General features: G+C 37.7%; 9 protein-coding genes, 1 long non-coding RNA gene and 1 pseudogene across 18 annotated transcripts; 4 read left to right on the forward strand and 7 right to left on the reverse strand.

Moving 5' to 3' along the window:
* Window positions 1-17,287: 17,287 nt before the first annotated feature.
* Window positions 17,288-21,238, reverse strand: LOC131313849 (telomere repeat-binding protein 5-like; annotated as a pseudogene).
* Window positions 21,239-21,742: 504 nt separating this feature from the next.
* LOC131314715 (uncharacterized) lies at window positions 21,743-24,316 on the forward strand. 5 transcript variants are annotated; one of them, XR_009196491.1, is made up of 5 exons: window positions 21,743-22,029; window positions 22,558-23,193; window positions 23,281-23,398; window positions 23,537-23,667; window positions 23,968-24,316. XR_009196491.1 is itself a non-coding variant. In XM_058343552.1 (3 exons), exons 1-3 carry the CDS (start codon window positions 23,260-23,262, stop codon window positions 24,025-24,027), a joined length of 330 nt encoding a protein of 109 aa, XP_058199535.1. In that variant the 5' UTR covers window positions 23,200-23,259; the 3' UTR covers window positions 24,028-24,316. The 5 variants fall into 5 exon arrangements, 1 of the variants encoding a protein (XP_058199535.1); XR_009196492.1 differs by having other exon boundaries at window positions 21,743-23,193; window positions 23,281-23,402; XR_009196489.1 differs by having other exon boundaries at window positions 21,743-23,193.
* A 14-nt stretch (window positions 24,317-24,330) lies between these two features.
* On the reverse strand, window positions 24,331-27,872 carry LOC131314716 (uncharacterized). Its single transcript, XR_009196493.1, has 3 exons — window positions 27,619-27,872; window positions 26,930-27,048; window positions 24,331-25,498 (listed from the first exon to the last, which is right to left on the reverse strand). It is a non-coding gene; the product is annotated as an uncharacterized LOC131314716 (long non-coding RNA).
* Window positions 27,873-48,237: 20,365 nt separating this feature from the next.
* On the forward strand, window positions 48,238-49,441 carry LOC131314714 (uncharacterized). The gene is made up of 2 exons (XM_058343551.1): window positions 48,238-48,574; window positions 48,741-49,441. The coding sequence occupies exons 1-2, from the start codon at window positions 48,278-48,280 to the stop codon at window positions 49,407-49,409; spliced, it is 966 nt and encodes a 321-aa protein (XP_058199534.1). The 5' UTR covers window positions 48,238-48,277; the 3' UTR covers window positions 49,410-49,441.
* Window positions 49,442-49,625: 184 nt separating this feature from the next.
* On the reverse strand, window positions 49,626-50,924 carry LOC131313850 (protein ALP1-like). Its single transcript, XM_058342350.1, has one exon. The coding sequence runs from the start codon at window positions 50,922-50,924 to the stop codon at window positions 49,626-49,628; it is 1,299 nt and encodes a 432-aa protein (XP_058198333.1).
* Window positions 50,925-51,618: 694 nt separating this feature from the next.
* On the reverse strand, window positions 51,619-58,653 carry LOC131314713 (telomere repeat-binding protein 5-like). 3 transcript variants are annotated; one of them, XM_058343550.1, is made up of 11 exons: window positions 58,345-58,645; window positions 56,982-57,064; window positions 55,609-55,818; window positions 54,755-55,487; window positions 54,419-54,622; window positions 54,247-54,309; window positions 54,061-54,140; window positions 53,519-53,760; window positions 52,763-53,086; window positions 52,568-52,631; window positions 51,619-52,121 (listed from the first exon to the last, which is right to left on the reverse strand). In XM_058343550.1, the coding sequence occupies exons 3-11, from the start codon at window positions 55,687-55,689 to the stop codon at window positions 51,951-51,953; spliced, it is 1,962 nt and encodes a 653-aa protein (XP_058199533.1). In that variant the 5' UTR covers window positions 55,690-55,818; window positions 56,982-57,064; window positions 58,345-58,645; the 3' UTR covers window positions 51,619-51,950. The 3 variants fall into 3 exon arrangements, with proteins under 3 accessions (XP_058199533.1, XP_058199530.1, XP_058199532.1); XM_058343547.1 differs by lacking the exon at window positions 56,982-57,064 and having other exon boundaries at window positions 58,345-58,653; XM_058343549.1 differs by lacking the exon at window positions 56,982-57,064 and having other exon boundaries at window positions 55,609-55,800; window positions 58,345-58,647.
* Window positions 58,654-67,268: 8,615 nt separating this feature from the next.
* LOC131314717 (oxysterol-binding protein-related protein 3C-like) lies at window positions 67,269-76,092 on the reverse strand. Of its 2 annotated transcripts, none has more exons than XM_058343553.1 (10): window positions 75,630-76,092; window positions 74,729-74,822; window positions 74,030-74,146; window positions 73,867-73,939; window positions 73,648-73,766; window positions 73,299-73,420; window positions 72,655-72,831; window positions 71,431-71,575; window positions 68,775-68,953; window positions 67,269-67,695 (listed from the first exon to the last, which is right to left on the reverse strand). In XM_058343553.1, exons 1-10 carry the CDS (start codon window positions 75,725-75,727, stop codon window positions 67,446-67,448), a joined length of 1,374 nt encoding a protein of 457 aa, XP_058199536.1. In that variant the 5' UTR covers window positions 75,728-76,092; the 3' UTR covers window positions 67,269-67,445. The 2 variants fall into 2 exon arrangements, with proteins under 2 accessions (XP_058199536.1, XP_058199537.1); XM_058343554.1 differs by lacking the exon at window positions 68,775-68,953 and having other exon boundaries at window positions 75,630-75,850; window positions 75,959-75,974.
* A 2,321-nt stretch (window positions 76,093-78,413) lies between these two features.
* Window positions 78,414-92,065, forward strand: LOC131314719 (uncharacterized). Of its 2 annotated transcripts, XR_009196494.1 has the most exons (5): window positions 78,414-78,879; window positions 86,635-86,738; window positions 88,057-88,186; window positions 88,287-88,458; window positions 91,456-92,065. XR_009196494.1 is itself a non-coding variant. In XM_058343557.1 (4 exons), exons 1-4 carry the CDS (start codon window positions 78,766-78,768, stop codon window positions 88,323-88,325), a joined length of 387 nt encoding a protein of 128 aa, XP_058199540.1. In that variant the 5' UTR covers window positions 78,414-78,765; the 3' UTR covers window positions 88,326-88,884. The 2 variants fall into 2 exon arrangements, 1 of the variants encoding a protein (XP_058199540.1); XM_058343557.1 differs by lacking the exon at window positions 91,456-92,065 and having other exon boundaries at window positions 88,287-88,884.
* On the reverse strand, window positions 89,784-91,663 carry LOC131314718 (probable xyloglucan galactosyltransferase GT11). The gene has a single exon (XM_058343556.1). The coding sequence runs from the start codon at window positions 91,661-91,663 to the stop codon at window positions 89,954-89,956; it is 1,710 nt and encodes a 569-aa protein (XP_058199539.1). The 3' UTR covers window positions 89,784-89,953.
* A 21,276-nt stretch (window positions 92,066-113,341) lies between the features above and the next one.
* Window positions 113,342-116,535, forward strand: LOC131314720 (expansin-A4). Its single transcript, XM_058343558.1, has 3 exons — window positions 113,342-113,583; window positions 114,253-114,571; window positions 115,809-116,535. The coding sequence occupies exons 1-3, from the start codon at window positions 113,430-113,432 to the stop codon at window positions 116,116-116,118; spliced, it is 783 nt and encodes a 260-aa protein (XP_058199541.1). The 5' UTR covers window positions 113,342-113,429; the 3' UTR covers window positions 116,119-116,535.
* Window positions 116,536-118,313: 1,778 nt separating this feature from the next.
* On the reverse strand, window positions 118,314-121,514 carry LOC131314722 (pyrroline-5-carboxylate reductase-like). The gene is made up of 3 exons (XM_058343560.1): window positions 121,349-121,514; window positions 120,572-120,677; window positions 118,314-118,841 (listed from the first exon to the last, which is right to left on the reverse strand). Exons 1-3 carry the CDS (start codon window positions 121,465-121,467, stop codon window positions 118,563-118,565), a joined length of 504 nt encoding a protein of 167 aa, XP_058199543.1. The 5' UTR covers window positions 121,468-121,514; the 3' UTR covers window positions 118,314-118,562.
* Between the last annotated feature and the right edge of the window lie 382 nt (window positions 121,515-121,896).

Genomic DNA, 121,896 nt, shown 5'->3' on the forward strand with positions numbered 1-121,896 from the left:
TGTACTTTTTTTTTTGAGGGAGGGCAAGAAGGTCATTTCACCTACCAAACTCACCTAGGCAATTGTTGTATTCTTTGTACTTTAACACACATATTTAGCTCTCTTGAGTAATACACACTTAACACATAAAATTGGATCCCATTTCGATCACTTTAATGTCGGATAACACATCTAATTTCATAGTGTGTCAAATGCATAATTCATTACTCCCTATGTCCCAAAAAATTGACCGGTTAGAAAAACAAGAATTTAAAAATAACAAATTTCTATCACGATGAGTTCAAACTTTTTGTGATAAATTTAAGGAAAAGGATAATGCCAAAAAAAAAAATCAGATTTGAACTTGCAATATTGGCATGTACTAATTCAACACTATTCCAACAAAACTAGAGGGAAAATAAAGCAAATGCTGAGATGATGATGATGTCAATTCTACATACTATATGCTAATAGTTTAATGAATGAAGCAACGAGCACTTACCCGACGTGGGTGGGTCACCGATCATATTCGAAAAAGTGTCATCAGTTTTAGAGGTGTCAAACGGGCTGTGTCATGCCGGTTTGGCTCATTTAGTTTTGTGTCAACCGTGCTTCATGGCGTGTCAGCCCGTTTACTTAAATCGTGTCGTGCCGTTTTTCAATCGTGTCATGCCGTGCCGGTCCATTTACTTGATCGTGTCGTGCCGTTTCTCGATCGTGTCGTGCCATGTTAGCTCATTTACAGTTTACTTGGTTGTGTCATGCCGTTTTTAATCATGTGATTCATGTCGTGTCGTACCCGTTTAAAGATGTTATACCGGCCATGTTGGCCCGGCCTGGCCCATTTATCTTTCGTCCTAGCCGTGCTAACTTATTTACTTATTCATACCGTGCTGGCCTGTTTACTTTATCGTATCGTGTCACGTTGAATGTTGCATTAGACTGATTACTATTTTTTTTTTTTTGATCCGCGACTGATTACTATTTGAATGGAAAAATTGTCATTGGACAAGTGTGATGTCTTTGGTGGTGAAACCTAGTTAATTAGCAAGTACGTACTCACGGATCCAAAAACAAAAGTACGTACACAGATTAATAGAAGGAGAAAACTCATACAACACAATCAAGAAAGATAACAAGTAATTAAAATCTAACACAATCTTCATTACATAAAACACAATGTATGTAGCACATACTATGTGCAATATTTTGTCATGTTTGATTCAAAGTTTTTTAATCATATAAAAAAATTTAAAAGCTTATTTTAGTTAATTCCGAAGCTAAAATGCCTTGTTTATTAATTTTACCATATTCCATATATTAGCCATTTGGCCAATTTAGCCACATAGTGAGTCAATTTATTTAATAAAATTAATTAATTTTTTTTTACCTTTATTAATGACATTATGAGTCATAACATATCAAGTCAATTTATTTTAATAATTTTTTTTTCCATGCCTCGTGTCGTGCCCGTGCAACTTCCATGTTGTGCTTGTGTCGTGCTTGTGCAACTTCCGTGCTGTGCTTGTGCCGTGCCCGTGCAACTTTCGTGTTGTGCCCGTGTCGTGCCCAGCTAAGACCGTGCTGAAATGTTAGCAATTCCATTTCCGTTTCAGATGGTATTGAAACCCTGTTGGCACATCTCGAAGTACCGTTCAACATTTCCACTTTTTATCAGGTATGATATTTCCAAAAATGTTTGTTTCAAATCGATAACAATTTCACTTCATTCAATTTTACCGTGACACAACGTTATTTTTTTGCTATTGACAAGTGGACAAAGATTTAAGGGTCATTCAATTCCTGTTCCCGTGCTTTTTTCGTGCTTTTTCTGTGCCATTGTTGTGCCCATGCCATATTTTTCAAAACAACACACCAACCATACCCATCTAGAGTGATTGGCAATGCACTTTTTCACTAGATTGATTAATTTGGTTCGACACATTTGTTTCCTGGGATAAATTTATTAATCAGGCAGTCGGTCTGACAGACGAAGTATTTAATGAAGTAACTAGCTAGGACCATGAATACTGCTGCATGGCTTGCTGGTGGAATACGGGGTTTTGAGCATTTAGGACCCTTTGAAGAAGCGACTCCGGAATCGCCGCCCCTGATCTCCTTCTGTCAGCAGGTAGGTTGGCAGTCTTCACTAGGGTTCTCCATTTGTCCTACATCAGCACAGAGAGATCAGCACCCATGTGAGAATACAGCCAAAGAGCACTTGTCAAGAAGATGAAGATAAGCAGCTTTAATTATCCAATCGAAACCTTAGTTTGTTTCTTCTTCTTCTTCTTCCTTCTTTGTCCCGCCTTTTCTTTCCAAGGTAAAATACTTCTGCTAGTTCTCAAGATTCACACAAAGGCACAAACGTGCACACATATTTGTCCCCCTTTTTTAGCTAGGAAGACTTAAATATCACTTTAAAAAATTTGCGAGTAATAATATTTTGTGATGGGCATAGAACATTAAATCATTAAAGGGCGAAAATAAAATTCTGAAATTATGCCGAATAAAGTCAGGGGTATTATGGTTATATAAGAGATGAGCGCAACTTAGAAAATGTATAATAAAGTCAAGGGTATTATGATCTTTTCATCAATAGAGAGTCAGTAGAATTTTAAAAAATGCAAAAAGTCCTCCAGGGTTCGTTGTCTAATTGTGTCTTTAGTCTGGTTTTGAGAATGCGTTTTTGTGCATTCTCCAAATAGATCCCAAACAACAAGAATGCAGAACCTCAAGATGCAAAATGTAGAATTTGAGCTCCCAAACGGGCTCTTAATCTTTGGATTCTTCTTCAAAGATTAATATTAAAAAAAAATATATTGTTGTTCAAAAAAAAACTCCTCACCTTCAGATCTGTAGGCGTCCGCCTGCTATCATTTCTAAAAAGTAAAACTTCATCCTTGATCATTTTCCAGCTGCAGAATAGGAATACTGATTGAAACTTCATATACAAAACAAGAAATACCCGTAAATTTTTGCTAGTTTCAACAATTAGGCTCCGTTTGTTTTTTTTTTTTTTATCGGAAAAGCGAAATAATTTATAAAAACTCGAAGGGGTACATCGAGAAAAGGACAACCAAAGGAAGATTTTGGTTGAACCCAAATTTACAAAGACTTCCAACCGACAGTTGGAGACACTCCTGAAAACTAGGTTACAATCTCAATTTTCGGACACCATCTAGGTTCCGTTTGTTTCAACGTAAAATGTTTTCGTGAAAAATGTTTTACTTATTTTTTGGTGTTTGGTTGACAAAATAGGGGCACAAATGTCTTAGGTAAAACATTTACGGCAAATGGAGGAAAATGACTTCCGCATAAAACATCTGCAAGTCATTTTCCACCGATGCACCCCGTTTCTCCTTCACGATCCCACAACCTTTCCTTCTCTTCCACTAGAGTTTTAGACAAAATCCTGCTTTGTATACTTCTCTCTCATCTGAAGCCGGCTCACATAATTATATCCCCCTCTCTCTCTCTCTCTCTCTCTCTCTCAATTCTTTATGCTTAGAAAAAATTTAGAATTAGGGAAAATATGAGTTCTTTTGTGGTTAAACTATTCAAGGAAATGGATATTGTTCAAATGTGAACCACAGGAAAATAAAAAAGTTTGCTTTTGGCAAAATTATTTTACAAGAAAAATATTTTACATTGAAAAATATTTTACGCTAAACCAAACTGAGCCTTAATTTAGGGTCATAACGAAAAAAGGAGAAGTCTGACATTCTTCGCGCAAATCAAGATTTGTTTTTCAAAACATATATACCTTCCAGGTGAGAGCTGCTACTCCCCCACCCCCCCCCCCCCCTGACACACCCCCCTCCCCGGCCCCACCTCCCTTTCCCGAAATTACCCCCCCCCCTCTCTCTTCCTTTCTTTCTTTCCTTCCTTCTTCCCTGTTTCTTTCTTTCTTTTTTTTTCCTTTTCTTTCCAGTTTAATTTTTTTTCTCTTTAATAATAGATTGAGTCTAATTCTAGGCTTTGTAAAGTAATTGAGAAAAAAAGTGTTTCAATTGATCATGTTTATACGACTGTTTTATTTTTCTTTATTTTTCCTTTATAGATTAAAAAATATAGTTACGAAAATAAGTGTTTCAATTTTCAATCCATTTGAACCAGTGCAAAGATGTTATTTTTCTGATCATTTCATCCTAAATGGTCGTAATAAATTTTTGGCTCCAAGGCCTTTCAATGAACACCCTAACCCTAAGAGAGTCCTAAAACTAAATAATGAGTCTTAGGGTGCTCGTTGAAAAGCCGTAAAGCAAAAAATTCATTAAGATTACAATTAGTGTTCGGGAACTAATTACGAAATGTATTTTGCAAACGACATACTAATCCAAAATACAAATGTTATATTTAGGATTACTTTTTTTTAACTATAGTACAATTTAATAAATTTGTTAACCATTATTTAGCATAAATTCTCTTAACTGATTCAGTAGTATGTTGCTTCAAATCACGTCTCTACTCCATAAGATTGCAAATGGCTGGTTTCTATTTTTTTTATAACTAAAACGGAAACGTTTTAGGGGCTTCATAAGGGCTACTGTACCAATGAGGGCAGCAGAGCCCCCGAGTCCCCCTACTTTTTAATTTAATTTTTTATTTACTTATACCTCAATTTATTTAATTTCTATAAATACACCCTTTGTATATTTAAAAATATAATTGAAGAATTAATTAAGTGCTTTAATTTTCAATTCAGTTAAATCAGAGCAAGGATCTTTTTTTTATTATTTTATTTTAAATGGTCATAATGAATTTTTTGGTTTTAGCCTTTCAACAAATACCCTAAGACTCATTATTTAGTTTCAAAACTCTCTTAGAGTGTCCATTGAAAGGCTTTGGAGTCAAAAATTTATTAGGACCATTTAGGATGAAATGATCAGAAAAATAACAACTTTGCACCGGTTCAAACGGATTGAAAATTGAAACACTTATTTTAGTAACTATATTTTTAATCTATAAAGGACAAAAAAATAAAAATAAAACATTCGGATAAACATGATCAATTGAAACACTTTTTTTTTCTCTCAATTACTTTACAAAGCCTAAAATTAGACTTGAACCTATTATTAAAGAGAAAAAAAATTCAAACTGAAAAGAAAGAAAAGGAAATAAAATGAAAAAAAAAAACGAAATTGAAAAAAAAAGGAAAAAAAAAGCCGAAACTGAAAAGAAAAGAAAAAAGAAGAAGAAGAAACAAACGGTAAAAAAAGAAAGAAAGAAAAGAGAGAGAGAGAGAGAGAGAGAGGCGGGGGTATAATGGGAAAAAAGGAGGTGGGGCCGGGGGGTGTGTGTCGGGGGGGGGGGGGGGGGGGGGGGAGGGGAGATTAGCAATTTACCTTCCAGGTCCAAGTCTTTCAACCGCTTGAACCAGTTCTTCAACTTCTTCAACGGTGAAAGGATTATTCCTGCGACGCGCAGAGACGAATCCAGAAATTCTTTCTTGTGGGAGCAATATCTATCGACCATAAACAAAAAAATGATAATCAAGCACAATAATTCAAATCTCGACTTCATCGTATGCAATAAGTTTTATAATATGGATGTATGATCAGACCCGGCCCTGAGATTTTCGAGGCCTAGGTGGGATTTGAAACCGGGTATCTTACTTTTTTGTATATAAATAGTTCGTGGTTTAGTGGTTGATAGCTGATTCCTTCTCAGTACATTAGGTTGTGAGTTCAATACTCTGCAACTTTGTTTTTAACACCTTTTTTTTTTTTTTTTCTTGTAAGTTGAACAAATTCGCGTTAAAAAAGGAAGAGATCAAGGATCAAACAGGAGACCTCCTGTATAAAACGCAGGGTATATAACCACCGTACCACAACATTCCATTTTTTGAAATACTTGACATATATAATATATAATATAATCTAATATAATTTTTCATTTTCTTCAAAAAAAATCCTGGAATTGAGTGGGCACATGCCCATACTAAATTCGTCCATGGCGACGCGGGCCTTTGGTTTTTTCAGATGAATTGGATTTCTGGCACACCTGGTCGGTATCCAGAGCATGGATACAATCATATGCACCACCAGAATGGACAATGACCTCTCTGGAAGAAGTGGTGCTGCCATCGCCAATTACCATATGAGTCTGAGACCTGATCACGAGCTCATTATGGCCTTGAATAAAACCTTCATTCCAATTCCGTTGAATATGATTACCTTCACAAGATGAAAAAGGACATACTTATTAATCAGCTTCCAATTTTCCATTTTAAGAAACGTACTTAATTAATCTCTGATCAAATTAACGACCTCTAAGAACATAGACACGAATATTAAAGATCCCTGTGATATCAGTGATTGTCATGTCCCAAACAACCTCTAAAAATTCTTACCCACATTAAGGTTCTCTTTTCAATCACACTTCTACAATACATGGGAAAGCTTCTGTGTGCTTTACGTGGTGAGTAACCTACAGCAGCAAAAGTTTAGTTGGTGTACTTAAGAGTTTTCCAAACTGTCTTTCGCTCGTAAGCGTTTGTGCTTAGCGAGTTTTCCTCTCGATGTAGCCCTTTCGAGTTAATAAAATCTTCGTTTGCCGAGCAAAAAAAAAAAGAGTTTTCCAAACTCTTAGAATGTGATTAATAGTGTCTATAATGGAACTATACGCAACCTTCCATTTTCAAATTCAAAAACTCCTTGAGCAAAATAATAATGTACATATTTATGTGGAAAACAGTACAGTTGGAATATCGAATGTATAAGAATGTATAATTTGGTTTTTCCATAGAACCAAGCCGCCCCTGCAGGTAGACATGCATGTTGTAGTTCAGTATACTTTCTTCTTTGAAATTTGACCACCCACTGCACATGATTTAATTTGCACACCCAGTTCACATCCAAAAGGTGACTCTAGGTGAACTAAGAAATAAATATTTAAGAGAAACTTAACTAATTGAATACGTAAATGTGAGTTGGTCATTTTCTATCGCACCTGAAAAACAACCACGGAATTAAGCATTATGGCACAGATAATTGGCTTAATTCCCGGGCATCCAAAAGTTTTGTTAAATGTATTAATAACATGCAGTTCATGCATATATATATATAGTCCGTCTCCCGTAAGGACCACCTCATTTTAATAAAATGTGGACCTCCCTTTTCCGATTTAATTTCGATGATCCGAGCCGCTCAATGTGTTCAGAACGTAATTTTAAGGGTACTTGCGAGAAATCAGCAAAAAAAATGACCGGAAAGGGCTTCATCCGAGCAGTTTTTGTTGGTTTTTTATCAAACAGTTCAAACAAAAACTGCTCGGATGAAGCCCTTCCCGGTCATTTGTTTTGCCGATTTTTCTCGAGTACCCTTAAAATCACGTTCTGAACACATTGAGCGGCTCAGTTCTCCATATTCCGAGAAGAGAGAGAGAGAGAGAGAGAGAGAGAGAGAGAGAGAGAGAGAGAGAGAGATCCAGAGCTCACTTTTCTGTTAAGCCAAAAAGCAAAAGGAGGACTGAAGTGGAGGGGTTTGACATATATCGAAATGTCCTACAAATTAAGTAGGTGCATTCTTTTATGTTGGAAAAACGAGCTAGGGGAAAAGGTTTCCTACTGAAACCCTAACGGAAAGTTCCATATTAGCCAAATCCAAAAGTTTTGCCAAACAACTGTGGTTTCTCATTTGTCATTTGGATTGATATAAACTGATAAACACATATGTACATTGTAAAGCCTAAACGAATACATTGAGATTGAGATAATAAATACAGTATATAAAGATATACAACATATTGATCAATGAGATCGGGGTAAATTAATATATAAAGATATATATACAACATATATGTTTACAATTCTCAAATTGTCGGCCATGTTTGTCATCCAATAGAAGAAAAAATCTTCTTTTCTCTATCGAATATGTTTGTTGTTGTAGCTTGAGCTAGGATAACGATTAATGTAATTATCTTTGGAAGCCTATGTGTTATAGACCTTTTTGCATAACGATTAATGTTTGAGCCCAGTGTTATGTAATTATGTTTGTATTGCTTATTTTTGTTTAACATTATGAATAATATGTGCCCCCAGTATAGGGAATTCTTGGATCCGTCACTAACCACATTCTAGCTATACCGTTCTTTGGTCTATATGGAAAGCAAGAAACGATCTTATCTTCAAAAATATAAGTCCAATCGTTGATGAAGTGACTGATCTAATCAAACTCAGAGTAGCTTTTTGGGTCAAAGGGAGATGCAACTCTTATTGCCTATTCAATTGAAGACTTTATGTGCCATTTGGATGGCATCAGAAGACATAAAATATGATTGATCTTAATTTTTATTTTATTTTTCATTTTCCAACCCTTGGTTGGCCTTCTCCTCTCTCCCTTGGATTGCTGGCCTGCACATAATTGGATTGGATTTCTCCTCTCAACGATGCTTACCCTTTTCTTTCTTGATGTACTCTTATCTAGTTTCTAATAAAAGTTTCTTTGCCTATAAATAAATTAAAAAAGGCTCACGTGGACAGCAAATCTCGAGAAAAATTGTATTATCAGTGGGATATCTGGTGGGATATTAATTGATAAAATCATCATTGATTAATTAATCAATCATTTCAGCATTTTGTATATTGTCAAGTTCAGTAGTGTTACAAAAATAGAAAGTGACAAAAAAAAAAAAATATCCTGAGCAAGTTTTGAACAAGAACGATACAACCGTCAGCCAATATTCTCAACTAATACACATTACACACAAGCACAATTACTAAACACACTAATCAAATATAATGAGAACAATGGCATTACACAACATCTCCCCTCACTTTGCCATCGGAAACAAAATTCCTTATCTGGCATGCTAGGGGATATGTGGAGATTTTGGATTTTCAATCTGTAATGTTTCAAGTTTTTTCTGAACGGAATGAGGAAGGTGAGGGTTTAGCTGGGTAGCCTGGGTTTATGAGGTGTGGTGCCGTCCAACTCTCTGTTTTATGGCTTTTTGTTTTCTTGTTTGCTTTTTTATTTTTTTGTTTCATCTAAGCGTTACCGCTTAGTGGGTTTCTCGATGTATCCTTTTTGAGTTTATAAAATCTTCGTTTTGCCGAGGGAAAAAAAAATGTTTCAAGTTTTTTCTCAAAGAGATCCTTCTGCATAGCGTCTTCCATTTCAAGTGTCAAGGCGTCTGCAGTATTTTTTATTTTGAGTGTGTTCCATTGTAGAAACTTTATGTCCATCTCAAAACCAATTGGCAATGAGTAGAGAGGTCCCAAATGTCATTAAGTGATCACCCATTCCACTCTCAAACAATGTGGGACTCTATTTTCTTAACATCCCCCTTACGTGCAGCCGCATTTGAAGTCTGTCACGTGTGGCCACTTTTGGATCCTATCATCGTGCAGCCTTTTTGCTGCTCTGTCATCGTGGGGTGTGGATTGTGAATTTTTATAAAATGTGGGGTGGAACGGGCCCCGCTCTGATACCATGTAGAAACTTTATGTCTATCTCAAAACCAATTGGCAATGAGTGGAGAGATCCCAAATGTCATTAAGTGATCACTCATTCCATTCCCAAACAATGTGGGACTCTATTTTCTTAACATCCATTAACTAAAATAAATATTTATTTTTCATACAAGTATACTTATGTTTTGAATTGAAGATGATGTATCGTGAAAGAGCGTTATAACTAACTGTACCTAACATTGTTGGTAAGCTATAGTTATTTGTAATGTCTTTCTCACTACTTTTGCCTATCAAAAAAAATAATCTCTCACACATGAGACGAGACCTACAAATGCTGAAACTCGCATCATGAGAAAGAGCGTTACAAATAATCGTTACACTAAAAATTTATTCTCATTGAGACGGGCTCCAAAACCTATACATGAAATCTATTCTTCTCGATATGTAACAGTAGCACAACTCTGTATATTACTATCAACATTAATTTGACAATGTCTAAGCCAACTTGGGAGAGTGACAGGGAGAGAATACAACGTTTTTTTTTATAACTCATATGTATGGGTCAGCTTACGTGCACTTCGATTAATCTTAGGGGAGCAATCCACCGTCCACTTGTGTGGTCCCAATTAAAGAGAGTGACAGGCCGAGAGTACAATGTTTTTTTAATAAATCATGTGTACGGGTCAGCTTACGTTTTGGCCTCACGCATTTAATTGTAAAATGGGCCTCACTCATATGTGACAGAGAAGATTGTTTTCACACTCTACTTGTATAAATATATATTGTGGAAAAACCTAAGAGAAAGTTTATCAATAACTAGGTTAAATCACTTATGAACAGTGCACATTTTTTATTTTACTTGCTCATATTTTTTTTTAACACTACAACAATACTATCTATTTAACATATCCTCTATTAAAATATATAATTTTTTCTTTCTTCAACAATGCACCAAAGTACAGTTTTTTGAAAAAAAGAAGAAAGAGTGAAGAGAAAATAATGTTATAAATTACATGCTTGATGAACAGTTGATAGGTAAAAGTGCCAAAGCACTGTTCATAAATACATTTTACCTCTATGTTTTCCTACTCTGCTGCATGGATACTTTTCTCTTTTGGTGAGCTAAAATAGCTATAAAGCTAGTTTAGCTTTATTGGTAAACTTGCTCTAAAGTGCATGTACCAAAGTGAAAATCTCGATCTTTGTATCATGCATGTGGTGTCGAAACCCTAAGTCTTTTTTCTTAAATAAAATATAAACCCTAAAATTGTTGTCTTCAAAACCCTTAATTACTACTAATTAAAGAATCAAACTGTGCCTAATTGTGATTTGTGAACACAATAATAAATTAGGATAATAATCCTTGCTTTCTGCACCCAGACAACACTTGGGAGTCTTTTCATGGTAGTGACGATAGTGAAAAGTTGCAAAGGAAAAATCCCAATCCTTTCTTTTCATGGTAGCGACGATAGTGAAAGTTGCAAAGGAAAAATCCGATGGTGAAAAGTTGCAAAAGAAAAATCCCAATCCTTTCTTTTCATGGTAGCGACGATAGTGAAAATTCCAGGAAAAATCCCAATCCTTTCTTTTCATGGCAGCGACGATAGTGAAAGTTGCAAAGGAAAAATCCGATGGTGAAAGTTGCAAAGGAAAAATCCCAATCCTTTCTTTTCATGGTAGCGACGATAGTGAAAAGTTGCAAAGGAAAAATCCGATGGTGAAAAGTTGCAAAGGAAAAATCCCAATCCTTTCTTTTCATGGTAGTGACGAAAGTCAAAAGTTGCAAAGGAAAAATCCCAATCCTTTTATGATGGAGCAATTGTTGCAGGGGATAATCTTCGTTGTTCAGACGATGGCACAGTGGTATATGACACCTGCTACAAAAGGTTGTGGAACCTAATAATGAAGGTTTTTGGAACCTATCAGAAGTAGGCTTTTTACTCTCTCCGTTTCATAATGTTTGAATTTTTTTGGAATTCCAACCATTTAAGAAACATCATAACTACAAGCTACAAGTAATTCAATTTTCTAAAATACCCCTGATTTGTCATCTCATATAGAGCCAAAAGAATGTTTTAAAATTTGGCGGCAAAAAATTCCTCTAAGTTTTTGACTAAAAATTCAAAAGCAAGCTTTTGAATGTTTTGGGAAAGTCCATACGTAACTCTGTTGTACCTGCCATGTGTACATGCAATTTGAATGCTTTGTTTTAAAATGTTAATTGTGTCTTGGAGGGAAAGGGCGTAATAGGAAATCAACTCATTGACACCCATTTAAAAGTCTAAATGGACAAATATTTTGGGACAATAAAAAATAAAATCATAGGCTAAGAAAATAGGACAGAGGGAGTAATTGACAAGGAAGTTGAGGGCATCCATCTTTTTGTTGACCTCAACCCAGTTGAGGAGGCTAAGAATTCAAGGAAAGAAAAATGGAAACATAAGTCAATAGATAATGTTTTGGGCATTTCAAAACCCAAGAAATGGGGTGCAAGTAAGATTCACAAATCCAAGAAGACAGGCGAAAAAAAGAAGCAAAAATGCGTTGTGTTTAGAGCTACCGTTGCAGCTACTGCTTTATCCTCTTCTCGTGAAGGAATTAACAGGATTCATCTGAACGAGACTTAGACGCTATGTCTTTAGAAAAAATCATTGGCATTGATTACGAGGGTAATGAGGAGGAAATTGTTTCTGGATTCATGGCTATGGAAGCTGAAGATGCGGAGAGGACTGAAGATGCGAAGAGGGCCAAGGTTCTTGCTACTGCAGGATGATTATTTCTTAGGCATTTTCTTTGGGTGTTTCTTGTTTTTGCTGCTTTGTTTTGGTTGTGGTTTGCCAGGTTTGGTGTTTCTTAGTTGCGTTTTGCTTTGGGTCTTAGGTGTTAGGTGTCTTTTTGAAAGTGGTATCTTTGTTGGTACTTTGGACTATTATTCTCTCCCCTTGGGTTCGTGTTGGCATATGATTGCTGGAGCTGTTGTTTTCCATTGTGGATTTTCTCGTCTCTAATTTGAAGCTGTCTTGAATCCTTTTAATTTTTATAATTTGTTTTCAAAGATTAATAAATTTTCGTCTTTCAAGAAAAAGACAATAGAGATAGTGACAGAGATAGTGACAGAGAGAGAACAACAACAAAGATAAAGTCAGGAGAAGTTTACGCAAAGGCAACATCAGCAATTAGACGGCTAGCAATTTTTTAAGTATTTTTTTTTTCCAGACGATAGGATGTTACAGTACTATGTTGGGGTGAATTTCGCCTAGACTTTTTGTCTTCAGATTTATGAAAATAGTCAAGTTGTCTTCACTAAATGATATTTTAATTCGTATAAATGAGTAGAATAACTTACCTAAAAATTCGTAAAAACAAGTCTTTTTTCTTAAATAATATAAACTACCAACAGAGAAAATACTCCCTCCATCTCATTTTTATTGTCCATTTTCGTTTTTTGTATCGTTCTTTCAACGCTTATATCTCCCAATTTACAATGTTCTTCATAATTTTGAAAACTTTGTATTATAGATCTAATCGAGAACTGTCAAACAAGATCCATATTGCATGTTTTTTGAAATTCATATTGGAAGATATAAAAATTCATAAAAACAAGTCTTTTTTCTTAAATAATATAAACCATAAAAATTGTTGGCGTCAAAACCCTAAGTCTTTTTTCTTAAATAATATAAACCCTAAGTCTTTTTCCATTTTTGTAAGAACATATTTGATGATTCTCATTGATACAGAATACAACTTTATACTTCAACAAGAGTAAAGACAAACTATTTGAACTTATACGGCTGTCAACAACTAGCACCTCCACTCCACTACATTCTTCCACTAACCGACTCCTAACCGACTTACCATAGTTACACTATGGTGTAACTAGACCCATCATACTACCGTGAGGATACATTAGATTCAGTACTCTTATCAAGAATACTATTACATAGTGGACCTATCACCAAATCTCCCTTCTCTTCTCCCCGCTTCTATTTAAAATTTTAATTAGTTTGTTGTTATTATGAGTGTGTGGACTTTGTTTGGGATAATATTTTGGTGTTCGATTATGAGTTACCTGGGCTGATTAGAGTTCAAAATGTATGAGGTAAGTGTTCAAATAAAGTTTTGGAAAAATGGTACATTAGGATGTTCAGCTGCCACTTATAGAAAAATTACTTTTGCTGATGAAATGATAATTAGGTTCGTCACCAAAAGTATTAGCAATGTCACCAATAGGTAGTCTCGGAAAGTGTATGGTAGCTTTTGGAAAATTAGAACAAAAAAACATTCAACTTCGTCAAAATCGCTGCTATTCCATGTACGAACCCGCGACCTCTAGTTCCCTCATTACCTCTTTTTCCACTAAGCCACTTTAACATTTCATTTTAATTTTTGCAAAATTTAATATATTACCATTTAATGAAACTTCCTAATTAATATATGCATTATATGGATATAGCATATTATATACATAATATGTTATTTATTTTACATAATACAAAGTTTTCTAAAATTAAAAAATTAATTAGTCTTAGAGTTGATGACAAAATAGAAAATTAGTAGCCCAAAGGTACTCTTTCGGCGACAAAATAGTAATTTCATCCTATTTCGACGCCATAAAGGTGTCTTAGTGAACAAAATTAATTTTCATTACCAAAATAGTTCTATCGACAAAATCCAATTGTCTCACCACAAGACACCATTTGGTGAGGACGAAAGTCATTTTTGTTGTGTACACCCTTCAATGCGAGTGTAGCCGGGCTTAAATTAATTGATTGTCTTAAACAGAAACAATAATCTCTCACGCTCAAATGGCCTTGGAATCCAAATTTATAAAAATTTATGCGACTCTTAATGTACATTGTCTAACCAATAGGCTTGTATCCCAGCAGTTATTTTCTGATCCTCTCATAAGGAAGGCCAGGGTTCGAGTCTTATCAAAGGCGTTTGGGGTAAAGGGCTATAGACCGCTTTTGAACCCCATCTACTAACTTCCACGCTAACCCTCCACTAATGTATAATATTGGCCAAAAAAAAAATACATAATCTCAATTTAGGCCTAAAATAGTACTCCAGTAATACTATCTGTTTGGACATTCTAAAGTTATTTCTTGCTAAATTATGTTCTCAGTAACAGATAGGAATGGCAACGGGTGGGGCGGGTTTTTGTGTACTCCGATTCTGGTCAGCTATTTTTTCGGTACCCCCGTTCCCGCCCCGCCCCGCCTCGTAAAAAATTTAAAATTTTGGTAATCTTAAAGCAAAAAAAAGAAAATAAGTATAAATAAAGTGTTAGTTTAGTATAATGGTGAAAATATAAGGGCAAGAATATAAGGGTTTTTTTAGTATAATGATAATAATATTAGGGTAAAAATATAAAATTTGAAGTATTAAAGATAATTAGATTAGGATAAAAGTATAATTTTATAAATAAATACATTTTGGGGCAGGTAATATCGGGGCGGGGTACCATCACCCCAAACCCTACCCGAATCTGGCCGGGTTTTAGTATTTTTACCCCAACCCGATATCCGAAAAGGTGATGGAAAACCTGCCCCGTCCGGGCGGGGCGGGTCCAATTGCCATCTCTAGTAACAGATGACTGGTCAACTAACTGAGGCTAGCTCAATTGGTTAAGATTCTTGTATCTCACTAGAAAGGTCAGGAGTTTGAGTCTTCTCACCTGCGTGTGAGTGTTCTTTTCTTTGTATTTGTTTGGATTATTTCTCCCTTTAATGGGGCTTGTAGTTGAGTTTGGCTTATTTATCCTGTTGGTTCAGTTGTTTGGCTTCATTATCTCATGGACTCTTACACAATGGATGGGGCTTGTAATTGAGTTGCGCTTATTTATCATGTTCAGTTATTGGGTTTAGTTATCTCGTGAACTCCCACACAATAAATGTAATGTCCCATAATTTGTATTTTATATTTCATGATATAATGATCTCTCCTACTGAAGCTGACGGTTTAGTGCGTCTCCTTCCGATTTGAGAGAATCAGACCCTCCTTGGTTGGGACCCAAGTGTGTCTGTCAAATCCCGCCCTCATGCTTGAGAAAAAAAACGATTAATATTAAACTCTTTTTCAATGAACTTTTCAAAATTTCTCATTTGTATGCTCTACTATTTTAATTAAAACGATGTTTTATGAGAAAATAATCTGTATCGTAAAGAAAAAATAAGTATTTAAAAAATAAGAACCTTAACAAAACAGGATTCTTCTCTTTCCTATTCTATCAATGGTATTTTTTTTTCATCTCAAACTACCTAACTTTGGGGATCCAGATCTTCTATGAGTATTTTCCTGTGAGGACCGTGTCAAGGTTCACAGGAAAATCTTTATAGAGGATCCGAATCTCTAAATCAGACTGGTGATTTAAAAACCGAATGGACATTTAGCATGATCATATTTGACAATGGGTCAATATTTGACGATCCAATCATTTCATTCTCTCGGGTCAATATTTGACGATCCAAACGTTTTATTCTATAAGTATCAAAATACTATGTTATCCACAAAAAGATAGATTGATCATATATACATTGGTATGTACTAATGTCAACAAATAATAAATATGGTTCGACTGAGCTGTTACAAATGTCTGATAAAACATGATTTTTGCATAGATAACACATTGATTTCTACCGGATGAACGACCTAGATATATAGTAAAACCAAACTGTACATGATGAGTCCTATTTATATCACATAATGGTTACATCATAAGTCAAATAAGTCAAGCAGTAGTTGATTGTTCAATCTTGAGTTGAAAACTTAACGAGTTTTAAAAATATGTTTGGGATTGGCTTGTTTATGAGACGAACCGATCTCAAACGAGCTTTAATTGCGCAGGTCGTGAACTAATCTTGAGCAGCTTGAATTTTTTTCTCCATCATAAGTCAAATAAGCCAAGCATAGTTTGTTTAATCTTGGTTCGAAAGCGCTTAACGAGGTTCAAAAATATGATCAAACTGGATTCAGTTATGTAACAAACCGGCCTCCAACGAGCTTTTAATTAGCGAATACGATCACAGCGATTTGGTTCGTTTATAAGTCCTCAAAACACCAGCTCAATCTCAAGATGAGCCCAATGGTCTTGGACTAGGCAAGAGTAAGCAGGCCAATCTCGAGGGATAACGGGTTGACTCAAGTCGGATCACCTCTCGCGAGCTATCAATTTGGGGGTTGGGCTTCAACACCTAGGGCAAAGCCCAAGCAAGTACAACTTTGATTAAGGCCTCTTCTCTGGGCATATCTTGTTGACCCTTACCTTTGGGTAAAGCAACAAACGAGCAGAGCCGAGTTTTATTGAACTCGAGCTTTAATAAGCCGAACTTAATCATTTATTAAACGAGTTTTTTTAATCGAGCCCGAATCTCTCTTAACAAGCTAAGCTTTTGTAGAAAACAAGCCGAAAACTCGAACTCGCGAGCTACTCGTTTCATTTACAACCCTACCTTTGAGCACACGAATGCATACGTGCAAGTAACATGGGGAAAATGACAAAAACCAAAGGGCACTCTCTCTATTAATACCAACTACTAAAAGGATTAAAAAACAATGAAGCAGTCTATCTTGTAATTAATCCCGACATAAAGCACTGTAGGAAAAAATATGTAGGGAAGCCAATGAATTCATAGTACTGATACTTGGCAAGCATTATAAAAAGTTAGAATCAAACAATGTACAGATACGTAAAGAAAAAGGGAAATGATATTGGCACTCCAAAAATTGATGCAGACACTCCAAAAACAAAAGAAAATGGCTTTGGAATTACACTGATTTTGAAGTGTCTGCATCAATTTTTGGAGTGCCAATATCATTTCCCAAGAAAAATCCCCAAAAAAACAAAAAACGAACCATCGAATGAACAACAAAAATGCCAAGAGGTTGGCATCAAAAAATACAGTTAGCAAGCTCTTATTCTGTCAAGCATTTACAAGCGTCAATCTCTCTCCACGCAGGGAAAGAATCGCCGCTGAGAGCTAGAATATAGTAATGACTAGCTTTTTACATGAGGACACGCCACTTTGAACGCCATCCACTATTTACCGTGAGTGCTTGATTGGTGAAGAAGCTATCAGAGGAGGAGGCAAGTGTCGGACTGCTGTTTGAGCTGTTGCTTGGCTTGCTGTTGGGACCAGTAAGCATGGGCATCGAGGACACGGTCTAGCTACACCTGGGGCACGGGCTCACCCCTCGTTTGCTGTGGGGATATTCTTGCTGTGTGCACCAGTGTTTTCCATTTATCCTGCAATTTCACAGGTCACGAAAACCCAAATCGCGTGAGCATTTCTACTGAAACAGAAAGGTATGTTTAAAACTGGAAAATAAGTAGCATCTCATACTGCCCTTTCGACTTCCGACCAACGACAAGATCCATCTGTTTTGTGTATTTTAAACTAAGAGTAGAATTCAAGAGATTACACGAGACATTTGCTACTCAGAATCAAAGACAACGGCATAAAAACCATAGAACCATTTCCGATAACGCAAGCCAACAAAGGTATGAGACTACGAGTATTCAAAACTGTAAAAACTGTTGGAAACAATTGAACCGAAAGCTTCAAAATTTTGAGGGGAATGAGATTGAAAAACTACAGCATCAAAGGAGCAGTACAAGTAATCACTGGTCCGGTTAAAATGGAGAAAAATCCGGAACATATATGCAGGAAAATGAAATGTCGATCGCTTACCTTCAAATCCACCTAAGTTCGATGCTTTGCATTATCAAAAGCTCGCAGTTTAACATCGCGCCATCTGCAGATGTAAACCAACTACGGGTAAGAGAAGAACAGAAGAATTGAAAATATGCTCATCCAGGACCGCACTTGAGATAAACAAGGGCAGACCCTTGTGTAGTTCTTGAATCAAGTTTCTGCTAAACATACCTTCCAGTTCCAAGCTTCTCAACAGCATGAACCAGCACTTCCACTTCAGAAACAGAGAAAGGTCGACGAATTCGGCGCTGCACAGCCTCAGATCGCTTGGATTTCCTCATGGGTACAACAGCCAATGCCTCCTCATCCATTTCTGGAATGGCGACCAATGCTCTGGAGTCCATTGGGCTTTTATCTGACATGTCAGGAGGAGAGGGTGCCGAGTCATGATCGCTTTCAACAAAGCTGCCCATACTTGTCAAAGGAGGATCTGGTAAGGCATCAGCAGCGCCCTATTCAACTATGTTATCAACTACACTAGGTGCAGGCGGGTACCTGGAGACAGGATTACATACACGATCAGCTCAGAGAACGATGACTTCAAATGGGAACTTAGTTCCGAATAAGAATCCAAACTAATTATAGCAAGGCATTGGCATAGTTGCGTAAAGCTTTGTACGCTCAGATTACCCTCCACAAAGTGAGGGCAAATCAAGGAAGTAAAAAATATACATTATGCTTCAAGAGATGAAGAGAAAGGACAAGTTTGAGTCGTTTGACAACATTTAATTTTTCAACTTCTCACATACCCTAAATTAAACTGGGGGAAATACAAAAAGTTGGCCAGATCAACATTACAGGAGGATGGAAAATATGTATCATTATCATTTAGAAGACCCTCCTCTAAACAATTGTAAAGCTAAGAAAAATCAAAACAGTAAACAGGGCCAAGTTCTGGAGCTAGCAACAAATGGAGAATCGGCTTTTCTAATTTACCTAGTTAGTGGCTGAGGTGCATTGCAGCTAAGTAGCAAGGGGTGATCTTCATTACACAGAGGTGGGGGAGCTTGTGAAACAGTAGGCTCTAGGGAGAAACCAAGAGCATCAAGCTTGTTTTCGTGAGCTAATCCAGTCTGGAGTAGAGTTTTATTATCATCCCTAATCTTCTTTCCCTGATGGAGGACACCCACTCGTAGTCCACCCCCCAGTATAGCATTCACCGCCTCCATAACACTTCTCTGCAAAATAAAGGCAAAATTGAGTTCAGTTCCGTCAATGATATCATGCATAATACAAAAGTAAATTGGCCTTTATCGCAAATCATGGTCATCCCAACGTGCTTATTGTATTTTCATCCATAATACGCCACTTTAGACAAATATCCTAGCCACAAATGACTCGGTTAAAAGTTCTTGCCATATTTAAACTAGAACCTTATGCAACGAGGTATCTACATCCACTACAATGTTGCATTGAGGTAACTGGGAAGATACTTGTATGAAAACAGTTTAGATAATACTGTTTGCATGTGGCATACCTTTAGAGAACCAACAGTTGCAGTTTCTGGAATCTCAATAAAAAGCTCTGGAACCTTAAAAGACCTGATTCTAAGCTTCACTGAATAAAAGTCAAGACATCTTCACGTAAGAACCTATTCGAATGTCATACACCAATCAAGTCAAAAGAGTACAGATGAATTACTCTCAATGAGAGTATTTCATACCATGTGAATCTCGGGACTGGAAGGGTGCGTGTCGGTTTGCTACACCAGATGTTGTCCCAAAGGCTGCATGAAGAGTAGAGATTGTATAGTGGAAAAACAAGAAAATCATATTCCAATCACAACTGAAACAACGAAATACCAAAATAGGAGTAGAAGAAATGAAAGGATGGAAATAAACCTCCATGCAGTGTTGCACCGGAACCAGAAGCATCACAACTAAACCCTTTCCTTGGCGAACTAGATATGCCCTCACTAGTTATCCCTCCATCAAAATTTGATAACGAGCGACCGTCATACAGTATCCTTTTCTTCAATGGATAATCCCTCAGAGACCTTTTTCGCTTGTAACAATTCTTCCTATTGTGGTAGCCAGGCTTTGTTTCTAGATTGGAAACAGACTAACATTATTCAACTAATAATAGAGAGTCATGGAAATAGAACTGTGATTCTTCGCAATTAAATTGGAGGGGACCATGAAAAAGCTAAAAAATAAGCAAACCAACTCACCAACAGTAAAATACTCCCCATCCTTTAATTTCGGAGCTGCCTTCCAAAATTTGGATGCCAATATCTTCCTTATTCTACAGTCACCAATGCGTGGTGATGGCCTGAAGGCCGTTTTAGTGGTGTTGGGTTGAGTGCACCCAGAAGAGTTTTCGTCATCATCTCTAACAGCTATATTTACAACATCCCGACATGCAGGGAAAGAAACATGACCAGTGCCTAGAGGCACTTTCACACAGTTCTCTTGACTAATTAGAGCAGGAGGTTTCCTGTATCTAACCGCCAGCTCGTCCAAAGTGCACATATATGCCTTGGTAACATTTGATGCATTTCGTGCCCTTAGTGGCTCCACTTTGCCGCTCCCATGTTGAATCTTGCTTTCGTCATTAACCAACTTTTCAGCACAACCAATCTTCTCTGAGCAATCGGAAGAAGTAATTACAGATGCAAGTATGGAACAATCATCAATATGAGCAACTGGAAATTCCTTTGTACTAAAATGTCGATCAGGAGCTCCGGAGACAAGGTTAGAAGGTTCCACTTTCGAAGCACTATCGTCATCCAGCTGCTCTTTCTTAATCGAATCTTTTGCAACTGCACATGGTTCTTTTCCAGTTAATGTATTACTTAGAACTAGGAGCAACTTGTCCCTCCAACAACAACTTGCCAGCTACAGTAGCCAATAAGTCAAACGCACACATTTGATTGTCATCACTTTCTTGAGTTTCTTCCTAATCGAGCCCCTCTAAAAAAAAAAAAAGCACAAGGAGTTAATATAAGGGAATTTTTTTTGAAGAGCAATATAAAGATTGAAAACTCACAAAAAAAAAAGAAGAAGAAGAAGAAGGAAGGAACGAAATTAAAGTCGAGGCTATTTACCCTTGGTGATCTGGTAGCTCGAGGTGTGGGGGACACCTGATAGCCATTAAAACCATATCCAAACCTGTTCTGCAACACCATATCGCGGAGAACATACCATAAAATCAAATGCCAAACTCTAGCATTCTCAAAAATATCTCAAATTCTAAGAGAAGCTCATGCACATTAACACAACATGACCAAGCTCCAACTCTGTAATAACGAGAGACCCTGTCAAAAAATAACATTCCAATGAGTGAAATTCTAGGGAAATAGAAAGATCAAAAACAATGCAGGTCGAGGCAGTGATAAAAGACATAGTGACAAAGCAAAACAAGAAATTAGATAATGCAGAGCGAAATAGGATTCACGAAAGACTTTACTGTTGAACAAACTAAGTTACTGCAAGTATTCATTATACAGGAAGGAAGTTAGGCCATTCTTCATTTCATGTTCAACTTTGTCACCTATTTGATCATAAAAAGGTTTCAAGAATCCAAGTCATGTGGATAGCTTGATATACATTGGTGGGCCCATGTCAAACAGTTTAATCTTTTAGAATAATTGGTAATTGAACAGTCCCAATAGTAAATAAGAAGAAAACGAAATTGATTTCATGAGGATAAGGAAAAACAGAAAACGAATATTCTACTTATCCATTCTCTTGCAATAAGAGTTCTTAGTCATCACCATGTAGTATTGAGTTTACAATGCAGAGAAAAGCATTATTGTCGTGTTCCTCTATTTAATCGTTTCTTATTCAAATTCTTACTAAATTCAGCTCTGGTGGTAGATGCCTTCCTATAGAGTATGTAGACAAAGTTGGAGAACTAGCAACGAAGTACGGGCTGAAACTTCACATTTACGGTGGCCGTATATTTCACGCATCAGTGGTGATTATTTGTTTTCCATTTTTTGCAGGTTCTCTTCCTGCATGCATATGCTACAGCTTATATTATCTGCAATGCTTTGTAGGATTGTAAGATTTTAACGAGAATGTGGCTTGTAGAAATGGATTTAAGTGGCATATACTTTACCAGCACACTTTGTTTAGTAAATGCATATATGCAAACTATCTGCATTTTTTACTTCATAAAGTTTGTTTTCCGGGCACTTGGAGTTCTTGTTCACAGGCTTGTGCAAGCTGCTGATTCAGTTTCGGTAGGATTGCATGGTGTTCAGCTTTCTGAGTTATCTTTATCTCTCTAACTTTTGAATTCTCTCTTTTTGTCATTGCTCAAAACATTCAGTGCTTAATTTTGAACCGTTAATTTATTCACACTTGAAGCGAATTTACAGGTTCAATCCATAATTTTACAAAATCAGACAATACAATGTGGCATTTTCACATTCTATCTATTTTGTTATAGCTCCACTGTCTCTTCTTTTTTTAATATTAATCCCAAAATCCTGCAATCCAGGTCAGTCTATCTCAAGGTCTAGGTGCTCCAGTGGGAACTTGTCATTGTTGGTTCAAAAGAATTTATAGCAAGGATGTAGCTGATATTTTGGCAAATGGTTACGTACAACACGAACTTGATACATGGCTCTTATGTGGTTTATTAGGCAAAGACTCTCAACTCTCAAGAAGACCTTAAGCGGTGGGATGAGACAAGTCGGCATCTTGTACGCCGCCGCTTTAGTTGGACTGCAAGAGAATGTTGCAAAACTAAAGCATGGTCACAAAAATGCCAAGACTCTAGCCGGTAGACTACCAATTACTTGTTTGTGAGAAACCAATGGGCATGGCTGTGCAAATTTTGGCATGATTTTTTCAATTGAGTCCCAAAGTTGATTCTCCTCCAGTTATGTTTCTGTGGGTACTTCGGTCTTTTCGTAGCATTTGCAAGGATTACCATTATCCCTTTCCAGACTTTTAACATTTTCCTTCCATGTCCTTTTTTAGCACTTGATTTGGTCGGTTTGTGCTGCTTTTTATGAGGGTATGGATGTAAAATTGGGGTGGTGACAACCTGGTGTTGGTTAGTCAATGCTGGTACAGTAGTTGGGGTGTGTAGACGATGGCAGAGCTGCGGCAGTGATGTTTGCAGCTGTAGGTAAGGAATGCATTCACGTCTCCTCTTCTCATTTTCTTCCTTTGGAGAGAGAGAGAGAGAGAGATTATGCTCACTTTGTTCCTACAGATGCTCATGTCGCCGGTGAAACTCCCCATCTCCAGATCCCCTTGCATCACAATTCCTCCAGTCTCAGTCCGACATTGTTTCTTGAGTCACCTGTTCTCCTCTCCAATATCAAGGTTAGGTATGTCTTCTTCCACTGAAATTCAGTAGCGTTTGTTTCAGATTCCAACCAGATGCTCGGATTCTATTTAGGGCATTGTTCGAGTGCTTTTCAAATCACTTCTTTTCCTAATTTTGTTCTCTATTGATTACTGGAAAGCCAATCGTTGGCGTCGGCTGCCGGTATCATGCCAGTGCCGGCAAGTAAGAGAGACGATCCGCTGGTGCTGCAACATGATGAGATCCATGGCGCATTCTGTCACTGCAAGAGATCGTAAAACTCCACGAGAGGTACATAAATACCATTAATTACTTTTAATTACTTCTGTATGTAAGTTTTGGAATTTGGTTGAAAAAAAATCAGAGACCGCGATGTTTGGAAAACCCCCCTTTTCAAGAGCTTTTGTCAATGTGAGAGCTATTTAGGTGGCCTTATTATTATTTTTTAATCGATTTGGTAGTTAGGGAAACAATGAGTTTCCATGTAGATTTAAATTTTTAAAGACAAGTTTCTGGGGTTTAGATGTTCAAAAGTTCTCTTTGCCTATATTTATTTTTGTTTTTCTTTGGACGTTAAATATTTCGACGGAGGTGGTGTTCTACACTCCGTGGGCGACACTAGGACGTCGGAGTAGAGAGAGAAGAAAGTGACGGAAGCCATGGGCGGATTGTACTGGAGGAGGAGGAGCGACTCTCTGATCGTATTACCAATCATCTTTGTTGCAAGTGCTTGTATTTTGTTTGCACACAAAGCTAATTCTTTTGTAATCAATCGTTACGCTTTTCAGAGTTTTATATGTTTATTTTTGTGATTGGTTTATCAAATATTATGGATGTCTCACACCGTATATCAGTTGAGGATTTTAAATAACCTCTTTCAATTCTTGTACATAAATCATCAGTCAATTAAAGTGTGGGATGAGTAAGATTGCTAATACTATATATTGGTTGCAGATTATGGATGCAGGAGGAATTAGAAATAAGGGGTCGCAATTTCCTCTCACCGATTTCAGAGGAAACATTTGTTTGGAAATATATGCATCTTTGATTCTAGGGTTCTATACGCATAGAGTTGTCTTAACTTCTAACACCGTGTTTGGTTGCATAGAAAATTAGAGGAAAGAAACAGAATACTTGCTTTCTTAAACTCTACAGTAAAGATCCTTTGTTGTATTTTTTATTTATTTGCCATAGAAATTTTTGTTGGATCTAGAATTCTCGTAGAAATTAGTGTAATCTTTTTCATGTCTCAATAGCCTTCATGCAGAAACACCCAAACCTTCTTTGTTTTTATTACTGTATTTCGTTTGACTATAATGCCTTCTAATTAATCTAATTAGAGTTCCAATTCGATCCTTTTGCTTTATTCTAATTAATCTAATAAATACACAATGGATATTCAAACATTTTAAATTAACGGGCATGATAATCGTGCGTAGCACGTAGCAAAATTACTACTGTAGTATGCAACAACGATTGACCAGAATAGTTCATAAATGACACATTTTGACTACACCCCGACTTTCCCAAATCCTAAGAATCATCAAAGCAATAGCTTTGTGCATAATTATTTGAAACTTCGTTACACCAAAAGAAAGTACTTGCATGAGTTCTTCAATATGGAGTAATGAAATTGATAAAATTATGCACGGAATTATTTTATTTTTTGAACAAATTCGCACAACTTTTCGTACAGGATAAGAAATTTGGGATAAATTTTTTTTTTTTGGTAAACCAGGAACATTAGATAGATATATTAAGAGGCATACAAGAGTCTAGGGTATTCCATCCCATTTGAGTCTACGCAAAGTTGCGAATTATTACAAACCGGAGCAACATCAAATAAATGAAAATCTAAAGCATCATTAAAACGACATATAAGCTATTAAGTCGGCACATCTGTTTCCTGGGATAAATTTATTAATCAGGCAGTCGGTCTGATAGACGAATTATTTAATGAAGTAACTAGCTAGGACCATGAATACTGCTGCATCGCTTGCTAGTGGAATACGCGGTTTTGAGCATTTAGGACCCTTTGAAGAAGGGGTTCCAGAATCGCCGCCCCTGATCTCCTTCTGTCAGCAGGTAGGTTGGCAGTCTCCACGAGGGTTCTCCATTTGTCCTACATCAGCACATAGAAATCAGCACCCATGAGAGAATACAGCCAAAGAGCACTTGTCAAGAAGATGAAGAGAAGCAGCTTTAATTATCCAATCGAGGCGCACTTGTCAAGAAGATGAAGAGAAGCAGCTTTAATTATCCAATCGAGGCCTTAATTAGCTTGTTTCTTCTTCTTCTTCTTCCTTCTTTGTCCCCCTTTTTATTTTTCAGAAATGTTAGGGACAAAGAAAATTTATCCCGAAAGTATCCCGAAAAGATCAACTAGTGGTTGAAATTCACTTTGATGTGTGTGACATAATCATCAAAGTGATTCTCAACCATTGATTGTTGTTTTCGGGGTACTTGCGGAGTAAGTTTTCTTTGTACCTAGCATTCTCCGGAAGACTTAAATATCACTTCAAAAAATTTACGAGTAATAATATTTTGTGATGGACATAGAACATTAAATCATTAAAGGGCGAAAATAAAATTATGAAATTATGCCGAATAAAGTCAGGGGTATTATGGTTGTATAAGAGATGAGCGCAACTTAGAAAATGTGTATAAAGTCAGGGGTATTATGGTCTTTTCATCAACAGAGAGTCGGTAGAATTGAAAAAAATGCAAAAACTCCTCTGGGGCTCGTTGTCTAATTGTGCCTTTAGTCTGGTTTTGAGAATGCGTTTTTGTGCATTCTCCAAACAGATCCCAAACAACAAGAATGCACAGCCTCAAAACGCAAAATGTAGAATTTGAGCTCCCAAACGGGGTCTTAATCTTTGGATTCTTCTTCAAAGATTAATACAGTATTAAAAAAAAAAATTGTTCAAAAAAAAACTCCTCACCTTCAGATCCGTAGGCGTCCGCCTGCTATCATTTCTAAAAAGTAAAACTTCATCCTTAATCCTTTGCCATCTGCAGAATAGGAATACTGATTGAAACTTCATATACAAAACAGGAAATACCTGTAAAATTTTGCTAGTTTCAATAGTTAGGCTCCGTTTGTTTCGACGTAAAATGTTTTCGTGAAAAATGTTTTACCTATTTTTTGGTGTTTGGCTGACAAAATAGGGGCACAAATGTTTTACTGGTAAAACATTTTACGGCAAATGGAGGAAAATGACTTCCGCATAAAACGTCCATAAGTCTTTTCCACTGATGCACCCCGTTTCTCCTTCACGATCCAACAATCTTTCCTTCTCTTCCAACAGAGTTTCAGACAAAATCCTGCTTTGTATACTTCTCTCTCATCTGAAGCCAGCTCGTGAACATAATTATATCCCTTTTGTCCTTCTCTCTCTCTCTCTCAATTCTTTCTGCTTAGCCAAAATTTAGAATTAGGGAAAATATGAGTTCTTTTCGTACTTAAACTATTCGAGGAAATGGATATTGTTCAAATGTGAACCAAATGCAAAAAAATAAAAACAAGATTTGCTTTTCAAAACATATATACCTTCCAGTTCCAAGTCTTTCAACCGCTTGAACCAGTTCTTCAACTTCTTCCATGGTGAAACGGTTATACCTTCGATGCGCAAGGACGAATCCAGAAATTCTCTCTTGTGGGGGCGATATCTATCGACCATAAACAAAAAAATGATAATCAAGCACAATAATACAAATTTAGACTTCATCGTATGCAATAAGTTTTATAATATGGACGTATGATCAAGCCCGATCCTGAGATTTTCGAGCTCCTAGGTGGGATTTGAAATCGGGTATCTTACTTTTTTGTATATAAATAGTTCGTGATTTAGTGGTTGATAGCTGATTCCTTCTCAGTACATGAGGTTGCGAGTTCAATACTCTGCAACTTTGTTTTTAACACCTTTTTTTTTTTTGTTCAACTTTGTTTTTAACACCTTTTTTTTTTCCGTAAGTTGAGCAAATTCGCATTAAAAAAGAAAGAGGTCAAGGATCAAACCCGAGACCTCTTGCATAAAACGCAGGATATATAACCAACCGCACCACAACAATCTTTTGAAATACTTGACATAATATACGGAGTATAATATAATCTAATACTATAATTTTTCATTTTCTTCAAAAAAAATCCTGGAATTGAGTGGGCACGTGCCCATACTAAATTCGTCCATGGCTACGCGGGCCTTTGATTTTTTCAGATGAATTGGATTTCTGGCACACCTAGTAGGTATCCAGAGCATGGATATGATCATATGCACCACCGGAATGAACAATGACCTCGCTGGAAGAAGTGGCGCCGCCTTCGCCAATTACCATATGAGTCTGAGACCTCACGAGCTCATTATGGCCTTGAATGAAACCTTCATTCCAATTCCATTGAATATAATTACCTTCACAAGATGAAAAAGGACATACTTATTATTCAGCTTCCAATTTTCCATTTTAAGAAACGTACTTAATTAATCTCTGATCAAACAACCTCTGGGAACATAGACACGCACGAATATTAAAGATCCCTATATGTCAGTGATTGTCATGTCCCAAACAACCATCTCTAAAGCCCCATCTCAAAAACCTTCTTAAAAAATAAGCAGCTTATTTCACATTTTTAAACTCAAAAATAAAGTAAATGAAAAATAATTTTTCAATTTTTTTTGCATCGTATAAAATTTTTAGATTTCAATAAGTCCATAATTTTTGAGTTTGAAATTGCTTTTTTAAAAAATAAGGACTTATTTTTTGTTCCGAAACGGAGCCAAAAAATTCTTACACACATTAAGGTTCTCTTTTCAATCACACTTCTACAATACATGGGAAAGCTTCTGTGTGCTTTACGTGGTGAGTAACCTACAGCAGCTACTACGCAACCTCTTAGAATGTGATTAATAGTGTCTATAATGGAAATACTACGCAACCTTCCATTTTCAAATTCAAAAACTCCTTGATCAAAATAATAATGTACATATTTATGTGGAAAACAGTAAAGTTGGAATATCGAATGTATAAGAATGTATAATTTGGTTTTTCCATAGAACCAAGCCGCCCCTGCAGGTACACATGCATGTTGTAGTTCAGTATACTTTCTTCTTTGAAATTTGACCACCCACTGCACATGATTTAATTTGCACACCCAGTTCACATCCAAAAGGTGAACTAAGAAATAAATATTTAAGAGAAACTTAACTAATTGAATACGTAAATGTGAGTTGGTCATTTTCTATCTCAAGATTAATTAGTTATCTAGACAATTTGCTTGTGAAATTAACAGTATGCCTTGTGAGCGTGTCCCTTTTATCGTTGTACTTTATTTTGATTAATAAAACTTCTTTTCCCGATTAAAAAAAAGACTGAATAATAGTATAGATAAACTTTTGAAAATAAAATAGTGTAATGAAATAGGAGATCAGTGAACGTGGTTGATTAAGCACATTTAAAACACATTGATAATAAGTAATAAACCTTTTTTTTTGGGTACGTCAGAAATGCATTCAACTAAAAACGAAAAGTCCACAACGTAGAGTAGCAAAATATAGCGATATTACAGACCTATAGAAAGCCACAAATACTGCCTAAGGTTGAGGATATCTCTAATTATAAACTCCCTGAGGGAGATGGGGATGTCAACTGCCAAGACCATCTCATCATTTTGCTCGGCTCCTAGATGGGCAAGATAGTCAGCATTGGGGAGTCTGCACACTGGTTAGCATTGTGGTAGATGTGTGAGTTAATTAACGACGTGCCCGTTCGAGTGAGCAAACCGTGAGCCTCATTGATGATAACACTCTATGCATGGTTGCCCGGATTGCCTTCTGTGATCGTTAACAGCAATGAGAGCATCAGATTCGACAGTGACACTCGTCAGGCTCTTCTCCAAGATGATTGTCAAACTTCTGTAAATCCCCCATAGCTGGGCTTCAAGGCTGGACTCACAAGTAATAAGCTTTTGCGGGCGCGGATAAGAAAATTAGAAAATTAGAGGCCGGTCCCTCTTTTTAGGTTTAGTTTGATCCCAACCCTGATTTTTATTCCCGAACCTACACAGATTCGGCTATGTTATGTCATGACTTTTTTGCCCCCCGTTCAACCGAGACGGAGATAATCTCAATGATCTCCTCTTTTTCATTCCAACAATCTAGAGAGAGAGAGAGAGGGGAAAACAGCCCAGCTACCACCACCTCTTTACTTCCACTTCACCACCAGCCACCAACACCACTTCACCCCACCACCGGCGCCGCCAATGATGATGTCGACGACATCCTCGACTCCTCGTTCCCTGATGTTTGTTCTCCGCTAATTTCTGTCGTTGTTGTAGGGGCGGCGTCATTTTCCTCGGCCGTCGGAGTAGAGCTGACTACACCACTTTGCCGTCGCCATCTCCTCTTCAACAATGTCGCCGTCGCGCCACCGCCACTACCACACCCGGTCCTCCTCTACCACCGTCTCTGGCCGAAGCCATGGTCCAATACGCAACCTCGAAGACGGAGGTCTCGGCCTCAGTACTCCAGAGGAAGTCTCCGTGCAATTTCTTGATGTTCCGACTGGGACTCGACAGCCTCATGTGGACTGCATTGAACTATGTACGGCTGCCGCACCGTGTTTCTTGAAGACGATTATAATACTCCTACCCAAGAACACCAAGGCTGTCGGTGGCTTATAATACTCCTACCAAGGTTTGTTAGATTATAAATCAATGTGTTCTAGTGGCAGTCGATAAGAAATCTTAGTTGATTAGATTTTTTTGTTGAACGTCAGTCAATTTTTTTATGAATGGCGGACCATTCACTAGTGCGTGGCAGTCAATCTTAGTCAATTTTAGTCAATTTTTTTATGAATGCCGTACCATTCATTAGTGAGAACTCCCTATGAGAACTGTGTATTTTATATAAGAACTGTATATTTTCTATGAGAATTGTATTTTTATCTACGAGAACTGTTATTGTCCATGATGATTTCTATGAGAACTGTGTATTTTTCTATGAGAACTATATATTTTCTATGAAAACTGTATATTTTAGTGTGTGGTGAAGCTATTTGAATGATGTATTTTTCGATTCACATAGCCATTTCACATGAGAACTATCTATGAGAATTGAGGTTTTTCTATGAAAATTATGTTTTTTTCTATGAGAATTGTTATTGTCCATGATAATTGTCTATGAGAATTGTATATTTTCTGTGAGAACTTCCTATGAGAACTGTATATTTTATATAAGAACTGTATATTTTTTATGAGAACTGTATTTTTTTCTATGAGAACTGTCATTGTCCATGATGATTGTCTATGAGAACTGTATATTTTTCTATGAGAATTATGTATTTTATTTGAGAACTGTGTATTTTAGTGTGGTGAGACTATTTGAACGGTGTATTTTCAGTTCACATAGCCATTTCACATGAGAATTGTATTTTTTTCTATGAGAACTGTTATTGTCCATGATGATTGTCTATGAAAACTGTGTATTTTCTATGAGAATTGTGTATTTTCTGTGAGAATTCCCTATGAAAACTGTGTATTTTATATAAGAATTGTATATTTTCTATGAGAACTGTATTTTTTTTATGAAAACTGTGTTTTTTTTATAAGAACTATTATTGTCCATGATGATTGTCTATGAGAACTGTGTATTTTCATATGAAAATTATGTATTTTCTATGAGAACTATGTATTTTAGTGTGTTGTGAGGCTATTTGAATTGTGTATTTTTCAATTCACATAGTTCTCATAGAACTGACTATGAGAATTGACAGTCCATTTCACAGAGCCAATGGTATTTTTGTCCGAAATAATATGGGTCAGAAATTGATTCCAAAAATATAAATTTTACAAAAAATGGACACATAGACAAAAAATTAAGAAGAATGGACAAAATAGTAAAAATGTATGAAAAGTCAAAAGAAATGACTAAAATAAAAAATAAATATATTTGTCAGGACTATTTGAAGTCCGAACCTAGAAAACAGGGCCAGCCTAAAAATTCCAAAATTGACCAAAATTCAAACAGATAAGTATATAAATATTAAGTACCTCAACTAAACGACCCATGCACTAAACGACCTACTATAGTTAGCTTCATAAGGGTCTAGTCTAGGTCAGAAAAATTATGAAGGCTCTCACCTCCATTCGGTGTAATTTCAGAAATACCGTCGCAGTACCCTTGAGAACTTTGGCAATTTAACATCTGATCACCTGAAATACAACCACGAACAAATGGGAATTAAGCATTATGGCACAGATAATTGGCTTAATTCCCGGGCATCCAAAAGTTTTGTTAAATGTATTAATAACATGCAGTTCATGCATATACACACACACACTCCCTCCGTCCCATATTATTTGGACTTTTTCGATATTTGTGTCAGTTTTCAATCGTTTGTATCTTCCAATATGAATCTCCAACAATATGCAATATGAATCTTGTTTGATAGTTCTCGATTAAATTTATAATACAAAGTTTTTAAAATAATAAAAAATAGTATCATAAATTGGGAGATATAAAAGTTTAAAGAACAGCACGAATATCAAAAAATACCAAATATTTTAGGACGGAGGGAGTATATATATATGGGGTTCAGAGTGCAAATGAAGGAAATGATTTAAATTCGTAAATAGTACATGTAATGAAGCAATAACCGGTTACCAGACGTGAGGAGGTCGTAATTATAAGGCCAATCAGTTCCGTGACGAGGGAAGGAGTTATCCTCGGCAACCAGCTGAGAGAGATAGCCAGCGCCGAAGTTAAATGAAACTTCTTCATGCCCTGAATCCTGGTTCACCTCCGACGACATCATCCCCCGGGAAGAAGGTTGACCCAAATTACTACTAGGATACGTAGACATTTCTTATTCCTTCTGATGTGTCTTGAATGAATCGAGTGCTGATTGATCATTTCCATTTGACCTCTTTCATCGCTCCTGATGGTTATCTGAGTCAGGAATTGAAGAGATGAAGGGAAGAATAGAAGGGAATGTATTTTCTTAATGAGAGAGAGAGAGAGAGAGAGAGAGAGAGAGAGAGAGAGAGAGAGGATTTTCCTGGGGAGGAAGGGAAGGGATGTCTCAATACTGGAAAGACTCCAGGGATATATATACACAGAGAGGAAGACAGATATATAGAGAGGGAGAGAGAGAGAAGGGAATGGAATGCTCCATATTCCGAAGAGAGACAGATATCCTCCCAGTCCCAAAGCAGAGCGAGATTCATAGCTAATGTCTATTGTCTTCTTGTGGGTAGGGGTACGATGCATGCAAGTAAGTAGCCTAATAAGTAACTGTAGACTTTCTGGCCTAATAAAAGGGAGGGGGACGAACGAAGACACCAACTCCACTCACAAGAAGACACCCCACCCGAAAACAAAAACACACTTCCACACCCCAAAAAGGTCCCACCCCAGAAGCATAGAATAAGAAAACTAGACTTGTCCTGTGATATATGCTACAAAGCACCAATTTAATCTTTTTAATTTATACCTTGTTAAGTTCATTTATATTACTACCTCCGTCTCAATTTAGTTGTCACTTTTTGGAGTTCGTGCCACTTTTCAATTAATTATATATTGTAATTTAGTAATGTTTTATATGATTTTGAAAACATTATATTATAGAATAAATCGAGATTTATCAAACAAGATCCATATTGGATATAAAATTCATTACCAATTTAAAGATGTAGCTAGTTTTTTTTATTCAATTAGAATAGAACTAAGACAAATAAATTGGGACGGATGGAATATTACTTAGAGTATAGTAATGCGTTTCTTGTGATTGTTGATATTTTGAGGCTTGACATATTAATGGGTTTTATTCAGTTCGATTAGTGCGATGTTGGCTCACGAGCTTGCGGGTTACTACATGGTGTCAAAAGGAAGTCGATCGAATACATCAAGTGGCGTGCTGTATTAATTCAAAGGGTGTGTCGAAATTATCATGTAAAATTCAAGTGGAGACGCACCCAATAAAATTACCATGTGGTAAGGCATTACTGATTAGTCCAAGCCCCAATTAATATATAACGAAAGCATATAAAAGGAGCAATACAAGCACGTCCAAGGATTCAGAGGATAAGATTGTAGGCGGCGGGCCCCAATTAATATATAACGAAAGCATATAAAAGGAGCAAGCGGGCCCCAATTAATATATAACGAAAGCATATAAAAGAAGCAATACAAGCACGTCCAAGGATTCAGAGAATAGGATTGTCGGCGGCGGGCCCCAATTAACATATAACGAAAGCATATAAAAGGAGCAATACAAGCACGCAAGGGCATGTACACCAACATCCGTATTGAGTTGCTTTGCGGTAAAAAGAAATGCTACAGTGTCCACCCGCCATTTGGGGACACTGTAATTTTTGACGTAACTGACCATTAAAAATATAACAAAAATCGGTGATGTGTATAACCAAAATTTTACAAAGGCATAACCCCCAAAATTTCCAAAATTTCTGGGGATTTTGAGGGTTATGCCTCTGTAAGGTTTTGGTTATGCACATCACTGATTTTTGTTATGTTTTTAATGGTCAGTTATACCAAAAATTACGGTGTCTCCAAAATGATCGGGGACGCCGTAGCATCATCCTGAGGTAAAATAGAGAGCTAAGGCCTAGAAAGGAGGTTGCAGCAGAGTAGCTACTGCATATAGGTAAAATTAAATTTGGCTCCCATGGATTGGTAAAGATACCGAGGAATTATTCATTATCAATTTATTAAAATATTATTCCCTCTCTCTCTCTCTTTCCTACCACTCCCTCATTTTCTCTCTACCCCTCTTTCTGTCTCATTCTAGTAATATATTTTATAAAAATAAAAGAGGTATAATAGAGGATTGGTGTGAGGTTGAGAGAGATTTGAGTAAGTAAAATGAAAAAAGTGAATTATTGGGTAGGTAAAATACATTTTGTTGGTGTACATACTCAATGAGAGGACGTTGGAGAGACCATTCGGCTGAGAGCAAAATGGAAGAAAAAGCTACGCACGTTTCCATGGCCGGCTAAACCCCTTGTCTAGGGGGAAAATGAAACTCCATATCAAGTAACTATATTTTTGTGTAAGGTTTTGGTTTTGTTATTCGAATAAATTGTGAGACTAAGAACCCTTTCCGTTTCGATTGAACGGATTGATTTTACTTTTTCTTATCTATTGAGTATTTGTATTCCAGATTTCAAATACCTAGTCTTGCAATGGTTTTCATTGATTGTGGTTGAAGTTCTGAGATAGATTATGCTCGTAAGACGAATCGTGCTGTTGGTGGCCAAATCGTGCTACCGAGAGACGGTCTGTGCTATGAGATAGTCTATACCTTTTAATAACCCGATTATTTTCTTGACGATTATTGTTAGGATTTGCAAGTCCTAGCGATAATCCCTTTTGATTCGAATAAATAAACCTAACTTATGCATATTGTTGTTACGCGGTCGGGGTGGATTCGAAACCCTAGATATTTCCCTCCATTGTTTCTAAATCTTTTAATTAAATTGCTCTTTAGTTTAATTAGCTCTTCAAAACAAATCAACCAATCAATCTTTATTTTTCTAAATTAATCTAGAAGTTGATTGAATTATAGTAACTTAGCCAATCTGTCCCTGCGGATCGACACTTGGTCTTGACCTCTATTCTACGGAGTAATAGTTAACTCCAAGTTTTTATAAATTTATTTTTGATACAGAACGATGCGGTCAAATTTTGGCGCCGTTGCCGGGGACACTCTATGCCATTCTTTGGTCTATATGGAAAGCAAGAAACGATCTTGTCTTCAAGAATATAATTCCAAACGTTGATGAAGTGACTGATCTTATCAAACTCAGAGTAGCTTTTTGGGTCAAAGGGAGATGCAACCTATTGCCTATTCAATTGAAGACTTCATGAGCCATTTGGATGGCATCAGAAGACATAAAATTTGATTGATCTTAATTGTTATTTTATTTTACATTTTCCAACTCTTGGTTGGCCTTCTCCTCTCTCCCATGGATTGCTGGCCTGCACATGATTGCATTGGATTTCTCCTCTCAATGATGCTTGTCCTTTCCTTTCTCGAGGTACCCTTATCGAGTTTTTAATAAAATTTTCTTTGCCTATAAAAAAAAAAAAAGGCTTACGTGGACAGCAAATCTCGAGAAAAATTGTATTATCAGTGGGACTTCTGGTGGGATATTAATTGATAAAATCATCATTGATTAATTAATCAATCATTTTAGCATTTTGTATATTGTCAAGTTCAGTAGTGTTACAAAAATAGAAAGTGATAAAAAAAAAAAAAAAAAATCCTCCGCAAGTTTTGAACAAGAACGATACAACCGTCAGCCAATATTCTCAACTAACTACACATTACACACAAGCACAATTACTAAACACACTAATCAAATATAATGAGAACAATGGCATTACACAACATCTCCCCTCACTTTGCCATCGGAAACAAATTTCCATATCTGGCATGCTAGGGGAGATGTGGAGATTTTGGATTTTCAATCTGTAATGTTTCAAGTTTTTTCTGGACGGATGAGGAAGGTCAGGGTTTAGCTGGGTTTGTGTGGTGTGGTGCTGTCCAACTCCGCCTTTTGTTTTCTTGTTTGCTTTTCTGTTTTTCTGTATAATCTGAGCGTTATCGCTTAGTGGGTTTCCCTCATGTATCCTTTTCGAATTTATAAAATCTTTGTTTTGCTGAGGGGAAAAAAATTGTTTAAAGTTTTTTCTCAAAGAGATCCTTCTGCATAGCCTCTTCCATTTCTAGTGTCAAGGCATCCGCAGTATTTTTTACTTTGAGTGTGTTCCATTAACTAAAATAAGTATTTATTTTTCATACAAGTATACGTACTTTTTAAATTGAAGATGATGTATCATGAAAGAGCGTTATAACTAATTGTACTTGACATTGTTGGTAAGCTATAATTATTTGTAATGTCTCTCTCATTACTTTTGCCTATCAAAAAAAAAGTCTCTCTCACATGAGATGAGACCTACACATGCTCATGAAACTCGCATCATGAGAAAGAGCGTTAAAAATAACCGTTGCACTAAAAATTTATTCTCATTGAGACGGGTTCCAAAACCTACACATGAAATCTATTCTTCTCGATATGTAACAGTAGCACAACTCTGTATATTACTATCACCATTAATTCGACAATGTCTAAGCCAACAAGGTTTTTTTATAACTCATATGTATGGGTTAATTTACGTGCACTTCGACTAGTCTCAGGGGAGCAATTCACCATCCACATGTGTGGTCCAATTAAAGAGAGTGACAGGGCGAGAGTACAACGTTTTTTTTTATAACTCATGTGTACAGGTCAGCTTACGTGTCGGCCTTATGCATTTAATTGTATGATGGGCTTTACTCATATGTGACCGAGGAGGTTGTATTCACACTTTACTTGTATAAAAATATATTTTTTTTTTTGTTTTTAGTACGCAAAAGAATAAAAACAATCCGTGTATATATATTGTGGAAAAGCCCGAAGTGAATATGCCAAAGTGAGAATCTCTTTGTGTCACGTGGCGTCAAAACCCTAAGTCTTCTTTCTTAAATAATATGAACCCTAAAAATTGTTGGCGTCAAAACCCGTAATTACTACTAATTAAAGAATTGGGAAAATTACCCACAGGTGGCGTGGAGCAGGATAAATCACCATTTCATGGTGTCAAGTCTTCAAATTACCAAGACATGACACTTACAAATAATATCACCAATACATCGTATGGGTAATAAGCATGATGAGACTGGACAAATTTGTCCTTCGTCCAAAACAACACCGTCCAAGACTGGACAAATTTCTTTGCGCTCCCCCTGACACACACCCCGCCCGACCCCACCCCCCAGACCAAAGTCACCAAACTATCCCCGGCAATAATACCCACTCAATCCACGGCAATTTCTTATTTTTTATTTATTTACTTAAATAATTTTTATATCTTTTTTTATTTTTATTTATTTAATATTATTTAAGTGTTCCAATTTTCAATCCGGTCGAATCGATGCAAAGATCTTGTTTTTTTTATCATTTTGTCTTCAATGATCATAATGAATTTTTGGCTCGAAGACCTTTCAACCAGTATCCTAAGACTTATTATTTAGTTTCAGGTCTCTCTTAAGGTGCTCATTGAAAGGCCTTAGATCTAAAAATTCATTACGACCATTTAGGATGAAATGATAAGAAAAATAAGATCTTTGCATTTGTTCAAACGAATTAAAAATCGGAACACTTATTTTTTTAATCTTTATATGTATTTTTAAATTATTTAATATTATACCCTGGCAATAATTAAACCCACGGCAATTTCTTATTTCTTATTTATTTACTTAATAACTTTTATATCTTTTTTCATTTTATTTATTTAATATTATTTAAGTGTTCCAATTTTCAATCCGGTCGAATCGATGCAAAGATCTTGTTTTTTTATCATTTTGTCTTCAATGATCATAATGAATTTTTGGCTCGAAGGCCTTTCAACCAGTATCCTAAGACTTATTATTTAGTTTCAGGTCTCTCTTAGGGTGCTCATTGAAAGGCCTTAGATCTAAAAATTCATTACGACCATTTAGGATGAAATGATAAGAAAAATAAGATCTTTGCACCGATTCAAACGAATTAAAAATCGGAACACTTATTTTTTTAATCTTTATATGTATTTTTAAATTATTTAATATTATACCCAGGCAATAATTAAACCCACGGCAATTTCTTATTTCTTATTTATTTACTTAATAACTTTTATATCTTTTTTCATTTTTATTTATTTAATATTATTTAAGTGTTCCAATTTTCAATCCGGTCGAATCGATGCAAAGATCTTGTTTTTTTTATCATTTTGTCTTCAATGATCATAATGAATTTTTGGCTCGAAGGCCTTTCAACAAGTATTCTAAGACTTATTATTTAGTTTCAGGTCTCTTTTAGGGTGTTCATTGAAAGGCCTTAGATCGAAAAATTCATTACGACCATTTAGGATGAAATGATAAGAAAAATAAGATCTTCGCACCGGTTCAAACGAATTAATATTATATACGTGAGTAAATTATTTAATATTATTAAATAATATTATATACGTGAGTAAATTTCTTTATGTTATTGAAATTTTACTTTTATCTTTTTACTCACTTTGTGCAACTTTTACTCACTTCCCATTGAGATCCCCTCCAGTTCCAGTCCAAGAGTGCATTGAAATAGCTATTGCCTGTGTTGGGAACAATCACTTTGTGCAACTTTTCTTGCAGCCTCATTACCCTGTATCACCCTTCCCAATATGGTGGTAGAACAATTCATCAGACGAAGCTGAAATATGGACTGCTCGTTATGCAACACGAATTAGTTTGTGGGAGGAAATAATGGATACAAGACCAAGGGGGACAGGAGAAGTATTTGGTGGAAACATTGATTAAAAATTGAATTCAGATATACTCTAAAACCTTTCAATACACTTCAAACTCACACAAAAACTTCACTAATCATGCTCAAACTCAGATATATTAAAGAGCTATTTTAAGAACATCGAATCCATGCATCAAAACAGATTTTAAACACTCAATCCAAGGGATCTCAAGTTAGGTTCTTAAGTTCCTTAAGAATTCAACCCTAAAACTCAAATTCATACAGATATAGAGTGTAGTCTTTTTGCAATATGGACTTGGTCTTGGTCTTGAAAGAACCACCACCTAACTTTTAACTTATCACTTGCCAAAAAATATGATTTGCTCTTTATACAATAAACATGTGGTCCACGCAAATATAGAGTGTAGTCTTTGGACAATATGGATTTGGTCTTGAAAGAATCACCACCTGTCTTGAAAGAATCACCACCTAACTTTTTACTTATCACTTGCCAAAAAATATGATTTGCTCTTTATACAATAAACATGTGGTCCACAGAAACATAAAGTGTAGTCTTTGGGCAATATGGACTTGGTCTTAATATTGAAAGAACCACCACCTAACTTTTTACTTATCACTTGCCAAAAAATATGACTTGCTCTTTATATAATAAATATGTGGTCCATACAGACATAAAGTGTAGTCTTTGGGCAATATAGACTTGGTCTTGATCTTGAAAGAACTACCACCTACCTTTTCACTTATCCCTTGCAAAAAAACTTGACTTACTCTTTATACAATAAACATGTGGTCCACACAGATATAGAGTTTAGCCTTTTGGCAATATGGACTTGGTCTCGAGTAAGTTAAAAATTTGGTAGGATATAATGCGACGTTGGGGTTGATTTCTCCTACTCCGAAACGTTAAACAACAATATATAAACACTTATTATACTTAGGAGAATGTAGGATATAGATTATAATACCTTTAATCCGGACAAGGCGATTCGGTGGAGTCCGGTGGGTTTTCGTTTGGTGGCGAAAGATTGATATTCTAGCAGCAACTTAGGGTTGGAATAACTTGACCAAACATCTGCCGTTTTGGATGATTCTTGTGTCTCTCGCGAAGATCTTGAAACGCTCTACGACTTTCATGAAGAAGTCTAAGCCCGAAAACCACTCTAAATAGTAGAAAAATGGAAGTTTAGAAGGATCGCTAAATCTGTCTGAAAATCAGAATCTGAGAATTTTACCTAATTTTGAATGGTGATAACTCTATCAATTCTTGACCGTTTTGGGCAATTCTTGGGTCGAAATCAAAGCTCTCGACGTCCTCTACAACTTTCGTGAAGAAACTTAGGCCTAAAAACGACAGCAACTAGGAGGAAACAGGCCGTGAATAGAGGGACGTGATATGGACGAAAATTGAAAGGGTGTGATCCCTCTTTTCTTTTTCTTTTTTTGTTTTTGTAGAGGACTAGGAGTGTTGTATTGTGAGAGAGGAGAGAGGCATTTATAGAGGTGGTGGAATTCGAGAGGAGAGAGAGATATAGTTTCAATAGAATTCTAATTAGCGTTTAGATACGAAGGATAAGAGATGAATGTATATCTCTAAAGTATAATATGTTTCGAATACGATTTTTTTTTTTAGTAATATCAAATATACACATAATAATGTAATTTAATTAATAAATCTAACTAATTATTGAATTAGTTTTAACATTTCAAATTTGTATTAAAAAAAAATAAGGCAAAAATTCGGGTCGTTACAATTACAGACGGATGATTGAGTGGTTCCCCAATCTCGATCAGTTTCGTTAACGAGTGACAAAGAGAAAGGCCCAAGAACACCGTTTATTCTGGCGTGGCTTTAAACTGGCGTTTGTATGGGTTCGAATACGTGTTTAGGTTGGTAACTTGAGTCCCCTTCGTGCCTCTTTGTACGCTCAATTTTCGTCCACATCTTTGGCTCAAACATATTTTTGATAGAAATTATAAGACTCACGATTCTGTTCACATAAATCAGACCCACAATTGATACACACGATTTTTGAAGAGTTTTTGTTGTACTTATTGGAAGACAATGCTACAGTTCCACCGCATATGCCCACCTCATGCATGTGGTGCCCACTCCGAGACCTAAAAAAATAGAGTACTCATAAATTTAAAAATAATTTTTTATGAGGTCTTATAAAAAATCAACTTTAACGGATATCAGTAAGTATTTTTTTTGAATTTACGAAGGCGAAACTAAGCAGTTAAACAATTTTACTTTACGAATCTAGAAAAAATACTTATTGATATCCGTTGGAATTTCTTTTTTTTACAAGGCCCCATAAGAAATTATTTTTAAATTTATGGATATTTTTTTGTATTTTTATGAGACTCGGAATGGATCCCACATGCGTATGGTGGACATATATGGTAAACCTAGACTTTTTGTTAAAAGATGAGAGAGACGTACAAGGTAGTAAAGGAAAAGAGAGAATAATAAAGTTGTTGACTGTTAAAAAAAGGGGTAAAATCGTAAGCTTGCAAAGCCTTACCATGTTTTGGTCAATATTTTTGGGCATACCATGGCTCTTGTAATTTTAAAACTCGGTACCATCAAGTGGTCATTATTTCCACTGCACACTGTCCCGTGATTTTCCCATCAAAGTTTCCCTAATTGGAGACATGAATATAATACTAAATTAGTATAATATCCTTGCTTTCTGCACCAGGACAACAGAGACAGAGACAGATACAGGACAGAGACAGAGAGAACAGCAGCAATTGATTCACATGATTCGCACTACATAGTATTTTGATTAGTCCAATTAGGCCTGGCCCACGACTTGGACAGGCAGTAGAGGGTTAATATTTACAGGGAGGGGTGGACAACGAAAAAAAGAAAAAAGGACGCAGGTCATGAACAACGGAGCTGCCGAGACTTTTGTTGTGAGAGTTTTCTTTCGAGTTTTTCTTTCGTTCAAGTTATTTAAAATCTTGTTTAATTATTTGTACTCTGGTAACTCGTATTAATTTTCGTCTTTCATTAAAGTTGTTCGTTGGTTATTGTTTCATTTAAATTTTTTATTTATTTTTCATCTCGCATAATATAAGCATGTTTGAAATTAGAGTTTAGGAGCGGAGTACTATCACCTCAAACCCGGTCGGCTGAAAGACGAAAATTAATACTAATTACCAGAATACGAATAATTAAACAAGATTTTAAATAATTTGAACGAAAGAAAACTCTCACAACAAAAGTCTCGGCAGCTCCGTTGTTTATGACCTACGTCCTTTTTTCTTTTTTTCGTCGTTCACCCCTCCCTGTAAATATTAACCAATGTTCTGAATACCGTACCGGTCAGGGTACCGATTTTTCTACTGGTACGGTACGTACCGGTACCGGTCAAATACCGGGTACCGTTTCGGATTGATCACTATTAGTATTATTTTCCTACTTAAAAAAAAAAATAGTATAATATACACTTTTTTAAAATAAAAAAAATAAAAAATCCGGTATTTGTCCGGTACCGTCCGGTATTTGCCCGGTACTGTCCGGTATTTGCCCGGTACTTGAAAAAAAATATAAATTTAAAAATAGTCTGGTACTGTCCGGTACCGGCCGGTACCAACCGGTATTTGAGCCGAAACGAAATTAGAGGTGTAGGGTACCGGATTTGGTCAAAAACGGTACGTACCGGCCGGTACCGGCCGGTACGGAACGGTATTAATAACATTGATATTAACCCTATTCTTCTACTGCCTGTCCAAGTCGTGGGCCAGGCCTAATTGGACTAAGCCAAAATAATATGTAATGAATCAAGAGGAGTTTTGGCAGGGACAACGCGTTTGGCCTCATTTTGTTTTCGCTCATATTTATCCAAAAGTAATACTTACCGATATCCGCTGGAGCTGATTTTTTATAGGGCCCCATAAAATAATATTCAAAAATTTATGAATATTTTTCTAAATTTTTTCGGGATCCAAAATTGGGCCAAACGCGTTGTCCCTACCAAAACTCCTCTTGATTCATTACATATTATTTTGGCTTAGTCCAATTAGGCCTGGCCCACGACTTGGACAGGCAGCAGAAGAATAGGGTTAATATTTACAGGGAGGGGTGAACGACGAAAAAAAGAAAAAAGGACGCAGGTCATGAACAATGGAGCTGCCGAGACTTTTGTTGTGAGTTTTCTTTCGTTCAAGTTATTTAAAATCTTGTTTAATTATTCGTACTCTGGTAATTCGTATTAATTTTCGTCTTTTATTAAAGTTGTTCGTTGGTTATTGTTTCATTTAAATCTTTTGTTTATTTTTCATTTCGCGTAATATAAGCATGTTTGAAATTAGGATTTAGGAGCGGAGTACTATCACCTCAAACCCGGTGGGATTTTAGTATTTTTACCCCGACCCGATACTCTAAAAGGTGATGGAAAACCCGCCCCGTCCAGGGCGGGGGTGGATCCGATTGCCATCTCTAGTAACAAATGACTAGCTCAATTAGTCAGGATGGATTCTTTGTTTATTTTTCATCTCGCGTAATATAAACATGTTTGAAATTAGGGTTTAGGAGCGGAGTACAATCACCTCAAACCCGGCCAAGTTTTAGTATTTTTACCCCGACCTGATACTCTAAAAGGTGATGGAAAACCTGCCCAGTCCGGGGCGGGGGTGGATCCGATTGCCATCTCTAGTAACAAATGACTAGCTCAATTGGTCAGGATGGATTCTTATATCTCACTAGAAGGTCAAGAGTTCGAATCTTTCCACTTGCACGTGAGTATTCTTTTCTTTGTATTTGTTGGGATTATTTCTCCCTTTAATGGGGCTTACAGTTGAGTTTGACTTATTTATCTTGTTAGTTCAGTTGTTGGCTTCGTTATCTCATGGACTCTCACACAATAGATGGGGCTTGTAGTAGAGTTGGGCTTATTTATCATATTCAGTTATTGAACTTGGTTATCTCGTGGACTCTCACACAATGAATATAGTGTCCCGTAATTTGTACTTTATATTTCATGATGTAATGATTTCTCCTACCGAATGACAGAAAAAACAAAAATAGATGACTGGTCTCGATGCATATTCCAGTGGAGTGGTGAAGTGTGTTAGTGTTCGGCTCCGAAATAGCTCAAGGACTGAGCGGGCGTGCCAAGACTTGTCGCGTCTAACGTAAAGGGCTGAGCGTCCCTTTTCTGACTTCTTCACCGTGAGGGCGATAGTGTTGCAAACCTAAGGGCTGGATTGCAGTGTTGGTTCGTGGTTTTGCCTCTACGAGCGAGAACTTAATAATTTTCTAACCGTGTAGGAAAAGAAGTAGCAACGTAGAATGACTTTATTATATCGTAATAATAAAGTCGGGGATACAAGAGAGATATGAATAACTTTATTATGTCGTAATAATAAAGTTGGGGTACAAGAGAGATAGAAAAACTCGAATTACTTGGTGAAGTAATTGAGTAAATGAGAGAGAAGTGAGATAATTGCTTTACTGGGAAGGCTTTGATTTTTTAAGCGTTGAGCTTGATTGGTGTGAGGACCTTTTTTTCTTCTTGTCTTCTAATATTTATGGGCCAAGGGTCTTCGAATTTTCTGCATGCAAGGAGCTTGTTGTCCTTTTCTCGTGATAACACGTGTCCCATGTTTCCCGATTCTTTCTCCATGATGCAACGGTTGTGGGATAATTGTTGGAAGTGAAAAACTAATTACCCACATGTTAATTCTTGATCATGGGTAGTTGAGAGAATAATGGGCCATGTAATTCTCCTCCACTCCCTATTTCCGTGGGTAATGTCCAAGTAGTGGGCCACCTCATCCCTTTTTCTGTGGGTATTAACGAAGGATGGGCCAATTTGACTAAGTCAAATAGCCATGTGGCAGCCATTCCCATTTTTTCATCCTTTTGCTCCTCATGGGTCATGGACCTTCAAGAATGTAACAGGCCTTGTTAAAGGCTAACTAGGCCTTACTTATTCTTTAAACAACGTAGCCCAGTCCACGACTTTTTGATCCTGCATCCGGTTTGGAATAAAATTGAACGGGCCCAATTGACATTGCCTTGGCCCATTAATCTTAGCCCAACGACTCTTTATTTTATGACCCAATTTAATTGAATAATAATTAAATGGTTGTCCAACGTTTGCCCAGGACTGGGTGTCAAAAACGGATATAAACAGTTAGTCAAAACCCTCTTTGGTTAGGACCCATGTGTGTCCGTCAAATCCCGCCCTCATGCTTGAGACAGTAAAACGATTAATATTGAAGTGTGTTAGTCAAAACCCTCTTTGGTTAGGACCCATGCGTTTTCGTCAAATCCCGCCCTCATGCTTGAGACAAAAAAAAACGATTAATATTGAAGTGTATTAGTCAAAACCCTCTTTGGTTAGGACCAACTCATGCTTGAGGGGGAAAAAAACGATTAATATTGAAGTGTGTTAGTCAAAACCCTCTTTGATTAGAGCAAGTTTATTAGATAAGGTAAAAAAGCTTTTTAGTTATTTTTGCTAATCAAATGGAGAAAAAAGTCTCTTGCAGCAGCTTATTTAAACAACTAGGTAAAGTTTCTTAATCTACGGTTCTTCGCTATTAATACCGAAGGCTTGTTCACTATGAATATTTTTTTAATTGGTTTTTGTTCTTTCTTGAATGCTCTTTCTCTCTCTTACTTTTTTCTTTGCAAAGAAGGTTTTGGGTTTACTGGCTTCTAGGTTTTGAAAACCCACCTCTGAAATCGGCGATTCGAAAATTCCGGCGATCAAGTTCAATCTTGCCTAGCCCACATGGGTGGTGTCTAATCGTCTTTGTTCTTCAACGGAATTCGCCGGAATCGTCTTCGTTCTTCAACGGGTTTCTATAAACGTTGATCACCGGAATGGATCTTCAACGGAGATCCAGCGACCTCGATCTCACCTGGCCCGGTGTTCAAACACCTCCTCAGTCTCGTTTTTGGGCTGAACAAAGCCCATCTCATTGTATATAACAGAGGTATGGAGTTATATGTAGATATAGTATATATGCATGTATATTATTTTTGAATATTTAAAGAATAGAGAGAAAATTATACGGATGCTACTGTGGTGTGGAAGGTAAAAATGGATAGATAAATCTTAATGGTGTTCTCAATCCAATCTCCAACAACAATGGAGAACCACAACCAAAATCAATAGTACCAATTGCCAATGATTAAATATCTCAAAATTAGATCCAATATCAAAACTCAGAGTCACCACGAGTAGGCAGCCCGTGGAACTTTTCCGTAAGAATGATCCGGTCAATAACAACCATTGAGCATTAGGGTCACCGGCCTAATCCGGTCTCTTCCCTAATGACCAGAGTCACCCGCACACAGAGGATTAATTTCCTTGGACTTCCAAAATATGTTCCCATCAATATCCACAAAGTTCTCACCAAAAGATTATTCGATCAACAAATGGTTTCACCGATACCGCATGCCAATTTAATATAATCAAATATAAACAATATGTGTTTTCAATTTCAATAATAAATTTTCCAAAACAACAATTTAAGGGACACGGAGAAGTTCGAAAATACGTAACATGCTTAACCACTCACCTAGGTCCAAAAAGTATTAATGCGATCAAACAACACAAAAAGAGGCTAACATGTACAAAATAACAAGCACGAAATGACTATCCATCCAAATATACACCATGAAACTATATATGGATACCACCTACTGTTTAAATAAACCTAACTTAATCCTAATTTCCACCACCAAAAATCCTCCTACGAAGCAAATCTTTGATACCACCTGTTTCCCTTCAAAAATCAATTGTCTGCACCTAAACTATGTATATGCCACATGTACGCACAAACACAAAATCAAAGCACAAAGGCCATTTGATTCCTTCTACCACCGTTATTATCAAATCCACAGTTCCACACTTGGCCAATATTTCACGCCACACCGCCATGCACAATGCCCACATCACACAGAACACGTTCACTATCCCATTTTTCAATAGCGTATAAAGAAGACAGTTGGTGCCAAAATAACAGAACTCAATTAACTTTTCTCTCAGTAACTCCATTGTTCTATATATACCTTCCAAAAGACAAACCTATGAACGACAAAGAATGGGAAAAGAACAAGAATTGCTTACCCAATCGATCACCAACGAACGAACCCTTGACTGCGGCTTTTCTTTCTCACGCAAAGTTCTCTACTCAGACTTCCTATCTCAAACGTTCTCTCCAAATATAACCCTACTCCATGTATATATCTCCTTAAAAATGACTTTACAAAACCACCCACTTAACACACGTTGAACCCTAAATTATAGCTAAGTAGTTAAATAGAATTTAGATGGTTAAATAGCAAAACAAATTTATATATAATCCGATCCATCCTAATACAAAAATTTAGAATTACCATCTAGTATCACTATTTTACCCACAATCAATCTCATACTCCAGAGGTTACAATCGTGTCAACAATACCCATAGCTCAATCAAAAATAATTAATTGGGACCCAACCAAAACACCCAATTAAATAATGGCCAAATTAATTACTAAAATAAATTAAAATTCAAGGCCATAACACTTAGTCATTTATTAAACGAGTCATTTAATCGAGCCGAGCCTCCCTTACCAAACCGAGCTTTTGTAAAAAACGAGCCGAAAACTCAAACTGCTCTGTTTATTTACAGTCCTACCTTTGAGCACACAAATGCATACGTGCAAGTAACTTGGGGAAAATGACAAAAACCAAAGGGCACTCTCTCTATTAATAACAACTACTAAGAGCATCCCCAATGGGGATGTAAAACCAAGTGCTATACTTAAAATACAACCAGATGCCAAAAAAAACCATTCCAATGGGGATGTAAAATGGAACAAATCAGGTGTTAAAATGGCAGAGATGGAAAAGGGGATGGATATTTCCATCCCCATTTAACTACAGCTATAATTGACAGGTCATCACCCAACTGAAAATACCAGAATTTTGGACAGCCGGAATTTACCTGATTTCGTCGGAAGGTGGCCGAAATTTTGATGAACACGCCAGAATCTGAAACAGTCCGAAAGCTTGCCGAAAACTGATTCCAGGTCCGGAGATCACCGTCTCCGACCCCGATTCTTGACGATTCATGGACGGAGTAGATGGAAGCCTCGTCCAGCCCCTTCAGAAACCCTCATCCAGCCCCTTTCGTTTTCCTCGTCGCGTTCTCTTCCGTTCGTAGAGAGAGAGAGAGAGAGAGAGAGAGGAGTGGGGCGTGGGGTTTCTCCTGGTTCAGAGGGAGAGAGAGAGAGAGAGAGAGAGGGGGGGTCTGGTTCTGGTTTTGATCGTAGGTAGAGAGAGAAAGAGAGAGAAAAAGAAAGAAGAAAGAGTAAAGGTGGGTGGTCAGTGGGTGGAATCTCAGCCAACGGATCATTTGATCCGACCGTTGGTTGGTTTTTTTTTTTTCTGGGAATTCGACCGTTGGCTGCCAACGGATCTCAAAAAATAGTAACGATAATTTTTATTCCCTACCTATAAATGTGTGTTTCTAATAGAATTTTACCCAACAAAAATTTTCTTCATTCTCCACAAACACCCTCCAAAAAAAAAAATTGTATCAATTATGGCAGAGGGAAATCGTAGTGCGAGAGGAAAATCGTTCAACTCCGATCAAGATGAAGCAATTTGTAATGCTTACTTGTGCGTTAGTCAAGACCCGATTGTCGGTACCAATCAACCACGATCCAAATTATGGGATCGGGTTGTAAAAAAATACACCGAATTCACAGGAGGCGATGTACGATCGGATGCTTCTATCAAGTCTCGATGGCAAATCATCCAGCAGGCTTGCAACAAATATTGTGGACATTTAAGACAAATTCAAAGGCAACATCAAAGTGGAATGACAGAACAAAATGAGGTATTATTAATTTGTTAATATTATTAATTTGTTTTCATAAGAATTTATTTTCATAACAAAATGAGGTATTATTTTGCTTCTATCAAGTTTCTGTTTTCATAAAAATTTGTTAATATTATTATTTTGCTAATTAATTAATTAATTAATTTTGTTATCATGTGTATAGATTGATCTAGCGAAGAGACATTACAAAGACACTGAGAATAAACCTTTCGTCAATTTGGATTGTTGCTGGGCAATCTTAGAACACAGTATGAAGTGGGCAGATTTAACCCCACCTCGCTCCGACCCAAGATCTTTACAAATGGATACGAGTTCGGTCCTCCTATCTCCTGATTTCTCTCAAAATCCAAACTTAGATTCTCCTGATTTCTCTCAAGTTCCAAACACATCAACTACAATGGAAGATAGCAATCCTACGAGTGGAGGTAGTGTTCAGTCTCCAAGAAAGAGGCCTCCTGGATGTAAAGCATCAAAGGCAAAATTATTGAAGACCAAAAAATCAGAAAATGAGGAACGTGAATGGATAAACTTGATGGAAAAATTCAACCAAACTACATCTGACAAGGAAGGTAGGAGAGCTGAAATGGAAGCAAGAAGAGTCGCGGCTTTGGAAAGGACAACAGCAAATGATGAGAGGAGGGTGGCGCTTGAGGAGAGGAAGGCAGCAATAAAGGAAAAAGAGATGGAAGATAGGATTATGCAAATGGACTTGGATTTGGTTCAAGACCCCCAAATGAAGGCTTATTACCAGTATCGCAAGGGTGAAATCTTGGCTAAATGGACGGCTAGTTCAAGTTCGAACGGTTATTTTCCTGACTTTCCCGATTATTGATTGTAATAATTTTTTATTGTCATATGTAATAGCCTTTAGCAATTATGTAATAATCTTGACTTTGACGTAATCGTTGAGTACTATTCGATAATAAAATGCATTTTATTATGCTAATGAAGTACAAGACTCGATAATTAAATACAAGACTCGATAATGAAATACAAGACTCGAAAATGAAATACAAGACTCGATAATGAAATACAAGACACGGGAACCTCATTCTTCATCTCCATTACGGGCCCATAGGTGTTCAATAAGATCATTGCGGAGCGAATGATGTGCCTCATTTGATCGAATCCTGCTGTTATTTTTAAAGAAATCAACCAATGCAGGAGTGATATCTCTCGATACTTGAATTCTGTTGGAAGAAAGAAGTTCAGTAATTTCATCACTAGCATCGTGATCACGTTGGTCTTTAATTATCAAGTTATGCAAAATGACACATGTTTTCATGATGTAGCCTAGATCCACCTCATTCCAGAATCGTGCCGGTCCTCTCACAATTGCCCAGCGTGCTTGGAGTACGCCAAATGCCCTTTCAACATCCTTGCGACATGCCTCCTGCATCCTCGCAAAGTGTTGCTTCTTTCTTCCTTGTGGTTGAGAAATGGTTTGGACGAGAGTCGCCCATTTTGGATAAATACCATCAGCAAGGTAGTACCCCATGTCGTACTGACTCCCGTTAACAACAAAATGGGCTGGAGGGGCACGACCTGCACTGAGATCATCAAAGAGATGAGATTGATCAAGCACGTTGATATCATTGAATGAACCTGGCATGCCAAAAAAAGCATGCCAAATCCACAAATCATATGATGCAACTGCTTCAAGTACGATAGTGGGTTTTCCGCTGCGGCCACTAAAGAAGCCATGGTAAGCAGTTGGACATTTGTCCCACTGCCAATGCATACAATCCAAGCTGCCTAGCATTCCAGGAAAACCACGTTGATTGCCCACATGTAGGAGCCTTGCAGTATCTGCTTCATTTGGTTTTCTCAGGTATTCTGCTTCAAAAATAGAGATAACGCCTCTACAGAAGCTTTGAAGAGACTCAACTGCTGTACTTCCCCCAATCTTGAGATACTCATCAAGACTATCAGCAGGCGTCCCGTATGCCATCATCCTCAGAGCTGATGTCATCTTTTGGATACCAGAAAGACCTGCAGCTCCCGTCGCATCATTCCTTTGGACGAACGTCACGTCATGCTCTTGGAGTTTGCCCAAGATCTTGTGAAATAAGGGTCGACTCATTTGAAAACGTTGCTGAAACAATTTTTCGTCATAGAGCGGATACTCACAAAAGTAATCAGCATTGAGTCGTTGGTCGGCAGCAACTCTGTCACGGGGGATCCAGGCTCGACCGCTTGTAGAACCAACATGACCTCGTTGTTGGCGTCTTCTTTGAAATTTTTGGAATTGCCTGGCCATGATCAATTGCACCATTGCAATCTCATCATCATCGGAGGAAGATCCGTCAAATTCTCCCAGTAATATTCTGTGGGTTAAATTGCTCATGATGATTTTTTTGGAAAGAGGAGACTGTATATAGATTTGAGTGTGAGAATGAATAATGGGGAGGATAGTATATATAGATGGTAAGTAAATGGTGTAGTTGAGAGTAGATAAGAGTAAATGACTGAAGTAAATGGTGTAGATGAGAGTAAATGATGTAGGTGAGAGTAGATGACAGTAAATGATGTAGGTGAGAGTAGATATAAGTAAATGACTATAGTAAATGGTGTAGTTGAGAGTGAGGAGTAAATGGATCAATTAAATGACGTGGTTGAGAATTGATGGGAGTAAATGGATGAAGTAAATTTTGTAACTTAAGTGAATGAGAAGTAAAAAAAAAAAATGAGACGGAAGTATTTTTTTTTTTTTCGGATTTTTTTTTTTTAAAGTTCTCGATTACCGGATACCAAAATTATTTTTCGACGGAAGTAGTACTTAAATTAGGATTAAGAAAGTTGAGAAAAATTAAGGAGGATGGAAAGTTAGTTAATTATCCATCTTTTTTTATATCTCACCATTGGATAGACATGGGTTCTATTTTACATCTAACCAACTTTTAACCACTTTTTACATCTAAAATAACTATACAACCTCTTCTAAAATGCATCCCCATTGGGGATGCTCTAAAAGGATTAATAAACAATGAAGCAGTCTATCTTGTAATTAATCCCGACATAAAGCACTGTAGGAAAAAAAATGTTGGGAAGCCAATGAATTCGTAGTACTGATACTTGGCAAGCATTACAAAAAGTTAGAATCAAACAATGTACAGATACGTAAAGAAAAATCCCCAAAAAACAAAAACAAACCATCAAATGAACAACAAAAATGCCAAGAGGTTGGCATCAAAAAATACAGTTAGCAAGCTCTTATTCTGTCAAGCATTTACAAGCGCCAATCTCTCTCCACATAGGGAAAGAATCGCCGCTGAGAGCTAGAATATAGGAATGACTAGCTTTTTACATGAGGACACGCCACTTTGAACGCCATCCACTATTTACCGTGAGTGCTTGATTGGTGAAGAAGCTATCAGAGGAGGAGGCAAGTGTCGGACTGCTGTTTGAGCTGTTGCTTGGCTTGCTGTTGGGACCAGTAAGCATGGGCATCAAGGACACGGTCTAGCAACACTTGGGGCACGGGCTCACCCCTCCTTTGCTGTGGGGATATTCTTGCTGTGTGCACCAGTGTTTTCCATTTATCCTGCAATTTCACAGGTCACGAAAACCCAAATCACGTAAGCATTTCTACTGAAACAAAAAGGTATGTTTAAAACTGGGAAATAAGTAGGCATCTCATACTGCCCTTTTGACTTCCGACCCACGACAAGATCCATCTGTTTTGTGTATTTTAAACAAAGAGTAGAATTCAAAAGATTACACGAGACATTTGCTACTCAGAATCAAAGACAACGGCATAAAGACCATAGAACCATTTCCGATAACGCAAGCCAACTAAAGTATGAGACTATGAGTATTCAAAACTGTAAAAACTGTTGGAAACAATTGAACCGAAGGCTTAAAAATTTTGAAGGGAATGAGATTGAAAAACTACAGCATCAAAGAAGCAGTACAAGTAATCACAAGTTCGGTTAAAATGGAGAAAAATCCGGAACATATATGCAGGAAAATGAAATGTCGATTGCTTACCTTCAAATCCACATAAGTTCGATGCTTTGCATTATCAAAAGCTCGCAGTTTAACATCGCGCCATCTGCAGATGTAAACCAACTACAGGTAAGAGAAGAACAGAAGAATTGAAAATATGCTCATCCAGGACCACATTCGAGATAAACAAGGGCAGACCCTTGTGCAGTTCTTGAATCAAGTTTTTGCTAAACATACCTTCCAGTTCCAAGCTTCTCAACAGCATGAACCAGCGCTTCCACTTCAGAAACAGAGAAAGGTCGACGAATTCGGCGCTGCACAGCCTCAGATCGCTTGGATTTCCTCATGGGTACAACAGCCAATGCCTCCGCATCCATTTCTGGAATGGCGGCCAATGCTCTGGAGTCCATTGGGCTTTTATCTGACATGTCAGGAGGAGAGGGTGCCGAGTCATGATCGCTTTCAACAAAGCTGCCCACACTTGTCAAAGGAGGATCTGGTAAGGCATCAGCAGCGCTCTGTTCAACTATGTTATGAACTACACTAGGTGCAGGCGGGTACCTGGAGACAGCATTACATACACAATCAGCTCAGAGAGCGATGACTTAAAATGGGAACTTAGTTCCAAATAAGAATCCAGACTAATTATAACAAGGCATTGGCATAGTTGTGTAAAGCTTTGTACACTCAGATTACCCTCCACAGAGTGAGGGCAAATCAAGGAAGTAAAAAATATACATTATGCTTCAAGAGATGAAGAGAAAGGACAAGTTTGACAACATTTAATTTTTCAACTTCTCACATACCCTAAATTAAACTGGGGGAAATACAAAATGTTAACCAGATCAACATTATAGGAGGATGGAAAATATGTATCATTATCATTTAGAAGACCCTCTGCTAAACAATTGTAAAGCTAAGAAACGTCAAAACAGTAAACGAGGCCAAGTTCTGGAGCTAGCAACAAATGGAGAATCGGCTTTTCTAATTTACCTAGTTAGTGGCTGAGGTGCATTGCAGCTGAGTAGCAAGGGGTGATCTTCATTACACAGAGGTGGGGGAGCTTGTGAAACAGTAGGCTCTAGGGAGAAACCAAGAGCATCAAGCTTGTTGTCGTGAGCTAATCCAGTCTGGAGTAGAGTTTTATTATCATCCCTAATCTTCTTTCCCTGAAGGAGGACACCCACTCGTAGTCCACCCCCCATTATAGCATTCACCGCCTCCAAAACACTTCTCTGCAAAATAAAGGCAAAATTGAGTTCTGTTCCTTAGATGATATCATGCATAACACAAAAGTAAATTGACCTTTTTCTGCAAATCATGGTCATCCCAACATGCTTATTGTATTTTCATCCATAATACACCACTTTCGACAAAAATCCTAGCCACAAATGACTCGGTTAAAAGTTCTTGCCATATTTAAACTAAAACCTTATGCAACGAGGTATCTACATCCACTACAATGTTGCATTGAGGTAACTGGGAAGATACTTGTATGAAAACAGTTTAGATAATACTGTTTGCATATGGCATACCTTTAGAGAACCAACAGTTGCAGTTTCTGGAATCTCAATAAAAAGCTCTGGAACCTTAAAAGACCTGATTCTAAGCTTCACTGAATAAAAGTCAAGACATCTTCACGTAAGAACCTCTTCGAATGTCATACACCAATCAAGTCAAAAGAGTACAGATGAATTACTCTCAATCAGAGTATTTCATACCATGTGAATCTCGGGACTGGAAGGGTGTGTGTCGGCTTGCTACACCAGATGTTGTCCCAAAGGCTGCATGAAGAGTAGCGATTATATAGTGGAAAAACAAGAAAAACATATTCCAATCACAACTGAAACAACGAAATACCAAAATAGAAGAAATGAAAGGATGGAAATAAACCTCCATGCAGTGTTGCACCAGAACCAGAAGCATCACAACTAAACCCTTTCCTTGGCGAACTAGATATGCCCTCACTAGTTATCCCTCCATCAGAATTTGATAATGAGCGACCATCATACAGTATCCTTTTCTTCAATGGATAATCCCTCAGAGACCTTTTACGTTTGTAACAATTCTTCCTATTGTGGTAGGCAGGCTTTGTTTCTAGATTGGAAACAGACTAACATTATTCAACTAATAATAGAGACTAGAGAGTCACGGAAATAGAACTATGATTCTTCGCAATTAAATTGGAGGGGACCACAAAAAAGCTAAAAAATAAGCAAACCAACTCACCAGCAGTAAAATATTCCCCATCCTTCAATTTTGGAGCTGCCTTCCAAAATTTGGATGCCAATATCTTCCTTATTCTACGGTCACCAATGCGTGGTGATGGCCTGAAGGTCGTTTTAGCGGTGCTGGGTTGAGTGCACCCAGAAGAGTTTTCGTCATCATCTCTAACAGCTATATTTACAACATCCCGACATGCAGGGAAAGAAACATGACCAGTGCCTAGAGGCACTTTCACACTGTTCTCTTGACTAATTAGAGCAGGAGGTTTCCTGTATCTAACCGCCAGCTCGTCCAAAGTGCACATATATGCCTTGGTAACATCTGACGCATTTCGTGCCCTTAGCGGCTCCACTTTGCTGCTCCCAGGTTGAATCTTGCTTTCGTCATTAACCAACTTTTCAGCACAACCAATCTTTTCTGAGCAATCGGAAGAAGTAATTACAGATGCAAGTACGGAACAATCATCAATATGAGCAACTGGAAATTCCTTTGTACTAAAATGTAGATCAGGAGCTCTGGAGACAAGGTTAGAAGGTTCCACTTTCGAAGCACTATCGTCATCCAGCTGCTCTTTCTTAATTGAATCTTTTGCAACTGCACAGGGTTCTTTTCCAGTTAATGTATTACTAGAACTAGGAGAAACTTGTCCCTCCAACAACAACTTGCCAGCTACAGTAGCCAATAAGTCAAACGCACACATTTGATTGTCATCAACTTTCTTCCTAATCGAGCCCCTCTAAAAAAAAAAAAAGCACAAGGAGTTAATAAAAGAGATTTTTTTTTTTGAAGAGCAATATAAAGATTAAAAACACACAGAAAAAAAAAAAGGGAAGGAAATTAAAGTCGAGGGTATTTACCCTAGGTGATCTGGTAGCTCGAGGTGTGGGGGGCACCTGATAGCCATTAAAACCATATCCTAACCTGTTCTGCAACACCATATCGCGGAGAACATACCATAAACTCAAATGCCAAACTCTAGCATTCTCAAAAATCTCTCAAATTCTAAGAGAAGCTCATGCACATTAACACAGCATGACCAAGCTCCGACTCTGTAATAACAAGAGACCCTGTCAAAAAATTACATACCAATGAGTGAAATTCTAGGGAAATAGAAAGATCAAAAACAATGCAGGTCGAGGCAAAAGACATAGTGACAACGAAAAACAAGAAATTAGATAATGCCGAGTGAAATAGAATTCACGAATGACTTTACAGTTGAACAAACTAAGTTACTGCAAGTTTTCATGATAAAAAAGACTAAAGCAAATTGAAAACCCAAAAAGAGGTTTGAAGACAGTGCACGGAATGCAAGGCAAAACAAACATGGGGGTGACAATAAAAAAACAACATAAGCAACATTCATCATGTTCCCCACAAGGTCAACATATCAGCGCAGAAACGTGGTGAAGAATATGACTTCGCCACGTTTTGCTGAGTGATGGAGTTATGCAAAATACTTTTCTGCTACTAGATTAAAAAAAAACATCTATCGGATAGTAATGCCTCAATCAAAGAAATCAAGTTCGAAGAGATCAACCCCAAAATTATATGGCCACTCCAAATGAAACTCGCGGAAAAAAATTCAACATAGATACAAACTGAAAGTCTATTGACCATTTGAATACAAGAATACCCTAAAGTTTTCAAAAGCACTCTGATCATATAGTGTCTTAAGCAGAATTCAATTCCAACTACAACCCTTATCAAATTTCATCTTTGTCCTTTGTTTTCTCAACAATGAAAATAGCAAAATAAATCTGTAGAAACAAGCCAGTACTTATTTCAGAACTTCAATGGCTGCATGCCGCAATCCAGTTCCTAAAATTTTATAACCTCTAACTGTAATGACCATCTTCAAAATGGCACAAGGCTGATCTTTCTCTTCTCTATTCAAAATTCAAACCGGGCATCAAAAAATTGTAAAAACTGGTCTGCAAAGATTTTCGCACTGAATTCTATGAATCTGTCCTCTACAATCCTTGATTCCAAGGCAAAACCCGGAAGAAGAAAATTATGGGTTTCTACGCAAAGGGAAAAAAAGGAAAGGGAAACAAAACAGACGAAAAAACTATACAAAAACCCTCACAGAACCCTGACAGAGAGGACCAAAAAATAGCATTGAAAACAAGGGAGATAATCAGATAATTTTCCAAGGCACCCTAGAAAAAGAATGTATAAAATGTTCCCAAAAACACAAGAAGCAGATCAACACGGGAAAACATGAGATAACCTGTAAGATTTCAGAGGTCGAAGCATGAATCTCAGACCTTTCTCTGATTTGCATGAAAAATCCCAATTTCGCCCCAATAATTTCTAAACTCTCAAACCAAACGCAGATCGAAACCATTTACCAAAATGCAAAACGATGGCAAATGCAAGGATCAATTGCGATGTATGAATTCCGCTCAGAAGGAACAAAAAAATCAGTTGGCCTGGATTGTGGGAATGTGAACTTTACAAAATGCCAAAAAAAAAAAAATCAGTAAAAAGGGAAAAAAAGGGAAATTAACAGGGAAACGAAATCCGAAAGGGGGAAAAAAAAAGTAGAATTAGAAAAACCCTAGCAAAACCCACATAAATAGCGTTGGAAACAATATATAGAATACCTCCCTGCAAACGAATATTAATATGATTACAAACGATCTGAAACCCAAGAAGCAGATCAACCCAGGAAAAAATTAGATTGGAAGAAAAGATTGGATCTGAGTAACCTCTCTGATTTGCCAAAATAAAAAAATAAAAATAAAAAATCACAATTTGATTTTCCGAAAATTGCAGACCGAAACGCAGATTGATGTTAACAGGACGACGTGATTTTCAAGCATCAATATCGCTTATGAGCTAAACTGATGACTGCAACCATTTATCACAATAATAAATTTCGGGACAAAAAAAATTCACATAAACAAGAAATTCAGTTGCCATGAATTGTGGGAACCTGTTCTCTAGAGAATAAAACTCGAAAACACCAGTAAAAGCGAGAGAGAGAAAAAAGAAAAAAAAAAAACTGATTTTATTGGGAAAAGAAAAATGCTTGTAGTACTAGAAAAACCCTCACAAAACCCTAAGAAAGAACCAAAAGTAGCGTTGAAAACAACACCGCCAATTACTATCTCACACGAAACAGAGGATAAAAACGTGTATACGCACACGAAGCGGAGGATCTAAAAACCAAGAACCAGATCGACCCAATAAAACCTGAGATAAATCGAAGAATTTCCAAGGTTGAAGAAAAGAACGGATCTTGGCCATCCCTCCGATTCACAAGAAAAAAAGAAACATATTTTCGATAAAAGAATGACTTCGAAAAAGAAAAACCAAACGCAGATCGAACCCATCAGAAATGGATTTCAAAATAGGACATACAAATCCACAAAAAAATGGAAAACCCATGACCCAATTCCTAAAAACCAACTCCCCCCCCCCCCCCCCCCCCCCCCCCCCCCCTCAAAATAAAAAAAAAATAACTCCTTTCAATTGCAGGGAAACGGCAAGAAAACGAGGAATCTATGCCATATCACACAGCAACTAGAGGAAGATCGAAACTTTCTCAACGCTCCACAACAGAAACCAACAAAATTCGATCGTCTCACCTGTCTTCCTCTGTATTCACCAGTAGTGCGAGTTTCCCTCCCGAAACATTCAAACGAATTTACGCGGAGCCCATGAAAGATCGGAGAATTGTCGGAGAATTCAAAGAGCACAGATCTCATAAGGATAAGAATTCACATCAATCACGACACTTTACGGATGGTAATATCCTCCCTACCCCATTTTTCTCCCTTTCTTTCTCGTAAACCAATCGTTGTTTCGGACGTTACCCTCTATTTTCTCTCTCCTCCCAATCTCTCTCTCTCTCTCTCTCTCTCTCTCTCTCGGATTGCCAAAACCCTCGGAAAACCACCCAACCTTGGCTTAAACCCCCCAAGCTCTTATACCATTGACGCCCATTACCGGCTCGGACGGTAAAAGCCCATGCCTTACCGGCTGTAGCAGGTTGCACGAACCACATAAAAGACCGGTTCTTCGCCACAGGGTGACCCGTACTCTTGCCACGTCGGCCCGGATCGCGCCACGTGGATTAATCGTTGGGATCGTACGGCCACGGGCGCTTCGCACGATCGAGAAAAACGTCGGGTCACAAATAGAGGGAATTATTTTGAAAAAACAAAAAAACCCCCGGTTTGAATTTTAATTTCCCAAAATAGAAACTGTTTTTTTTTTTTGTGAAAAAATTGAAATGTTTCACGCGCTTAGTTCTGAAGGAGCGTGCGCACGAGTGGAGTTATTTGCTACCACACATATGGATAGAGTGATGTATGTGTATCGATTTACTTATTTGATTAATTTTTAGAAAAATGATTTTGGCACTTCAATTTTTTATGATAACACTCTAAAATGTTTCTTTTAGTTTATTTTGCTATGTATAATTTCTACACTAAAAGACAAATTTTGGAGTGCCATCATAAAAAAATGAAGTATCAAAATCATTTTCCTATTTTTATGGAGATATAATGGGGATGTAGCAACTAATTTTAATTTTCCCAAAATAGGAACTGTTAGGTAAAAGTTTAACCCAAGATACATAAATTTGGTGCATATTTAGGCCTAGTTTCCCAAAATCAGTCTGGAATTTTTTTTTATTTAATTTGTCCTTGTTTAAAATTTTTCCACATTTTTTAGTTTTGCATAAAAATTTTGTGAATTGTTGGTTAAAATTTTACCCACTAAATATGCACCAAATTTTATGTATCTTGGGTTAAACTTTTACCCACTTGCTGCCTAACTGAACCATCTTAATTGCCTTGCTGAAATGAGGAATATTAGGTAACTTGTTCACAACTAAAGTTGGGTGTTAAATGAAAAGGGCATGTTGTCTTTTTTACTTCAATTGATTTGTGTTAATGTAGATCACAACAAATTGAGAGTTTTCATGCCTTTTTTTGTTTTTGATACCTCGGTTTAACTAATCCTATAGTTTTATCCTACTGCTCACTTGCTGGGAGTTCAATCGAACTTTTGTGTTGCCATTATCTGAAATTAAATTTTGATTTCATGTTCGTTGCTCACCAATAAAATCGGATGATTTTGACTTTTATCGAAGAAACAACAATGTGGCTTTGCCTTTGTCATGGTACTTGTACAAAAAAAAAAAAACATATGTTTAAAATGATTTCGAATTCGGAACTTGTCCAAGTTTTAAAGTTTTCATTGCCGAAATTGGACAGAAGTTGTATTTCACCTACGCGCAGTACTTAAGCAGAATTATCTCTCTTAGTATAATATCATGTTTCCACTAAAGCAGAATTGCCAATAAAGTACTTATAAGTTATACTAGGTCAAGCAGCGTTACAGCAACCGCACACTGTGTGGGGCCTACTCCGGGCTCCATATGGATGATTCGAACAGTTCAATAATTTTTTTTTAAAAAAAAAACCGAGTGGGCATTACCAAAAATCAGCTCAATCCGATATGTGTAGATTTTTGGGTCAAGCTTCTCTTCTTTGGAAAATCGGAAAAAATGGAAAGATTGGTTTTCTGGTGTACAGAAAGATGACAAACTTGATCCGAGCACCTACACATATCGGATCAAATTGATTTTCCGCGTTGTCCACTCGGTTTTTTTTTTTTTTAATTATTGAACGGCTCGGATTATCCGTACTACAAATCCCAGAGTGGACCCCACACGGCGTGCGGTGGCCGGCCACAACATTTTGGTGCCGTGGCCGTAGACTTTCTAATATCATGTAGTGTACATATCCAGGACTAGGAAATATGAGCATACCTACCTGCATTGGGGGACCCATGTAAGAAAGATAACAATAAGGACTTGACTGCAATTACAAATCTGAAGGTGATTACTAGTACTACGTAGGTACGTAGACTACTAAACAAAATTAACTGCAATTTAATATACAAAGGCTATTCATAGATAGAGCCATATAAGTATAAAAATGCAAAGCTTGTAGTAGTAGCTGTTACAAGCACGTGGCTGTAGATCTGGTAACATTTTATTAATTTTCTCATTTTATTTCATGACGGAAGATAATAACTAATTAATGAGATGGCAAAGATCCTCAACACATGCAAAAGAATCTTAACCCGTAATGGTAGTAAATGTTACTAGTAATTATTATCAATTTAATTGGTGGTGATTATATATATCGGAGTATATTTTTTAAAAGTGTTGAGTTGCGTAAAAATGCATCAAAAGTACTAACATTTGTCTGTATTTAAAGACGCATTCATTGGATCCCACAATCTAAACCAATCATTCTATTAACCTATTAGCGTTTTAATATTTTTTTTAAACCAAACATGGTCAACTATTGCGGTCGTTAGCATGACGGATTATCAAATGGTCCGCGGCCTTTTAGCTCTTTTTGCTTGCTTTTTTTATTTTCACACTACTAGTATAATTCTGGTCACGACTTTAGTGAGATTGAAATTCCATGGAAAAATATGTGGCAGTCTGGCAAAAAGATTCAAAATCGTTTGCCACGTAGGATAAAAGCGAGAAATCCGAGGTGGAAAAAGAGCAGCCCTCCATTGGGCGTTTTTTCCCTCGGTATTATCCCCATCGATTTCTTTGTTTATGTCAAAAATCTTCTGGGGTGGGGAAGAATATCCGAGCTGTCAAAAAAGCGTACGTGGACCCAGCTTCGCACGAACTCGACGCCTCGCTTTGCTGCTTCCTGCCTGTGTAGAGTTGTGAACTTGTGACGGTAGTATGTCGCAAAACAAGAGAGAGAAAGAGAGAGAGAGAGAGAGAGAGAGAGAGGGAGGGGGAGAGAGAGAGAGCAACGGCTGGCCAAAGAACAACATGCGAAACATTAGCACGAGACGTGCGGGTTAAAATAAACAAACCTCGTTTTTGTTTTCTCCATTACACAATTTCTACGCCGTCGCCGTCGTTTGTTTAGAGTCATGGTTAAAAAGATACGTTAAAGACATGACCTGGACAAAACAACATAATAGGATGACACTTGGAGAAGAAAAGGTGGTTGGAGAGAGATATGTGGATAACATTTTAGATGAGAGAGAGGTGCAAGTCTTGGACCTTTACTTCAGTGGAACGAAAACAAGGGGAGATATGGTGAGTGCCTACCCAACTCACATGGATGATTCGGATGTTGTGATTTTGTTATCCAATGGGAGGGCTCCGGGATTTGGGCGCTTGTAGCCTCCGAATAATTTTTTGTTCTATGTAAGCATGAAATCATTTGTTGTTCAAAGGAAATAAAAAAACAAGGGGAGATGGGATGACTCGTTTCGTTTATTGCCTTATTAGAGATGATGAGTTAATTAGAGGTCGTAAATGAATAAAGTCATTACTCGAGTTGGAGTTCATGTTTAATTAGTTAAAAGTTGATTCGAGATTTGGTTATCTAACCAAAATAAGTTTAAACGTTTTCTTAAGGTTGTCGTTCGGCTTTCAAATAAAGTTTGGACAAGTCTGAACTTCAACTTTTAATGTGTAAAAGATTCAAGATAATCATGACCTACTCGATCAAAACTAATTTGAAATCAGCTTCCTTCCGAAATAACTTTAGTTTTAAATATTTGAAACTCATTAACATTTTACATAAAGGTTAAATAATTATGATCAACTCATTTCACTCGGTTTCCGAATCCATGACTTATGATCAAACATCATTTTCAAGGATTTGAAAGTGTACACAAACGTTCGAATTTTTAGTAAATAGTAGTACTGTATACTTGTATATACCGAATTGAATATTTGAATATTTTGGCTCGTGCATTTCTTTCGTTCACTTTTTAACCAAAAACTGGAATAGTTTGCGGCTAGTATTATTCATGGTGATTACAAGACCCTAGCATAGGAGAAATTTTTGGGTGCCGAGCGGATACTACGTGGCAGTACCCGTCGTGCCTAGATATATTCTCTCTCTCCTCTCATCAACCACTCTCTCTCCGCTTTTTTTCTCTCCAAAATCCGGACCGTGCTGAGATATTCTCCGAGGATACCACATGGCACCCAATAACTTCTACTAGTATAGTAATGGAGAGGATCACATGCAAATCCACAGTCAACACTCAACAGGCCAGTGGACCCAGCCATCGGTAAACCATACTGCTAGTAATTTCGAAGCTAAAATCAATTCCAAATTAGGCAGAGCCAATTAGAGTAAGGTTACCTCTGTTTACCAAATCATTAACCGACACTATAAAGTCATCGATAACAACATTTATCTGGTTGAGTTTAGTTCAACCAATTAAATGTCTTTCTCCTTTCCCTGTTCTTTATTTTATTATTACACCGAAAATGATATGAGTACCGATGTCCCTAGGAAAATCGTACTGACAGCCGCGCCGGGCGTTTCTGGCCACCGGAAAGCCGATTCGAGTCATCCAAAAATTCAATAAAAAAAAAACGAGGGGCTAGCGAGGGAATTAACGGCATCCGATGTGTCTAGGGTATTTGATCTAAACACACCTTATTTTTCGTGTATATACAGCCCGGCGCGGCCATCGGTACGATTTCCCTATGCTAGGTGTCGGTACCTATAGCATTATTACATATAGCATTTTGATTTTTTATACAACCAATTGCATGGAGACATCCTAGTCGTGAACTCAACATGGTACACAGCCTTGCAAACTACATGCATATCATATGATATTATATACATAAATTAGCCCACAAAGGGTTAGTCCGGTTGATTGGTGGGTTTGCTCCCCGCACAATTGATTAGGATTTGATTTTTTTGGTCAGGCCGTAAGAAAGTAATTTTTTGTTAATTTCCTAGGTCACAGCATGGATGGCTTGCCTCTGACCGAACTGAGAATGAAATTTAGCCGAAGTGCATAAGTTGACCCGAACACCTCCGATTAATGAAACCAAAAAATATACATACATGTACACACAAACTACTAGCAGATGAGGACCCCACAGTCCATGAGCTAGCAAGGCTCACCTTACTTCTTAACAAATCATGCTTTAGAATAGTTTGAGCTAACTATAGGCAGAAGATCACATGGTTAATGCACGTGACAAAGATGACCCCACAGTCCAGAGGTATGCTACAATAGCCCATTTGGTAAAACTAAATATTTCTGATTCCTTAATTTAACTTAAACTTTGATAAAGACGTGGCCAAACAGTAGTTCCAGTGGTAGTAACTAAATATAGCAATGTTAAAATAGGACAGCGCCATTCAATACTTAAGTTTTACTCCAATTACTATTATGTAACGTTGGAGAATATTCATGGAAATGGTTCTACTTTGGTCCCCATTTAGGACTAAACCGGAAAGTCCAAATATCGGCCTCCCAACTCGGTAATGAATTATCTGACCAATTTGTAAAGAGATGAGCAATCAAGATTTGTATTGTCCCGTTTAGTTCAAAACGAGGACCGAAGAGGAGCTAAATACTCTACAAATCTTTATCAAGTGCACTTGTATTGTCTCATCTATACCTATTTTACTACTCCATCCATCCCGGTTCGTTTGTTCTCTTTTTGACTTTTTGAGAGCGTTTGACCTCTCAAATAATTGTCTATAATTTTCAATTCGTAATGTTTTTAATATACAATATGAATCTTGTTTGATAGATCTCAATTAGTTTTATTATACAAAATCTTCAAAATCATAAAAAAATATTATAAAATGTAAGATATAAGTATATTTTTAAAAGATACGAATTTCGAAAATTGGACAAACAAATTGGGACGGATGGAGTATTATAAAAAGGGAGTTGCAAGTTTGTTATGCAACTCGTCAAAAGACTTTTTTGCTATCGATCTTTTTTAAATCTTTTTTCTTTTGTCCTTGTTACTTAACTTAACTTAACTAGAAGTGGCACCCGGGACATTTAATAAGCAGAGCTTTGTCCTTATTATTACATGGGATATCCTCAATACTACTAGACTTAAAACTTCAAAAGTGGAACCCACGATATTTAATTAGCAGGAGTTTGCCGGTCCCGCCCTTGAAGATAAATATTCGAAGGCCACTGTTTCATGACAAAAAATTGATAGCCGAGATGATGGCGGCAATCGATTATATTTGTGGAACAGTTTGTGCCAACCTACTCATAGTATATTGGACAAAAGAAAGATTATAAGTATGATGTAATGCATATCAACATTAACAATATTGCGACTAAATTTATAATTCTGATCACATGATTATAATCATATTGCGAAAGCTAAATTATGCATGTGATACTTTTTATCAAAAGCTATTGACAATTAATTTTAACTTAGTGTGGCGATATTGCCCCAGCGCTATAATAATAATAATAATAACAAAAAAGAAGAAGCTAGCCTACTATCTTTGGTGAGGGCAAGATGCTTGTGCAAACTAAAGACAAATTGAAGTAACCCTGAAAGTGGATATTCTTCTACAATATTCAAATGATACTACTTTAATCCGTGGTCCACAGTAATCACCTACATAAATACTCCTACCTACACCAAATATTGAACCTCGGCAAATTATCCAGTGCTCCAGTGCATGCCTCTACCCTCTATCTCCCAACCACTCACTTTTTTTCCTCAAACAAAATGGAAATGCATGTATAGTATCTGTCACCTCCGCTAGAGAGTACTATCACGTCACACCACACTAGTATTTGTAAGGGGCGCTCAGCACCTATATATTAGAGTCGAAGCTAAAATCTCACCACATATAAGTGATGTTAGGAGTATATTTAGCCCCTAATGAAGGGCTATGGAGGCTCGAACATAAATCTTGTCCAACCAAATCCCGAGTTTCCGCTACGAACCAACCCTATAAGGACATGCCCATAGCACTGAGTAATTTTCCTTGAGCAGAGGGGCAGTAAAGGTAACTCATTGTCAGAGGAGCCAGCCATCCTTATTTAATGACTTGAAAGCTTAAAGCCCACATGACTATGACTATATATCGTGGTTACTTTTGCCTTGGGAAGATAGGTCGGGCCCCTTGAGAAGAAGAGCTAGACAAGGATAAAGACTGCATAGCCTTATGATGAGTATTGTTAACTATGGTTAAGGCAGAAAGTCTTTTCCCCAAAGAAGCAGGAGGATGAGCTGCTGATTGTTTTCACTTTTATTAATGTTAACAACTCGTCAATGGCCCCAGAAATAAGGGAACACCTAAGGCATCCCGTCAAGGGAGTTGGGGGGCTGCTGTCCCCCAAGGGACAGAGTGTTGTGCCAGGGCAAAACACTGTCTCTCCGAGTCCAAAAAAATGATCCGAAATGTTCACTTGAAATATCTCGTCACGTAGTTTGCCCTTGGAAAAAATCAAGTTGATCGACCATCAATAACCTAGCTAGTGAACAAATCATCTGTTTACAGTGTTGTTATCAATTTCAAAAATAGTAAGCCAAAAATTAAGTAAAAAAAGAGTGATTAGTTCACTAGGTTATCGATGTTCGATCGACTTGATTTTTTGCAAGGCCATAGTATGCGAGAAGATCTTGGTAAACACGGAATTATTAAATGAGGACGGAGGGAATATACAACAATCAGAACTTTGAAACCAAATAGTAGTAGAATAATACACAGACTTTTGCATTTTGGTATCTACATTAAATTGTCTTGTGAGAGCTGAGAAAACATTGAAGAAGTTTCAAGTTTACGCAATTCTCACAATTAGGTTTCTTGACGTGAAAGGAACATTCTCCCTTCACTTTATTACCCGTTTATGGTATTCAAAAGATTAAGGTCAAAGTAATGGGTGGAAGAGATCGAGGCCGACAATAAGGGGACTCTCTGTTACGGGATTTCTTTCTGTGACGCCTATCAACTCAGGACTTTGGAACCAAATACCCAAACAAACATTAAACTCGCTAAGTGCTGACATTATTATCGTGCCGAGTGTAGAATCAATAAATGAGCAAGCTACTCGAGTTTGAATTCTTGTTAATTCTGGGAAAAAAAAAAACTCAACAAGATTGGTTTTCTGCATAAACTCAACAAGTGCCGACATTTTTGAAACTCGCTAAGCTTCCGAACCAAGCTTGAATAACTACAACCCAGCTCATTGAGTTTTTGATGTCCAAGAAATTTAAGAATACATGATAACGTCTTGTGATCGGGTCAAGCAAAAGTTCGCTTGAGATCAACCCGCTTTACAGACAAGTCATACTAAACATATATTTGGAGCTCGTTATATTTTCAACTAAGCTTGAATAACTTAGCTCGTTGGACTCTTTTACTATCAATCCTAATCAAGTGTACATACCAGACGGTGAAATCGAAAGGTCTCGTTGCCCCATAGGAGGGCAAGGAGGGCAAGGCAGTACTTTCGAAACAGTATAGTAAAAGACTTTCTGTTCTTTTTTTCCAAACCATGTGTTGGTCTGAAATAAGCTAGCAAAAAACCTTGCTTCAAAGCTTCAATTGGACTGCCTCATAACCACCACTTCATTTCACAAAAGATCTAAAATAGGAACCAGGTAAAACATATTCTACTTCTTGAATTTCCCAAATACCCTCTAGGCTTGCAAACCCATTCATGATTTGCACAAGGAAATTCACCAGAAAAAGCAGAACAAGAGAAGTAATGAAGAAGAAATCCTCTCAAGAATAGGCTTTGCTAAGATATTACCAGATACGAAATGGATACAACACAATGGACACATACAAAGTTACAAATGAACAACAATCATCACACCGACAAAGTTCTGCCAAATAATCATCACAACCCAAAAACAACTGATACAAGTAGGCTCACATTGTCATGAAGAAACATTACCATATTGCCACGGATTGAACTCCGTTGATGTGACATCATCAACAACAGTGCTTCCGGAGCTATCCACATCCACAGCAGCCCGATGTTCGGTGTATTTACCATTGTATTGATACACTTCCAAGTCTCCCCAAGGGGTGGGCCTGATTTCATCAGTTAGATCAAACCACCTTGGTCTAAACTGGTGGCCTTTTGCTTCTCGCTGCTTCTTTTCAGCTCTCTGTGTCTCCTCCAGCCTACCAAAACAATTATGAAACAAAAATCTAACTTATTAAATGGCTGAAATTGGATGGGCAGAGATAGGGAGAGAGAATTGAGCAATTAATTAATGGTTTTTTCTTCCACTTCCTCGTTCTAAGAAGGTGAAAGGGGTTTGCTCAAGTACCCTAAGATTTAGTGAGCCAGTAACATCCTATAAAAGAGTCAATCCTCACACCAATGCACCTCTCTCTAACCTCCGATTTCAACTTCATGATTACTATGTTTCTCAATACAAATAGAAAAGCTTAATCCAAATACAAATCACATCGCCTAGAAACTCCATTGCCATAACCAAGAAGAGCATCAGAAACTAAAGAGATCACAACATAAACAATCAAGTCAAACCTAGTCATTTTTGCCTGATTAACTACACAAACAAGACACACAAAAAACTAGTAACACTTTTTAGGTTTGACAATACCGAAATTTCTTTCAGAGACATTTCTTGGCTACCCAGCAAGGCCTCCGGCTGACCACCAAATTTGCACCAAGAAAATGTGGTTAATCCAATGTCATTTGATTACACAAAATAGCCCCAGGTGACCAAAGAGGTTGACCTATAAGGAAACAAACTCTAAATTGAAGTGGTGGTGAAGAGACAGACAACAGCAAGTGCCATGAACCAACCATGTAGGTTAAGAAGCAAACGCAATGATCCTACCATTTAGGTTAACAAGTCGCGCATAATCGATAGTGGAGCAATTTCATTTCTACAGTCTTCGAGTTCACCACTTAGACCCATGAGTAGAAAGCATTTAGGCAGCCATCAACTTGCCTTAACAAGATACCGACACCACAGGGTCAGCTAACCATTTTATAGCCAAGAGGTTTCTTGTCCAATCAAGGAGTTCATATAACAAGTCATATGATAAATTAGCATCACATCACACTTCCTCATTCCATTGAATTGAATATAGGGCATTGATTAGTTATTTAAACAATTCATACTATATAGGAGGGTGGTACGCATAAGATGAGCTCGTGACTGCATGCAACTGCCCACAGGCACGCGTGCGTGGGCGTGCGCGCACACACAAAATAGAGACAAACAGACCTGCTTTTCTCGGCACCAGATTTGGATAGATCACCCTTCTCAAGTGCATATCTATCAGGACGTAGTCGAGAATCTGATGCCAACAACTTTTTAGGAGCAGTTTCAAAGCTGTTTATTTTATGTGCAAAATATGTGTACTGAAACTTGTCATTCTCTGGAACAGCAGCAATTCGCCAAGCCTGCAAAAGATCATGTTAGGGGTACTTTTTCCAAGTGTTCACACATTGCACATAGTTTTTAAAACGCAGAAAAGTATTGTACATGAATATTTAAAATGTAATCTTGATATTTGACCTGGGTGTTCAGTTTTATATTTAATAAATTGGCCCAGAACAAGAAATGACCATTATGTGAAACCAAGGCGACAAGCACAGGTGAACTCATGTTCATTACATGGAGTGGAAGGCTATATAGGTGCATATATACATGTATAGGAAATACAATTATCTATCGAATCACTAACAGGTACATCCTGCCGTATAGGAAATACGATCATGTATATATACATGTATATATTCATCATTCATGAGCTTTTCAAGGTAAAACTACAAACTATTTTCCTCAACATTTAATCAGTAAATTCAGATACATCCAGAAGAAAACTTCAAGAGCCTACGAAGCGAATACAATTCAATATCTTCTTCCATCCCACCAAGATAAACTCCACAGGAAATGAACTCACAACTGTCTCGGCATATCTTCCATTTAGACATTTAGGCGAGCCAACTCTCTCAAATCCACACCCAGCAGCATCGTCATCTTCCTCACTGATTCCTGCTCTTCTACATGACCTCGCCTGGTATGTCGAGTTACTGTGTGTTGCCAAAAGGGGGTGAAAGGAGATGCAGATGTGAATATATCTCCAATCTCAGTTCGGGTTTCCCTCTCGTCGTTCCGATCTCAGTTCTGGCGTGAACAGACCATTGAAATCATCGACGGCATTGAAATTGATCTCAGTTCTGATCGTGTTCCAATTTTCCTGGTAATCAACAAAAACCCATGTATCCTTTACCCGTTCTTCTTAAACTTGGGGTTTTCTGAATAGAGATCAATTCTGAATTATGTGGCTTTATGTATCCTCCTCCATTGTTGGGGCTTTCGAAGTTATTGTCGACGGCGTCGTAGGAGTGAGCATTGGAAAAGTTGGTCGGAGAATTGGGGATTTGAGAATTGGGTAAACCCTAATTTTCCTAATTGCCTAGGCTGTTGGGGCTTTCCTATATTAAGTGGCTAGCTATTGTAGAAATTGGCCTTTTGCCTAAGCAAAATAGCCAGGTATTGCTGGAGATGCTCTAAGTTTCCTTCTCCTCTCTTGAAAACTTCACAAGCGCCTCTACTTCCAATCACTTTTGGAACACCATCTCCAATTTTATAATCGAACTTCCTCAAGAGTCATGCCTATCATCTCATGACAATAATATAAAAACTTCTCCTGATATCTATGTGGCATCTTTTTCTAGTTTCCCCCCTCCATTCTTGATGTAGTTTTGTTTTCTGCATTTGCTAACTAAACACTTATAATTGGCAGTTACTGATTTCGCACATTGAGAAAAGCTCGTCGAGCTATCCCTGTCTCTTTTATCAAGTGTACCCAGGTCTTGTAGTTGTAGACTCGTAGACAAATCCACACGAAATGCTCCCACAGTGAAGAAACTCTGGGCAGCACCAGACAGGTCAAAATGTTGTTTCTCCATCAGAAAACCCATTTACATCATCTATAGCTCTCAAACCTCCAACTCTAATAAATTCATCCAATATGTTCACAAGAACTTCATGGAAGCCAATAATCATCTAACTAGAGATGTTGATTGCTAAAAATTCTACAATTCTGCGACTGTAATTGTTTTTAACAAAGGACAATAGCGAGTCAATTGTTTATTTAATTTTCTTTCTTTATTCAACTCAGGAGAGAAGACCGCTGCTGAATCGATAGCACATGTTGACTCTGGAGTAGCGTACATGAATTAGTGAATTACAAAACTTGATCACGTGGCTTGGACTCAGATAGGTCCGTCTTAATCCATGATTTAGTCAACCCACTCCATGCTTAACAGCTCTGCTATTATTTTAAGGAGATAGCACAGCACTCAGTATAACCAACCTTAAAAGTTCTGGTCATGTTAGCAAACCGAATCTGTGAAGGATTGTACAAGATCAATGGCACGACGTGTTACTTTACAACTTCATGAGTGAGAATTCAGCACAAGGATTGAAATGCAAGATACCGAGACCAGGAGATAGCACAACATTCAAATAACCAGACTTAAAAGAACTGTTCGTATTAGCAAACAAAATCTAAGTTTATTAAAGGATCATCCAAAATGAATGATGCGAAGTGTTACTTTACAACTTCATAAGCAAGAACTGAGTGGCCTTATTCAGCATGCAGATTGGAATGCAAGATATCAAGAGTCAAGACCATCAAAGTAAGCCATGTTGATAAAAAAAAATTATAAGTAAGCCATGTGATTATGACATGCTAGTCCAGCATTCCCCTTCTCGTGACAAAGAGACTTGGCACAAGAGGTGCTCCTTTCTTTATTTCTGATCTTGATGACAGGGTGACTTGATTATAATTCCTTTATTTTTTTACTTAGTGTAAGTGGTACTCAATCAAAAGACAAATTGACAGGATAAAAAGGTTAATGAAAAAAACCTCTTTCAGTTCAGTTCCGGGAAGAGGTTCCCCCTCCATGTCACATGGTTGATAACTCATTGACTCATCCCATTTTCCCGTTATCAATACTTTAGGTTCCTCAGCCGCATTATATACGTAGCCGTCCACTTCATATCGACCAGCCCTACAACGGAAGCACACCCAATTAGGAAGCAGTAGCAGGTTGCAGACAAACTTCAGATGTGGTGCATGCATGCTACACTCGTGGCACATCTAAATCTACAGGCACGCGATTATATGCATGTGTCTGTGCATGGGCGAGACAGACTCACCCAATAACCAGTGGAAAGATCTAAAAGGCTTAAAATTAGCCAAAATTCAAACACAATGGAAAAAGTTGTTGGGACAGAGACATGGGGAGTTATCCACATGGAGCTCCCCCACTATGAACTCAACAGAATCTCAAGAACAAAATAATGACAAACAGAACAATTAAGCGACAAATGTCCGTAATGTTCTTTTGTTTTCATGCATCGAAGTAAAAAATTTGCACAGATACTTCAGTTGCTAGTACTCTATCCAAAATCCAAAGGGAAACATAATATAAACATAGAATTTAAGAAACAATGACAATTCAGAGTCTATGTTACATGGAATTGGATGCGGGTACATTTTTGGGGTTGGACTCGTCAAATCCCATTTTAGGATACCAAGCCTCGAAGAAAAAGGATCCAGACAGAGGTATCGATAGAGGTATTCCTAAGTGGAAAAGGCTACAAAATTATGTACATGAAAACAAAACATATGCAGTTAAAAGATAAGATCATATCCAACAGAGAAGGGTTTAGCTACAATAGTACCATACTGGCAACGCAAAAACATAGTAAGGAAGAAAAAAAAAAGCAACTGGAAGTGTTTGTTTCAAAACAAAAGGATTGGATCTCATACCCTTACCCCGCGCCATGACTTGTTGACATGGGTAACTCAGAAAAACAGAAGAGTCCGTGTCACATACTTCACAGTTCAAGAGGAAATGATGACAGCACTTAACCATCACAAGTTGCATTAAAGATCCCTTTTTCGAGGTTCAGGTATCAGAGTTAAAGTGTTAAACACTTAAGTATACATACAATAGTACCTATTCCAAAATCCCCAGGCATCAACAGGTAAGAAACAATCATGGTGGCACAGGCAAAATATCAAATTGACAGCCAATGAGATAGTTCAGAGAAAGATGATTAGAAAGAGAAACATTTAACATACCCAAACCAACCGCAAGGTTGAAAGTAAAGGACAACTTTATCTCCCGTAGTCAAATTTGACAACACCATTTCCCCGGGTGAGTCCACCCAAGTTCGTCCGAATATCAAATTGTTGACCTTCGTGGGAGGGGGAACCAAATCGAGGACTACCCCATCTCGTTTTAAAGTTACATGTGTTCTGCAAAAAGAAAACCATACATAAATCTACATGTATGATCTATCCGTACATTGATGAACAAGGTACTTCAATCATAAAAATGACAAGATACTAAAACGAGAAGTATAACATCCATTGCAGCAACAAGTCCCTGGAAGATCAACAGAATGGTATTACATCAGGTTTGACAGATTAGAATAGTGACCCATAATGGTTCTCCTAATCTGGGTATAGGGTACACCTCCAAAAATACAACCTTCTCTTTCTTTCTTTTGGCATCTACAGGAAACCTGTATAGGACTTCCCTCCAACATTAATAACCCAATTAAGATTGCCCTCTCGTACAAATAGAGCTTTTGAGAGAACAAAGTATAGAAACAGATAAATGTTCTAGTTCCGGAGGGTCAACATCAACTGCTAAGAATGTTGAACTGCACCAAAATTTCACAGGACTATACACATGAGGATGGATACACAAAAAAACTAACCTCCCGAGAGGGTAAACATCAAGAGAGTTTCCTAAGAATTTCGTTTTTAGCTTTGACGTCACATCATATGTAAAATGCTCATTTTCAGCATGTCCAGCACTCATTGGAGGATGATGACAAACCTGTAACAATATAATTGTGAAACAATGGACTTAGGAAACAAGAATAATGCACAAGCTACAAGCGCTTCTAAAGAACACATGTGCAAATTATTTTCGCAAGATCTATGGCCGGTGCTTCCTTGCTTGAGAGAACAAAGCAAACCTTGATGGACTTCAGAGTTCAAGAAGCAAAAAGAGTACACAGGTACATATGGAAAATGAAAGAGCAAAAGGTTGGACATCCTCACCTGCTCAGAAATAAATGTGATGCCACCATGATTGACCATTTCATAAGTTTCACCCAGGATGGGGTTAAAAGGCTTCCAGGTGCGTTGGTAGGCATAATAGACAGATATAGCCCATGATGCTGCATATACCAGAAACTCCCATCAAAACGTGACGTAAGATAGTCAATCTACAGACATTCACCCCCTCTTATTGGATACCCAAAGCAATATTATACTCACAAGCATACACCAACCGCATGTAGGGGTCCTCACATTCATCTGCCTGATCTAAAAGGTAGGAGTATTCCATTAACTGTCGCACCAAAGCACAATTAACATTACAGCAGAAGCAATAGAAAGTGAATAAGATAGGTAATAAACTATACAATAACATGACACAAACCTCTGCCATCTTTTGAAGCATTGTCATTGGCTCAAATATAATGACCGGAAGCGTCACCATCGATGTCACATCAGATCCGATATATTTCTGCATCATCTTCCAATAACTGTCCCGATCCTTTAAGAAAGAAATGAATCAATGGCTTAAGCGTGAGTAAAAGTTATGATTCACTTCTCATGGGGAACACTACAGGAAAATAGACAAGGGAATTGGTGCAGCAGAAGAAATATCCACCAAATAAACAAACATCAATTTCAATTTAGTCTGTAGATGATAATTTTTTAGTAGCATGACAAACTAAGATATATCCACCAAATCCGCACAGATAAGATAGAGACAGCGACAGACTAAGTGTTTTTTCTCGAGCACAAGGAGCCATTTGCCCCTGCAGCCAGACCAATAAAAAATTTCGCAAGCCCAGGCGAAGTAGGTCATTGACAGAAAAGACACGACTATAATCTATTACATTTATTTTCCACAACGTACTTATCTACACGGGATATACAACGAACTAAATATAAAACTCAGAATCAGTTTGTCCAATTATTTGTCGAATTCTATGTCAGCTAGCGAGAAGGAAAACATTCTGACATACATTACACTTAAAACTATTCTCTAAATTGAACAAATAGAAAAATACAGAGACAAGAGCAAGAGTAACAAAAATAAATTAAAAAAAAAAATAGATAAACAACTCACCTCCTGCTTCCATCTTCCTCTCACAGCTTCCTCTTCTGCATCATCTTTGCCCCCCTCTGGATTAATTACTTCCACCCCCTCATAACCCAGCAATCTGGAGGCAGATAGTAAAAAAGGCATTCATTAACAGGCAAGACTCTTGATACGCAACATTAACTTCTTAATAAGCTACAGTATGAAAAAAAGATGTCCCGTATAGATTTTCAAAACATATTGATAGACTTCAAGTGTGTGTTATACTCAAGCCACAAATACCAGTCTGTACAAGTCAATAATCAGGTGAAGAGGAATGAAAAGAAAAACTGAATGATATGGATCAAGTCTCGAACAACGAGCATAGGGAACACAAAGAATCGATTGCATTATACTAACCAGGAACTAGAAGCAGTGAATGCAACCGATTGGGTAACCTTTCTATGAATGCATATACTTTATCTTATATCTTGCATTGGTGTTAACCTGCCTATGAATCCAACCGATTGGGTAAAGCTACTTCCCTAGGTCCCCTTACTCGAACATCGCCTAATTATACTTATCACTGTCATACCGACTACCCGACGCACTTCTTTTTCAAAGTTGCGAATTAAGGCGTCCCCAATCTAAGAAGTTCAGATCAGATCAAATCAATTGAAATCTCGAACTAACGTGGACAATTGGCAGCTTATGAAGATGGGCACTAAATTTCTTCAAAATCACAATACCAATTGCTCAAGTACACTTCTTCAGTCATGCCTAGGCATTAATAGATTTGAATACAATTTCAAGACTTCATTCGATTTCACCGAATAACGAGCTCTAATGGGAAAAAAAAAATAGAAAGAACAACAAATAGATCACAATCGCTATAGGCATGTACATATATATAGGCAGAGGCCGCAAGACTTAGAAAGAGCATATATACCCTGTGACGGATCTCTGCATGGCATTCCCAAACATGGAGATTCCAGAAGTCATCGCTGCAAACAGACCCTTGCCTTGATTCTTCTTCGGACTACCCATCTCTCTCGCTCCCCTAGTTCTTTCCTCCTGTATAGGAACGATCTTTCTCGAGGGTTGCAGAAGGAACGCTATGAAGCCCAAATTGATCGATCGATCGATCTGAAACCGATGAAGTCTGGAAACCTGGAAGCAGAGAGATTCTCTAGTGACGACGGAAGAGAAAGGGTCAAACTTTGTGAATATTTATTTGGGGGGGAAATAACTTTGTGGGAAAGTTTACACAGCGATGACCAGAATTCGAAATCGCTGGAGTTTTCTGTTTTCTCTCTCCTCTCTCTCTCTCTCTCTCTGAGTGAGAAGTACGATTCCCACACTTGGAGAACTGACGTGATGTGGACTGCTGCCAAACATGGTTCTGCGGCGCCATCTTCGCTCACTGTGTTGCGCGCTTTGTAATCCAAGTCCTGGGTAGGCGCGTGGTCGTCTGACTTTCCCAAACTTCGTCGTCATCTTTTTTCTGTTATATAAAAGAGAGAGAGAGAGAGAGAGAGAAAGAGAGAGAGAGAAACTTGGTCATCTATGACTAGATTTGAAAAGTGTTATATAAAAGAGAGAGAGAGAGAGAGAGAGAAACTTGGTCATCTATGACTAGATTTGAAAAGGGGGAATTGCTGTTGAGTGGTTGTTTGGGCAATTTATTCCCAACTCAGGGAACACTTTTTCGGAATTATCTAATCACGTAAAAAAAAAAAGAATAATTTTCAAGACATAGTGTTGAAGATAAAAATATTCAACTCTGTTGTAAAACACACTCAGGGTGCAATATTATATGATTGATAGAGCAATATAATTTGAAGGTACAATATTATATGGCAATACTAATTTTTTCTGAATGAGTACATAACTTTTGAACCATTTTTTTCCATTCTAGAAAGAGAAACTCTTTTTTTTTCTGGGTTAATTCAAATAATTTACTCAAACAAAAACACCCTTAACTTTAAATTTTAATGAGGGCAATACGTTTCACATAAAGTGCAATAGAATTTCATTGGAGCAAAATCTACTTGACAAAAATGGCACTCAACATGTTATACAACCGAGAATTGATTCATAAGAATCAGATCTCGACCCATTAACTACAAAACTCTAACACATAGCACATTGCACGAGAATAGATTCTATGGAACTAAGTTGCACATTGTATGAGATCATGAGTTGAGAATGATTCAAACCAAGATTCAACTACAAATCAACTCATGATCTCATACAATATATGAGAAATTTCTTTTTCTCCATTTCGTGTATGGGAAATTTCGTTTTCTCCGTTTCATGTATGGCAATTCCACAAAAACTTGAGGGCGTAATAGTCATTTTAGGTGGCCTTCCCATGTATTGGCAATTTTTTTTCTCCTTTTTCATATCTAGATGAATTTGGAAAAAAGTGGTCTCTCATGGGTATTATTTGCCCTTCTTACCATTGTCCGGTAATTCCCCATTTGAAGAATCATTTTGGCATAATTTGAGGGGAACGACTTTCGGATCAAACAAAAAAGAGGGGGGGGGGGGAGGGGTCACTCTTTTTGGAGACGCCGTAATTTTTTGCACAATGGAATCATTACAAGCATAACTAAAAGGATGATGCTATGGTAAGGAATAACCAAAAACCAACCAAGGCACCAAAAACAACAAAACCATTACAAGCATAATTAAAACCATTACAAGCATAACCAGAACCATAATAAGGCATAACTTGGTTGGTTATGCCTTGGTTGGTTTTTAGTTATGCCTTGTTATATTTCTGTTATGCTTGTAATGGTTTTGGTTATACTTGTAATGGTTCCGTTATGCCAAAAATTACAGTGTCTCCAAACGGGGTGGAGACACTGAAGTCGTTCCCATTTAAGTTTTGTGAAAAACCATGTTTGTCAAGTGGGAATGACTTCGGCGTCACCAGTCATTTTGGGGACACCATAACTTTTGGCATAACAAAACCATTATGAGTATAACCAAAATTCATTACAAGCATAACAAAACCATAACAAGGCATAACTTGTTTGTTAAGTTATGCCTTGGTTGATTTTTTGGATATTCCTTGATTATGTCTTATTAGGGTTTTGTAATGCTTGTAATAGGTTTTAATTATGCTCATAATAGTGAAGTTATGCCAAAAACTACGGTGTCCCCAAAATGACCGACAACACCATAGCATCATCCTTGTCAAGTTGGTTATCTCGTTTCTCTTTCTAGTGGTGACCTGACTTCGAGTCCCACAGGGAGCAGATTTGGAGTTGAGGGTTATAGATAGCCTCTGAACCCCCATTGGTTAACAAACTAACACCCCGCTAGCCCTCGCTGATGTATACCATATTTTACATAAAAACAAAAAAGTTTTGTTTGTCTTTTTCACAAATTGATATTACTAGCTTATTTTATTTTTTATATTCTCTGGATTGTTTTCAAGAAAAAACTTAAGAGTATATACTTAAAGAAATTATTGAAAATTTATCTAGCAACCTTTGCATTAAGGTTCTTATTTTGTAAATATTTATTTTTTACTATATGAAATAGTCATTTTCTCATAATACATCATATTTAATTTAAAAAAATAAAATACTTATTTTAGTTAATAGAATACATCTCGAGTATAACAATCAGACAAATGAACAAGTTTTAGTTTAAATTCCACGTGCGATAATGTAGAAAGAGTAGAATTTAAGTTAGTTTTAATTTTAATTTATAAAAATTCCAGTACCCGTGAAATATTTATAGTGTCTTCTCCACTCTCCAATCGGCCACTTCGGCGATTGGAACAGCAAATTGCCGACCTCCTTCTATTTGATTGGTTTAAGAAAGAAAGAATGAATCACGTGCAGTCGACAGAGAATCAGAATCAAACTTCGACACCCCACACCCCTCCCTCCACCTCGTCTTCTCCACTCTCCAATCGTCTCAGATCAGATCTACTGCCAACCCTTATTTTTTTTTATTAATAATTCAATGAACGAGCCCTACAGTACAGCGGTTTCTCGATTCTTGAAAAATTCAGATACCAGAGTTAGTTAGTTAGTTAGTTTATAGTTGATCGATTTGAATTCAGAATGAAGGAGAGAAAATCCGTGAAGTTCAATCTTCAGCAGCAACTGTATCAGAACGGTCACTTGTCTCCGTTCAACCTCGCCAAATTGCTCGACCCCGATGCCTCTTGGGACAAGGTTCGCCCTTTCGTTCTCGTTTTCTTGTTATTCACTAGGACTCCACTGTTGCATTGGTTTGGCAGTTTTTTCGATTTAGGTTTTAGTTAAAGATCAGATCATACTGTATTGAAATTCTGTAAGGAGAGAGTACAAGATACATTGCAACCATAGGAAATCAGCATAGCAGATGCCATACGCCTTTTTTGTTTATTAATTATTAGTACTTAGGTGTGGCCAGCTTACGTGCCACCTCGACTAGTTTTGGGGATCAATTCGAGGGGAGAGGGTTCGATTAAAGTCAGGCAAGCCCTGTATATATGGGTCCAACCAGAGTTGATAGCATGTCTCGAACCTGATAGCTAGGAGGGAGCAAACGTCTCTGGCCTTGACCACTAGGATAATCGCTTGGGGTTAGCGAGCCCTTGAAAATTTTGAAATGTACAAAGCTTCAAAGAGTGTATGGCCACCATAGGAGTCTAGCCTGTGTCTCAGTCCCGATGTGGCTGATCTCCTTAATTCCACTATTGTTCACGTTTTCGAATTTGTTACTTCAGGTCGCTTTATGTTGACCTGTGGATTTAAATTGTGCAAAATGCAGAGCACGTAGGCAAACAGACACCTTCTTCTCCACTGTTGGACTTCTATTTGAGGAACACATGTACCAGAAGATAGATGTCAGAAGGTAGAATACTAGAATGCATTGTAGAGGTTGGAGTACATGATATCTACTAACAATAACTACATTACCATAGGGGAAATATAAAAATGTGGAAAATTATTTAGGCATTCTTAACTTCTGTTTTGCCTGATGTTGTGGGCACTAAATTACGACGTTCTTACTGTCACGACCCGACTCTAGGAACTTTGTCGAGTCATCGTGACCTCGTGACCGGCTGATGAGTCCTAACGCTCATCCAGGCCTCTTTTTCATAAATAAATTTGGAGACAATGACTTGAGAAAGACATAACTATTTTATTTCAAAAACACTTATTACAAAAAACGTAATTAAGTTTTATTACAAAACCCAAGTCTTCTGAAAAGAGAACATTTTTACAATATCTACACAAAAGTACAACAAGCATGTCCAAGGCAACAACAACTCCATCTCTATTCTTCATTATATGTGAAAAATATTAATTTTCATAAGCCAAATGCTCGTGTGAGATACAAATACCAAAGTTGCACATTTTATACCATAGAAACAATTTTTAACATAAATGCTTGCATAATCTGAAACAAATAATCTTATGATGTTCATCCAACAGCTTAATCTTTCTGTAGGGAAGCGACCCCGCTTGCTGTGTGAAATAATCAAGTCACTGGCCACTAGGGCCCTATTCTTTCCGGCTGTATAACTTTCTTCTGTGTTATGGTATCTTTTTAAGCATCCCCCAAACTCGGGACAACTGTCTGGATGCATCAATAGGTCATCTCCTTTGTCTGACCGCTTTCATTTTCTAAGTTTAAACTTTACAGCGTCATCACCTTTGTCTGACGTGCTTCTAATCTTTAACATGAAAAATTTATCATATCTTTTTCCATGGCATATCTTAAATAAAATTGTAATCTTTTCTCAACATAAAATCATGCTACTTTTATAAAGAAAAATCATGTAACTAAAGTATAAGTATCTCACCTTGAACTTTTTGTAAGCTTGGAGGAGACTTAACTCGTATTCTTGCTAACCTCCCAATAGTGCGCGATAGCTCGGCAGTGGTATACGGCTTTGGACAGGAGCACTATTACCTTCCTTTATTTCTTTTACTAATGTTATGCTAATCTAGTGTTAACAGAGACTCAACCTTTCCCTCTTCTTTTTTCCGTACAAGTAGTCTAGGTAGTAGATACTATTTTTGGCCATGCACTAAGAATAGGACTCCTATTTATAGAGTTTCTGATTTGAACTAATTTTGACACCTAATACTCCGAGTGTCATGTAAGCACATTTGTCATTCTTTTAGCCTTGGTGTAAGCCAAGCTACTAGTGTGATTAGGCTAGGCTATGTTTTTAGAGCAGTGAGGTGGCAAAACCATAGCATGTGGTGTCATTCTTTTTCTTCTTCTTCTTTTTTTCCTTTATTTCCAAGTTTCGTACATATTTGTCATATATATACATATATGTTCAAGTTATGGTATTTTTTTTTTGTCATCTTCCAAGTAAATTATCTATTGTGTGTACGTTATATAAAAGAAATGTTTTCAATTTTTGTTCCAGACTAAAACTAAATAATTTTACGTGCCGGTCTCAACATTGTCTTCACTTTTAGTCGAGTCACATATGTATTTTGGGTCGGGTTGTTACATTCTCCCCACCTTAAGAAGTTTGGTCCTCGAAACTTGCGTATACCTTGGGAATAACTTGAATCTATTTAGTAAAGAAACAATTTAAGTGTGGTACCTGCTATGATGTTCTTGGTTTCTCTCATGTATCACCAGGAAAAATTGCATAAGCTCTTCCTTGTCTCTGGCCTTGTCCTGTGTTTCCAGTCTTATTTTGCGGGTTTCCATTATTTCCTTTTCGCTGATCCCCATTTCCAACCAACAAATTAGAGCTCTTTGGGCAATTCCTTCTGATATGGCTTGGCTCACCACACCCATGGCAACCAGTTGATCCTTTCAAACATATCCCTGTATGTGCTTTTCCATAATTCATGCAGTTGGGGTGATTCTCAGTTCTATTCTGATTTTGTCCTTGTCCTCCTGTATTTGGTCGCTTAGTCTGCCCATTGCTAGTATTCTGGTCCTCATTCTTCCTTTTCTTAGGTTTCGACATATGATCAGTTTTTGCACTTTCATCTTCTAGTATTAAAGACCGATCCAGTACTTCCGTATAGGTGGGTAATTTTAACGACTTAACAAGTTTGCGCAAGTCTGGGTTTAATCCTCCCTCGAATCTACGAGCTTTCATGTTTTCGTCTGGAATTAGATGTGGAGCATAGTGTGCTAAGGTTATGAACTTGGCCTCGTATTGGGCTATAGTCATGCCTGATTTTTGCATAAGGTTTTGAAATTCCATACTTTTGCTATCTCTGATGGATGGTGGTATATACTTTTGGTTAAAGAGGTCATAAAATCGTTCCCATCCCATTTGTGGTTCAACCCTCCTTGCTAGTGTCCACCAACGCTGAGCTTCTCTTGGTAGGTTGTATGCTGCTAATGCCACTTTCTCTCTTCCTTCACATTGCATGACTTGGGCTATCTTTTCTATGGATTCCAACCATTCATTGGCTTTTACGGGATCTAATCCACCGGGGAATGTTAATGGTTTTAGCTTTTGGAAGTCTCTTACTCGGACCTTAGTTACCGCTGGGGCTGGAAGGGGATTTTCTGGGGGAATCACGGGTGGATCATTCAAATTAATATGCACTCCTTGTGGAGGTACTACTGGCGGTTGAGGCGGTTGATTTGCAAAAGTGTAAGAATTCTTTCCACTTGCTATTCTAGTCTTTCAAACCGTTGGCTCGATTCCATTTAAAACTAAGCTGGAAAAAGAAATACAAATCATGACATAAATAACAGTATTTTTTTATTAACATAAAACATCACACTTTCTTATCTTATTTACAACGCTAATTTACATTGTCCTTTTCTTTTCCCTTTTTTTTTTTCATCTCCTAATCACTGGGGATGTCTATAGGTGCCGATGACGCACACCCTAGAGACAGGGGTCTTGCACTGTAGGAACCCTCGCTAGGAATATGGTGGCGAACTCGAATTGGAGGATTTTTCTTTCGAGTTCCTTCATTTCTTCTGGTTGCTCTCCAATCATTTTGAATGCCTTGAACCACACTAAGCAATTGCTTTTAGCACGCTTCTTTAAGATTGACTTCTTCTGCTCGTTTGTGTAGTATCCAAAACATTCTTCTATTTTACTTATTTCACCCGTTAATGCCTCCTTGGCCCGGTATTTGACTCTTCGCTCGTGGGAATCTTGATCTACGCGCTTGGCTTGGTTTTCCTTTAACTCGGAAGGGTCCCCATTCGTCAATAGTAATAGAGTCCGATGAGCTAGACATCCTGAAACAATCATTTTTATTGTAATTCAATTTGTTAGTACACTTCACTATTATCATAACATAAGATGTTTTGTTTGGTTGCTGTCAGAGGGAAATAAGTTCTATATTAATTGTTTTCTTTTACGTTGTTCTAATATGTATTTCCAACAAAAATGCTACCGGTACAGATCTGTGCACAGATTTTTTTGTGGGACCCACCACGGGTCCCACACAAATAATCCGAGCCGTTCATTAAATGTAAAACATTTTTTCAAGGGCTCCTGTAAAAAATCAGCTAAATCCAATACCTATAGGTGCTTCATCTAATTATCTAACTTTTCATTACTCGAAAATCTGAATAAAAATTTAGATGATTGGATTGAGCACTTATAGGTATTAGATTGAGCTAATTTTCTACGAGGACTCTTGAAAAAATATTTTACATTTAATGAACGGCTCGGATCATTTGTGTGAGACCCGTGGTGGGCCCCACCACAAAATCTGTGCACAATCTGTGCACAGATTTCTGTACCAGTAGCAGGGCTCTATTTCCAACTATATGCTTTGTAGTTCTAGTTACTAATATTTGACTTTATGCACTAGGTGGTACTGAATTCATTACAGGGAAACAAGATCTTTTTATTTATATACATGTCTATATACAAACTACTTCTTCCCTGTACACTTTTACACTATTTACACATACATTTTTTTCTTCTAGTGGTACCCATTTTCTATTGGCAACAGATTATCATTATTGGAGGGTCCTGTTTCTTCCCTATTAGCAGCTGGTCTCCAATTTCCTTCCTCTTCCACATTTACCTGATTCAACAGAACTTGGAAGCGTTCATTATCTTGCAAAAGTTGTAACATTATCTTGCAAAAGTTATAACGCTTTCTGTCTTATGAGAGTTTTGGTATCGAGACGATGTTCTACAACACTTCTTTTTGCTTCTATTGATAGTAAGGGTTGGAATTGCACTACCCTTCGTACTGCTCGGTGGGCGAGTGTTTGGGCAGCCCGACCAGTGAGATGTTCGTACAGTTCGGGGTTCACTGGGTGAACGGCAGGGCATCCATTAACAGGTGGATTGACTATGTATCCTCCCCAAACATCCATTGCGTGATGATTTGCCATTCCTACAATCAATATATTTTAGAATTTAAATAATTTCGCCGTCTAAATCATGCCAGCTGCCCGGGGACTCTGTTGAACAAGGAAAATATATACTTTTCTTTCAAAATTTCAAGGCTACTGAAACATCAGTTCTTTTCTTCATTTCTTTTCCTATCAAAGAAAATTCCCAGGTTGCTTTAAAAAAATATTTATTTTTGTAAAAACCTTGCTCTGATACCACAATTCTCACGACCCCGACTCTAGGAACTTTGTCGAGTCATCGTGACTGGCCGATGAGTCCTAATGCTCATCCAAGCCTCTTTTTCACAAATAAATTTGGAGACAATGGCTTGAGAAAGACATAACTATTTTATTTCAAAAACACTTATTACAAAAACGTAATTAAGTTTTATTACAAAGCCCAAGTCTTCTGAAAAGATAACATTTTTACAGAAAGTCTACACACACAGCAATCTGTGCACAGATTGTGCACAGATTTTGTTGTGGGGCCCACCATGGGTCCCACACAAATCATTCGAACCGTTTATTAAATGTAAAACATTTTTTCAAGGGCCCACGTAAAAAATAAGCTCAATCCGATACCTATAGGTGCTCGATCCAACCATATAACTTTTCATTATCCGAAAATCTGAATGAAAAGTTAGATGGTTGGATGAAGCACTTATAGGTATCGGATTGAGCTTATTTTTTACGGAGACCCTTGAAAAAATGTTTTACATTTAATGCATGGCTCGGATGATTTGTGTGGGACCCGTGGTGGGCCCCGCAACAAAATCTGTGCACAATCTATGCACAGATCTGCTGTGTGTGTAGCAGCTCTCACATTTTTACAATATCTACACAAAAGTACAACAAGCATGTCCCAGGGCAACAACAACTCCGTCTCTATTCTTCATTATCTGTGAAAAATATTAATTTTCATAAGCCGAATGCTCGTGTGAGATACAAATACCAAAGTTGCACGTTTTATACCATGGAAACAATTTTTAACATAAATGCTTGCATAATCTAAAACAAATAATCTTATGATGTTCATCCAACAGCTTAATCTTTCTGTAGGGGAGCGACCCCTCTTGCTGTGTGAAATGATCAAGTCACTGGCCACTAGGGCCCATTCTTTCCATCCGTATAACTCCCTTCTGTGTTATGATATCTTTTTAAGCGTCCCCCAAACTCGGGACAACTGTCTGGATGCATCAATAGGTCATCTCCTTTGTCTGACCGCTTTCATTTTCTAAGCTTAAACTTTACAGCGTCATCACCTTTGTCTGATGTGCTTCTAATCTTTAACATGAAAAATTTATCATATCTTTTTCCATGGCATATCTTAAATAAAATTGTAATCTTTTCTCAACATAAAATCATGCTACTTTTATAAAGAAAAATCATGTAACTAAAGTATAAGTATCTCACCTTGAACTTTTTGTAAGCTTGGAGGAGACTTAACTCGTATTATTGCTAACCTCCCGATAGTGCGCGATAGCTCGACAATGGTATACGGCTTTGGACAGGAGCACTATTACCTTCCTTTATTTCTTTTACTAATGTTATGCTAATCTAGTGTTAACAGAGACTTAACCTTTCCCTCTTCTTTTTTCCGTACAAGTAGTCTAGGTAGTAGATACTATTTTTGGCCATGCACTAAGAATAGGACTCCTATTTATAGAGTTTCTAATTTGATCGAATTTTGACACCTAATACTCCAAGTGTCATGCAAGCACATTTGTCATTCTTTTAGCCTTGGTGTAAGCCAAGCTACTAGTGTGATTAGGCTAGGCTATGTTTCTAGAGTAGTGAGGTGGCAAAACCATAGCATGTGGTGTCATTCTTTTTCTTCTTCTTCTTTTTTCCTTTATATTTCCAAGTTTCGTACATATTTGTCATATTTATACATATATGTTCAAGTTTTGGTATTTTTGTCATCTTCCAAGTAAATTATCTATTGTGTGTACATTATATAAAAGAAGTGTTTTCAATTTTTGTTCTAGACTAAAACTAAATAATTTTACGTGCCGGTCTCAACATTGTCTTCACTTTTAGTCGAGTCACATATGTATTTTGGGTCGGGGACTCGGGGTGTTACACTTACCCTTGTTAGTAAAAGGTCACAATCTCACCTAAAGCATCCTACACGAAAAGATTTAACACCCTTGTTTTCCTTGTAGGAAATGGGGGGTTTCGAGTGGACAACTTGGCAAAGTTTGAGATATTTAATACTAGTGCGGACAGTGGGAAATGCTATTGAGAGTTACAGGAATGTAAGACACACAACTAGTTAATTTCAGTCCTTCATCCTCCTTTGGTGTAGAATTTGTTGAAAGAGTCAGGAGATGATTGGGCAATGATAATGTTAATGGTGAACTTCATGTATACTTTATGTGTATTATGAGTTGCTACATATATTGCTAAAGCTACAAAGTCATATTATATGTTTAACCTAGCTGGTGGAACTGTAGAGTTGATTTATGGTTGAAAAGAGACTTAGAAATGTGTGGCATGAGATCCTTATAGTATTGTAATTTTGGAAAACTTTGTAGCAATTTTATTCCAATGGAGACAAATATTCCTTGCTTTAAAATTGTAAGAGAGATTTTATTTGTATGTTAGTCACCATATAATATAACACAATGCTATTGCAGGATCAATTAGGAGATGTATTGCATTGGATACGACAAGTGGTGGCCCTTGTATGTGGTTTGCTTTGGGGTGCCATACCATTAGTTGGTGGCATATGGATCGTTGTGTAAGTTGATGCTTGTCCCCTCTAGTTTTCCAGCTGTTGCATAAATCAGAGGGTTCATATCTGTTTTGCTAGAAATAATTCACAATATCTGTGTTGTCCATTCCTCAGATTGTATGCGTATAGTTCAAATGATATCTTTAAGATTTATCAGTGGTATTTCCCTTAGCAAAACAATGAAAGGATGTTTCATATTGCGGTAATATCAGCTTCAAAAGATAGACCCGCTTTGACTTTATTGGGTTGGCGGTTGGCCCTTTTACGCATAGGAAAAATTGCATTCTACATTACTAAGATGTGGGAAGGTTGTAAAGATTCCGGACCTGCAGAGGGCTAAAGGAATCCTGTTCAATCTTTCCTGGGTTAGAATTAAGGGTTACTATTTGAACTCTTGCTACCATAAACTTCTCGTTATTTATGTTTGAGGGAGTGGGAGAAATTAATGAAATTTTTTTTCTCGTAAGGGGGTGGATTTTCAATATCAGTTGTTTTCATAGATTGGATATGGGTAAGCAAAGAGGGACTTCTTAATACAATATTACTAATTTGCGTTTTTTCTTGGATTCTAACATTTTTCACTTATATTTTTGCTCTTCTAAATGAACAGGAGAAATCAGGAGAATATTGAATTTTCCCTTTCATTTTACATTACTCTTCCTGTTCCCATTTACACATGGGAAGCAAACAACAAAGCCTTAATCTAAGTGTTCTTTTGAAACTAATTCAAAGTGCTATGTTTGCTCGTCTGCAGCTTAGGTTAAGTAATGCACAGAGTAGAGACTGGGTGTGGTGTACCACTATGTTCAAGTTGATGGTCTTGTGAGGAATGTTAACAAAAACATGTATTACTGGGTTATTGTGTATACTCAACCAAACACATGGATCAACATAGATGCAACCTCAAAAGCAAAATTATAAGTGTCTACTTAAAATGATTGTGTTATGAGCTATTTTACATATGGGACTTTGGCTGACTAATTAAACTGGATTCTTGAATGTGTTGAGTATACTGGTTCATATTCCATTGGACATTTTCTTTTGTGTCCTTCCTGATGTTTTTTGGTTGCCCTGTGTCTAGAGGAGTAGATGCTTATAGTTTTGTCCATTTGACCAGATTTTAGAGGTTATCATTGGAGTAGCCTACAGTGTAGCTATCCGAAACATGTGTATTTTCATTACAATTGGTTTTACTTTCTTGTCTAGTTTTCTTGACCTCACTTGTGTATGTTCACAACATATGGTTCACAGGGACTGATTGTCATTTATGATTACCACTTAAAGAGTTAAAGTGATCAACTTGTATTGCAAACTTACACTTCAGGTTCCTGGTGATATCTTCTGGGATTATATACTCTTATTACACGATGATACTAAAAATCGATGAAGAAGAATTTGGTGGCCACTGGGCTCTCCTCCAAGAGGGGCTTTTTGTTTCTATAATGCTCTTTCTGGTACTGGACAGCATCTCTTTGTTGATCTTCTTTCTCTTTAGAAGTTTTTAGAAGTTCATTTGATGACTAGCTAGCTAACTTTTTACTCTGTTTTCCTCAGCTTGCGTGGATTCTCGTATATAGCTTAGCACATTTCTGATTGCTGGGATCCAAACTTAGCAGTTAGCACTCCTCCCGCCTCTCTCTCTGACTGAGAGTTGAATTATCTGGGCTCAGTGTTTACAAGATTTTACCTTACTGTCCTGACAACAACAATGTGAAAGTTTCCCAAGGTGCGTAATCAAATGATTCATGTTCGTTTGGCAACTGTGCAATAGTCTGATTCTGCATTGCTTGGATGCAATAAAAGATCACAGTAGTTGAGCTGTTTCTGTAACATTTACTCTGTAGAGGTAGAACTTAAGCTGAGGTAGCTCGATTGGTTCGAGTCCAAGTCGTCCTAGAAAAGGGGTGTGACCTCATGGACTCGGGTTTTGCTTCATGTTTTGTTCTAAGAGAGGCCTCCCTCTAACCCCCTTTGTTACCAGCAAGTGGAGACGTCGTACAGGAATGAATTCATTGTTTTGTCCACAGAAATAGTATAGCATTAAGTTGTTGTGCTCAAGTATGAATAGCAGCTTGTTCCTAAGATTCAATTTACTCTCATCATTTGTTTTTCCAATGAAGCAGCAATTTTAAAGAAAATCCAAACCTGCAAACCTCTTTCGTCACCCAACAAGTTTAACATTCTGCTTTTCATATGAATTTGTGAAGTGTCCTTCCATTGTGATGATTAGGATTCACCAAAATGTGGAAAATTTTATAAGATTTACACTGCTGTATAATGCTTGGTGATGACATTATCAAGTGGAGTGAATTTGTGTATGTACTCCTCGCTGTTAAGAAAAAGGAAAATTGTACTGGTAAAATGTATTACTCCCTCCGTCCCTTTTTTTGTGTCCAGTATTCCATTTTGGGCTGTCCCTTAATAAGTGTCCATTTTGTAAAGTTAGAGGGGTAAAAGTTGATGTATTGTCTATTTTGTCCTTAAAAGTAGATTTTATTTTGAAAAGTTAGTGAGTAAAAGTGTAATGATGATGGGTAAGTAGAGAAAGTGGAGGAAAAAGTTGATGTGAAAGATGTAATGATGATGTCTTTTTAATAAGTTGGAGTTACGAAGCAGGACACTTAAAAAGGGACGGAGGGAGTAGCTTTTTTTACCTCGTTAGATTCTTCTATTTTCTTTCCCCTTTACCGTCATAAAATCCATCATTCAAATGCATTCCCATACCAAAAAAAAAAATTGAAGGGAGTATGAAGGTGTGGTATTTGTGGTGGAATCGCTATTAATTCTATATTGGTTCTATATAGGTTTCATTTTCCAGAATGAAGTATGATTTGTTTTCTGTGTTCAGTATCAATTTCCTTTCTGTTTTCAGTTTTCAAAACACCAAATACTTGTTGGCCAATTGTTACTGGGCAACATTTTCTCAAAACAACTCGAAACATTCGACTAGTCGTTTTCGGAAACTGTTCCTGTTAAAGATGAACACAATAGGAACGTGATGGCCTCCCCTCTCTCTTTTTTGTGGCTACATAGCATATGGAAATTGTCCAGATAAAATAGCATATGGGCCCGCAGAGGTTTTGAACTCCAAGAATCTCTATAAAGCAACTACACAAGTTTCCCATTTCAAAAAAGGGAAAGAAAAAAAAAAACTAGTAGTATCCAAAAAATAAAGCAAATTACCATTATATTTCTGTGCTTCTTGCTTTCTCTTCCCTATCTCACTTCCCCCAATATTTCTCCTTACTTCTTCTCTTAAAGTAATGATCCCATTCATCATTCCCTAACGTCCCAAAAAAACTTTGCTTCCAACTATACTCTTCATCACCCACAAAATTAGAATTCCTCCCCTGTACCCTCAGTTTCTCCACTCTCTCCAAAACACCCTTCACTGTCAAATCAAACGCATCTTCAAGTGTCTCCAACCTCAACCTCGGATCGGCGTAACTCACCTTCGGAATCAACTTTACCACCTCCTCTCTCATCGCAGCCACCTTCGCTTTTGGTATCTTCTCCAATTGCGCCTCGATACTCAGCTTATTTCCCTTCACGCCCTCCTCTGGAATCAAAACAGAGTACTTTTCATAATTCTTCGGCAAATGCCACAAGTACTGCACGTAAGCGGAAGCTGGATGGAAGAAAACCGGAATGCACCCGGCCACAATCGAGTCGAAAGTGGACCGACGAGTAAATGAGTCCCCAGGAGGCTGTAAACAGAAAACAGAACTCTGGAACAGTTTCATCAAATAACCCGGCTTTAGGCACTTGTTTCCTGCATTTCTGCATTCCAAAAGTTTACACTTCCTTCTTGACTTCTGGCACTGACTCATTATTTCGCTCCGGATTGAATCCCCAATGTTGGGCCGGGGTGCACCCGCGAACGAAAACAAGTACCGTCTTTTTAATTTCCTCATCCTGTTCTGCCACTGGAAAACCTCTCTATCATTGGAAGGGTGGAAGTAAGTAGGATAAGGTATCGCGAAATCGTTACTGTTCCAAGGGCTTGATTCGATTGTCAAGATAGTCATGTTTTTGGCCTCTGGCAACAACATTAGTTTGTTTCCCCAAGCGGAGTCCTCATCGACTCCTCTCCTGAAATCCCATGTGATTCTCCCTGCTACAAGAAAATGATCTCTCCCCCACATGAATTCCCACTCGGGTTGTTCCTTAAGCCACTTGTAAATTTCAAGGGAGCCCGAATCTCTTTCCGATACGTTGGACCCCCATAAGTATCGCGCCACATCGAGGCCTGCATAGTAAGGTACAAAGATTGCAGAAGCCGCTGACGAATCATTTGTTAAGCAATCATACTGCTTCATTCTGTTGTGGAAAATGACTTCCAACGAGAACTGGTGGGTCGCGTAAAAACCCGTGTTTCCAAAAATTTTGTCCCTAGGAAGTTGCTGGCCAAGACCCTTGTTCATGATGTATTGGCACATGTTAGTCCAATTGTCGAGCGATTGGCATTGATCAATCAAGTCATCGTTGAATTTCTTCGGAATTTCATGGACGTAAATGTACCGACCCGAACACGATAATCGAGGCTTGTCGGAAGACTTACCCGTTTCTTGATTTTTCGAAACGATTTCTCCCAATGGTTTGATGGGTTTTTCGCCATTCGTTGTTTCCTCCGCTGTTCCATGCTTGTTCCATCTATCTTTTACACGATTGAAACTGGGAGACATGCCATTGATTTCATTTGTGGTTTTGGTGATATCGACAGGGTTGAATTTTCCAGATTGGATGGATACATGGTTTTGGGTTATGGGGCTGAGAGAAGACCAATCAAGAACATAAAGCAGCAAGTACCAAACAACGAACAAGGTAAATGCAACCAACCATAAATGATTGCGGCATCTTAATATGATGGCTGAGCTCTCCATCTTCTTCTCTCTTCGGGCTTTTGCATTGACGAGTCTCCTTTGGGTCATCAAGTTCCTGGGAAACGTCTGGTGAGTATGATGATAGAAACCATTTCTAGAGAGATACAAAAGTAGTCAGAAGATGTGGTGGAGCAATAATAGGAATTCAATTTGGGAAAGAAAATTTTCAAGATGAATTGACCAATTGATTGAGATGTAACACAAGAATTGCACAGAGAGAGAGAGAGAGAGAGAGAGAGAGAGAGAGAGAGAATTGAAACTGAACCAATCAGGGGAAAATCTTCTAAAAATGGCATCATTAGGATGGATACGTTCGATTCTTAATTAGGAGACAAATTTGTGTAATTTGTTACTGGTATTTTCCCTACTTCTCAGCGTTGAAGTGCTATTTAAATGGGATGGACGGCCGCCTTGCATTTAGGAGCGTCCGTTTGCTAATGGTTTGGATTATGGTATTTACTTGCTTCAGATTTTGGTGTTCAAATTAAGAGGAAGAAAAGGAGGTCTCGTGATCGAATAGAGACTATGCTACCCTTAAAATTGATTAGGAGATTGAGCTTACGCAATTTCATATGTAATCCTCTTATTCAGTAGCGGCACAATTACATAGCACCCTATGACCTTAGCATCGTGAGCGCGAAAACTTGTTTAGAAAACAGTCAAAAGACTCAAAACTGTTGGAAGCGGGAGAGTGTGAGGATTGAGCACGGGAGAAAATGGTTTTACTGGAGGATTTATGTGGCCTAGGTCTGGTCGACCCTATCTTCCTGAAGTTGTTTTACATTTTTGTAAATCTGTCTGTTTATCTGTTTGTTCAACTTGGAGCATGAATTAAACTAAAAATTTAGAACCTTTATTATCAGACTTAAATGTTGGTCAGATTCAAATCTCACATTGAAAAACACGGGATGTGGTCCATGTGGATTACAATTTAATCCCATCACTATCAAGTTGACAGAATTGGTTTTTTTTTTTTAAAGGCACAAAAATTTCAACAATATCTAAATTGTTACAAAGATTTATAGGAATAAAGAATGATGACATCAAATTCGTTCAAGACCCAAACGATCTACAACGCTAAGAATAATCTAATGCCCATTCGAGACCCAAATCCCAAGTTTGGCAAGAAACCAAACACGGAAAATCCATTGGGACGAAACCCACACCCGTTGGTCTAAAAACCTAGATAAATAATTGAAAGACCAAACACCTAAGGGCTAAGGGTCTAAAAGCCCAAATAATGGGACAAGCCCAATCAATACAGAACAAACAAACCCTAGCTATTGCCGTTTCAAATCCACCGCCAACCTCCACCATCCACCACGGCAAGGGCAGCTCCACCCGGAGAGAAGTTGACAGAATTGCTTATCAACTGCTTTTGATCATCAAACAATCAATGCTACAGCTCATAAACGATAATTTGTAATTATCTTTTTTTTTTCCGGTTAAAAATGAAAATGCATGTATGATATCCCGTCACACCACAACATTGCCAATGGGGATTTGTCCCAGTGGCATGGGAGAGGGGGCCTAAGTGTCCAAGTGAGAGGTCTCAGATTCGAGTTGATGGAGTTACGGTCGGCCTACGTTGTAATCCAACTACACCACTAACACTACCTATGACACCAAACCATTATCTGTAGAAGATTCCACTATGTTGGGGCCGAAGCTAATATCCCACCACGTGCGGATGGTGCGAGGAGTATGTTTATCAGTTAGCTGGTAGGATTACTAAATATGATTGGGCTTCTTCTATTGGACTGAGAAATGGGTTTGAACAACTTGATTTGGATCTCCACATGCTATGGAAATGTACATAGGGCCTCTTTACATATCAGTTTGAATGGAGATTAAAACCCATATTTTACCAAGTATACATGGGCCTGTTTTTTTGTCTATCCTTTATTCTAGTCCAGCTCAGCCCGCCCAGCTGGCCTGCTCAAACCCTTTTTTGGGTGTGAATATATCTCTACAAACAAACATAAACTACACACAGAATTTATATATCCTATCTAGCGGTCCTATTGTAACAACCCGTGCCTTACCTAGGAGTTTCTCACTTTCAGCCAATCGGATGAATATGATTTCGATCAGTATTGTTTGGTTGCCAACCCTTATATCTCCATCCGATCCTCTGAAAGTGAGAAACTCCTAGGTAAAGCATGCCTCTCATGTATGAGCTGAAACAATATTTACTTTCTGCAGGTTACAGTGGCTATAACCTACCACATAATGACTGGGAAATTAAGCTTGGTAATGGAACTTGAAGCTATCAAAGTTTGCAATGTTGAAAGCCATGTTCAGACAAAAGTGAAACCACCTCAAACTTCTTTTATTTCAAACTTAAAGGGCCACTTATGTCATTTATTTTTCTTCCTTGTGTTAATTAATTTGAATTGATTAGATCTATGAGTTTATTTCAAACTCAAAGTGGATTTTCTGAAGATGATTGGGTGTTGTGGGACGTGATTAATATTGCGATAAAGTGGTTAATATCGTTTGAAGTCAATTTATTTTTTTGAGTGCCTCGGCATGGAATTCCGCTAGTTATATCTATATTATACTTCCCCTTTTCCTCAATTTTACGTTTACCAATCGGAAAAAACAAATAGTTAATCTTATATTGTTCTGCTTGGTCATGCTCACCTAGTTTAGTCGCGAAGAAACGATTTTCGGTCATAATTTTTCCCAGTTCACAAGTAAAATGTGGACCATTGAGCTAAAGAAAATGGTGGATCGGACCATGGTGTGGCCTTTCCATGCATGTGGAGGGGGTGACTTCAATTATTTCCATCAATTGATTTCAGTACATCAACGACCCTCCCCAAGATTGAAAAAAAAGTAAATGAAAAACTCTCCCCTCTGCCTTCCTAACCAACCTTCAATCATTTTTACTTTTCTGAGGGCAAGATTTTGGACCCTTTCTGGTCTAGGAATATTGAGGAGTAAAGTTGGTTGGTATGGTAGTTGGTCCTCAACTGGTTTTGAGTACTAGCTCTATGTCGGAGTGATTTTGGGACATATTATAAAACCAAAGTCCTTGAGTACTTAGGCATATGAAAATAGGAGTAAAGCTAGGCCAAGGTTTGGTCCAGCGGTCTTGACCCGAGACTTTTTGCTCCCTCCTAAGGTCTTGTATTTGATTTTCCTTACCAGCAACTCTTGGGACCATCTCACCCCACGCCTAAGCATGTGAAACGGCTATAAAAGAGATTGTAGGAATTAGTTCGAAGTGCGCGTAAGCTGGCCTGAAACACCCTGCATTACCAGAAAAATATAGGGGCAAAGTTTCTCCGCACCCCTAGCATTGGACCGCACCGTGCAATTGGCGGTTTTGCAGATAGTAAACTTTTCCAAGAAGAATGAGATTCGATTAGGTTGAATGTTTGATTAGCTTAATTATCTGCTTTAGTGATTTGCTCGACAACCATTAAGAATTTTTTTTGATCTGAAACCATGAAGAATTTAGTTGTTTGAATTATCAATTGTATATAGGAAATACAAACTACAACCGAAGGATTTGGATTGCAAATGAAATTGCATCCTCAAAACAGAAATTCTTAGGGGAGAAAGTGTATAGAAAATCCATAGAAATTCTTTGTGTTTTCTCCTCTTTTTCTTTATGCATCACAAGAGTAATTAAGGAAGGAAAAGAGGAAAAGAGGAAAAGTAAAAGAAGGACAGTGCCAATAGCGAGTGATATGGTGGCAGTGCTGAGTATCGAATAGCTTGATATATATTGTTAGGCCTATTTTCTAACCACTTAAGCTTTTAAAACAACTGATAACTTGACATGGCATCAGAGCTCCAGTTGCGACATGCCAGTTCTTGAGTTCATGCTCTCTCTGCAGGTTGCTTTTGTTCCTCATTTACATCATGTTTCTTTCATTTCCACGTGAGGGAGGATATTGAATAGCTACCTTAATATACATCGTTGTGCCCATTTGTTAGTAGCTTCAAACTCCTAGGACAATTCAATTGGTAACTCTAAAGAGAGGAAGTAGTAGTCCAAGATATGATTCTATATTTGCTTTGCTTGAGAAACTTTAGACGTTTTCTTTGTGGGGATTGCGTAAAGTTGAAAACCAAATAATCTCTCCTATAGAAAAAGACTAGTAAAGCGTTAAGTTTCTAGTATTAGAGTATTGGAGGGGGAATGGTATGGCATGTTATGAAGCAGTAAAAATGGTCCCTACTTTCAACCACAGGGTATGATAAAAGGGCCGGCAAATGTCTTTGATTAGCTGTGATGCATGCCAAACTTACTGCACAAGTACTCATCACTGGCCAACAAATTAATCATAGTACTAGTTTTTAAAACTACTACGCTACTTTATTGTGTTGTTTTGGTTCTGACTTTGGAGGGAAATTCTTAATTACTAGTACCACAACTTGATTTCAAAACATGGTTCCGGATCGATACAATTAATATGTACAGGTGAGAATGTCCATGGCATCAACAAATTCTACGGGAGAACTGACATTCTTCTATGCATTTATCCTCAACGTATACAAGACGTTAATCGCTCTGTTGTTAATTAATTACTACTTGGTACACGTAAATTCTTGAGTCAATTAGCATAGTATTATTAGAGTGATGGAGGAACGTAAGAAAGAACACCACGGAATAGTACTCTAGGCTTAAATTCTGATTTCGTCTCTTATGAAAACCACCTCATTTTAATAAAATGCGGACCTCTCTTTCCCGATCGAATTTCGATGATCCAAGCCGCTCAATGTGTTCAAAACGTGATTTTAAGAGTACCCGCAAGAAATCGACAAAAAAAATGATCGGGAAAGGCTTCATCCGAGCAGTTTTTGTTTATTTTTTATCGAACGGTTCAAACAAAAACTGCTCGGATGAAGCCCTTTCCGATCATTTTTTTTGCCGATTTCTTGCAAGTGGGAAAAATCACGTTCTGAACACATTGAGCGGCTCGGATCATCAAAATTCGATCGGGAAATAGGAGAAATGAGAAGCTCCGCATTTTAACTAAAATGCGGACTCCCTCATTTAAGACTGACTGTATATATATATATATATATATATATATTTGTGTGTGTGTGTGTGCGCGCGCGCGCGCGTGGTTATCCATATATACAGGAACACTACTTTTTTTTTTTTTGAACGACAAAAAAAATTCATTCATCTTTGAAGTTGTTACAAAGACAAATTGAACAAGGAGAACGGCATCATATTTTTAACAAAGGTAAGAACAATCCTGTGCCCAGTCCGAGACCCAAACACTCGATTGGCAAGAAACCAACCAAAGACACCCATACAAAAACACTACTAATTAACACCCTCGATCGGTTGGACATTTTGATACCACCCTTTTCTCTCATGTGATAATTGTGCAAGAATTGGGGCTGTGAGCAAGTATACTACAGTTATCTCTACCGGAATCATGTGTGCGTAACAAAAACTAGGTTTTGAGACAGACTGATAACCTCTGTTTATTTTGATACGACCCTTTTTACTACTTTGTTGCAAATCGGTCAAGTAGGTCTAATTATTCAGTACTCCTAGAGCACGAACTTGAACACTACACATCTTCGTGGAGTTTACGATTAAATGTGTAGATCCCACACATAAGTATGCGTAATTACTAGAATGATCCAGAGCATTACGTGACTGTGCTTCCGAACCTGCTGAATAATTACTCGTTAAGCAGGCCAGGCAGCTATTTGCAACCAAAGAAGCTAGTGAACATGCACACCGATGCATGATTTCTGTCTTGTCTAGCCACGAACTATCACTACTTTTGTCTATCACAAGTGGAATCGAACACCCTCATGTGATCCAATTTTGCATGTTTGCGCAATTGTTATGTGGACAGATATTATCTTCTTCTTTTTTGGTAACTTAATTTCTCATTGAAAAACCAGGCAAACATATAAGCTAGGAGGGCATACACCTAAGAAATAGTACCACAGAAGTAAAGTACTAAGAAATCATGAACGATTGAAAACAAAATTAAGTTAGTGGCCATGAGATGCTGATAATTAATAATAAGGTTTAATAGCAAATTACTGGTACTAAAAGTATGCCTATCCACCCTAACCCATACGAATAACAATATTTTATGTTACGAACCTTACCCATTTTAAGTAAGTCAACATCTATATTATACTAACTTTAATTTCTGTTGAGAAAAACTTTTTTACTGAGGCGAACAATGTCATATGTTCCAAAGTATTTTGAGTGGTCCAGATTTTAAATAAACCATTCGCGGGAATAATTTATTTAAAATTCGGACCGTCGATTACCGAGACGAACGGTGAGATGGGACGGCGCGAATAGTTTATTTAAGTTTTCCTGGTATGTGGGGTTTTTGCTCTCCCATCCATATGATGGAAATCAGTTGGTCAACCAAATTAATGATGATCCAAGGATTTTGTTGATTCTTGAGGTGACCTCATGGGGTGAGTAGCCTAATTAATGGGCCCTGGACCTTTAGAATTTTTCAAAAATATCAGGCGATTTTTAAAGTGAATTTGTTTTTTTTATATTAGGAAAAAATTGGATGTGGTATTGAATATCACATGGAGGGAAAAGATGATAGATAGATAAGGTGTTGGACAGTTGCTCCGTTTGGCACTTTCATCAGTTGTTAATTACACTTTGGCAATTTTCACCAACCCACATGCCTTTGTTTTCTCCACCACATGCACACTTGCACCTAATGGCTAAGAGCAGCCTTATATTCTCTCTCTTTCTCGATGGTTAGGGGTGTTCGAGACAGCTTACGTGGACCTCGGTTATGCCCCTTTCGCTCCGGTCAAAGGCAGGCCATCCACGCTGGAACTGAGGGATTCACAAGAAATTTCACTTTTGTGACTTGATGTACTTCAAGAAATTGCCAAGTTTCGAACTCAAAATGTCTTAAGTTCCCTCCCTCTCACACACATCCGGGAAGCATGGCATGTGATGAAACAAGTTTTAGGCCAACTTACTTTTCTAGTACTTCATCCCCATGTGTGATTAGTGTCGTCGTATAGATGGATAAGCGTGACAGAGACTTCATCCAAATTCGAATCATTTAAAGATGACATAAAGACACACAAATTCCATACAGTTTGCTTCCCCAAAATTCTTCATCTCGGCTAACACCATTCACACCACATCTTACGTTTTAAATTCCAAAGAGTAGTTACTTGTTCGTGTGAATGTGTGATACTTTTTTCCTTCTTCCGGAGATAGTACTATAGCACTTTTGTATGTCGATAAAAGAGGCAAATTGGATTAAACATTCGGGTGTGTATCTCACATTTGGTGAAGTCGTGGAACAGAGTAATAGTAATACATTGTACAATCGACTATACGTTAGCTAAAGGTCGAATAGCTCAATCTCATGAAAAAAAATACGGATAAAGTTATATAGGATAAGAAAAAAATGTCACGAGCATTAAAGTACCAATTGTAAAATAATCAGAGTCTAAATTAGTCGATGTTTTGGCCCGGAGACCCTAAATTATTTAAGAGAATCACAGGGTTATTCAATCTTTAATAAGTTGGAGTTACGAAGCTAGACACTTAAAAATGGACGGAGATAGTATTTTTTACCCTGATAACCACAGATTCTGTTTACTCCAAATTAAGGATAGCTCTAGCTAGCTTATCCGCCAATCAGAAGGGGCCAAAAACTCAAGGGTCAGTAGGCATAATTCAATATCATCACGACTCCATTGGGAATTTGGGAGGCACCACCAACCCCTAACTGCCCTGCCCTGTTTCCACAAATTAAGCCTGGATTGGTGGAAACCCCATGTCCAAATTTTATAGTTTTTAGCCCCTATTAATTGCAAAGAATGGCATTGGAAAATTTATAGTCAACAGGTAGACCCTGCAGAGACTTTGCTGCATTTTTCAGTAATGGGATATTGAAGTCCCCAACTAAACATAGAAAACCGAAGTCAGAAAAAGAGGGAGAGGCAATGCACAATCGACTTCCTACCTGTAGTTGACTATTAAGCTAATCTACTTAATTGGTTGTTACAGTTTACTAGGGTACATGACTCTTAAGTACTCCTGTAACGATCCGAATTTTTGACCCAATTTTTTTTTCTTAAATATAATATTATTAGAATTATTTTTCTTAATGCAATTCCTTTTTTTTTTTAATACAATTATGCATGTAATATATACATGCATTCTTTTAAAATTTTCCTAGCACACTCCTTCTCCTCCCTCACCTCAAACTTCTTCCATCTCTCCGTCTCTTACTAAGTCTCTACTTCCTCCCTAACCCTAAAACCAAGCCAAATTCGTCCATTCCAAATCCCATGAGCCCAACTTTATTCACTCTTATCCAACCTCTTCCAAATTCACCTATATAACCCCTCCCCATTGACCCACGAAATTTACACCACAATATTTTTCATGCCCCACCAATCCAAAAGAGAGAGAAAAATCAGAGAAAACCAAGCTCCAATCCATGGAGTTTTAGAGAGAGAAAGAAAGAGAGAGAAAAGTGGGTTTCATACCAAGATGTAAACACCCCATTCTGGACTGTCTAGAGAACGTTTTTTTTCGATGTTTTATTTCCCCAATGATGATTGTGGTCGAGAACAGGGACGATGGTATATTTGAGTTTTGAGCGTCCCGAACCTCTTTCAAAACCCCCTTCAAACCCTTCAAACCAGAGCCAAACAGCCCCAGCAAAACCCAAACTGGCTTACGCCATTATTCCCTTGGCGCACGCCAATTGGCTGCCACGTGTTGGTCATCGACCGTTGACTCAGTTTTCACTGGCGCACGCTGGTCCATATGTGGCGCACGCCAGTCAATCTCAGTCAAATCAACTTTATTCAACCACATGGACGAGACTTTTGTGCCACCCTGACGTCGGCCACAGTCTCCCTGATGATTGCGTTCGGCAGGGACGTCCCCCTTCTCTCCTACACCCCCCATCAAGGCATGTCCCATGCATTTAATGCATGGGAGGCTCCCTCTCAAGGCCAAACAGCCCTTAGCCCCAACTGATCTCAGTCTCTCTTCAGTCCCTCTCTCCTCTATAATTACCCCCCCCCCCCGGCATTCATTTGCAAGGGGTTAGTCACATTAAAGAGTGCACTCTTTCTTCTTCTCTCCTCTTGCTCTCTACTTCTCCTCTCCCATTAAAAGAGAAAGGAGGGCAGCTCACTTTCATACACCCCATTGATGTCCAGTCACCATCCAACCTCCATCTTCAACCTTTAAGCTCAATACCACCTTCAAATCTCAATACAAAAAGGTATACCACCTTTGTGTTCCTTTCTGTTTTCATCTCCTGAGGGGAACCAGTAAGGCTCAGGCTAGTAAGCAATACTAGTTCTGGCCTTAAACTGGTGAAATACAACAGTTGCGTGAGATGAGACATGGCGCACGCCAGTAACCTTATGTCGTACGCCAGTCATGGCAGTACTTACACTACTGGCGTGGGGATCATTGATCATCATTTCTGTTAGCTTACATTTCTGTCAATCACCTAAGCATGCTAATAACCAGTTCGCTGCTTTCTGTATACTTAGAGTTGCTTAGCTATGGTAGTTATTGCTTGCTCCTTCATTTGTTTAAAAGGCCTCTGGGATCCTTCTGGTCGTGTTTCAGAACCCAGATGATGTAAAGCCAAGCACTGGATGAAGGACAAACAGGCGTACGGTCTTCTACAACTAGCGTACGGCAGTGTTACCCAGGATCCAGTGGCTGGCCCTTGCATCTTAGCTTAGTTTTGGCCTTCTTCCTGTCCCCACACTGTTTTTGGGGTATTCTGCTGCTTTTTGTGGTTTGAAGCCATTTCGTTTGTCTGTAACTGTATATGTTCTGTTCTATTAAACTGCGTGGTTTGTCCTGGGTGTGCGCTGGTCCCTTTCCAGAGCCCAGAGGATTGCAAACAAAGACTATGAAACCAGATAAGTGGAGTACGTCAGTTTAGGTGTGGCGTGCGCAGGTCTGATCAACATGCAGTGGCTCGGCCAGTGCATGCTGGTGTGGAGCCTGCCCACGTTCCTTCAAATACAGCGTACTCTAACTTACTCAGGTTGCTCTCGGTGCTTGTTCTCAATCTATATTTATCATTGCAAGCAAATCATTCATAAAGCATTTTGTCACATAATCACAACTTGTTACAGTTTTAACCCCCATTAACAGTTTCCCCTCCTTAACTGGCTAAAAAATTATCAAAAGAGAGAAAAATGCAAACGTTTTACGAAAATGCCTGAGTAGAGACCGATCTCCGGATTGGGTGAGAGGGGGTGCCATAAAACCCTTCCCCTCTCGTAACCTGGCTCCCGAACCTCAGATATCGAAGGTGACGACGGTCCATTCTACAAGCCTTTTTCAAAAATCAAACAAACGTGGCAAACGTTTTCGAGTTCGGTTCCTTAGGTGTTTTAACCGCTAAAACCCGAGTGGCGACTCTGAATCGAAGCGTTTCGCCGCGCTTTTCAAAGAGGGCCGCACTCGATATTTTAAAATAACAAAAATTAAAATTTTTGGGGCGTGTGCCCACACAAGACCCAACCGAAACTCAATCCGACCATTCCAATCTCTTCCTACTACTCCTAGCATCACCAAACGTCGTCCAATTCGGTCCCAAGTTCCCCTGATCAAAGAACCCGAAGTTGTCTTCTCGAAATTCTAAGTTTCAGTTTAAAATCAATTCGATCCAATTCAAGGTATTATAATCCTATCCAACCTCTTCTCTAAGTATATTAAGTGTTTATATGCTTAACCCTATGTCCCGAATGAAAAAAATATAGTTCAATGCGCGTTTTCTGCCGTATTCACCAATTTGATATTATTTTTGAGCTCGACACTTTATTTGTAATTAGTTACGTAGAAGACGACCCTTATGATATTTATTTTACAATCTTTGTGATATTAATATTATGAAAAACTACTGACTTGATATTATTTTCTTACAATATAATATCATCTTAGTATAAAACGTATTAATTATATCCGTTTAATTTATCTGGTAGATTGAGTTAGTTTTAAATGTTTCGAAACAACTTGGCGACCTTCCAAACCTCATTTTTTACGCTCGGACTATTTTTTCTAGACTTTTCACACCTGAAAGATCATAACTTGTTAAGATCATATTTTTTTAATTTAATTATCTATTTATTGAATTATTTATTAGTTATCTATCAAGTTTACTAACGAAAAATCTTTGCGACCTTCCAAACAACGTTTTAACGCCCAAACTAATTTTTTCTAGACTCCTTGCATCTCAAAGATGATATCTTGTTAAATTAATATTTTTTTTATTTAATTTACCATTTATTGTTATTTTTATAGTGTTTTCAATCAAAATAACCTTACGACTTTATAAACCATATTATTAATGCCCGAGTAATTTTATTTAAACTCCTTACATTCCGAAGATGAAACTTTGTTAATATCAACATATTTTAATTAGTAACTATTTATTATCTATTTACTTCACTTTCGGCCACTTTATTTAACGTCTTTATTTAAATTAATTCCGTGACTCTCCTAACCCAACTTTTGACACTCTACTGGTTGCATAAGACCTTTAGGACTCTTATTAAGGTCATGTTAATTATTCTAATATTTTTACCTAATTAATGTATTTAATTGGTTTTTTTTATCAATCTAATTACTTAGAAATAATTAATGGGAGCCTAGAAAAATATTTTTTTTTAATTCTTTTAAAAAGTTCTTACTTATTTTCATCTTGGCCATACGAGATTAAGGGCAACGGCCCATTCATAAAAGGTTGCGCGATTGCATTGCTTACTAATTGTTTTAATTATTATTCGTTTTAATTGTATATTGCACCGATACTTGATTTGAATGCTAGATTGGACCCTAGAGACATGGGATGGTATGCGAATAGAATTCACCTAGACGATACTTGGTAATGGATGAATTGGAAAGTTTTATTTTTAGAATGCCTGCAGGCAGGATTTTGAGATGTGATGAGTTGGATGTGATGATTTGAAACTGGCAAAGTAAGCCCAGTGATGAATTGAAACTGGCGGGAGTCCAGTGATGTTTTGATAAAACCTGGCGGGTAGTCTAGTGATGTTTTGATAAAACCTGGCAAAGAACCAGCGATATTTTGTAACAGTAAAACCTGACGGTTGGTCAGTGACGTTTTGCGATGATAAAACCTGACAGTTGGTTAGTGATGTTTTGCAATGATAAAACCTGACAGTTGGTCAGTGATGTTTTGCGATGATAAAACCTGACGGTTGGTCAGTGACGTTTTGGGATGATAAAACCTGGCAGGTGGTAAAACCTGGCAGGTGGTCGAGCGATATTTTGTGTTGATAAAACCTGGCGGTTGTCCAGCGATGATTGTGATGATAAAACCTGGCGGTGGTCCAGCGATGTTTGTGATGATAAAACCTGGCAGGTGGTCCAGCGATATTTTGTGTTGATAAAACCTGGCGGGTTGTCCAGCGATGATTGTAATGATAAAACCTGGCGGTGATCCAGTGATATTTTCTGATGATAAAACTTGGCGGGTGGAAATGATGAATTGAAACTGGCAAAGTAAGCCCAGTGATGAATGATGATTGGCAAAGTAAGCCCAATGATGAATGATGAATTAAAACTGGCAAAGTAAGCCCAGTGATGAATGTGATGATTGTGAAGTGGTGTATAAGATAAGCGAACCCTAATTGTGATTCAGGCATGATAAGCTTTCCCCTTGTTGTAGTGATTGGGGTGCACACACTCGGTATATCTGCGACAGCAAAGGGAAGTGATCTCATGGGACCGAGCATGGCTAGCGGTTAGGGAGAAAAGATCCCGTGGAGGAGATCTTAGATCGCACGATAGGATAATGGATAGTAATAAATCAATTTATGTGAAAAATCTTTGTTTTACTTCTTCGTACCATATTTATCCTGCTGCGTGCTAACTGTATAGTAAGAGGGGTAGTTGGGTTGGATTATTTTACTGGGTGATTTATCACTCACGGATACGTCTGTATCCTGGTAAATCGATTGTTTCGGCGATCAATTTGCCAGAGGGCGCAGGATTCAATGGAGGAGCAGTCGGACACAAGAAGAATACCAGGGATGGAGATCGAGTATGCTCGGGATTTGTGTCAAGCTTAGAGTCAACTCTGAAGTTAATGTATTTTAAATCAGTAAATTTATCTTGTGATTGTAATAGATAAACCTTTATTCTGAAATTATTTATTTATTTAGAAATATTTTCGAAAAAAGTATTTTATTTTGCCCCCGAAAAGTCGGGGCGTTACAACACCCTCCGTCCCAATATTATTTGTTCGGTTCGCAAAACGAGAACTTATAATACTGAAGCGATTTATGAGTTGATAAAGAGCAACAAAATCAAACTAAGCAATAGAGTATAGAGAGAAAAGCAAAAACACACACACACAAGATATGTAGATTTTACATGATTCATTTTACTGGCGATGTAAACTCACTCTACGAACTGTCAACTATCAAAAAGTTTTACGAGTCAAAGTAAGAGATTGAATGCTCCAAAGAGCTACAAACTTTGCCTCTTACCAAGCTCTCTTGAAAACTCTATGCAAAACCAGATGTATATATATCACAATACATAAAATAAAATAAAATAAAATAAAAAGAAGCTCCAAAATAACATATCTACAGAGTCGGTTGCATTATCAATCATACCAGAGGATTAAATACATAGAGCTAGGATTAAATACAATGACCACTAGACGACCATCTAGACGGAAGTACTATAAGGTCAAACCGAAGGGATGGTCAAAGACACCGTCGGAATGCCCATTAAAAAACGAGCCAAAACTCGCAATAATAACATCCTAGTACACGTACGTGATTCCACGATTACTTGTATCATGTGATTACTGATTAATCCAGTCAATATAAAAAAACGTGGAGAGAAGAATAATGTAATTGACCATAGGGTTATATTTTCAAAGCAGTAACTGTAGTCTACAAGGCACATAGCTCCTATGGAATCAATCTGACAACATTTTTCTTTAACTTAGCTTTAATAGTCGTTGATTGAAGTACGGTAACGACGGAAAATTGAATATTGGGTACGGTAATGGTCTCCCCCTAGTTTCATACTACTATTCGGATTTGTACACCCTTTTGGTGGGGTACGGGCATATGCCTGTCCTGTGGTCAAACTTCCTCAAAGGCTCAAGTTAGGTTTGTCAATGGGTCAAATCTGATAGATTCAAATTCAATTCGGATCCGATAAGACTCGAATCTGATAGTGGTAATTCGGATCTGAATACGATAAGACTTGAATCCGATAGTGGTAATTCGGATCCGGATTCGAAAAATTCAGATCCGATCCGAAAACTTTTTTACTTCAAAATTTTTAGAAAAAAAAAATATTTTTTTAAAAAAAATAATAATAAAAATACAACTTCATAAACATTTTTTTTTCAAAATAAAAAATTTACAGTTTTTTTTAAAAGAAATTTAAAAAAATAAAGTTCGGATTCGGATTGATAACGGATTTAATCCGATCCGATCCGTATTTGAATTACCGGATTCGGATTATCAGACCGACGTTATCGGATTCGAATCGGATTTTTCAGATTGTATCCGGATCGGATCCGGTCCATTGACAGGCCTAGCTCGAGCAGTAATAATGAAAGATGTTCGGATCAGCTTGTGCGCACTTCAATCGATTAATTCTTACAGTCCCTCCACAACCGCCGCTTCACGCGGTGACATGTCGGGGTGAGGCGGCCGCTTCAAAAATTGCGGGCGAGGATAATAGAATCTGAGACTTTGTGACAAAGTAAATATCTAAATGAATTATTAAACGAATTAGTTCAATTATCTTTCATAAATTGGAGGGCCATCTATACTGAGGAAAAAAGAAAAGAAAAAGGAAGATAAACACTCCGTTTGGTTTAACATTTTGAGAGTTACTTTTAACTCTCGGCACAGTTTCCAATAAATATTTCTCTCTATCTCTCTCCACTCATTACCACTCCAACTCTCAAAAATAACTTTCTAAAATGTAAACCAAACAAAGCCTGTGAGGGCCATCTCTCACCTGCTATGCTTAACTTAGGCTGGAATTAACCACTTTCACAAAACACGCTTTTTCACAATAATAATAATAATTTGACACTTACAAACAAGCTTTAATGAAACTAATTAAGCTCACTTGTCTAAATTTGACATTACCTTGGAGCAGAAAATAGCATGTAGATAGACATTGCTAAGTTTTTGAAATTCGCTCAACAGTGACTTGCCAACTTAATTAGGAAGTTGATTTTAAATGACTAGAATAGCTTTGGTTCATTTTATAGCATAATTTTTAGGAGCGTATGACCAATACAACAGTGTTCCAAGTTAGGCGTATATGTTAGAATATAGGATCGGCAAGAATATAGGATCGGCAAGGCATGCACAACGACTTGGGATTCTATTAGTACAGTCTAATTGAAATGTTAAATAGAAAATCCAATACATTGACAACAAAAAAAGAAAAAAAGAAAACGCAGCTTAATCCATTAGAGAATAAAACAAAAAGGAATAGAGTTGATCGAAGTTAAAAATTCAAAAAAGGAATTTGGGATTCTCTTTCGTTGATATAGTAATATGTTTTGCCAGTTTTGGCGTGCAAGTGAATACAATAATATAAGGTGGAAATCGAGCTTGAATATTAATTTGTATTTTTCTTGTTAGATATTTGCAAATGGAAGTCAAAATGCATATTGTTCTCCGTTTGGATCCCAAGGCAATTCAAATTAACCTAAGCTAGCATGTTTTAATTTGCGAATCTAGAGGGCATAGACATACTCGTTGGTTGGGAGAAACTATGCAATGAAAGGAAAACTCACGACAACATTAGATATAAATTTCATTTTTTATTTTTTATTTTGGTGGCAAAGGGCGCAAGTGGTTCGGTACATTATGATTATTAGATAAGGGCGTTATTTTATATAATAGTAATAAAAAACTTTAGGACGTTTGGTAAACTAGCTTATTTGGCAAATTTCAAAATAAGATAGCGAAGTTTCGTTAACCTAGATTATTTGTATTTTTTTCCTGTTAAATCATTACTTTTTTTATAAAATTATTGAACGACTTAGATCATTCGCGCGGGATCCAGAGTGAGCCCCTGTCGGTTTACTCGTCGTCGGTCCCCAGAGTTTTCGTTTTGGAGTTGATGAATTGAAGTTAGGAATATTCCGCCATCAAGGGATACACAGAAGAAGAAGAAGAAACACAAGTTAAACAGTAGAAAGTGGGTGAATCCGTTTCTGCATTCCGCGGAACAATCATACTTGCATGATCTATCTACACCCACCTTGTGTTTGTGTTGTGTGTGTTTCCTCTTCTACTGTGAGTGCATGTTAGTATATCTAACACGAACTTGGGCGAAGTAAGTCGAATCAGTCATTCTTTATCTGAGACGGATGCCCATCGACCGACGAGCACGGATGGGAGAAGCATTGAGTTCCATTTTCGATTAGTTTTCCGGGACAAGGGAATATAGGTATTGTGGGAACATTGTATTTTCCCAAAAGAAGGTCATCCAATGCGTGCAGGCTAACTTGAATATCTGAATTAATAAAAACGTCATTTCATGCAACAATATACTATGTTATACTGTACATCTGAGGTTACGGTGGGGTCAGCCGTGGCAGCTTCTCATTGGTTTTCTGAGATCCTTGGGTACACGGAGGCTCCGTGAATAATTTTACTCCGGTAGTTTTCATTTAAATTACAGTTGGCGCGAGCCGGGTGAAAAGGAAGGAAAGGGAGTGAAAGTCAAAATGGTAGTGGATGGGGACCCGGATGAAAAGACCCGTATGCGCCGTGTGGCTCGAGATGTGCGTTGCATGTGAGTGGGGCCCGGGTATGGCCCACTAACAGTTAAAGCCCCTGCGCAGTGTATGAAATGGACCGATTATTACGGGGATTTCAATGGGTCCCGTCTTGTCGCGTATCTCTCCAAATGTCAAGCTGTCAAGCGTTCACGCTCTCGATCGTTGCACTGGACTTGTGCCATCAATCATAGTTCTGGTCGAGTTTTAGGCTCCGTGCGGTTAAATAAGTCAATTTTTTTTTCTTCATATTATAAGTTTTTCGTCAATTTTTTAAAAATTATTATATCGTTATGACGAGAAGAATCTAAAAAGTACTCATTCCGTCCCAATTTATTTGTCCATTTTTATTATTTGAGACTTCTTACAAAATTATCTATATATTTCAATTTATAATGTTTTTTTATGCATTATGAATCTTGTTTGATAAATCTCAATTAGATCTAAAATATGATGTTTTCGAAATTATGTAAAACATTATAAATCGTGAGATATAAACAATTTTTTAAAAGACACGTATGTCAAAATTAGACAAACAAACTGGGACGGAGGGAGTAAAAAATTATTATCGAAATCTAATTTTTTTTGAATAAAGACGAAAAAATTGACTTATTAGCTTATTTTTGTCTTTATTTAGAAAAATTAGGTTTCGATCGTAATTTTTTACTTTTAGATTCCTCTCGTCATGACGATGCAATAATCCCTAAAAAATTGACGAAAAACTAACAAATACAAAAAAATAAAATTGAATAAGGATAAAAACATAAGCCAGTTGGCTTATTTAGCCAAAAGGGGCCTTAGTAGACTGAGACGTGGTTCAGAAATGCTTCAACGATGCTCGCTTTCGTTCTTCTGCTCCTGTTCACACAAGCATGTTATGTGACTTAAGTTCGGACACACCTTTTTAGTGCTGACCCCGATATTTGGGTTGCCCTAACTCAATCTTATATTCTATCGCCCACATACTTTTAAGTCATAAAAAAAAATTTTACCAAGTAAAAAAAAATTCAAAATTATATTATTCTTTGAGCTTGAATAACATTAAAAAAAAAAATCAATATCAAAATGTAAACCTCCAGTTATAGTGTTTTATGAGTAGCACGATCTGATTCAAAAATAAAAAACTTCTTCTTGCATTTTTTGAAACAAAATTTTCAATTGAGTCATCTTTATCTAAAAACTTGAGTCCGTTCCGCTAACTTTTGGTTTTTTCGCTTTTTAGACTTTTTAGTTGATATATGCGAAAAGAATGACTTATCTCGAAAAGTATAAAAAGTTGAAAAAGTCCCAAATGACAAAAAAGCACTTTGCAGAGCGACCCCTAATTTTTAATTGAAATCATAAAAACCGTGTTAGCTCTCTCAATTTATTATTTTAACTATGATTTTTTTTTAAATTAAATGTAAAAATATATCACTTGTACATTACTGTTGTGTTTGTTAAATTGAAAATTTTCAAAAAAAGAATTTGATTTTCGCATATTGTGAATTGGGTGGAAAATAAAAAGAGATAAAATAAAAGTGAAAAAATAAAGGAAAAATGTCGGTGGTGGGACCGGGAATCGAACACGACTCCTCTGCTACTTAAAAATCTTTGCATTGAGCCAATGACCAAACCACCAAAGAAGCAGTTTATGCTACCATGGGAAACATTTTTCACCTTGTTCGCTTATCATTTTAGTTTAGTTTTTCGATCATTGTCTTACTTCTTTCTCTGTTCATTATTATATTTCTTCAATTATTACTTTCTCATATCTCTCCAATCATTACCTCTCTTTTCAATCATTACCTAATTTCTGTCTCCACCCACTACCAAAACTAAACTCCCAACCAAACAGAACTTTTAAATTTATATTTATCATAAAAAAAAATTTTGGTTGCCCTAGCCCGGGGGTTGCCCAAGCGAGGACTTGTGGGGCGTATCCCGGACCAGCCCTACACCCTTTCCCATCCTGCGTTGGATGCTTTTCCGTGTTCGTGCTTTTTGGTTAGTTAGTGTCTTCTAGGGCCTTGTTTGGTTTGGGTCTCTCGACCCAAACCTTATTTCTACGCGTGATCTCTAAAAACTTTTCTCCTTAATTATTACTTTTATTTCTCTTTCTATAACTTTCCTCCCAAATCCAAAAAACAAAATCTCAAACAGAACAAGGCCCTAGGAATTGGCTCACAGCCTCGATTCTCTGCGCGCTTCCCCGCGGTGAACCCCAGTGGGATTCCGACTGTATCCTCTCCTCTCCTCTACCAGGGCCCACGTAGGAAAACGCTGTAATCACAGCCGCTGGTTGCGGCACCCCTCCTCCTGATTGACTTTAAAAACACTACTTGCTGGCCTGGCTTCAACAAAACCCTTTTACTTTTCCCGCCATTGTCGTACGAGATTATACGGAGTAGTGGTTTTGTTTCAAGGTTGCCCTTTATCTTTTTTGACGATCCACCGGAAAGCACAGTATGAGGTAGGAAGCCCGAAGAGGGTATTTTTATCGTATTGGTATCAACTGATTACGTCGTGGTGACAGCAGAAGAAACTTTCTTTCTTTCTAGAAAATATGGGACACAAATTTTGTAAGGATAAACCCGAATATATAAATAGTCCTACAGTACAATATTGGAAACAACTTGTCCCTCGTTCATTTTTGGGACTCGGCTCCCATCTAGTTTGCCCAGTTTCAGCTATTTGTGGATCGTTCTCGGATCCATAACAATGGTTGAAATCGTTCACTTTGTAAAATTTATTGAGAACACCGATCACGTCGAAAAATTACATTAATTAGATACCGGTTGATATACTTTTGAATTGCATTAAGATTCAGATAATTGTGCCAGATGGATAGCAATCCAGTGTTGCACATTTTTTTGTTTGCAAGATTAATGCGTTTTAAAAGTTATATCAATCGGTATTAGATCGATGTGATTTTTGACGTGGCCGATGTTCTTGACAAGCTCTACAAAATGAACGATTCCGATTATCGTTGTGGGTCCGAGAAGGCCCCAAACTTGATGATAGCCGAGTCCCTATTTTTTACTTGAAAAGGGTAATTTAAGTGTTGGTAACCGTTTATAAATATTTTCAATAGATCATTGGTTGTAAAGATGACCGACAATGACTGATATGCACTTGTTTATCTGCAATTGAATATATTCTAACTCGATGCACATGAATCTTATACTCCTCCCATCCCAATTTATTGGTCGTAGTTAGCATTTTTTGTTGTCCCAAAAATTGCCCCACTTCAAAATTTAAATGGGCATTACTGAATGAATTTTCTCTTTTACATTCCTTTTTAAATTAATGGCGCCAACAAAGTAAGAAATTATAATGATATGAGGGTAAAATTAAAAAATAAAGTGAAAAAATGTACAGTGACTGAGATAGTAAAACATTGAGCGGTCCACAGACAGTAATCAAATGAAATTTCGTAAAATTCGTAATATTTGCTTATTTTCCCTTATTTAAAGGTGAGTTTTCCCCGTCATAAAAAAAAAAACAAAAGGGTTTATTATCTCATGTTTTGAAGGAGGGTAAGAGGGTAATTCCACATATCAATTCACCAAGACAATTGCTGAATTGAAACGAACTGCACGGACTGGACTGACATGATGAGAACAAAAGCAACGAAACCTCGTTTCAAAAAAATACGCCGTCTAAGAGCTTTACCAGGACTAACTAATAAAAGACCTAAACCCAGGCCCTCTAATTCTTTAAGAGGTTTATCTAAAAGATTCGCAATCGAACTAGGAGGAAGAAGCCGAGCTACAAGAAAAATACCCGCTGCTACCATGGTAGCAGCATGGATAAGAGCTGAATGCGGGACTTTTAACATGGTTAAAGCTAAATTGTTTGAAGTCCAGACGCAGCATGGTACTCTTTCTACGCAAAATATAGATTTTTGTCTCTTTTTATATCTCCCGAGAATCCCGTTTTGACTAAGAATACCTGTTGGAGCCGAGACTCTTATATGTCAATAGAGAGAGCAGATTCAGAAAGAAAGCGAGTCATTAGTAGGTTTTTTGAATTCCAGAATCACCAGGACTAGAAGGAAGCGGGTTTTTACAAATTATAGAGATAGTGCATCAAGCTGTTCGCAAGGGCCAACTTGATCCATACCTTCTTGTCATTTTTCCCTCCGTTTACCCCCCCTTTTCAAAAAAAAGAGACGAGGTACCTTGAAAACGAAATAATTGTTCGCTATGTTAGGCTCTTTAACCATTGTTGTAGCTCAACATATGTATTCCATGCCCCCTTATCCCTATCTTCTTAATCTCTAAAGATATGAAGTAAGAAAAATCCGAAAGCTTTTCTTTGTGGCGATAATGCTATAATATCAAATTGGCTCAATTGTCTTTATCTTGACCTATGAAGAAGGGAATCGCGCTCTGTAGGATTTGAACCTACGACATCGGGTTTTGGAGACCGGATCGCGTAGTAGAGTAATAACGCGCACCCGATTACCCCACCTTGAAAACGACGGCCTAAAACCTCGCTAATTAATCTTTACAGTGCTTCCTCTATCAATTAGATCCTTTTTTATCCATAGAAATAAAAGAGGCATCTCTATTTCTTCATATTTCGGCTTATTACAACTTTTTGGCTGATAGAGGGATCAAATGGTATAGCTCATTTGTTGGTAGCTTGGAGGATTTCTGGATGTCTTTTTTGAAGAAGCTGGATACAACGAAGAAATATCCGAGACCTACGGTGGATGCGGTCATAGATGATGGGGTTGGTCCATGGATTTTCCTTCCTTTTGCCGAGGGAGAAGAAAAAAAAAAAACAGAAAAAGTGAAGCTTTGAATAGTTGAATCCTCGTGGGACCCCGCAAGATCCCCTTCTCAAGCCGGAATGCTATTGGACAGTGCAATACACGCGCAGAGGCAAACCTTTTGGAAATTACGTAAATTGCCACTGAGGCCGCCTCGAGACTCCTCCATAAGTAGTCTACCTTCCTTCCCTGGTTTTCCCCCATCCCCACCCACTCTCCCTCCTCACTTTCTCTCTCCTGTTTGTGTCATTTCTTGGTAGTTAGTAACCGAAAAATGGCTGTTGTGGGTGTGGCCTGCATTTTGACCTCCCTAATTACCTCACTGTTGTCGCTAACTGAAGCTAGAATCCCAGGGGTTTACTCCGGCGGAGATTGGCAAGGCGCTCATGCCACATTCTACGGTGGCAGCGACGCCTCTGGCACCATGGGTACGTAACCTCAACCATTTCCGACCCCACACACCTCTAATTTTCACTTAATCTCAACTCGTTGTACCCTCATTTTGCCGTACGGTTCAATGTCGTTGGCTAGATGGACTGACCATTCACTAATTTTCAACTGCAACTATGCACATTCTATTTTGTACTAAGCACTGTTCTAGTAACGGGGCGGTGTTCAGCACAAAATATCGATGATTTTGTGCTAAACACCGTTTGAGTAATTGAGTAGTGTTTAGTACAAAATCATTTGCTGTAACCCAAGGGGTTTGCTAAGTGGTCTTGGCCTGGAATGTAGTTGTTTGCTCCATTTTAAGGCTTTATGTTTGATTTTTCTTGCAAACGATTCTTGAGACCACCTCACCCCACGTGTACTCTTGTGAAACGGGCTGTGGAAGGAGCTGTAGTGATTAGTCCGAAGTGTACGAAAGCTGGCCCGGGACTAACCTACATTACAAAAAAAAAAAAAAAAAAAAAAAATCTGATGTATTCTAGTATGTCTCTGTTTTTAATGCTCAGTTATGGAGCACAACGGACCATAAAATGATACTGAGCTAAAGCGTGAATATGCAATTAATACATTTGCTTAATTCCGTGTACGGTGGAACAAAATCCTACTAGTAGATCTGTTCTCTGTTTATTGACTCTGTTTCTTAACAGGCGGAGCGTGTGGCTACGGAAACCTGTACAGCCAAGGCTACGGCGTGAACACGGCGGCGCTAAGCACCGCCCTGTTCAACAACGGCCTGAGCTGCGGCGCGTGCTTCGAGCTCAAGTGCGCCAGCGACCCCAGGTGGTGCCACTCCGGCAGCCCGTCGATCTTGATCACCGCGACCAACTTCTGCCCTCCTAACTACGCCCTCCCCAACGACAATGGCGGCTGGTGCAACCCTCCTCGGCCCCACTTCGACCTCGCCATGCCCATGTTCCTCAAAATCGCCGAGTACCGCGCCGGAATTGTCCCCGTCTCTTACCGCCGGTAATTCCTTGCGTCTCTGTTTTGCTCTGTTTTTTTGTGTGTGTGGGTTTTCTTTGTTGTGGGTCAGATTCTGGTTGGGCTGTTTATTGCTTTTGTCAGATCACGTGCGTGCGTGTCCTCGCGTTTTTTCTAATTGACTGAAATACCCCCCAACATTTCTTTGAATTCTAATGGTTGCAAATCTAATACTTGTAGTTTTCTGTCTTTTGGCTAATTCTAAATGTAGCCATTAGACTCTTCTAAAAATAGTATGTTGCATTTGGGGTTTTCCCTAATGAATAGAGTCTGTATAGTTGAGTGCGCACATGTGGATATAAATGCGTTCAAAATTGGACGCACATAGGAGTACAAATAATGAAGAGCCCATGTGTATTTAACAATTTTAAATCCATCAATATCCGAATTTGTGCACACCAGCACGGCATTGCTCTTTATTGATTTTATATATATTTTACCAACATTTGAGTTGTGTTTGGGAGTGTGAATTTAGCTAGTAGGAGTAGCTCCATTTGGTGGAGTGGAATAAAATTGGTCATCCATCATCTCTTAGCTAAAGAAAATAACTTAAAAGTAGTCTTAAGTTCTTAACAATTGAACCCCACTTGGTTAGTCAAGAATGCTTTTCTTACAAAATAGCCCAAATAGATTGGCTCAAAATTGAGAACCAAAGGAGAAATATTTAGATTACAGAAATCCCAAATGAAGCCTTGATGTAGTCTATGAAAGTAACCTTTCCTTCCAAGTCTGTATTGGCTCCTTATTCTTATGATTATGTTACTAGTGTTATTTCCCTAAGACACGGGCCAATAGCAGGCCGACGGTGTTGTTAATTGAAACACGACTTTTACGTCTCACTCACTCTAAAGTCACATAACACACGAACATATTCTAAAATCACATAACACGTAAACCTATTAAAATTTGTGAGTAATCTACCAGATTAGGAGTATTATCTGCTGACTCAACTTGTGACTGTCTGATGCGTCCGAAAGATCTGGACCGTATATTATCTTGAACAGAAGATCAGGATGTTTTGGGCGGATGTTGGGTACTTCAGTAAATTGTTTAACACAAAATAAGCAAACCCTAGATGGTGGTGGGGACACAATCTTTAACCACAGCCGTACTGCGTCTTTACCCCACATTCACGGACCACGTTTCACGCTATCAAAAAACGCGTTTTTATATTTTCCGAAGTGACCAATCTGACCTCGACTCTTGCGTTTTATTTCCGCAGGGTGCCATGCAGGAAACAGGGAGGGATAAGGTTCACAATCAACGGCCACCGCTACTTCAACCTGGTGCTGATCAGCAACGTCGCGGGCGCGGGGGACATCGTGAGGCTGAGCGTGAAGGGGACGCGGACCGGGTGGATGAGCATGAGCCGGAACTGGGGGCAGAACTGGCAGTCCAACGCCGTCCTAGTCGGCCAGGCCCTCTCCTTCCGCGTCACCGCCAGCGACCGCCGCAGCTCCACCTCGTGGAACATGGTCCCGGCCGGCTGGCAGTTCGGTCAAACCTTCGCTGGCAAGAATTTCAGAGTCTGATATATGGCAGTAGTAAAAAAGAAAGAGAACAGGAATCTGGGGGGGGACTTCAAGTTTTCCCGCCTTAATTTCTTTCCCCTTTTTACCCTTTTGCCGCCAGTTTTTTGGGGTTGTTTTTTTTTTTTTTTTTTCTTGTTTTTTGACTGTAATATTTAATGGGTGTTGGGGGGAGTGAAAGTTAGAAAAGAATGTGGGTTTCTCTTACTAGAAGAAGATAAGAAGAGTGATTGAGAGTACTTTTTTGACTTGGTTTTTATTGATTTTGGGAGAGAGGTTTGTGACTGATGAGAGGGAGAGGGAGGAGTTGGGTTGTAAGGACAAGGCTGAGGCGGCTGCAGAAAAATGCATGTAGCCCGCCGTTCATTGAATTTTACTAGTTGTATAAGTTATATATATAAAGATGTATGATTATAATTATGTCTCAGCAGTGAACGATTTTATATATGGATTGTGATTTTGACACTTCAAAAATTAATGGAGATGCTTTAAAATTGAATTGTGTTAATACACAAAATGATGTCGTTTTGAAGTCTCTTCATCAATTTTTGGAATGTTAAAATCAATTTACTTTATATATATATTGAGGTTTTTGAAGTGATTAAAGATGGGTCCTCCTTTTTACTATTAATAGTAGGATTGAAAGCTAATCCTATTTTCTGCTATTCGCAGTTGCATGCTCTCACACCTGGAAATTGGATTAATCAAGTTGGGAAAGTATCGTTTTACTCTTCGGATTAAAGTGTGTAACTAATCAATATTGGCTGGTTCATTGGTTTGTTTTCCTTACCTCACCAGGCTCTCACTATATAAAGAATTTAGAAATTTATGTCTAGTTAAATTCAGATTCATGCCCGTGCAATACTTTTACAACACAATTTTAAAACACAACTATGGTTACAATAGTGATCGAAGCCGTTCGATGTACATGGGTACTTACAACACAAGTTTAAAACATAACTACGGACACAATTGCGTCCGAAGCCATTCGATACACAATGAATCCACATGCATTGAACTGCTCCTCATATTTGTTCATGCCATTATTCCAACATCTACCTGTCTCAAGTTGAGAGAAAATTTCAGAATTGTTTGCAATGTTTTAGTCCCTCAAGCCAAAAAAAAAAAAGCAAAAAATGTACTCCCTCCATTCCATATTGAAAGTCTACTACGAAAAATAGTGTCATTTTTTAGATAAAAAAAAATCAACTACTTCCGTGTATAATTTTTTGAATTTTTTTGCACCAAATTAAAGTACTAATAGAGATCTTTAATACGGTGCGGAAACGTTCGACAAAAATTATACAAGAAAATAGTTGATTTTTTTATTTAAAAAATGACAAGAGAGAGTATATCTCAATATAAAAAGATGGAGTAGTAGTAAATGAAAAGGCTAATACTTCCTACCAGGGGAAAGAATTGATGATACTAATAATGCAAATTTTTCCTCTTCCTCCTATCTGGTGTACCTTTAATTCCAACTGTAAGTCCAAGTAGGTCACATCGTAAGAAAATCCGATGCATTTGTCTCAACCTAATAATTTCCACATGGGGTAGGCGTGAAAATTATAGTAGTACTGCTTTATTCACATGGGGGCATAGGAAGATGGTTTCCTCATATTTCATTCTTTTGTGAACAAAAAAGTTCTTTGGATTCCAACTAACTATACCAAAAGGCCAGACAAGCTAGACCATTGGATACCTTGCTCAACTATCTTCCATTCATTGTGGATTTGGCTTTGGTGGACATCAACGTGTGCTTCTTTCGTGTCCGTGTCTGCAGCCTGCGCCCCACCCGTGAGAGTGTGTTTTAGAAAGAGAGAGAGAACATTCTCTTATTAAATCCCTTCCCGTTTATACTAGCCAACTCTCCTTTGGATTGAACACATCTCCAAAACTCTTCCTTTGGGTGGTTTATGCAAAATTATGCAACTTTTTTCTCCTGATTGATCGTGCTAATGTTCGTCCGTAAGGCGGTGGTTAGGATTACATGAAAACCAAAACAAATAGAATTGCAATTTAGGTGATTCGAAACACTCTTTGTCTATTTCTGTATCCGTCGCGCAATTTTCAATATAAATTGGCTGCGGTTTTGGGGGCGTGACAGTTTTCCTGAATTTCACCAGCTGTACATTGAACGATAACTAAAGCTGCTGAGGTGTTTGCGTGCAGATAGAATCATCCCAATGACAATAAAATTGATTAAAAGATCTCCAACAAATTTACGTTGGAATCACATCCTTTATTAATTCAGTGAGTTTGCGGACAGAAAATAGAGCTTAAATCACTAAACCCTCTAAAAATAAACCAAGTAATCTCTCCACCTGACATAGATACCTTCTCCTAATAAAGCTGAAATCCAATCACTAAAAAGAAAACCGCAACATCATCCTAAAACCTCCTAATACTACCAATCACTGAAAACAATTGATCTTGCATGTCTGCCATCAATTTGACCGCATCACCTCTTCAAATTGCATATAAATTTTTTGAGTTGGCTTACCAGCAAAAATTAGTCGCTGAAGCAGAGTCAAAAACTCTCTCTTGGAAAATTCTTGGCTACGTTTGGTGGCGGCAACAACAGCATTCATCAAGATCCCACGAAACCCACCCTTCTCCAACTCATGAATACCGGCAATGGTGGTTCCACCAGGTGATGCAACATCATCTTTAAGCTGACCTGGATGCTTCCCTCCTTTGCTAATGATAGACGCTGCTCCTAGTACCTGCAAACAAAGCATTTTCAGTTATTATCCCAAAGAGAGAAAAAAAAAAAAAAAAGCATTCCGGTTGCACCAGCAGCATGGAATTTAACAAAAACGCATATTAGTAAAGGAAAACAAGGGAATTGCAGAGTATTTGGAGTTGGAAATGTAGCCAGCAAGGTCGTCTATGTAATTAGTCAACCAACTGTGATGATAATATGAGAAGCAAAATTTGAAAGGAAATATCATCGAAATAGCTCTAATTTCGAATGAACCAGATTTCAGTATAGACTCCGTATACATTATACATGCATGTTTTGTAAATCGCAGGTGTTGGAATCTCAAATTGAAGCACAGAGTCTCAACAAGGCTTGCTTGTTATTTAACTTGCTTGCGAGAATGTTAGCTTGAGGTGGGAAACTCTATTTCCAAAACTTGAAAATTGTTAAGCTTCTGCAATTAAACAAAAGAGGAAATGAATACTTGACAGAAAATAGAGCTTAAGTCACTAAAGCCACTAAAAATAAACCTAGTAATCCCCACATCTGATGGAGACTCTGAATGCATTATTGCTTGAATGAGCAACGTCGTTTCCAGTTTCTCTGTTCGATAGAGGGTTCTCGTAATAAATCTTAAGCCTGCTGATTACTTTCTGCTGTGTCTTTCAGCCTATCTTTACTATTCTCTGGGGCTTGAATTTGTCCTCTTGGCTAAATGAAAACCATTACCACTTGTACTGTTCTACATATAGTTAAATCGCGATAACAACTGGTCAGTCATTAACTGGATCATTCCATCACCTTTTCCCGGAAAGCAAATAATACATGGTAACATAGCTGCATTTTCCATAATTCAGCTTTAAGGTGCATTACATACAGACATGGTTCTTGCGGCAAAAGTACTAATTTCTCAAGTCCACCACGCCTTGGCGCTCTACTTCATATAGCATAACCCTCCGATTACCTAAATTCCAATCTTACGTGATGAGACAACCTTGCCTGAGTCAAACCATAAGACGTAAAACTCATTGCCCCATTGGACTTTCAGGACTGTCGTAAGAACTAGACTTTCCTACATATTTAAATGAAAGCTCCTTACATGGGAGACCAGCTAGGGTGTACAACTATTGTGGGCATAAGAAGCTATACTCATCAACCTGGTCCTAATGCAAAATCAATCAGACCCGAGTAGCTACACTCGTCAACTATGTCTTGGCTAGTTGATTGCACTGTCTAAAAGCGTGAGTGCTGCTCTTCCCCCTAACGAAGAAGCATGGCTCCGTCCACCAGCCTCATGAGTCTGTGCAACACGTGTTGGACATAGACAAGTTTGGACGTGCTCCAGACACATGTTGGACACGCCAAAACATGCCTGATTTTATTACCAATTTTGTTCCATGGCCACACTAGGGAACAGCGGTATGCAACACATTAGGAGTTCAAAACAATAGTAGAAAAAGTTGGGGACTTGTCAAAATTACCATGGATGCTTAGTTGTTCGTTTTTCTTTCAAGGAGGATGCTTATGTTCAGGATCTGTTTTTGAGTTTACAGTACTTTTAGTTTTTGTATCCCACATGTTTGTTTCCTAATTATTGAGAAACGACCTGTCTGTGAAAGAAGAAGCAACTGCAAAAATTCTGTAATCCTTGGAATGAATATAATTCTGTTAAGCTCAACAGGAATATAATCACGTGGCATGACTGCTCATCAGGAATTGAAAATAGGTTAAAATAAGAGACAGGTAACTCACAGTTTGAGAAGCTAGACCCAACGCAAGTTCCCTTGGTAAACCTGCCGCCACCCCTCCATCAACCAAAGCCTCTATTGCCAAGTAAATATATGCTGGGCCGCTGCCACTGAATATGTTGAGGAAAAAAGAGAAATCTCTTGTTATAACAAATCGCAACTTCATTCCTCTCTATCCATCCAAGCGTTTGTCTATCTATCAGTGAATGGGGAAAATGGAAAACCTCTATCATGAACCCCCAGATATAAAACACCACCAATAGTAGTACTAAGACTTGTAGTACCAGAAAATGCCAAAACCTGAGCAAACAATGTTTTGGAACCCACGGTCCAAAAATAAAGCAAACCTACAATAAAAACAGTGTATTTACCGATCCATAGCCATCCCATAGTTTTCCCTAAGAATTATTTTGCTTAAAACAAACCCTAGGCTAGAAAAAGAAATGCAATGAGCTAAAAATATAATGAGAGTGGAGCTTTCGTATCAAGAGAGTAATTCTTTTGGTTCAAAATTCTTCTTAGAATGTGTTTGACATCAATAACTAGAAACATGACAATCTATTAATCGGATGTTTATCTCCATGCAAAAATAGGAGCATACCCTTCTATAAAACAGTTTAGCGTACGTGACGTACCGTTTTATTGTTTCCGTTTCTCGTACCAGACGATCAGCATTCCAGCAATGTAGTAAGAAACAATAGGCAAGATAATACTTTTTAGGGGTGAAAAGTACAAGGGATATTTAGTTAGCATGGTTCGTAAATCATGAGAAATCACATACCTCAGGCCAGTTATCACATCAGCTAGTTTCTCATCAGCTTTCCGTATCTTGCCAATTGCCCCAAACAGCCTAGCTATCAATTCGCGGTCGTCCTCTGTGGCGGCTGCTCCCAAACTCATAACTATGTGAAGGCAGCCAAATTACAAGCAATATCGTCATTTGGACATTAACGAACTTACTCATACCAGAAAATGCAACCATGAGCTCAACGGGGAAAATTTGCTACAATGTAGCAGGAAAAGCACGTGGACAAGCCATAAAACCACCAATAACTTGCAAAGACCAAAATTACCAAAACACACCAGCAACAAACAAAAGCAATCCCAATGGAATCAAGGACATTTTCGGCAACACAACAACAATCTAGCGATAGACAGCCTCAAATCCAAACTTGTCCAATTCTCTTATAAAATACTTCATATGGATATGACATTCTGAAATAAAGAACTGTCATGAAAACATGTGGTATGACCATCAAAATATCTTTTGGATAGAAAAGATAAAACTCAACCTCTCTCTAATGTAATATGTCGCAACTTTTCAAAATG

Source organism: Rhododendron vialii, chromosome 13a (genome assembly GCF_030253575.1).
Source record: "Rhododendron vialii isolate Sample 1 chromosome 13a, ASM3025357v1".
Taxonomy (NCBI): Eukaryota; Viridiplantae; Streptophyta; class Magnoliopsida; order Ericales; family Ericaceae; genus Rhododendron; species Rhododendron vialii.

Excerpts from the sequence above, each read along its gene's own strand:
- LOC131314722 (XM_058343560.1), bottom strand. The coding sequence starts at position 121,467 with ATGAGTTTGGGAGCAGCCGCCACAGAGGACGACCGCGAATTGATAGCT. Across the intron at positions 120,678-121,348 it reads GATGTGATAACTGGCCTGAG|TGGCAGCGGCCCAGCATATA; the intron begins GTATGTGATTTC and ends CAACATATTCAG. Across the intron at positions 118,842-120,571 it reads TGGGTCTAGCTTCTCAAACT|GTACTAGGAGCAGCGTCTAT; the intron begins GTGAGTTACCTG and ends CTTTGTTTGCAG.
- LOC131314719 (XM_058343557.1), top strand. The coding sequence starts at position 78,766 with ATGAAGGAGAGAAAATCCGTGAAGTTCAATCTTCAGCAGCAACTGTAT. Across the intron at positions 78,880-86,634 it reads CCGATGCCTCTTGGGACAAG|GATCAATTAGGAGATGTATT; the intron begins GTTCGCCCTTTC and ends ATGCTATTGCAG. Across the intron at positions 86,739-88,056 it reads GGTGGCATATGGATCGTTGT|GTTCCTGGTGATATCTTCTG; the intron begins GTAAGTTGATGC and ends CTTACACTTCAG.
- LOC131314715 (XM_058343552.1), top strand. The coding sequence starts at position 23,260 with ATGCTCACTTTGTTCCTACAGATGCTCATGTCGCCGGTGAAACTCCCC. Across the intron at positions 23,399-23,536 it reads CTCTCCAATATCAAGGTTAG|CCAATCGTTGGCGTCGGCTG; the intron begins GTATGTCTTCTT and ends ATTACTGGAAAG. Across the intron at positions 23,668-23,967 it reads ATCGTAAAACTCCACGAGAG|GTGGTGTTCTACACTCCGTG; the intron begins GTACATAAATAC and ends ATTTCGACGGAG.
- LOC131313850 (XM_058342350.1), bottom strand. The coding sequence starts at position 50,924 with ATGAGCAATTTAACCCACAGAATATTACTGGGAGAATTTGACGGATCT.
- LOC131314717 (XM_058343553.1), bottom strand. The coding sequence starts at position 75,727 with ATGGGTAGTCCGAAGAAGAATCAAGGCAAGGGTCTGTTTGCAGCGATG. Across the intron at positions 74,147-74,728 it reads GAGGAAGATGGAAGCAGGAG|GATCGGGACAGTTATTGGAA; the intron begins GTGAGTTGTTTA and ends TCTTTCTTAAAG. Across the intron at positions 68,954-71,430 it reads CCGGAACTGAACTGAAAGAG|GCTTGGCGAATTGCTGCTGT; the intron begins GTTTTTTTCATT and ends GATCTTTTGCAG.
- LOC131314713 (XM_058343547.1), bottom strand. The coding sequence starts at position 55,689 with ATGGTGTTGCAGAACAGGTTAGGATATGGTTTTAATGGCTATCAGGTG. Across the intron at positions 55,488-55,608 it reads GAGCTACCAGATCACCTAGG|AGGGGCTCGATTAGGAAGAA; the intron begins GTAAATACCCTC and ends TTTTTTTTTTAG. Across the intron at positions 52,632-52,762 it reads GAGAAGCTTGGAACTGGAAG|ATGGCGCGATGTTAAACTGC; the intron begins GTATGTTTAGCA and ends TTACATCTGCAG.
- LOC131314714 (XM_058343551.1), top strand. The coding sequence starts at position 48,278 with ATGGCAGAGGGAAATCGTAGTGCGAGAGGAAAATCGTTCAACTCCGAT. Across the intron at positions 48,575-48,740 it reads GAATGACAGAACAAAATGAG|ATTGATCTAGCGAAGAGACA; the intron begins GTATTATTAATT and ends TCATGTGTATAG.
- LOC131314720 (XM_058343558.1), top strand. The coding sequence starts at position 113,430 with ATGGCTGTTGTGGGTGTGGCCTGCATTTTGACCTCCCTAATTACCTCA. Across the intron at positions 113,584-114,252 it reads CGACGCCTCTGGCACCATGG|GCGGAGCGTGTGGCTACGGA; the intron begins GTACGTAACCTC and ends GTTTCTTAACAG. Across the intron at positions 114,572-115,808 it reads GTCCCCGTCTCTTACCGCCG|GGTGCCATGCAGGAAACAGG; the intron begins GTAATTCCTTGC and ends TTATTTCCGCAG.
- LOC131314718 (XM_058343556.1), bottom strand. The coding sequence starts at position 91,663 with ATGACCCAAAGGAGACTCGTCAATGCAAAAGCCCGAAGAGAGAAGAAG.